Source organism: Danio rerio, chromosome 1, assembly GCF_052040795.2.
Source record: "Danio rerio strain M-AB ecotype USA chromosome 1, GRCz13ab, whole genome shotgun sequence".
Classification (NCBI taxonomy): Eukaryota; Metazoa; Chordata; class Actinopteri; order Cypriniformes; family Danionidae; genus Danio; species Danio rerio.
In genome coordinates, this window is record NC_141021.1 from 59727305 (window position 1) to 59871483 (window position 144179).

The 144179-nt window shown below is 37.7% G+C and overlaps 7 protein-coding genes and 2 long non-coding RNA genes across 20 annotated transcripts in view; 6 read left to right on the forward strand and 3 right to left on the reverse strand.

Moving 5' to 3' along the window:
• The window catches only part of LOC101882982 (B-cell receptor CD22-like), an 18175-nt gene extending 16002 nt beyond the window's left edge, over positions 1 to 2173 (forward strand). For 2 of the 4 annotated variants that reach the window (XR_015477105.1, XR_015477104.1), the window contains 4 exons: positions 333 to 398; positions 474 to 551; positions 669 to 1512; positions 1733 to 2173. Coding sequence is in view for 1 of the 4 variants with exons in the window: in XM_087237991.1 (XP_087094117.1) it covers positions 333 to 398; positions 474 to 551; positions 669 to 692 (168 nt within the window). In the remaining 3 variants the exon portion in view is untranslated. Of the gene's footprint in view, positions 1 to 332; positions 399 to 473; positions 552 to 668 lie in introns of all 4 variants that reach the window. The other 2 variants (XR_015477106.1, XM_087237991.1) reach the window with 2 other exon arrangements.
• Positions 2174 to 3919: 1746 nt separating this feature from the next.
• LOC108186582 (B-cell receptor CD22-like) lies at positions 3920 to 12158 on the forward strand. The gene is made up of 12 exons (XM_087238038.1): positions 3920 to 3985; positions 4226 to 4295; positions 4839 to 5186; positions 5285 to 5524; positions 7209 to 7460; positions 7556 to 7810; positions 9218 to 9457; positions 9532 to 9622; positions 9732 to 9777; positions 10328 to 10393; positions 10469 to 10546; positions 10664 to 12158. The coding sequence occupies exons 1-12, from the start codon at positions 3929 to 3931 to the stop codon at positions 10685 to 10687; spliced, it is 1767 nt and encodes a 588-aa protein (XP_087094164.1). The 5' UTR covers positions 3920 to 3928; the 3' UTR covers positions 10688 to 12158.
• A 3441-nt stretch (positions 12159 to 15599) lies between these two features.
• Positions 15600 to 29747, forward strand: LOC147847075 (B-cell receptor CD22-like). 2 transcript variants are annotated; one of them, XM_087237989.1, is made up of 11 exons: positions 15600 to 15905; positions 16010 to 16079; positions 16711 to 17064; positions 17163 to 17402; positions 19595 to 19846; positions 19944 to 20198; positions 20882 to 21121; positions 21196 to 21289; positions 25080 to 25125; positions 25341 to 25588; positions 28019 to 29747. In XM_087237989.1, the coding sequence occupies exons 1-11, from the start codon at positions 15711 to 15713 to the stop codon at positions 28071 to 28073; spliced, it is 2049 nt and encodes a 682-aa protein (XP_087094115.1). In that variant the 5' UTR covers positions 15600 to 15710; the 3' UTR covers positions 28074 to 29747. The 2 variants fall into 2 exon arrangements, with proteins under 2 accessions (XP_087094115.1, XP_087094116.1); XM_087237990.1 differs by having other exon boundaries at positions 15602 to 15905; positions 16014 to 16079.
• A 1803-nt stretch (positions 29748 to 31550) lies between these two features.
• LOC147847076 (B-cell receptor CD22-like) lies at positions 31551 to 57295 on the forward strand. Of its 2 annotated transcripts, XR_015477139.1 has the most exons (11): positions 31551 to 31607; positions 31848 to 31917; positions 53304 to 53657; positions 53756 to 53995; positions 55102 to 55344; positions 55456 to 55695; positions 55770 to 55854; positions 55952 to 56016; positions 56222 to 56278; positions 56354 to 56431; positions 56549 to 57295. XR_015477139.1 is itself a non-coding variant. In XM_087238115.1 (10 exons), exons 1-10 carry the CDS (start codon positions 31857 to 31859, stop codon positions 56570 to 56572), a joined length of 1470 nt encoding a protein of 489 aa, XP_087094241.1. In that variant the 5' UTR covers positions 31722 to 31856; the 3' UTR covers positions 56573 to 57287. The 2 variants fall into 2 exon arrangements, 1 of the variants encoding a protein (XP_087094241.1); XM_087238115.1 differs by lacking the exon at positions 31551 to 31607 and having other exon boundaries at positions 31722 to 31917; positions 55929 to 56016; positions 56549 to 57287.
• Positions 57296 to 62630: 5335 nt separating this feature from the next.
• LOC147847077 (cell adhesion molecule CEACAM5-like) lies at positions 62631 to 74142 on the forward strand. 2 transcript variants are annotated; one of them, XM_087237959.1, is made up of 13 exons: positions 62631 to 62690; positions 62931 to 63000; positions 63450 to 63794; positions 63893 to 64132; positions 66747 to 67004; positions 67084 to 67338; positions 69802 to 70053; positions 70147 to 70401; positions 71097 to 71336; positions 71411 to 71510; positions 72327 to 72372; positions 72600 to 72847; positions 73547 to 74142. In XM_087237959.1, the coding sequence occupies exons 2-13, from the start codon at positions 62940 to 62942 to the stop codon at positions 73599 to 73601; spliced, it is 2355 nt and encodes a 784-aa protein (XP_087094085.1). In that variant the 5' UTR covers positions 62631 to 62690; positions 62931 to 62939; the 3' UTR covers positions 73602 to 74142. The 2 variants fall into 2 exon arrangements, with proteins under 2 accessions (XP_087094085.1, XP_087094086.1); XM_087237960.1 differs by lacking the exons at positions 62631 to 62690; positions 69802 to 70053 and having other exon boundaries at positions 62809 to 63000.
• Positions 74143 to 74702: 560 nt separating this feature from the next.
• On the reverse strand, positions 74703 to 83215 carry LOC147847078 (uncharacterized). Its single transcript, XR_015477283.1, has 3 exons — positions 81693 to 83215; positions 80929 to 81003; positions 74703 to 75829 (listed from the first exon to the last, which is right to left on the reverse strand). It is a non-coding gene; the product is annotated as an uncharacterized LOC147847078 (long non-coding RNA).
• A 3828-nt stretch (positions 83216 to 87043) lies between these two features.
• Positions 87044 to 90282, reverse strand: LOC137495306 (uncharacterized). Its single transcript, XR_015477201.1, has 3 exons — positions 90158 to 90282; positions 89884 to 89942; positions 87044 to 87629 (listed from the first exon to the last, which is right to left on the reverse strand). It is a non-coding gene; the product is annotated as an uncharacterized LOC137495306 (long non-coding RNA).
• Positions 90283 to 114693: 24411 nt separating this feature from the next.
• On the reverse strand, positions 114694 to 118352 carry rasd2b (RASD family member 2b). The gene is made up of 2 exons (XM_087238185.1): positions 117712 to 118352; positions 114694 to 116898 (listed from the first exon to the last, which is right to left on the reverse strand). Exons 1-2 carry the CDS (start codon positions 118343 to 118345, stop codon positions 116369 to 116371), a joined length of 1164 nt encoding a protein of 387 aa, XP_087094311.1. The 5' UTR covers positions 118346 to 118352; the 3' UTR covers positions 114694 to 116368.
• A 1183-nt stretch (positions 118353 to 119535) lies between these two features.
• Positions 119536 to 144179, forward strand: part of mycbpap (mycbp associated protein) — a 34141-nt gene continuing 9497 nt past the window's right edge. For 3 of the 6 annotated variants that reach the window (XM_087237942.1, XM_087237943.1, XM_087237944.1), the window contains exons 1-12: positions 119536 to 119577; positions 119675 to 119743; positions 124338 to 124471; positions 126136 to 126301; positions 126480 to 126586; positions 126693 to 126864; positions 129018 to 129133; positions 130858 to 131008; positions 132831 to 132934; positions 142782 to 142888; positions 143314 to 143422; positions 143700 to 143862. In XM_087237942.1, the coding sequence (XP_087094068.1) occupies positions 119677 to 119743; positions 124338 to 124471; positions 126136 to 126301; positions 126480 to 126586; positions 126693 to 126864; positions 129018 to 129133; positions 130858 to 131008; positions 132831 to 132934; positions 142782 to 142888; positions 143314 to 143422; positions 143700 to 143862 (1396 nt within the window). In that variant the 5' untranslated portion in view covers positions 119536 to 119577; positions 119675 to 119676. Of the gene's footprint in view, positions 119578 to 119674; positions 119744 to 124337; positions 124472 to 126135; positions 126302 to 126479; positions 126587 to 126692; positions 126865 to 129017; positions 129134 to 130857; positions 131009 to 132830; positions 132935 to 140476; positions 140879 to 140995; positions 142889 to 143313; positions 143423 to 143699; positions 143863 to 144179 lie in introns of those variants that run through there. The other 3 variants (XM_087237945.1, XM_087237946.1, XM_087237947.1) reach the window with 3 other exon arrangements.

Sequence of the window (144179 nt, forward strand, 5' to 3'; positions counted from 1 at the left end):
TGCAATTGCCTCTCTGGTTCTACCGCTAACTGCTGTATTACAAAAAAAATACTAATGTTTTGCTTCTTACACTTTACATACCTGAAACTTGCCTACATCATTTAATCATTGTTGCTCTTATAGTTGTGTAAATTGCTTCCTTGTCCTTATTTGTAAGTTGCTTTGGATAAAAGCGTCTGCTAAATGACTAAATGTAAATGTAAATAGTTCACCTCATAGCAAGAATGTCCTGGCTGGGCCAGTTGGCGTTTCTTTGAACTCCTGCGCCTTGTGCTTTATACCACAAGTTTAGATCTTTAAAATAGAGCCACAATGTCCTTCTCTCTGTCCAGATCTCAGACACTTATGCAGGTCTGGATGTCCAGTGCGTGACCCCTGACCTGTACAACACACTCACAGTAAGTGAAGGTCAAAGTCAGGCAATGGTCACTGATGATCAGATGATTGATGATCTCTCGCTGTCTTTCACACAGAGCGTTCACCACAGACCTGCTGAAAACTCCTGCTCCACTCTTGATCCTCAGAGCTCTTCTGAACATCACAATCCACCAGTAAGAGACAATATCAGCCATAAACCCTCTCAGCAGCAGTTTGATTATTGGATGAGCCTCGTCAAAGAGTTTAATGTGGTTGAGCTTCAGTCTTTCTTCATCTTATTGTCTGTTCAGATCAACAGGAGGAGGCTGCAGTGAGAGGCGGAGCCAGAAATCACCAATCCTGAGCTGTACGGGCGGAGCCACGGGTGATTGACAGGGATCATTAGTGTTGTCAATGTTTAACAGTGGTGTTGAAACTGTCTAAAAAGCTTAAGATAGGGAGGGGAAAAGCAATGTTTACTTTGTTTTCCATTATATAAGGGGTTTTTATATCACAATGGATCATTTCACACTCAATAGCCCCTATCATACACTTGGCACAAGTGTAATTTGCTAGTGTCAGCTCGGCACAGGTAGCATTTTCACATTTGCACTGCGTTGTCTTTACAGCAAATGAATTTGTGTGCACTTGGCTGCGCTGGTCTAAAAAGGAGGTGTGTTGAGGCGCATTGTTGGCACGTTGTTATTTTGAGGCAACTGAAAGCTACTAACCAACTAAGAGCTCCTCTGAAGTCAAGGGCACAGGGTTTTTTTATTTAAAGATTGCGTTTCTTTTATGTGTCTATGCAGGTCCAAAATGAATGTACACACTGCTTATTACACACACAGGGATGTACAGCAGTACACAAATATCTTTAAGTAGGAAAAATTACAGATTTAAAATGTAAAAATAAATATTATTGTCTACATGAATATAAAAACTGCAAGTTCCTCCCATGCTTTCTTTGCTTCGGTGAATTCAATGAAGGTGAAGTTTTTCTGCTTATAAAGCCTTACATGTATATAGCAGATATTCCATGGCGAGACCACAACTCACTAAAGTGAATGAGAGATGAATCTCTGATTGGTGTAATGCACGTTACTCTCTAAACACACCCACAACTCATTAAGAGAATAAGGATGAACCATTAAAACAGCAGTTTGATTTAAGGCAAGTCAAGGCAAGGCAAGTTTATTTATATAGCACATTTCATACACAGTGGCAATTCAAAGTGCTTTACATAAACAGGAATAAAAAAGACAAGTTTAGGAACATTAAATGCAGACAATAAAAATGATTAAAACAGATAAAAACAAATTAAAATGAGTTAAAATAGGTTATAAAAGAATGAAAAAGAAAACGAAAAACATAATAGTGTGATCAGATTTAAGCAGTTTGAAGTTGATTCAGACACCTCATTGGTGCTTTTGCCCATCTGCTTTAGACTTTTGTCCTTAGATTGCTAATATGGAGCTTAATGTCTCATATGTGCAACACACCCTCACTCCACCAGCAGAGGTCTCCATCTCCTGCCACTTAAAGAAATGTGGTTTTCTGATGTACAGTGCTTACAGTTATGTGAATGTGTTCTGCTTCATTAATAACCAATACTGTGAGTAATATCAATATGGTGAGTCTGTCAGTTTTGTAAAGGGTGGTGGTGACTGAAACAATTATCATCATGATTTATGTTTCATCTTTTTTACTTTTTTATTTTTAAATGTGTGTAATTGTGTGTCTGTAATGTATTGTTACTAATGCTGTCAATGCTGTAAAGTCTTTTAGAGTGTCAATAAATCCACCTGAGTTTCAATAATATATGTTTTTCAGCCTCCTCTGTTATTTATGCACTGATTAAACTGTTACTGAGCTTCTGCACATGACAGAACATGATTAAAGTGGAACCTTCTATGTTAATCTGCATATTAGTAAAAACACTGATCAACCAATGATGTTGCTGCTGAACATGACACAAGAGACAAAAGCTCCTTACTTCTGACATTACACACGAGTCATTGCTCATTCTTTCAACTTTAATTAAATGAAATCTCATTATCTTCTAACAATAAATTTATTAGAGACACCTTAATGAACATCCTGCAGCCCTGAAGTGGGAGACCACATTGGAAAACTAGGTTACTATTAGTAGTGCTCTTAATTAGTGTTACAGCCAGAAAAATCATTAGGAAGTTTTTTTAAATGCTTTTTTATTATTGATATGTTGTTTATTTTACTAGTGATTGTTAAATAATATACAGTTTGCAAGTTTTGTGACATTTATATAGCATACACAAAGTGCATAGGTCCATTTTATATGTAAAACCTATGCTTATTACATGGAAGGATTCATTCTTTTGAAACCATATAGTGATGTGCCCTAAAGCCCCAGTATAGTGATGTGCCCTAAAGCCCCAGTATAGTGATGTGCCCTAATACCCTAGTATAGTGATGTGCCCTAATACCCTAGTATAGTGATGTGCCCTAAAGCCCCAGTATAGTGATGTGCCCTAAAGCCCTAGTATAGTGATGTGCCCTAAAGCCCCAGTATAGTGATGTGCCCTAAAGCCCTAGTATAGTGATGTGCCCTAAAGCCCCAGTATAGTGATGTGCCCTAAAGCCCCAGTATAGTGATGTGCCCTAATACCCTAGTATAGTGATGTGCCCTAAAGCCCCAGTATAGTGATGTGCCCTAAAGCCCCAGTATAGTGATGTGCCCTAAAGCCCTAGTATAGTGATGTGCCCTAATACCCTAGTATAGTGAAGTGCCCTAATACCCTAGTATAGTGATGTGCCCTAATACCCTAGTATAGTGAAGTGTCCTAATACCCTAGTATAGTGATGTGCCCTAATACCCTAGTATAGTGAAGTGCCCTAATACCCTAGTATAGTGAAGTGCCCTAATACCCTAGTATAGTGAAGTGCCCTAATACCCTAGTATAGTGAAGTGCCCTAATACCCTAGTATAGTGATGTGCCCTAATACCCTAGTATAGTGACGGTTGTCTGTTTTTTTTTTTTTTTTTTTTTTGGTTGAGATGTTAAACTCTGTGGTCATTAAACATGCAATGGCACTTCTGGTAAAGAACAGGGGTGTAACCCTGGTGTCCAGACCAAATTACCTCACTCATATGTGTGTGTGCAAAATCTACCAGCAGAGGGCTCTACAAGTGTTGCATGCAGAACTGTTGCAAACAATTTATTTGTAATGAATTTAAACAAACAAATTGAGTTTAATAATGTTCAACTTAGTTTGTTTGTTTAAATTCAACACAAATAAATAGTTTACAACCATTTAACGTAAAAAAAATGAGCAAATCCAAAGAATCATCTTTGAATATTTTTTTCAGTGTATCTCCTGCAACTAATACTGTATTAACATTGATGTTCATCAACTGAAAACCCACTTTTTGTCTGCAAAAACATCAATACGTGTAAGATGGAAGATGAAATCTTGCAGTCTTTAGATGGGAAGAAAACAACACATGCTATTTTTCTTTAGTCAGTGGTTGGGTTGTTTTTGTTTTGCTGAAGTAGGAACTCGGATAGTTCTGCAACTCACACACACACCAGTAATGCTAAAGTGCATCTGTTCACAGTCAGTTGCTGTTGATCCTCTGCTCTTCAACACGGTAAGACAAACACACTGGTATTTGACTGATGATTAGTGTAGATGAAGCTCATATAACACATGATTTGTGACATGAGAAATATCTTGTGTTGATCTCAGTCATCAGTTGATTTACACACACTGATGTTGTGCATTAATAATCTGCAGATGTGTAAAGATCTTCCTAACACTAAGAGCTGTTTAGGGTGATGTACATTTACTGTTGATGAGTGTAGAAGTGATGATTAATGCTGGATTCTAGATAGATTTGATGCTGATGTGGCTCAGAATGGCTCCTGCTCTTCATCTGATCTTTCTGCTCATCATTCACAGTGAGTCAATCTTACATTCACATCACTGCTTTATTTCTCTGCATTTACACACACACCACAATCAGACATTATTCAGCAGGTTTCTGTGCTCGGATGATCATCTGTCATGAAATCCTCCTGTTTTTACATTATTTCCACACCCTTGTTTTAAGATGTTGATGCACTAGTGCTGACACTATCTTCATGGTGACAACAGCCAATTGGACCACAACACAGAAAAAAATGGCTTTTGACAGTTAGTCAATGACAGTCTGTGAGACAACAACCGAGAGACAATCAGAGATTCATGCGAGAATCATTTCTGCTAAATCATCTTGGTCTGTCCTAGGCTTAAATGGTAGAAATGTCTTATTGTAAATATCTACATACAGTGAGGATAATTCAGCATCCTCCAGTGTTTGTCATTTATGATAAAAGCTGCAGTTTAATTGAATTTGTAGTTTACATGTTAGAACATTATAAATATTCCTAGTGTTCCTAGAGTCTTATAGTCCAGTGTAACTGATAAACTATATTTTAGTCATGGCTATCTCTGTGTTTCAGGGGTTTCTGCTGCTGATTGGGGTGTGAATTACAGTCCTTTACAAATCTGTGCACTACAGAACTCAACAATGACAATCAGCTGCACTTTTACATACCCGACTACTGTACATCAGATCATAAAAGTGTTCTGGACTAAAGACCCTACAGATTGGCAAAACCCTCCAGATCTGTCTGAGGACCCTGAATACAGTCAGAGGCTTCAGTATCTGGGAGATAAACAGCAGAACTGCACCATCAGACTGAGTCATGTGACAAAGAAAGATGAAGGCAACTATTATTTCAAATTCATTACTAATGTATCAGGAGGAATTTGGATTGGTATTCCTGGAGTGCGTCTCTCTGTCACAGGTGACTCTCCTGAGGTTTCTCTCTTCTTGTGGTCATTATGTAGAATAATAATCAGTGTATGAGAGCAGCACTAGATATAATGTGTGTGTTGTGTTCAGATCTTCAGCTGGAGTCTCCTGAGAGAGTGACAGAGGGAGATTCAGTCCGTCTGACATGTAACAGCAGCTGTAAACTGACTGACACACCAACATTCATCTGGTACAGAAACTCACACACATTGACTAATATTGGAGATGAACTCAACATCAGCTCAGTCAGTAGAACAGAAGCAGGACACTACAGCTGTGGTGTGCAGAGACAAACGTACATCTCTCCTGCTGTTTATCTCAATGTCACATGTAAGTTTCATCTTTTTTATTTAAACCTTTTATTATTCACCTTTTTAAAGCATTCAGACTTACAATAAATGCAAATGTAGCCAGTGCATGAATTAAATATCAGAATCATAAAATACTCACTTATGCAAAAGGGCCACACTATGATATGAAAGCTGTTGTGTGATTTTAGTCTTAAGAAATGCTTTAACTCTCTAAATTAAAAAAACAGGCAACACTTTAGTTTATTTACCAATTCCCAATATCTTATTACCTTCCTATTATTAAGATATTGGTTGTTTATTAGTACTTATATAGTAGGATCATATTGTACATCTCTACCAATACCTAAACCCAACTACTACCTTTCTAACTATTTAATAAGAAACTAATTAGAAATGTTGTGTATGTTAAATGTATGTTAAAATACCACAGTTAATGTTTTGTGTATAATGAGAATTGTACCTTAAAATAAAGTGAACCAAATTAAGTTGACAACTTGCTTATATTGCTTATATCTACAGTAGGTAAATATAGCGAAATACGTGGACAAAATTAGTGTAACGATTGTAGACATTATGGAGTCAGCCAAATATGAAAGCACATGATCAGGGGTTTCAGGTCAAAATGGAAAAAAAAACTCCCGAACTGACTTGATCATGTGTATTCACAGTAAATACAGCAGAAAAGTTGATGGTTTGAATGTGATGTCTGTGTACGCTGTGTTTACTTCCCCGTTTCCTCCTGTGTGTTTTGTCATTTGGTTCCTTTTGTTCTGTTTCCCGCATTAGTTCCTCTGTATTGTTCATCTGTCTTTGTCATTGATCAGTGTGTTTAAGTTCTGGTAGCTCAAACCTGCTCTGGATCAGCAGCTTATTTCACATGAACAGGATTAGATTGGGTCTTTTCAAGCAAAGTTAATGCTGAAAGTATGTTCCAAATGCTGATACTTTATTACAGAAGTAGTTATTTACACTTGGAAAAATAGTATATTAGTTTTCAATATATATATATATATATATATATATATATATATATATATATATATATATATATATATATATATATAATTGAAGTCAGAGTTATTAGCCCCCATGAGTTGTTAGCACCCGTCTTTATTTTTTCCCAACTTCTGTTTAACGAAGGGAAAACTTTGCTCAGCACAATTCTAAAAATAATAGTTTTAATAACTCATCTCTAATAACTGATTTATTTAAGCTCATGATGACAGTAAATAATATTTGACTAGATATATGAAATAAATTGTCATGTGGTGGTCTTCCTCAAGAGATTCAAAGAACTTTTTAGATACAAACACGCACTATTTTAACGTACCATCTTAGCTTCAGTACAATTTTAGTATGGTGATAATATTTATTATATGAATGAATATTTATTGATGAAAAGTTAATTTACATTTAGTCAGTTATTCCTTACGCCGCATAATTAACAAACTTAAACAAGCGACTACAGTAAAGAAAATCAGCTCTAACTGTAAAACTAAATAAATTGCTAAATGCTCTCGACACATGAAAATGTAAAGCCTGCAGCCCACAACAAAAAAGGAAAGTTATTGTGTCATACTAAATTACGAATTGTATGTACTTTTGCTCAAATGGATAATTGAATATTAACTGAATGCTGTCAGGTAATCTTATGAACACACCCTTTAGGTAATGTGCAACCTTTTTACATGTTTCTCCTGCAGATGCTCCAGATACTCCTGTGATCTCCAATAGATCTGCTGTAATAATGGAGGGAGATTCAGTGATCCTGAACTGCAGCAGCGACTCAAACCCTCCTGCAGAAATCAACTGGTATAAAGCAAATAAATCTCTGAGTTCTGGAAGAATCTTCAACATCTCCAAGATCAGCTCTGATGACAGTGGAGAATACAAGTGTAGAGCCAGAAATAACCATGGAGAGAAATACTCTGATCCTGTGACTTTAGATGTGCAGTGTGAGTTACCAAAACTATGACATTAAGCCATTAAAACATAATCTGTGATGTCAAAACTATTGTAACTGATAACAGTTTGTGTTTTTCTGTGTCAGACCCACCCAGGAACATCTCAGTGTTTATGAACAGATCTGCTGTAATAATGTCTGGAGATTCAGTGACTCTGAGCTGCAGCAGCGACTCAAACCCTCCTGCAGAAATCAGGTGGTATAAAGGAGAAACATCAGTAAGATCTGGAAGAATCTTCAACATCTCCAAGATCAGCTCTGATGACAGTGGAGAATACAAGTGTAGGGCCAGAAATGTACATGGAGAGAAATACTCTGATCCTGTGACTTTAGATGTCCAGTGTGAGTAAATAATGGTTCAGCAACCGATATATTAAGGGGGATTTTTTATGAAAAAGGTCATACAGTTGTTTGTCAAAAGTGTATAAATATAGCCAGCGTCTGAAATTAATAATAAATTATTTGTTCTAATCAGACTTGATAAAGTCAGTCTGCAGAAACACTTTGATTGACATTCAGTACGTGTCATCAGAGGGGGAAAGGCCCGCCTACTAGTGCCCGTCTCTCCCTCATTAGCATAAACAGCAGCCCTGAGTGAGAAGCAGCCGTCTGTCCATTAGCAATTAGAGTGTTTGAGCTGCTGAAGATAATGTCAGCATAGACTAAGAGGATTATAGATGTGGAGTTTTAGATGAAGCACAAATGAACAGCGACAGAGGCGACATAGACTGACAGAAGCTTTCTTAGTGATGGAAAGATCAAATCACTTTACAGACTTTGACCTTTGAGTAAAAAAAAAATGAATCTCTTTTCAAGTCACGTTGTTCAAATTGCCAAAACATGATTAAAATGTTATGAGTTGCTTTTAAACAAATCTACACCTAGCCCAAACATTAGGGACATCAGAGACTTATTTTACATCTTGTAACAAGAAAAAAAACAGGGCTTGGGGGGGGGATGGGTAACAGTTTCTCTTTAAATCCTCTAAAGCAGTGGTGCTCAAACTGTGGTACGTGTATTCAAAACTTATCAAAAATTATGTATATAATACGCCATATATGTCACATAGCCTATATTTCTGAGGTAATCTGCCACATTTTTTAAACTGTGCAGAGTTGTAGCTGCTTTACTGGGCCTACTACGCTACTGTATTTCAATACTGCTCATTTTGGTGGTACTTGGAGAGACATTTTTTTTTCTAAGGTGGCTCTTGATGAAAAAAGTTTGAGAACCACTGTGTAACGAGGAGTCTGACACAGAGTGATCCATTTGCAGTATATTTATTAAACACAAGTTTAATCACAATCACACAATACGCGCTGGCGTGCGAACTCACATTAAACGTAGTTATATAGGGTCTATGGGCTGGCTGTCAGGGAGTGTGATAGCAGGCATGGGTCAGAGGCAGGCGGTGTGGATCAGAGTCAAGGTACAATGCAAGGTTCGAGGCAGATGGCAGGCAGAGGCAAGGTCGAGCAACAGTCCAGGTAATACACGGGAGATCAAGAAAGGAGATAACGCTTAGTAATGTGCACAGGACTGAGCCGCTTATAAGTGTGTGCATGGATCATCAGTATGATGTGCTGCAGGTGTGTGTGGCAATCAGTGTATGAGCATGACGTAATGGTTAGAAGTCCGGCGATGGTGACCTCTGCTGGCCAGTGAGGGGAATGACTGGGACCGAGTCGGTGACGCACTGCACTAAAGTAAACTGTGATGCCATGTTTGTTGTCTGTGTTTCTGTTTTAGATCCTCCCAGGAGCGTCTCAGTGTCCGTCACTGATTCTGGTCAGCTTTTTTCTGATTCAGTGAGTCTGATGTGCATCAGTGACTCAAACCCTCCTGCTCTGAGCTTCAGCTGGTTTAAGGAGAATCAAAGCTCAGCTGTTGGATCTGGACAGAGTTTCAGTGCAGTACAGAGTGGACGCTTCTACTGTGAGGCTCACAATCCACATGGAGCTCAGAGATCAGACGCCGTCACTGTCACTGGTGAAGCTTTTATCATCACACTCCTGTAACTTCATCAGTCTGGAGAGTTAATCATGATCTGCTTCATCTTTCAGTTCATCAGCATGCTGTGAGAAACATCATCATCATCACAGCGACATCTGTAGGAGTATTAATCATCTTCATCATCGCCGTCATGTTTGCAATGTGAGCTCAATAAAAACTGCAGTGATCGTATAAAACTGAAGTAATATATTTTACTGTGCCAAATTTATCTGACATTTAAGTTAAATAATATTTATCTTTATTCTGACAGTCTTTTTAAAAGGAAGAGCAGAAGATCTGCAGGGAAAGAGTCTGCGGTGAGATGATCTTCATTATTTACTCACTATTTTGAGGCAAATTAAGTTGACCGCACTATTGACCCACTAAAAGCTGCTCTAAAGTCAATGGCTCAGTATTTTTGTTTATTTGTTTTTATTTAAAGAGCATGTAATGATATTTGCTTATAGACATGTGAACACATTACCCATTACACACACAGGGATGCACATCAGCACATGTATGATGGCAATTTTATGCCAAAGAGAACCGATCAAACCGTTGATGTTTATGCAGCGAGAGAACTGAACAGCAAGAGATTGTGAGCTTGATGTTTATGTGCACTGTCAACTAATACTTGAAGGGAATGTGAGATTGGAGATTCTGGTTCATCTATAACACACCCATAACTCATTAAGAGAATAAGGAAAATCATTAAAGACTATGTGCTGGGTGCACCGACCATTTTTGCCATCCTTAAAATACCAAAAGTAGATTCAGACTCACCCTATAGGAGCTCCTGCACCGTGTGCTTTAGATAACGAGTTTAGATAATTAAAACAGAGCCACAATGTCCTTCTGTCTGTCCAGATCTCAGACACATATGCAGGTCTGGATCTACAGTCCGCGACCTCTGACCTGTACAACACACTTGCTGTAAGTAAAACTCAAAGTCAGGCAATGGTCACTGATGATCAGATGATTGATGATCTCTCGCTGTCTTTCACACAGACCGTTCACCACAGACCTGCTGAAAACTCCTGCTCCACTCTTGATCCTCAGAGCTCTTCTGAACATCACAATCCACCAGTAAGAGACAATATCAGCCATAAACCCTCTCAGCAGCAGTTTGATTATTGGATGAGCCTCGTCAAAGAGTTTAATGTGGTTGAGCTTCAGTCTTTCTTCATCTTATTGTCTGTTCAGATCAACAGGAGGAGGCTGCAGTGAGAGGCGGAGCCAGAAAGAACCAATCCTGAGATGTGTGGGAGGAGCTATGGGTAACGGACAGGGAGCATTAGTGATGTCAACATGTAACAGTGGTGTTGAAACTGTCTACAAAGTGATTGGATTGGTTTTATGCAGAAATATTAAGATAGTGAAGGGGAAAAGCAATGTTTAGTAGTGTGATGGAATCTATCACAATTTATCATTTTACACTCAATAGGCCCTGTCATACACTTGGCAATTTGCTAGTGTCAGCTTGGCACAGGTATCATTTTCACGTTTTGCACCATGTTGTTTATGTAGCGAATACATTTGTGCTCACATGTGTGTGCTGGTCTGTGGAGGTGTGTTGAGGCTCAGTGTTGGCACATTGCTGTTTCTTAGACATCAACTGAAAGCTGCTCTAAAGTTAATTACTTAAAGAGCATGTTATTGTTATGCCCCTATGCATGTTGTAACAGTTAAATGTTACTATTATTATTGTCTGGTTTATTTATTTATCTTTCTGCATTGTGTATTGTTTGGCATGTCGACATGCAATACTGCTTCTGACCGCCGGGGGCGCTAGGTTAATTTGCACCTTATAAAGAGCCACTTGCCATAGAGTAAGATGGGGTGTTTGGTAGAGTGGACACCACATGGATCACTTTCACTACCGGCATTCACATTCAGTCCAATGTTTGAGAACTATTGAAGTTATCGCTCAATTAAAGGACTGTTTATATGTTGCTATCCTTGTGCATCTGTTGGCTTGCTGTTCTCACTGGGAGATGCTAAGATTAACTAACTTCTTGGGGAGCAACATATTCTCACTCAACAGAGGGCAACTTGACTGCTTTCCTACACACAACGACAGTCTCTTTTCTAAGATTACTGGACATCAGAGGGAATTATTGCATCACTGTCAAGTGCTCTTGATGATAAGTGGTCTCTGACTTTATTTCAGAAAAACTATTTAGTGTTTGACTTTAAAGGGGTGGTCCAGAATGTTATTTTTAAGGCTTGGTTGTGTTAATAAGATGCAAAGCAATGTGTGCTCATGTTTAACTTGAAGGAAATCGTGTTATTTTTTCATAAATCTCACTTTGATTATACACAGCTACTCAGCTAACATGAAAACGACTGTCATATTTCCTAGTTCCTCTAAAATGCCCACCCTCAAGTGACTCTGATTGGTCATCATCATAATATGCTGTGATACGCCGATCGGCTTCACGTCACGCCCTGACAAGCACGCGCGTTTTGTGTAAACAGTCAGTCAGTCAGTCAGTCAACACGTGTCTGTAACGAGTGAAAATGGGATGCGGCTCCTTTAACTGTTTCTGTGCCTTTTAGTGTGTTTATGCGTGTATACGATGAAGTATTTGTAACACGAGAAGCGCATGTGCGCGGGAGAGATTTTTATTGTTCTTTTTCTCTCATGCTCGGATTAAGTTATTTTCTGTGGTGACAGAATAAAGCACAAGATGTGAGATGAGACCTTTGTGAGCCTGGATTGATTTGTTTTTGATGTTACACTCCAGTTGGGAAATCATTGCTGTATTTTTTTTAAATCAATGCGTTACAGGACGTCTTTCATGCATATGCGGAATATGCCTGTGTAAGTAACATGAATCGTTCACATATCTTTTGCGACTTTATTGTCCGAGTTGTAAAACGCATAGCATAGCTGCCTATAGAGAGAAATTCTGCCGTCTCACACAGAGAGACGCAGGTGCTGGCCAAGAGTGCGTGTATGTGTATGTGTGTGTGTGCGTTTACAGCCGTTTGATAAATATGGATTTGTAACGTTAGCTAAGTCGTTAGCGGTTACCATAATTTCCCGTTGTTTACATCTTTGCTACAACACACCGTTAAAGTTAGACACTGTACATGTCATGATCAATTTTAACAAATAAAAACACTTACAGGTCATGACTCAGAGTTCACAGCGTCTCCTTGCTCCATCTTTGAGGAGATTTTAACTGAATCCAGCACTGAACTGGGAGAGATTCTGGAAGCTGTGTTTTGTCAAATCATGCTTGCTATGTATTTTATAGTTCTCTGGAACATAATTAATATTGAACTGTAAGCACTTCTGTGTTTGGGTCGTGTCATTTGGAAGCCCAACAACAGAAACAGAACAGCTCTGTGGAAACAGCAGGATGGCATTTCTCTCTCTGCAGTAACGTTACAGCGCCTCTGGCCACGGCCTTTACCTGCGCAGTGTGGGATGCGCAATAACGAACTTTTGTGATCTCACAGGGGGCGGAAGTATTTTTTGTAGTCCCCAAAATTCGTTAATTGTAGGCGTTGCTAAGCTAACTCTGTACAAATCAAGGTCTCCCTTTGCATTAAACTTTGAATATTTTACATTCAGAGATGCTGTTTATGTTCACACAGCTACATTACACATCAACTGAAGTTTAAAATATAATATCGTAGTGGACCACCCCTTTAAAATGTCTTGTTTATTTTTGTTGTGATTGTTGTTTTGCTTGTTTATTTGATGAGTAAACTATACACGTGGGTAAAATAAAACAGTTTACACTTGCTATAATTTGTTTCAAGAGAGTGTTTATTCAGTCAGCCAAATTTCTGTAGAACCGCCTCAGAGTAATACCAAATCAAGGAGAGGAGGTGTTGCAATGTATGCATATACACACTGATTATTACACATACAGGGACGTACAGCAGTACATAAATATCTTTAGAGGTCTCATGAAATTATAATAAAGTTGTTTAGATGTTAGTATCAGAGGTGTTAGTTTTAAGGAAATCTATAAGCTAGTGTTCTCCAAAACAATGACAAAACTCACATTTAGAAGATATAAAACTGATATAAACATGTAACGCTCGTAGTTTGTCACTTCCGCCTAAATGGATCAACAGTTTTAGCCTATTTACGTCATCTCACACTGTAGTGTCTCTTCACATCATAACCAATCAAATGCTTTGTCGTATCTGACATGCCCCGCCCTTTTCTAGATGCTTCTCATCTGCTTTTCACTTGATGCACTTGAGCTCAACCACTCTCACTGGCAGAGCGGTGATAAAACAAAACACTATTGGCTGATTTTTTTTAAGGGGAGGAGCTACACTATGTCCCACCCTCTGGTGATGTTTTGGTTGAGATTTTAGTCAAACATTGAATAAAACTGCACATTTCAAAGCACTTCAAGAGACCTTAAAATATAAAGTAAATTAAAGATTTTAAATGTAAAAAGAAATATTATTGTCTGCATGAATATAAAAACCCTGATCTGAGCTTTGGTGAATGTAGTTTTCAGTGAATAGTGAATGTGCCATGGCGAGCCCACACCTAAGTCTTAAAGCGAATGAGAGATGAGTCTCTGATTGAGTTATTACACCCTAAACACATCCATAACTGATTAAGAGAATAAGTAAGACCCTTTTAGATCATGTGCCGGTCTAAATCCTTAAATAGCAAAAGTTGATTCAGACACGTCCTTGATGCTTTTGCTCCATCTGCTTTAGACTTTTGTGCTTAGATTGCTAAAATAGAGTTCATTGTGTAAAACCCTCACTCCACCAGCAGAGGTCTCCATCTCCTGCTACTTAAAGAAATGTGGTTTTCTGATGTACGGTGCTTAAAGTTATATGAATGTGTTCTGCTTCATTTATAACCAATCATATTGTGAGTAATATCAATATTCTGATTAGTCAGTTTTGTTAAGAGTGGCAGTGACTGAAACGCTTCTCATCCTAATTGAATCTTTTTTCCCTTTTCATTTTTAATTGTGTGTAAATGTGCGTCTGTAATTTATTGTTACTAATGCTTTGTCAATGCTGTAAAGCGTTTTACAGTGCCAATAAATCCTCCCGAGTATTAATAATCCATTCTGCAAATTACAGAAAATTCATATTATGAATCTGCATATTAGTAAAAACACCAATCAACCAATGATGTTGCCGATGTACATGACACAAGAGGCAAAATCCCTTTACATTATATATTCATAACATCATTCCTGTTTCTATGAACTTTTATTAAATGAAATCTCATTATCCTCCTTACAATACATTTATTAGAGTAAGACTTAATGAACACCCTCCAAACACTGAAATGAACAAAATAAACTGAGATTGGAGACTAAAACCCCAGTATAGTGATGGGTCCTAATGCAGTATAGTGAAGGGAACACTATACTGTCACGGTTTGTTGACGGGACGGAGACAAAAAAAGGTGTTGGATCCAAGTGCATTTAATGAAGAAATCGTGCAGTAACAGAAAAACCAAGATATCCAAAACAAAATATCAACAAACAAACAAAACAAGAAACTATGGCAGAATAACTAGACCAAGGCTCAGGAACTAAAGCAAGATACAAAACACATCTCAGGAGCAACATACCAAACAAGACAAACGACGGGTGAAGGGTGTATAAATAGTCATATGTGAAATACAAATAAAATGACCACTAGGTGTCACCGTAGAGTGGTGTTTCGAAACGTTTCGAAGCTTCGACACATTAGCTTCGACAGTTTCAGTGTTTCACGAAGCCTCGCTTTGCCCACCACTAACTAGAACAAGGCTCAGGAACTACAGCAAGATACAAAACACATCTCAGGAGCAACATACCAAACTACGGGTGAAGGGTGTATAAATAGTCCATGAATCAATCAAGAAAAACGGAGACAGCTGTGATGCAATCAGTATAAGTGGGTTCCAGGTGTGTGCATGAGGTATGTATGAACTTGTAGTCTTTAGCAACTGTAGTTCGCTCTTAGAGTTCCCTCTGGTGGTTACAGACAGTCATGACACTATCCTGTCTTTGCACACGAGTGTTTTGCATTTGTTAAAATGAGGTCCTGACTCTATTTTTATTAAAATCCAATGACACTTCTGGTAAAGAGTAGGTGTAGCCCTGGTGTCCTGACCAAATTACCTCTCATATGTGTGTGAGCAAAATCTACCAGCAGAGGGCTCTATCTCCTGCCACTGATACTGTATAAACATTGATGTTCATCAACTGAAAATCAGCCTTTTTTGTCTGCAAAAACATCAATAATTGTATGAAAGAAGATGGAATCTTGCTGTCTTCAAACTAATGTAAAGGATAAAAAAGACATGCTGTTTTTCTTTAGTCAGTGGTTGACTTTTTGTTGTTTTGCTGAAGTAGGAACTCGGATAGTTCTGCAACTCACACACACAGCCAGTAAAGCTAAAGTGCATCTGTTCACACAGTCAGTTACTGTTGATCTGCTGCTCTTCAACACGGTAAGACACACACACTGGTATTTGACTGGTGTATATTGGCTGTTTAGGGTGATGTACATTTACTGTTGATGAGTGTAGAAGTGATGATTAATGCTGGATTCTAGATAGATTTGATGCTGATGTGGCTCAGAATGGCTCCTGCTCTTCATCTGATCTTTCTGCTCATCATTCACAGTGAGTCAATCTTACAATCACATCACTGCTTTATTCCTCTGCATTTACACACACCACACACTCAGACATTATTCAGCAGGTTTGTCTCAGTAGATTGGATAACAAAACACTAAAAGCTGCTTTTGACAGCAAGTTAATGATAGTCAGAGACAACACAGTTTTTATTTCTGCTAGTTCTTTGACGTCGAGTTGGTGTGTTCTGGGCTCAAATAGTGGAAATTCCCTAAAACTGGTGTTTCCTATTGTGAATTTGTTCATTCAATGAGGATAATTCAGCACCATCCAGTGTTTGTCATTTAAGATAAAAGCTTCAGATATAATTTATATTCTTCATCATATAATGTAGAAAATGCTTTGTATATTATTATTAATGTACTGCTCTTTTTATTTCCCCATTGTTTTCCATTGTTGTTTTTTTCTCGGCTGGTTTATTTTCTCTCTCTGCTTATTTCTGTCCTCCATCAAGACTGAAGTCATTCACACTGAGATCATTATTCATATTCACAACATCAGCTTAAAATATCATCTGTAATGAGTCCCTGTGTACAACTAACAGCACGTGTTCCTAGTGTCTTATAGTCCTGTTTACTGATAAAACTACATTTTCATCATGATTATTTCTGTGTTTCAGGAGTTTCTGCTGCTGATTGGGGTGTGAATTACAGTCCTAAACAATACTGTGCACTACAGAACTCAACAATGACAATCAGCTGCACTTTTATATACCCGACTCCTGGATTTCAGATCATGAAAGTGTTTTGGAACAAAGACCAAGAAAAATATGATGGAGAAAACTTTACAGATCTGTCTAATTACTCTGAATACAGTCAGAGGCTTCAGTATCTGGGAGATAAACAGCAGAACTGCACCGTCAGACTGAGTCATGTGACAGAGAAAGATGAACATGATTATTATTTCAGATTCACTACTAATGTAACTTTTGGAAAAGTTATTGGTATTCCAGGAGTGCGTCTCTCTGTCACAGGTGACTCTCCTTGTGTTTCTCTCTTCTTGTGGTCATTATGTAGAATAATAATCAGTGTATGAGAGCAGCACTAGATATAATGTGTGTGTTGTGTTCAGATCTTCAGCTGGAGTCTCCTGAGAGAGTGACAGAGGGAGATTCAGTCCGTCTGACATGTAGAAGCAGCTGTAATCTGACTGACACACCAACATTCATCTGGTACAGAAACTCACACACATTGACTAATATTGGAGATGAACTCAACATCAGGTCAGTCAGTAGAAGAGAAGCAGGACGCTACAGCTGTGGTGTGCAGGGACAAACGTACATCTCTCCTGCTGTTTATCTCAATATCACATGTAAGTTTTCATCTTTTTATTTCAACCTTTTAATTTTTCACCTTTTTAAAGCATTCAGACATGCAATACATGTAAATGTAGTCAATGCACAAATTAAATATTAATCAAAATCATAAAATACTTAATTATGCAATCGTGCCACACTATGATATGAAAGCTGTTGTGTGATTTTAGTCTTAAGCAATGCTTTTTAGTTTAGTTTAGTTTAGTTTAATGCTCTCTCTCTCTCTCTCTCTCTCTCTCTCTCTCTGTCTGTCTGAATTTAAAATACAGATAACACTTTATTTTATTTACCATTTCTCAGTATCTTATTACCTTCCTTTATTAGGATATTGGCTGTTTATTAGTACTTATGTAGAATGATCATATTGTACATCTCTAGCAATACCTAAACCCAACTACAACCTTTCTAACTATTATTAAGGAGCTAATTAGAAATGTTGTGTGTGTTAAATCTATATTCAAATATCTAAGTTAATGGTTTGTTAATAGTGAGAATTGTACCTTAAAATAAAGTGAACCAAATTAATTTGACAACTTGCTTCCACTGCTTATATCTACTGTAGGTAAATATATACATGGACAAAATTAGTGTAACATATGTGGACATAATGGAGTCAGCCAAATATGAAAGCACATGATCAGGGGTTTCAGGTCAAAATAGAAAAAGAAATCCCGAACACAGGTTTGACTTGATTGTGTGTGTTCACTGTAAAGACAGCAGAAAAGATGGTTTGAATGTGATTTCTGTGTACGCCGTGTTTACTTCACCGTATCCTCCAATTTTTTTTTTCATTTAGTTCCTTTTTTTCTGTTTCCCGCATTAGTTCCTCATTATTGTGTTCATCTGTCTTTGTCATTGATCTGTGTGTGTTTAAGTTCTGGTAGCTCAAACCTGAACAGGATTAGATTGGGTCTATTCAAATAAAGGTAATACTGATATGTACCAAATGCTGATATTTGATTACAGTAGTAGTTGTTTACAAAATAGTAAAATAGTTTACTATATATAGATATACAGTTAAAGTCTGAATTATTAACCCCCCTGAATTATTAACACCCCTGTTAATTTTTTCCCCGATTTCTGTTTAACAGAGAGCAGATTGTTTTAACGCATTTCTAATCATAATAGTTTAATAACTCATCTCTAATAACTGATTTATTTTATCTTTGCCATGATGACAGTAAATAATATTAGACTAGATATTCTTCAAGACTCTTCTATACAGCTTAAAGTGACATTTAAAGGCTTAACTAGGGTAATTAGGGTAACTAGGCAGGTTAGGGTAATTAGGCAAGTTATTGTACAACAATGGTTTGTTCTGTAGACTCTAGAGAAAAACAATATCTTAAAGGGGCTAATAATATTGACCCTAAAATGTTGTTTAAAAATTAAAAACAGCTTTTATTCTAGCTGAAATAAAACAAAGACTTTTCCCAGAAGAAAAAAAACATTATCAGACACACTGTGAAAATAACCTTGCTCTGTAAAACGTCATTTGGGAAATGTTAAAAAAAAAAAAAAAAAATCAAAGGGATCTAATAATTCTGACTAAATATATATATATATATATATACATATATATATATATATATATATATATATATATATATATATATATATATTTATATATATATATATATATATATATATATATATATATATATATATATATATGATTTATATATATATATATAAATCTAAGCTCCAAACTAAATTGTCATGTGGTAGTCTTCCTCAAGAGATTCAAAGAACTTTTTAGATACAAACCCGCACTATTTTAACGTACCATTTTAGCTTCAGTGCAATTTTAGCATGGTGATAAACATGGCAAACGGTTTTTGTTGTTTTATTTTTAAAGACTTGTAATTTATGAGAGTCATGCACATGTTTGGGCAGCTGATATGCCTTAATTGAAACACTGCATAATTAAAAAAACCTAAACAAGCGACTATAGTAAAAAAAATCCACTCTAACTGTAAAACTATATAAATTGCTAAATACTCTCGACACATGAACGTGTAAAGCCTGCAGCCCACAACAAGTATGGAAAGTTATTGTGTCATACTAAACTACAAATTGTATGTATTTTTGCTCACATGGATAATTGAATATTAACTGGATGATGTCAGGTAATCTTATTAACACCCCTTTAAGCAATGTGCTACCTTTTTACATGTTTCTCCTGCAGATGCTCCAGATACTCCTGTGATCTCCAATAGATCTGCTGTAATAATGGAGGGAGATTCAGTGATCCTGAACTGCAGCAGCAACGCAAACCCTCCTGCAGAAATCAACTGGTATAAAGGAAAAACATCTCTGAATTCTGGAAGAATCTTCAACATCTCCAAGATCAGCTCTGATGACAGTGGAGAATACAAGTGTAGAGCCAGAAATGAGCATGGAGTGAAATACTCTGATCCTGTGACTTTAAATGTTCAGTGTGAGTTAGCAAAACTACCTGACATTAAACCACTAAAATATAATCTGTGATGTCAAAACTATTTTGACTGATAACAGTTTGTGTTTTTCTGTGTCAGACCCACCCAGGAACATCTCAGTGTCTATGAACAGATCTGCTGTGATTATGTCTGGAGATTCAGTGACTCTGAGCTGCAGCAGTGACTCAAACCCTCCTGCAGAAATCAACTGGTATAAAGGGAAAATGGTTGTTCGATCTGGAAGAATCTTCAACGTCTCCAAGATCAGCTCTGATGACAGTGGAGAATACAAGTGTAGATACAAGAATCTACATGGAGAGAAATACTCTGATCCTGTGACTTTAGATGTTCAGTGTGAGTAAATAATGGTTCAGCAACTGATATATTAAGGGGGACCTTTTTTGAAAAAGGTCAGACAGTTGTTTGTCAAAAGTGTAAAAATATAGCCAGCGTCTAAAATTACTAATGAATTATTTGTGTTTGTCATAATCAGACTTGATAAAGTCAGTCTGCAGAAACACTTTGATTGACATTCTCCCTTTGTACGTGTCATCAGAGGGGGAAAGCCCCGCCCACTAGTGCCCATCTCTCCCTCATTAGCATAAACAGCAGCCCTGAGTGAGAAGCAGCCGTCTGTCCTTTAGCCATTAGAGTGTTTGAGCTGCTGAAGATAATGTCAGCATAGACTAAGAGGATTATAGATTTAGAGTTTTAGATGAAGCACAGATGGTCAATGACAGGAGCGACATAGACTGACAGAAGCTTTCTTAGTGATGGGAAGATCAAATCATTTTACTCGGACCTTTAAGTCTCCTCCAGCAAGATGAAGGAACCTCTTCTTCAAGTCACGTCATTCACTTTGCCAAAATATCAATAAAATATTACGAGTTGCTTTCAAACACATCTACAACTAAACTTTAGGGACATCAGAAACGTATTTCACATCTTGTAAAAAGGGTCCTATTTAAATCCTCTTAAGTAAACTGTGATGCCATATTTGTTGTACGCATTCATGATATCAGTGTTTTCTGTTTCAGATCCTCCCAGGAACGTCTCAGTGTCCGTCTCTGATTCTGGTCAGCTTTGGTCTGATTCAGTGAGTCTGATGTGCATCAGTGACTCAAACCCTCCTGCTCTGAACTTCAGCTGGTTTAAGGAGAATCAAAGCTCAGCTGTTGGATCTGGACAGAGTTTCAGTGCAGTACAGAGTGGACGCTTCTACTGTGAGGCTCACAATCCACATGGAGCTCAGAGATCAGACGCCGTCACTGTCACTGGTGAAGCTTTTATCATCACACTCCTGTAACTTCATCAGTCTGGAGAGTTAATCATGATCTGCTTCATCTTTCAGTTCATGAACATGCTGAGAGAAACATCATCATCACAGCGACATCCTTTGGAGTATTATTCATCTTCATCATCATTGCCGTCATCCTGTTTGTAATGTGAGTTCAGTTTAAGAAATTCTATTTTATTTCTTAAAATAAAAACGAATATCTGATATAGTCAAATTTGCTTATTCATGCAACCTAGGCTCATTGGAGATATGTGCCCAGGGCTACATCTTTGGGAACTGTGAAATACATGCCCAGGGTTACATCTGCTTAAGGTTTTTGATGTCACAAATGCACTAGTGGGTGCAGTGTACATTTTTGACAATCTCAAACATGTTCCTGGGCTATGCTTCGCATAAAACATTTCCTTCTAGGAATGTAAACCCCGGTGTCCCGTCCAAATTCCCTCCATCGGCCTTTACCCATCATGGCCTCCAATCATCACCATCCACTGAATTGGCTCTATCACTGTCTCTCCACTCCACCAATAGCTGGTGTGTGGAGCGCACTGGCGCCGTTGTCCTGTGGCTGCTGTCGCATCATGCAAGTGGATGCTGCACACTGGTGGTGGTGTGGAGAGATCCCCCTCATGATTGTGAAGCGCTTTGGGTTTATGGCCATGCACAATAAATGTGTATATGTGTGTATAAATGTGTATATAAATACACATTTCATTGCATTCTCATAAATCAGAGGTCGATGTGTTTATTCTTCTCACTCTTATCTATGGTAGAGATTTAGGTCAGCTAGTCCTGCTTGTCTTGCATCTTCATTTCTATGGACACTTTTTACAAGACTGACACGTTTAAAGCCTGGTTTATATGAGCTAGTTCGCTTAAGTGTGTGCGATGAATGTGACGCCATATCGGTGTTTGCAGAGGTTCACTTTGGGTGTGCATGAAATGACTTCGACTGGTGGGGCGCACAAAATTCTTGAGCAAACATTTCGCAAAGTTGAATAATGAATCATTTTGAGGAGATTTTGTCTGAAACAGGCACGACTGTACACACATCTTCATGGTCCGTCCATGTGATCATAGTGATAACCAGATGACCAATAATTTTTAGCTAGAAATTGCAACAGCAGTGGGAAAAGAGGAAAGTTTTTTTTTTTTTTTTTTTTTTTTTGTAAAAGTTTGGAAAAACCTGAGGGATAAGTTTGTTAAAGCCAAAATATATTATTTAATAATGGAAATGTTTTTAATGTGGATATTCACTTCTAATTTAAAATAATTCAATAGTTACAAAACTGTATATAAGAAACAAATTATTTATTTGATAAATAAAAAATAAAAATAACATACTAATGCACTGTTTTTCTGGACTTGGTCATCATGGTTTATTCTTTCAATAAAAATATACATCTATATATATATATATATATATTTGTAGAGCAACTTATGTTCTGTTGTTATTAATATTTTAATAAACTTTAATAAGAGATATGAATAAAAGCAGGTGATGCATCAAAGTTTGATTTAAAACATTTTTATTGGTCATAAAAATCTTTATAAGGGCGACGCAGTAGCTAGTGATGTCGCCTCACAGCAAGAAGGTCACTGGTTCCAGCCCTGACTGGCTCAGTTGGCGTTTCTGTGTGGAGTTTGCATGTTCTCCCTGTGTTTGCGTGGGTTTCCTCCGGGTGCTCCGGTTTCCCCCACAGTCCAAACACATGCGGTACAGGTGAATTGGCTAGTCTAAATTGCACGTAGTGTATGAGTGTGTATGGATGTTTCCCAGAGATGGGTTGCAGATGGAAGGGCATCCGCTGCGTAAATACATTGTCCGCCAAGTTGGCGGTTCATTCCGCTGTGGCGACCCTGGATTAAATAAAGGGACTAAGCCGAATGCCAATGAATGAATGAAAATTTTTATAATCATAAAAATTCATAAAAATAATTAGTTTAAAAATCTTGTATGATATCAATGATATGATGTAGTTCTGGAAATTTCATAAAAACCTAATACGTTTCGTGTGGTGCGCGTGCAGTCAGCTGAGCTGCCAAAAGTAGAAATTAGGGTTAACGGCATAACATCATAATCTTAATTCCTTGAAAGTTGTAACATTTGTTTAAAAAAAATCGTGCAAACATTGATATACATTTATGTATGTGTTATATCACCTTTGCATCGAATTACAAAAAGTCTAATTAGTGCGTGTGCGAGGTGTTTGGTATGCAGCATCTATGGGGCTGAGAGTGAATTTGATGTTATTCTCTCCTTCTGGCTGCCGTTATCATTCGCACACTATTGTTTTCCTTCTTCTGAAAGTCTTGATGACACCATAGTGGACTTTTTCTGTTATTATTTCAGCAAATAGGATTGTAAAAGAATTATTTGTTGTTACCCATCACTGCGCTCTAAGTGTACCTAAGTGTCTAAATGTAAAGGGTCTATAGCGCTTCATACTGCTTAACATAGATGACATTCTAGTAAATTGAAACCGCTTCAGTAGAGTTTGACATTTAAATTCAGTTCAGTGTAATAATGTAAATGTCACTGCTGAAATGTCACTATACCGACAGTGGCGAGGAACAATCTTCACCATACTGTATATCAGCTTCCCTAAACCCAATGCATAGTTTATTGAAAAGCAAACAAAAACATCCGTAAAATAGCAAATTTCCATATTTTGTGCTCTTTTTTTTACTATTCTTAATTTATGCTTTTAAATTGCATTGTGGAACCCTCCTCCAACAACTTTTAGTGTTGAAAAGTTTAAAAAAGTGACTTTTATTGACATTTTTAATAGTTCATTGTGAAATATTGTCAGGTTGGTGGTGTTAACCTTTCCTGCTCTGTCCCTTTGTTGTGTTGGAGATAGCAGGGGAGATTCACTTATTACTCCAGGGCTGATGAATAATAGTTTTGGGGTGAACTCCCTTCTCTTTTCATTGCAGTCGGTGAATGAACGAGGACACATGTAACTATTAATTTATTAATATCCAATTATTTATTAATATCCGTGTGGTACAACTAAATCAGTCACTAAAGAGGGAACATCAGTGAAAAACTGTCTCACTGCAAAACCGCTCCTCTCTCTGTCTCTCTCCCCCTCCGCTTCTCACACACACACACACACACAAACTACAGCCCCGCCCCTTAAAGGTCTCGCACATTTTACAACAGTGGCTTAGTGGTGAGCAAGAAGGTTGTTGAGTCCCGGTGTCCAGACATTTTAATCACGCCATCAGATTATGCTGCCAACACTGTATTAGAATGGTGAGGTTGGGGTTAGGGATTATATATTAGGATTAGTTTCATAGCTTCATATCACACTACTCCACATTGAAACTTACACTGGTAGTAAAATCTGATGGGTGGCATATAGTGCATTTTGAATGGAAGGTACTGTACAGTAGGTTTCCCCAACACTCCAAAAACATGCGCTCAATGGCAATTGATTAACTAATTTGGCTGTAGTGTATGAGTGTGTGTGTGTGTGTGTGTGTGTGTGTGTGTGTGTGTGTGTGTGTGTGTATGTGTGATTGACAGTGTGTATGGGTGTTTCCCAGTACTTGGTTGCAGCTGGAAAGCTTCCACTGTGTAAAACATATGCTGAATAAGTTAGCAGTTCATAAATAAGATAAATAAGAGACTAAGCTGAAGAAAAATGAATGAATTCATTAATTTTATCGGGTTTGTAAATAACAATACAGAAGCCCGGTAATTAACTGCTAGTTCTTTTTTCTGTTATTTTACACACTTAATTGTCTATATATTATTTATTATACAATATATTTCTTCAAACCCCTGAAACTTTAGTAAGTTTAGTAACTGTAGAGTTGAATTTTCAACATAACAAGTCAACAGAGCAGAGATCAAAGTCTTGTCATTCATCAGGATTTTCATTTTTGTATTATTGTGATTCATTTGCTTTTAATGTGTGTCATTATAACAGAAAGAATCGAAGGAGTGTGAAATCTGAAGGTCTCACAGTGACGCAGGTAAATCAAACAACCTTAAAATCAGTCAAACTTGTTTTTCTTTGCATGATTAAAATCTCTGATATATTTAATATTTCATAACTCAACTTTATAAATCATTAGTATTATACATCCCATCATTCTGCTTATAATTCAGTGTGAATAATAAAATATTTCTGAAATGTTGATCAGACTGTTTCAGATGCTAATGAATGCTTTATTGTCTTGTGTTTCAGAATGATCTGTATTCTGATGTGCCACAGAAAGATCAAGCTCACGACAATCCAGTTTGTGACCCTGGACCAGTCGATGAAGCTCCGTATGAAACTGTGAATCCCAGAATAAGTGCTGAATGCAGAGATGCTGAGGAGATCCAGTACGCCACTGTCCAATATCACAAAAACACACCGAAGAAGAAAGAGGAAGAGGAGGAGCAGCGTCAGTGTGACAACACACCAGTTCAGCAGCCTGATCAAGACCACAGGTGAGGAGAAACTGCTGGACCACCAACAACTGCACTAAACACACACTGCACATAACCACTGCACTAAACACACACTGCACATAACCACTGCACTAAACACACACTGCACATAACCACTGCACTGAACACACACTGCACATAACCACTGCACTGAACACACACTGAACATAACCACTGCACTGAACACACACTGAACATAACCACTGCACTAAACACATGCTGTTATACTTGCGACATAATTCTGCATGCAAAATATCTTGTTTTGAGCATGCAAAATGACTTGTTGCTCACACATTAACTATTCTGCATGCAAAATGTCGTGTTTTGAACAGAGAAAATGACTTTGACAAAATGACTAACTCAGTTTTGAGGTTTTTGTAGGGCCGTTTGTGCAATATCTGTAATGCAAGAAATGTTGGTTGTCAAGCTTGCTTGCTCAACATAAAACCAGTGTTACAATATAGCAGGAAACCTTAGCCAAAACCGAAAACCGAAAAAGAGGTAAACATGCAAGGCTGAAAACCAAAATAAACTATGTAAATTATTAGTACAATGACATTTATGGCTATGATTCAATTCAATTCAGCTTTATTTGTATAGCGCTTTTACAATGTGGATTGTGTCAAAGCAGCTTCACATAAATGGTCATAGTAACTTTATCTAACTATGACTGTGTACTAACCTTACTAAAATAAAATCATAGCAATTTCATACATTAATATTAAAGTTTTAAAGAATAAATCAATTACAATTAATGAAATTATTTATTTAGCACATTGCAACAATGGGTTATCACTTCTGGGAATGTGGACTTACTACAGTAAAAAGTAGAAATTTCATTTTATCCAATAAATGCATCAATGATGTCCACTGATTTTATACAGTCACTATAAACTATTAGATATAAATGATTAAACAAATCGACAAAATCACAAAACCAGATTTAAAACAATTTACTATCAGTTTTTTAAGATGCACACGAGTTTGATCATGAATAAATATCATTAAAACTGTATTGTATGAATATTATTATAACTATAAAGGCGATCAAAAACAAAATGACGTCACAGGCGATTGTCTCCTCGTAGAGCATCAGAAGCAAACAGTTCATCATTCATATAATTAGCAAAAATAATGAGTTGTAGGTTAGGGAAACAGCAGTGAGGAAGTTGCCGCGGGGCTTGGTGCAGATGAAAAGTCAAAATAAAAAGTGCATTTACAGTCATCTCTTGCTATAGCACGGTTCACTTCTCGCAGCCTCGATGTTTCCTGGATTTTTCACTGTGTAATTTGCCAGGCTTTTTTTCTAGTCTTTGTGTTCTGGAGCCTAATTAGTGCATTGTGTTCTGCGTGCTAATTGGTTTTAGAACACTGTCAATCAATCTCCTCTGTCTCTCCTGTACAGAACAGAATGCGTTCAGCAAATTGATAAATCTTTGATCGCTAGCAGTGTGACTCTGAAGTGCTGGACTGTATGTTTACAAGTGTTCTCCACCATCGAAGGCACCTGCGGTAGAACTCAAAAAGGCAGATGCTAACTATCTCACAAAAAGTTAAACTTCTGGACATGCTAAAGGAACGTGGTTGCAGGGTGCCATTATGAAATAAATAAGGATCAAATGGTTTTGTACTTTGGTTTTATTCTATAAAACTGGACTTATTTTTCTATGAAGGGTTGAATTTTGAGTGTTTAAACAAGAGAGAAAGGTGTAAAAATGTTAATGTCTGTCTGAGAAAAGTGTATAAAGTGTGTAGCGAGGGGGTTTACAGCTTCAAAACATCTATAATAACTGTAAACAATTAAGTGGACTAGTTCTGGGATTTCTGTTTTTAGAACGTAACCCCCACGGATAAATGGACAGACAGACAGACATACAGACAGACAGACAGACAGACATACAGACAGACAGACAGACAGACAGACAGACAGACAGACAGACAGACAGACATACAGACAGACAGACAGACAGACAGACAGACAGACAGACAGACAGACAGACAGACAGACAGACAGACAGACAGACAGACAGACAGACAGACAGACAGACAGACAGACAGACAGACAGACAGACAGACAGACAGACAGACAGACAGACAGACAGACAGACAGACAGACAGACAGATAGATAGATAGATAGATAGATAGATAGATAGATAGATAGATCTGTGGATTGATCTGTGCAACAGCAGTCAGTGAGGTACGTGCTGCATCAGAATAGATGGAATAGACATTTTCAGCCAAAACATTTTGGTGTCCGAATATGCGGTGCATCCTTACAACTGACTGTATTTAAACTTTAATAATTGAGTACTTTGCATACTTTGCAACTGTTATTGCCTTATAAACACCCCCTAACATCACCACTATCAGCTAATCCAGCACTGATTATATAATCTCTAACACTGTTGTGTTGTTTCTGTTTATTTTAGGCAAGAGAATGTGGAAACTGTGGAGGAGTCTGTGATTTACAGTACGCTCAAATGAGTAAAAGACTGTCCATGGGAGATTATTGAATAATAGTTGTGTTTCAGCCACACATTCAGGCTTTTGATAGATTTCACTGTGTTCCAGATCAGTTTAATGGTGCTTTTTGAATTTGTGGTATTGTTATGCTTGTTTGAGTGTAATATGTTAAATGTCGTCTGTCGTTTGTTTGCTTTTCAGTGCTTTTGAGATGTAGCTTAAAAATCAAAGCAAATTTAAGTATGAGAGAGAAATAAAATCACATTGATTAACCTATGCTTTAATTAGCTTACGCTAATTAATCTTTATGCAGCTAAAAAGTCGTTTATTATTTATGATGTAAAACTAGGGGCTTTTTTTGTATTTGTGAGTCTTCATAAATTCCTCTTTATATTTTAACTACTTAAGGGTTCAAATATTTACCACCATGCAGATTTAAAGGCTTTATTTGCTGTTTTTTGCTGACCTCTAGCGGTTGATGAAGGAATTGCTCTTCATAATCAATTTTGTTTCTGATCATACAGTAAGCGAAAAGAAAAAAAAGACGTTTCTTCTGTCTCAAATTAAAATGTATTTCAGTTTGTGTGCCGTCTAAAACACATTCAAATGTAGATATTTTTGTATCCTTTTTTTGTTTTTATTATATTTTTTGCTGTTGTTTGCATGTTCTGTTAAATTCTGCAAAAAAATTACTTTAAATATTAATATTAAAAAATACCTATTTTTTTATCCCAGAGTCGTCAGTAAATGCCTCGTTTTTTTAGTGAATCACATGACATAAACAAAGCCGTCCAGCAGGAGGCGCCAAACAGACTGTGAAAAACAGCAATTAGCCTTAATGTTGACAAATTAGCAATAGTTAACAATAAAACTTTACATTGCTTGCTATACACAAATAGACTAAAGAATTAGACTTGTTTATGCTGTCATAAACTTTATTTTTTCATAAGCACTGCATTTTAAATAAACAAAAACTGATAAAGACTAAAATGTTGGGTTACACTTTTTTAAGGTGACATAGATACTGTGTATCTGTTAATTTAACTACTGAGTCATATTAATTAAATTCATGTACTTGCTATATGATTGGGGTTACAATGTAGGTTAGGTTTAGAGCAGTGTTTCTCAACCACGTTCCTGGAGGAGCACCAGCTGTGCACATTTTCCTGGTCTCCTTAACCAAACACACCTGATTTATATTATCCAACACAATCTCACAGCAATTCGTAACTTTTTGATTTAGTGGCTAATTCGTATGAATCTGTACCGTCATCACAAAATGACGGTTGGGTTTAGGGGTGGGGTTGGGTGCAAATCGTACATTTTAGCCAATAAACTTACAAAACGTAAAATACTAACGTTTCCTCGAGAGATCAGGCTGGATCATCAGCTCATTAGCAGAGGCTGAAAGACCTGTAATGGGTGTGACAGACAAAAGAGTCATCCAAAACATGCAATGCTGGTGGTCCATGGTGGAGAAACTTACTGCTGTAGACTTACATGTTAATATGCATAATTGATTTTAATTACTATAGTAAGTGCATGGGACATGTGTAATCAAGAATTAAATCCAGATTCAGACATTCATTTTCAGATCTACGCAATCTATAACATTTGTAGGGTTGTGTATGTAATTAAAAGGTTATGCTGCAATTAAAATAATTTTTAATAAATCTATATATTTTTTTGAATGGTCATAATTGATTTTAATGTTCAAATATCAATATTAACAAACCAATAACTATCAGCTTCAAACTAAATAGACATAATTTGCTGATTTTAAAGAGTTAGTAAATAGTAGTTACACATTGTATTGGAATGTAGAATAAGATCATGCAGAAAATGTATTTTATAAGTATTAATAAACAGTTAATATTACAGTAATACACATGCTATTTAAAAAAGAGGACTGATCAAATCAAATCAAATCAGGCCTTTATTTGTCACTTACACTTTCGTATAGTGAAATTGAATTCTTTTCGTTGAGAAGATGGTGCCAATCGCATTCAGAGACAGCTGATCAAATCCATTATTCCTTATTCGTTTGGATAGCAGGACACACGGAGCCTCAGAGATAGAATAAGACGAAGACAAGAGGAGCTAGCAAGGAGAGATATGGGACAGAGAGGGAAAAAGAGCGACTGCCTTCGTCGAGAGCCAGAGAAGAACATCCTTTAAGTGTTACCCACTCTAGGGACATACATCGCTACAGTGCACGCATTGAACAGCACAAATTATGTTCTGTGCTTTTATAAACATGAATAAAGTACATAATAGTATAAGATAAACACATAATAATACAAATAACAGTCCTGTCACATACTGCAAAACTCAATTTACATGATATTACTGCAGTCGGGCGTTGAGGAGATATGAATGTAGAGAAATGTAGAGATGTGTGTGACGTAATTTAACTGTTTTACCTGGTTATTGTTTTTCTTAATCATGGAGGTCAAAATCTAAATATTGATTTACTGAAATTTACTCAATTCACTGCACTATTAGTATTACGTGAACTCGTAGTGAACTTGACTTTGACTTAGGTTACTAAGGGTTGATGGAGCATTATTAAATTTTGAAGTTGTTTAATTATTAATTATAATAAACATAATTATTATTATTATGTTTAAACATTAACATCTCCTTATTATTGGTAGGTACATTTCAGTAATTGGTACATATTTGTGGGTACACGTCCCCTCCATCCATACCAATTCTACTCCCTTGCCACCAAGTAATATACATCAGCTTAAACCAATGTTGTGAAAACATTTATGTCATTAAATCCTAAATTAAACCAGTAAACTGATCCAGATATAGATTTGTCTGATCTTCTTTCTCATAATCACATGCATTAGTGTGTCTACATTATCTTCTCCAGCTCAGTCAGTCAGTTCAGGAGATTTCAGGAGCATTTCTTCCTCATTTTCAGCTCTTGCGGGTTCAGAACTGCAAGAATGGCTTGTGTTAACCCCCGTCAGTGTTTCTGCTGAGCACTCCACATATCTCACAGCTCCTATTTCTGCAGCTTTAGCTTTGCCTTGATGGAAGGTGACGGGGGGGGGGGGGGGGGGTTGTTACTTCTCTTTTAGCTTTTCAATAATCTCAGCATCATCTCTCAGCTCAAGTTGAGTCCTGACTAGTATTATCGAAGTGTTTGGGCAATGATGTCTGACCTCTGGAAGCCACACAAAACACTCAATCACGCCGCTTCATTCACACGAATCGTACCACAGGATGTGCATATAAGTCTTTGCATTAACTTAACATGTAAATCACTCACGCTTGATGTCTGATGTGAACACAGCATAAGAGGCAAAGCACACAAAAAAACAATCCACATCGATAATGGTAAGATCCGGTGACTGGATCTACCTGTCTTTGGATTAATGTAAAGAAAAAAGCACCCTGGTTGTGTTGTTGTTGTTTTGCTGAAGTAGGAACACAGATAGTTCTGCAACTCCGTAATTACACACACACTCAAACACCAGTAAAGCTGGATCATCTGTTCCCACGCTCAGTCCATGAGCTGTTGATCGGCTGCTCTTCAACACGGTAAGACAAACACACTGGTATTTGACTGATGATTAGTGTAGATGAAGCTCATATAACACATGATTTGTGACATGAGAAATATCTTGTGTTGATCTCAGTCATCAGTTGATTTACACACACTGATGTTGTGCATTAATAATCTGCAGATGTGTAAAGATCTTCCTAACACTAAGAGCTGTTTAGGGTGATGTACATTTACTGTTGATGAGTGTAGAAGTGATGATTAATGCTGGATTCTAGATAGATTTGATGCTGATGTGGCTCAGAATGGCTCCTGCTCTTCATCTGATCTTTCTGCTCATCATTCACAGTGAGTCAATCTTACATTCACATCACTGCTTTATTTCTCTGCATTTACACACACCACAATCAGACATTATTCAGCAGGTTTCTGATCATCTTCTGCCAGATCTGCTTACTCAGAAGAATGTCTTAGAGTCATGAAACCCTCCGTTTTTAACGTTCTTTCACATCATTATTGTAAGTTGTGTGCTGGCGTGATCTTCATTGTGAGAACAGACAATTACATTAGACCAAATTACAATACAAAAAGCATTTGACGGCTAGACAATGACAATCTGCTCAACATGTCCACTAGTTCTTTGACATTAGCTCAGTTGTTCTGTTTTCAGCTTAAATGTAGGAAATTCATTAAAACAGGTGTTTCACAAGCCTGCTTTATACTTCTGCATCGAGTGATGGGCGCGACCCACAGCACCTGCCTTGCACGTTGCCATGTGTAGGGGTAATTTACAGTTCTAACCCAACGAACGAGCAGTCTGTCAGATGAAGAAGAGCCGGAGTCAGAGATTCAAATAAATAAATGAAGTTTACTGAAGATAGTTTGCAGTTTCATCCGCAGAAGCCAGCTTCAACACTCGCAATAAGTTCCCAGGCCGCTCTGCTTACAATCACCAATCAATAACAATTATACTCTCACATAACGTCATTAACTGTGTCATACATATAAGTGATCTAACCTGATTGGTTAAAACACAGACTAGGAAAATTTCCACAAGGTTGCGAGCGTACAATTCTGAACAATATCTTAAGCATAAACATCAGACATCCACTAGACTGTTTAGAGCTGACTCCAGACCTGTGAAATGGATCCACAATCAAATAGAACACACACACTTAGGGCTCTATTTTGTCGATCAAGGCGCAAAGCACAGGGCACAAAAGCATTAAGGGCGTGTTTGAATCCACTTTTGCTATTTTAAGGGCGGAAAAATCTGCTTTCTAACAGGGTTGAGCTTATTCTCTTAATGAGTTATAGGTGTGTTTTGAGAATAAACCAATCAGAGTCTCATCTCCCATTCCCTTTAAGAGTCAGTTGTGTCGCGCCATAGCGCATTTGCTATTTACATGACGAATTTGTTAGAGGAGAAAATTGAGTGCTTCACTAGTGAGATAACGGTTAAACAGAGCATCTACAGGCAAGAATGAGAGATGAGCCTCCTTATTCTTTACTTTTACTTTCACTCTTGTTGATAGGGAAACGTTTATTAAGGTAAGCTTAGTTTTATATTCACACATTCATTCAGTGACAACATGTGACACTCTCCCTATATTGTTTACCACGACACTTTGAATATTCGGTCTGAAATAACCTGCAAGTGTGACTTGAAAACAACATTTACTATGTTTATTTGACTGTGAACATGTTGTATATTGATAGTCATTGGCTGCTGCTAATATGATTTCGCTATTTAATTCAATTCAATTCAATTCAGCTTTATTTGTATAGCACTTTTACAATGTAGATTGTGTCAAAGCAGCTTCACATAAATGGTCATAGAAACTGGAACAGTGTGGTTCAGTAACTGGAACAGTGTGGTTCAGGTTTTAGTGTTTAAGTTCAGTTCAGTTTAGCTCAGTTCAGTGTGATTTAATCATTACTGAGAGTTCAAACACTGAAGAGCAAATTCATCGATGCGTAGCTCTACCAATCCTGAACCATGCGAGCCAGTGGCGACAGCGGAGAGGGAAAAAAAACTTCACCTGATGGGAGTGAAGAAAAAAAACCTTGAGGGAACCAGACTCAGTTGGGCACAACCATTTTAATTTCTCCGCTGGCCAAAAGTCTTGTGCAGAGCTTCATTCGCCGTGGTTTAGGCTGAAAGATGGCCTCAATGAAGACTTGTCTGTCCCTGGAGCGTCGCTGGAATCAGACTCATGTTCTCCACTCCCCACGACCATCAGCGCAGCAGCAGCTCAGGATATGGCCTGGTCCCGGATATGTAATCCTTGGGATCATCACGTCGCTGGTCTTGGATCCAATCAGTGACTCCGCATAATCTGAGGACCTCGGGATGAGTATCCCCAGGTGAAAAGAGTTTTAGAGTTTTTAGAGTTTTAGAGGTATTTAGAGTTTGCAAATAATATTTTTATGAAATTATATTAATAAGGAGAAAGTCTGAATGTGCGAATATAAAACCAACTTTACCTTTATGTGTAGGTTCACATACCCTGCCGTACAGGTGCAGTTCACTGTCAGAATGCAGTCGTTTTGCTTGTTGGTGATTAATCACCCAGGGCTTGTATAACGTTAGCTCCATCTTGTTTCCTTGTCTTTGGCTAGGCGGAATATCGGTGTTTAGCTTTTGAATCTGGTCATCATGGAGCAATATTTATTGCACATGACCTCAAAGAACAACATTGTTGGCATCCAAAGACTTGTAGACCTTTAACTTCTCTCTTGTAAAATCACTCGGAGCTTCATTAAGATTGTATATTTGGGGCTGGATGCTTGGTCATTTCGTGTTATCCAATATTCATTGGGAGGTTGCTATCGCAAATGGAGCTGTCAGGTGAACGCCGCTCACTTTAACGTTAATTTTGCCGAATCACTGTGCTGGTCACTGGGCGACGAGCTGTTATTATATGCTGTAAGCATTATGTAAATAATATATATAATTTGTAAGTAAGTTATTTCTAAGACAACAACAAACTCTGCACCGCATCTGATGACATTCCCTCGCTGTAAATGCTAGGGCTCCCGGTTGCTTTCTGCCACCTCCCTGCGCGCGCATCCTGAATGTTTACAAACATGATAATTGGTCTCTATACTTAGAGCTGCGTTCATGTTTAACCGTCATGCTTTAAAAAAAAACACTAAATTTGGCGATCTATAATCAATAATCATAACTCCTGTACAGCAGTCAAACAACATTCTGACACTCAATGACACTCGAATCCCCTGTCAATGATGTCTAGTGACTGTCAATGAGCTTTTTCACAGTGTCTGCTATAATGTTAGTGCTGTTTTTAGTGTGTTTACACAGATGAATTTGGCCAAGGTGTAAATGCACCCCTAGTAGCAAAGAATTCTGGCCCAGATTTGGCATTAAGCTGGGACAGCAGGCATTCATCTGGCACTGGTATACAGCATGTGGGCCAACCATGGCCTGGGTTTGGCAGAGGTGGCACCGTCTATAATGCGGCACACAAGATTTGGGCCAGATGTAAAACGTAGTATTTGGCCCAGATTTTAAAAATTGATTGTGGGCCACGTGAGTTTGGCCAGTCTTGACCCACATTTAAAATACATAAAAATAATTTTTGATTAAATAAATCAATTCTACCAATCAGGTCACTGAGAAAAAACAAGGCCCATAGTGTGCCTAAAGCGCAACGCTTCATAGGTTTATTAATTTCATTGCAATCGTGACACACCAACCTTACTGGCCCAGTTCAGGCCCAGTTATGAGTTATTAACTTGGCTGAGACTTGGCCCAGATATGGTCTGTGTTTGGCCCTTGTCTGGAAGCCAGATTTGGTCCAGTCATGTACCATAATTCACTGCAGCATGTGGGCCAAGCAAAACCTGATTGTGTGGGCCAGAGCTGGGCCAGAGAAATTTTGCTATATGGGACAGTACAGTATTACGATCTTATTGTCACATTAAATCATTGTGATGACATGATATCATTGCCTTCAGGGATTTCCTGGAGATAAATACCTAAAAATAGCACTGGAATAACTACAGCAGTCGCCATCGTCTGATCTCATATGAAGCAGGAGATCGCGATTACATGTGATGACCTGTGCAGGTGTTATAGTGCCAATTATTAGGGTTTAATTTTGAAGCCCTTCCACTTCACACTCGGTTTTAAGGGCCAAGGGGAAGGGGAAGGGGTACAAAAATAGAATTGGGATTGGGCCTAAATTGTCCCACACCCCCATTCCATTCTACAATTACTAGCCATTTGCTGAAGATGTGATCCTCTTAAATAGTGTAAAGACAACAAAACTGTCAACTTATAATCTTTATAATAGTTTAGCCATTTTTGGGAAATGAGCATTAACTTACAATTTAAAGTGGAAGTTGGGTCAAGCCGGAATAATTTCTCAAAACATTCAATGAGGAACCTGTCAGTGTTTTTAATTTATGTTTAAAGCTGCAATTGACTTGAACATGTAGTGTAAATGTTAGTTATTATTTATGTACTTGTTACCGGCTCCAGACCTAGGGGAATCTGGACCGGCACAAGCCAAATCACGCACAAAACTGTGAATGATAAGGAGACAGACACGTTATAGCATTGCTCGAGTGCAGTTTAATATATCAAAGATAATTACTTCTTTTAAAGCTAACACATTGTACACAGTGTTCCAGAATAAAACCAAACGTATATCAATAATATAAAATTCAAATGTGTCATGGATATTAATACATCATATTACTCAATGCAATATCAATACACAATATCAATACACACTCAATGCAATGTAACTAGATTTTCTCTGTGAACAAAAGGCATTAATACATTGAACAAAAATACTTTATACACTTGAATACACTCCTCAGAATACAGTCTTGGTCTTACTTTGAGATACTCAAGTAATATTACAAGAATTATTAAAATAATACATTTCTTACTCTATCCATAACTACTGGTATAAATGCAAAAATGATGCTAATCATTATAATTAATTCAATGTAACATTTTCCTTCACAACATTTCCAATTTACATTACATCAGCATTTATATTAACACTTGTTAATATATTTATGAGAAATACCGACAATTTAGGATTAAATAAATGTCACTTTTACTCATGTAATAACCCTAAGTTATTGAGAAAGCCAATTATGATGTTATAAAACCAAAAATCCAGCATTAAAACATTAAACTTGTACTATCACTTATTACTATTGTGTTACTATACACTACTATACAGCGTTATGCTTTCACAAACATTTTAGAAGAGAATCAATATAAAAATATGCCCCATATTAACCTAATCTGGCTGACATTCATAACAAATGTAACAATTACAACAATTACTTAACATTAAAGTGCTTAGAAAAGGATCTAATGCATATTTCTGAATGCATACATCACTACATGCTCCGTTCACATCATTTGAGTTAACCATTAACTCATCATTAGCTTCGGCTGCTTTTGCTAACCACGAGTGGCTATAATGTTTACGATCTAATTAAACCAAAAACGAATCAATGCATAGAACTAACACCTTCTAACATAGTTTCTTAACATTTCTTAAGAGTAAAGATGATAAATATTTCACACAAACCACTTTAAATGAGTGTTTATCCATACCTGTGAATGATAAGGAGACAGACACGTTATAGCATTGCTCGAGTGCAGTTTAATATGACCTCGAGCTGCCGGTCTCCTAGGTAACCCACTAACGCGCCACACTGCCCTCTACAGGTGTGGTGGTGAACTACATGAATCATTTCATTTACTCATAAGAACTAGGACAGGAATAAAACAAAAAAATTGAGGTAAAGGGTGAGAGGGGGGGTTAACTTTTTCTTTTAATCACATTATATAAAATAATATCCCTCTATCCGTCACACTCTCCCCGGCTTTAATGGGATGTCTCCTGGCATCCAAAACCACATTAACTATAATATTGTCAAGTAAATTAAATGAGAATCAGTCTGTAGTCTGAACTGTTTATCAAGTCAGTAAACACTCTTAACTCGTGTCAATCTGCATAAAGTCATAATCAGCATATAAAGTCAGTCTACAATGTCAATATCTGACTTAGTCTCATCCACAGGAATCTTTCAATAAACCCATGCCACTGGGTGGGGGTAATAGCTCACTTCAGGCGATACTGGTAGGATAGGCATTGGGTAAAAGCCGCAGCACATAGCATTTGCTCCTAATCTCCAAGGCTGGTAAGAAGGTGCTCCTGGCTGGTCATACATCAAGAGATTTCGGGGCTTGACTTGCCGTGTGGATCTCCTTAATTGTTGTTCCATTTCCCTCACTGGTGCTAGAACAGTTGTGGGATCTGTTGCCAGTGGGTCAAAGATTCCATCCTCCACCACATTATCACTATGCACCTCTTGACTCTCCACCAATGGTGGTGGTGTAGCATTGGTAGGTGTGGGTCTTATCTCTGATGTTATGAGTGAATCCCTCTGATCAATTTGTGTGGCATCGTTACACTCTGAAGTTTGACTTAATGGCTGATATTCGGGAGCTATTGCCCTTAATCCACAATGATGTTTTGGGTCTGGTAGATGGTGTCTGACAGTTTTTCTTTCGTACACAGGCAAGGGTCTAAGGTGGTAGGAATGGTTTTCCTCATCATCGGAAATACTGATATCTGATTCAGCTGTTTCTCTACGTCGAAGGTGACATTTTTGTCTGGGTGGCTTCTTCCCAACACCCTTATCTTCTTCCTCAGAACTGACGAGTAAGTCACTAACTGGGAGAAGCAGGTTGCGGTGCAACACTCGAAAAGTTCTGTCACCTGTTTCAGCCTGAATCCGATACACAGGACTATCCTTTATCCTCTCGATGACTCTGTGGACCTTTTGTTCCCAGTACTGCCTGAGTTTGCCAGGACCCCCTCTCTCAGACAGGTTCCTGACCAACACACGATCTCCAGGTTGTAGTACAGCTCCTCGGACATGTTGATCATAATACCTTTTCCCTTTTTCAGAAGATCTCTTACTGTTCTCTGCGGCTATTCGATATGCTTCCTGCATTCGTAAAGCCCAGGTCTGTGCATACTGTTGCTTTGTCCGCACATGCTGGTCTGAGTTAAGGTTGAAGATTAGATCAATGGGCAATCGAGGATGTCTCCCAAAGAGGAGGAAAAATGGCGAGTACCCTGTTGCCTCGTGTCTTGTGCAGTTGTAGGCATGCACAAGATTCGGAAGATGGTCTTTCCACTCTGCCTTTTTCTCCTCTTGAAGCGTTCTTAACATCTGGAGCAGTGTCCTGTTCAGGCGTTCAGCAGGGTTCCCCTGTGGGTGGTAGGGAGTGGTACGGGAGTGAGAGATGCCTGCCAATTGCTGTAATCTTTGGAACAAGGTATTCTCAAACTCCCGACCCTGATCATGATGGAGTTTTTCTGGATATCCAAATCGAGGAATGAAATCAGAGAAAATCCGTTCAGCGGCTGTCTTCCCAGACTTATTTCGAGTGGGGTAAGCTTGTGCGAACCGAGTAAAGTGGTCTACGAGCACAAGTATGTACTCATAGCCACCCTTACTAGGCTCGAGGTGTAAGTAATCGACAGAGAGCAACTCAAAAGGTGCGGTAGTGACAATGGAACCCATTGGTGCTTTTTCAGGGACCGTAGGTCGTTTTTGCTTAATGCAAGGACACTGGCGTATAACATAGTCCTCAATTTCCCGCTGCATATAAGGCCAATAAAATCTTTGTCTGGCGAGATGAATAACTTTATCAGCACCAACATGTCCCATGTCATCATGTAGATGTTTCAGCACCATCGATGTAAGTGATGTTGGAAGGACCAGTTGTTGATTGGGCCCGGACTCTCTGTACAAGATCCCCTCTCTCAGCTTTAGTCGGTTCCATTCCCTTATTAGCCGCTGTGCTCCAACAGACACCAAACTTTGACCCTTGTCCTTGGGAGTCCATCCATTTTTTTTCAATTTTACAACTTCACAAATGGTGTCATCCCTATTCTGAGCATCTCTGATATCCTCAGGGGTAAATACAGGTATACATGCAGCAGAGAGATCCTCCTCTACCCGTATCTGAAGAGCCACAGCCTGTGGTACCTGCTCTTCCCTCTCAGCCTTATTTCCCTGCCAGATGGTAGATATCACCTCAGGCTGTACTATTTCAGTGTACTCTCTCAGGTGGTCGGTGAGTCTTACTGGAAATCGGGACAGAGTGTCTGCATCAATGTTAGTCTTGCCTGGCCTGTATTTAATGGTGAAATGGAAATCTGCTAATTCACCAACCCAGCGATGTCCTACAGCACTAAGCTTGGCGGTGGAAAGGACATAAGTCAGGGGGTTATTATCTGTATATACAGTGAAAGTGGGGGCGTAGTACAGATAATCCCGAAACTTATCACATACGGCCCACTTCAAGGCAAGGAACTCCAGCTTACTAGAATGGAGGTGGTAATTCTTTTCAGCAGGCGTGAGTGTCCTTGATCCGTATGCGATAACACGTAGTTTACCACTCTGTTCCTGGTATAACACAGCCCCCAACCCTTCATTTGATGCATCTGTGTGTAGAACAAAGGGTAAGTCAAAGTTGGGGTAGGCCAAGATGAGAGGACTAACCAACATGTCTACCAGGCGAGACACCACAGCACTATGCTCAGAGGACCAACAGATAGGTGTCTTAGACGGTAAGTGGTCACCACCCTTTCCCCTTTTGGTAGATTTTACAAGACCAGGACGTTGGCGAGACCCTTCAGGGTGTTCTTGGAGCTTAAACAAAGGCCGTGCTATACGGGAGAAATCTTGGATAAAGGAGCGATAATAACCCAAGAACCCTAGCAAAGCTCGAACCTCACCGACTGTTTTTGGCTTCTTCTCCTTTAGTTTTAACACTGCCTCCAGATCCTTAGGATCCACCTGAACACCTTCACTAGTCACCAACCTTCCCAAATACCGCACTTGACGTTTGAAAAGTTCGCATTTAGTCGGCCTCAGTTTCACACCACACTCCTGAAGACGACACAGCACTTTTCTCAGGTCCTCAACATGGTCTTGGAAGGTTTTGGAGAAACAGAGCACGTCATCCAGATAAGGGAAACAACATTCATCCCTGAGATTAACTAGTACGCCTTCCATGCAGCGCTGGAATGCTGCAGGTGCATTGGTAAGGCCAAAGGGGAGACGTACCCATTCATAGAACCCCCAAGGTGTGCTAAAAGCGGTCATGTGACGGCAACTTTCCTCAACAAAACCTTGATGGTATGCACTACCTTGGTCTAGTATCGAGAACCAGGAGTTGCCTCCTAAATTATCCAACAGGTCTTGAATGCGTGGCAGTGGGTGACGGTCAGGAATAGTTTTATTGTTCAGTCCCCGGAAATCAACACAGAGACGTAAACTCTGGTCCTTTTTTCTTACGCACACGACTGGAGATGAGTAAGCTGATGTTGACTTTCGAATCCAGCCACGGTTAAGTAAATTCTGTACATAATCTTTGACTTCACGATATAAGGGTTTTGGTATGGCATTATATGACTTTTGTATTGGAGTGTCATCCCTAAGATTGATTCTCAGTTGCAACTCTGGGATGCACCCAATATCTGCCTCATCTTTGGCAAAGGCCATAGACTCTTCATATAACATTTGCCTGACAACTCTTTGCTCCTCCTCTGCTAGGTGGGATACATCAACTGGAGGGTGCCATTTGTCTCTGACCTTTGATACTGCCTCTCTATCAAGCTCTTTGTTGTGATAGCTCTGAGAGTTAGTGCATAACTGGGCTCCACAAGTCTGAATGGACTCAATATTCTTGTGCTTGGAGTTCAGTACAGGCTTCAAATCAGCAATCTCTTCAAGCGTACCCAGGACTGTTCTTTGAGTCAGGTAAATAGTGTGTTGGGTTGAGTTCTGAATGGGGATTTTAACACATTTTGATGACCCCAAGGGAACGTCTACCAGTGATGGAAACAGATCTAAACCCACCGGGCAAGTACTCTCAGTAAGAGGTTGAAACAGCATGGTACAGTTTCCGGGTGCCCCCTTAACTCGACACCGAACTTCATAGATTTTGCCAGCAGGGATGGTTACACCTTTTTTACTGCTGCGTACAACACAAGGAGTTGGTTCAACAGAAGTTGGTATCTGAAGGAGAGAGACTAGTGTTCCGATGGAGCTCTTTGGTATACTTAAAGAATCTGTCAGGATAGCGGTCACATCCACAGTGTTGCCATGCTCTTTAATAATTTCAGCGATTACGTTGCTACCTAACAAGGGACAGTGGCAGTTCTGACTGATTAAAAGGGGTACACTTATTGTTATAGACCCATGGTGTCTGCTTGAAATCTGTAGGTCAACTTCTGCCCATCCCTCAAGGGGTATTTCAGTGCCATTAGCTGCTGAAATTTCAAGTGACTGACTGTTAAGAAGTGAATGAAGTGGCTGGATTTTGACATGGGGTGATGCTTTATCTACCCAAGTTTTGCTAACCATTGTCACCTGTGCTCCAGAATCTAATAACATTTCTATTGGCACACCATTGATATTACAGGAAACAGTGCAACGATTTCCAATGAGCTGGGCCACCCGTTTCTTTGGGTCTGAATGGCAAGGTGTGGCTGACATGGTAGCTGTGTCTGTGGGCTTAGAACTGTTCACGGTCGCTGGCTGCCCTTCTCCAGCGACCTCTTCCCGTTTACCGACATCCGTCTCTGCAAACATCCAATTGCTCTGTGCCCTGCCTGACCACACACAAAGCAATGGGGACAGTTAATTATCTCTTTCATTATGCATTCAGGCCATCTACCCTTTTTCTCACTTGTTTGGGATGGCGGGTGCTTAACAGGTGTACTAGAACTTCCAGTCGGTGGACGGTCAACAGGCTGATTCACCAGTTTCATATGTTGAGTCAGTGAGGACACTTGAGCCGTCAGCTCTCTGATGGCTTCACGGTTAGCCTGCAACTCAGCATCAATTTGGTTTTGTTTTGTCACGTCAGTCGGTACAGTTATGTCAGAATGAGCTACACTCACAGTCACTGACCTAGACTTGGCCACAGCACCAAGGCGCTTTAACCTAGCTTCTTCCTCCATGGTTGACTTAGTCAGCTGTTCCAACAGTGAGTCATCACTAACTTGTGTGTCAGCAAGGAAAGGTTTAATGTCCTGCCTAACATAACTGTTCTTGTCATTTAAACCTTGATACAAGGAGTGCAGAAAAGTACCTTGAACCAGTCGCTTATCATAGTTAAACTCTACACCAGGCTGCTGTGACTCAAACAGAACTCGTTGTTTTAGCCCTATAAGTCTATAAAGAAACTGGTGTGGACTCTCTTTGTCATGTTGTTTAGCATTACTGAGCTCATGAAAGAGCTCGGTTACACCTTTATCTCTCACATGTGCACGGAGAAGTCTCTTTAACCCATTTACTGTTAAACCGTCATGATTAGTGAGCATTTCTCTGAAGGTACCAGATTTAGTTATCTTAAGCACTGCTCTAATAATTTCAACCTCACTAAACCCCTCTTGTAGAGCAGTGTCAATCTGCTTACAGAGACCACTAAAAGAAATGTCAGACCCAGTATCAGATATTTGACCCCCATGAAATTTGCATTCCCGACGAGGTAGCAAAGCTGTGACATCCGACAGTCTCACAACCTGATCAGTGACAGATGAAGATAGACTTGCTCTACCCTGTTGGGTGTCACGGATACCAGTGTCACCTAAGTGACCTGGTGTGTAAATAGTTCTGTCTATAGGTGATGTCAGGGCAGGCGAATCATGACTGAGGGACGGTGGTGCATGAAAGTCTGTATGTGATGGTTGTGCATGTTTGTGTTTGTCCATTGCATATGTGTGTATGTCCTCTGCTGAAGCAGAAACTTGTCTGTGTGTATGGGTAAGTGCATTGTCTATGGGAACGGCAGTAACATTGGCCTCACCAGATCCAGAATCGATTGATGTCAGTTCCTGCAACAGTTCCTGAAGTGAGAGAAGTTGAGCCATACCTTCATCTTCCATTGTTTTCAACCTTTCACTTCTGGTGTAGTCGATGATGAAATCATAAAGCTCAGGTTCACTGAGGCCTTCTGTACTCTCACTGCCATCTTCAATAGCCCTGGCAACCAACTGCAGTTGACTGGTACTCAGAACAGGAAGCTTTTTGTGAATCTGGAAAATCAACATCCGTCGTGGGGTTACGGTAGCCATCGCGATTTTTCACCAGTGACGCTCACACTCTGGATGACGCTGGGCACAGCAGCCTTCCTTAAAGCTCGATCGCCAACCTCTACCCGTAGCGTGACAGCTCTCCCCACTCGACGATGCAGAATCCCGGACGAGCCCCCAATTGTTACCGGCTCCAGACCTAGGGGAATCTGGACCGGCACAAGCCAAATCACGCACAAAACTGTGAATGATAAGGAGACAGACACGTTATAGCATTGCTCGAGTGCAGTTTAATATATCAAAGATAATTACTTCTTTTAAAGCTAACACATTGTACACAGTGTTCCAGAATAAAACCAAACGTATATCAATAATATAAAATTCAAATGTGTCATGGATATTAATACATCATATTACTCAATGCAATATCAATACACAATATCAATACACACTCAATGCAATGTAACTAGATTTTCTCTGTGAACAAAAGGCATTAATACATTGAACAAAAATACTTTATACACTTGAATACACTCCTCAGAATACAGTCTTGGTCTTACTTTGAGATACTCAAGTAATATTACAAGAATTATTAAAATAATACATTTCTTACTCTATCCATAACTACTGGTATAAATGCAAAAATGATGCTAATCATTATAATTAATTCAATGTAACATTTTCCTTCACAACATTTCCAATTTACATTACATCAGCATTTATATTAACACTTGTTAATATATTTATGAGAAATACCGACAATTTAGGATTAAATAAATGTCACTTTTACTCATGTAATAACCCTAAGTTATTGAGAAAGCCAATTATGATGTTATAAAACCAAAAATCCAGCATTAAAACATTAAACTTGTACTATCACTTATTACTATTGTGTTACTATACACTACTATACAGCGTTATGCTTTCACAAACATTTTAGAAGAGAATCAATATAAAAATATGCCCCATATTAACCTAATCTGGCTGACATTCATAACAAATGTAACAATTACAACAATTACTTAACATTAAAGTGCTTAGAAAAGGATCTAATGCATATTTCTGAATGCATACATCACTACATGCTCCGTTCACATCATTTGAGTTAACCATTAACTCATCATTAGCTTCGGCTGCTTTTGCTAACCACGAGTGGCTATAATGTTTACGATCTAATTAAACCAAAAACGAATCAATGCATAGAACTAACACCTTCTAACATAGTTTCTTAACATTTCTTAAGAGTAAAGATGATAAATATTTCACACAAACCACTTTAAATGAGTGTTTATCCATACCTGTGAATGATAAGGAGACAGACACGTTATAGCATTGCTCGAGTGCAGTTTAATATGACCTCGAGCTGCCGGTCTCCTAGGTAACCCACTAACGCGCCACACTGCCCTCTACAGGTGTGGTGGTGAACTACATGAATCATTTCATTTACTCATAAGAACTAGGACAGGAATAAAACAAAAAAATTGAGGTAAAGGGTGAGAGGGGGGGTTAACTTTTTCTTTTAATCACATTATATAAAATAATATCCCTCTATCCGTCACACTCTCCCCGGCTTTAATGGGATGTCTCCTGGCATCCAAAACCACATTAACTATAATATTGTCAAGTAAATTAAATGAGAATCAGTCTGTAGTCTGAACTGTTTATCAAGTCAGTAAACACTCTTAACTCGTGTCAATCTGCATAAAGTCATAATCAGCATATAAAGTCAGTCTACAATGTCAATATCTGACTTAGTCTCATCCACAGGAATCTTTCAATAAACCCATGCCACTGGGTGGGGGTAATAGCTCACTTCAGGCGATACTGGTAGGATAGGCATTGGGTAAAAGCCGCAGCACATAGCATTTGCTCCTAATCTCCAAGGCTGGTAAGAAGGTGCTCCTGGCTGGTCATACATCAAGAGATTTCGGGGCTTGACTTGCCGTGTGGATCTCCTTAATTGTTGTTCCATTTCCCTCACTGGTGCTAGAACAGTTGTGGGATCTGTTGCCAGTGGGTCAAAGATTCCATCCTCCACCACATTATCACTATGCACCTCTTGACTCTCCACCAATGGTGGTGGTGTAGCATTGGTAGGTGTGGGTCTTATCTCTGATGTTATGAGTGAATCCCTCTGATCAATTTGTGTGGCATCGTTACACTCTGAAGTTTGACTTAATGGCTGATATTCGGGAGCTATTGCCCTTAATCCACAATGATGTTTTGGGTCTGGTAGATGGTGTCTGACAGTTTTTCTTTCGTACACAGGCAAGGGTCTAAGGTGGTAGGAATGGTTTTCCTCATCATCGGAAATACTGATATCTGATTCAGCTGTTTCTCTACGTCGAAGGTGACATTTTTGTCTGGGTGGCTTCTTCCCAACACCCTTATCTTCTTCCTCAGAACTGACGAGTAAGTCACTAACTGGGAGAAGCAGGTTGCGGTGCAACACTCGAAAAGTTCTGTCACCTGTTTCAGCCTGAATCCGATACACAGGACTATCCTTTATCCTCTCGATGACTCTGTGGACCTTTTGTTCCCAGTACTGCCTGAGTTTGCCAGGACCCCCTCTCTCAGACAGGTTCCTGACCAACACACGATCTCCAGGTTGTAGTACAGCTCCTCGGACATGTTGATCATAATACCTTTTCCCTTTTTCAGAAGATCTCTTACTGTTCTCTGCGGCTATTCGATATGCTTCCTGCATTCGTAAAGCCCAGGTCTGTGCATACTGTTGCTTTGTCCGCACATGCTGGTCTGAGTTAAGGTTGAAGATTAGATCAATGGGCAATCGAGGATGTCTCCCAAAGAGGAGGAAAAATGGCGAGTACCCTGTTGCCTCGTGTCTTGTGCAGTTGTAGGCATGCACAAGATTCGGAAGATGGTCTTTCCACTCTGCCTTTTTCTCCTCTTGAAGCGTTCTTAACATCTGGAGCAGTGTCCTGTTCAGGCGTTCAGCAGGGTTCCCCTGTGGGTGGTAGGGAGTGGTACGGGAGTGAGAGATGCCTGCCAATTGCTGTAATCTTTGGAACAAGGTATTCTCAAACTCCCGACCCTGATCATGATGGAGTTTTTCTGGATATCCAAATCGAGGAATGAAATCAGAGAAAATCCGTTCAGCGGCTGTCTTCCCAGACTTATTTCGAGTGGGGTAAGCTTGTGCGAACCGAGTAAAGTGGTCTACGAGCACAAGTATGTACTCATAGCCACCCTTACTAGGCTCGAGGTGTAAGTAATCGACAGAGAGCAACTCAAAAGGTGCGGTAGTGACAATGGAACCCATTGGTGCTTTTTCAGGGACCGTAGGTCGTTTTTGCTTAATGCAAGGACACTGGCGTATAACATAGTCCTCAATTTCCCGCTGCATATAAGGCCAATAAAATCTTTGTCTGGCGAGATGAATAACTTTATCAGCACCAACATGTCCCATGTCATCATGTAGATGTTTCAGCACCATCGATGTAAGTGATGTTGGAAGGACCAGTTGTTGATTGGGCCCGGACTCTCTGTACAAGATCCCCTCTCTCAGCTTTAGTCGGTTCCATTCCCTTATTAGCCGCTGTGCTCCAACAGACACCAAACTTTGACCCTTGTCCTTGGGAGTCCATCCATTTTTTTTCAATTTTACAACTTCACAAATGGTGTCATCCCTATTCTGAGCATCTCTGATATCCTCAGGGGTAAATACAGGTATACATGCAGCAGAGAGATCCTCCTCTACCCGTATCTGAAGAGCCACAGCCTGTGGTACCTGCTCTTCCCTCTCAGCCTTATTTCCCTGCCAGATGGTAGATATCACCTCAGGCTGTACTATTTCAGTGTACTCTCTCAGGTGGTCGGTGAGTCTTACTGGAAATCGGGACAGAGTGTCTGCATCAATGTTAGTCTTGCCTGGCCTGTATTTAATGGTGAAATGGAAATCTGCTAATTCACCAACCCAGCGATGTCCTACAGCACTAAGCTTGGCGGTGGAAAGGACATAAGTCAGGGGGTTATTATCTGTATATACAGTGAAAGTGGGGGCGTAGTACAGATAATCCCGAAACTTATCACATACGGCCCACTTCAAGGCAAGGAACTCCAGCTTACTAGAATGGAGGTGGTAATTCTTTTCAGCAGGCGTGAGTGTCCTTGATCCGTATGCGATAACACGTAGTTTACCACTCTGTTCCTGGTATAACACAGCCCCCAACCCTTCATTTGATGCATCTGTGTGTAGAACAAAGGGTAAGTCAAAGTTGGGGTAGGCCAAGATGAGAGGACTAACCAACATGTCTACCAGGCGAGACACCACAGCACTATGCTCAGAGGACCAACAGATAGGTGTCTTAGACGGTAAGTGGTCACCACCCTTTCCCCTTTTGGTAGATTTTACAAGACCAGGACGTTGGCGAGACCCTTCAGGGTGTTCTTGGAGCTTAAACAAAGGCCGTGCTATACGGGAGAAATCTTGGATAAAGGAGCGATAATAACCCAAGAACCCTAGCAAAGCTCGAACCTCACCGACTGTTTTTGGCTTCTTCTCCTTTAGTTTTAACACTGCCTCCAGATCCTTAGGATCCACCTGAACACCTTCACTAGTCACCAACCTTCCCAAATACCGCACTTGACGTTTGAAAAGTTCGCATTTAGTCGGCCTCAGTTTCACACCACACTCCTGAAGACGACACAGCACTTTTCTCAGGTCCTCAACATGGTCTTGGAAGGTTTTGGAGAAACAGAGCACGTCATCCAGATAAGGGAAACAACATTCATCCCTGAGATTAACTAGTACGCCTTCCATGCAGCGCTGGAATGCTGCAGGTGCATTGGTAAGGCCAAAGGGGAGACGTACCCATTCATAGAACCCCCAAGGTGTGCTAAAAGCGGTCATGTGACGGCAACTTTCCTCAACAAAACCTTGATGGTATGCACTACCTTGGTCTAGTATCGAGAACCAGGAGTTGCCTCCTAAATTATCCAACAGGTCTTGAATGCGTGGCAGTGGGTGACGGTCAGGAATAGTTTTATTGTTCAGTCCCCGGAAATCAACACAGAGACGTAAACTCTGGTCCTTTTTTCTTACGCACACGACTGGAGATGAGTAAGCTGATGTTGACTTTCGAATCCAGCCACGGTTAAGTAAATTCTGTACATAATCTTTGACTTCACGATATAAGGGTTTTGGTATGGCATTATATGACTTTTGTATTGGAGTGTCATCCCTAAGATTGATTCTCAGTTGCAACTCTGGGATGCACCCAATATCTGCCTCATCTTTGGCAAAGGCCATAGACTCTTCATATAACATTTGCCTGACAACTCTTTGCTCCTCCTCTGCTAGGTGGGATACATCAACTGGAGGGTGCCATTTGTCTCTGACCTTTGATACTGCCTCTCTATCAAGCTCTTTGTTGTGATAGCTCTGAGAGTTAGTGCATAACTGGGCTCCACAAGTCTGAATGGACTCAATATTCTTGTGCTTGGAGTTCAGTACAGGCTTCAAATCAGCAATCTCTTCAAGCGTACCCAGGACTGTTCTTTGAGTCAGGTAAATAGTGTGTTGGGTTGAGTTCTGAATGGGGATTTTAACACATTTTGATGACCCCAAGGGAACGTCTACCAGTGATGGAAACAGATCTAAACCCACCGGGCAAGTACTCTCAGTAAGAGGTTGAAACAGCATGGTACAGTTTCCGGGTGCCCCCTTAACTCGACACCGAACTTCATAGATTTTGCCAGCAGGGATGGTTACACCTTTTTTACTGCTGCGTACAACACAAGGAGTTGGTTCAACAGAAGTTGGTATCTGAAGGAGAGAGACTAGTGTTCCGATGGAGCTCTTTGGTATACTTAAAGAATCTGTCAGGATAGCGGTCACATCCACAGTGTTGCCATGCTCTTTAATAATTTCAGCGATTACGTTGCTACCTAACAAGGGACAGTGGCAGTTCTGACTGATTAAAAGGGGTACACTTATTGTTATAGACCCATGGTGTCTGCTTGAAATCTGTAGGTCAACTTCTGCCCATCCCTCAAGGGGTATTTCAGTGCCATTAGCTGCTGAAATTTCAAGTGACTGACTGTTAAGAAGTGAATGAAGTGGCTGGATTTTGACATGGGGTGATGCTTTATCTACCCAAGTTTTGCTAACCATTGTCACCTGTGCTCCAGAATCTAATAACATTTCTATTGGCACACCATTGATATTACAGGAAACAGTGCAACGATTTCCAATGAGCTGGGCCACCCGTTTCTTTGGGTCTGAATGGCAAGGTGTGGCTGACATGGTAGCTGTGTCTGTGGGCTTAGAACTGTTCACGGTCGCTGGCTGCCCTTCTCCAGCGACCTCTTCCCGTTTACCGACATCCGTCTCTGCAAACATCCAATTGCTCTGTGCCCTGCCTGACCACACACAAAGCAATGGGGACAGTTAATTATCTCTTTCATTATGCATTCAGGCCATCTACCCTTTTTCTCACTTGTTTGGGATGGCGGGTGCTTAACAGGTGTACTAGAACTTCCAGTCGGTGGACGGTCAACAGGCTGATTCACCAGTTTCATATGTTGAGTCAGTGAGGACACTTGAGCCGTCAGCTCTCTGATGGCTTCACGGTTAGCCTGCAACTCAGCATCAATTTGGTTTTGTTTTGTCACGTCAGTCGGTACAGTTATGTCAGAATGAGCTACACTCACAGTCACTGACCTAGACTTGGCCACAGCACCAAGGCGCTTTAACCTAGCTTCTTCCTCCATGGTTGACTTAGTCAGCTGTTCCAACAGTGAGTCATCACTAACTTGTGTGTCAGCAAGGAAAGGTTTAATGTCCTGCCTAACATAACTGTTCTTGTCATTTAAACCTTGATACAAGGAGTGCAGAAAAGTACCTTGAACCAGTCGCTTATCATAGTTAAACTCTACACCAGGCTGCTGTGACTCAAACAGAACTCGTTGTTTTAGCCCTATAAGTCTATAAAGAAACTGGTGTGGACTCTCTTTGTCATGTTGTTTAGCATTACTGAGCTCATGAAAGAGCTCGGTTACACCTTTATCTCTCACATGTGCACGGAGAAGTCTCTTTAACCCATTTACTGTTAAACCGTCATGATTAGTGAGCATTTCTCTGAAGGTACCAGATTTAGTTATCTTAAGCACTGCTCTAATAATTTCAACCTCACTAAACCCCTCTTGTAGAGCAGTGTCAATCTGCTTACAGAGACCACTAAAAGAAATGTCAGACCCAGTATCAGATATTTGACCCCCATGAAATTTGCATTCCCGACGAGGTAGCAAAGCTGTGACATCCGACAGTCTCACAACCTGATCAGTGACAGATGAAGATAGACTTGCTCTACCCTGTTGGGTGTCACGGATACCAGTGTCACCTAAGTGACCTGGTGTGTAAATAGTTCTGTCTATAGGTGATGTCAGGGCAGGCGAATCATGACTGAGGGACGGTGGTGCATGAAAGTCTGTATGTGATGGTTGTGCATGTTTGTGTTTGTCCATTGCATATGTGTGTATGTCCTCTGCTGAAGCAGAAACTTGTCTGTGTGTATGGGTAAGTGCATTGTCTATGGGAACGGCAGTAACATTGGCCTCACCAGATCCAGAATCGATTGATGTCAGTTCCTGCAACAGTTCCTGAAGTGAGAGAAGTTGAGCCATACCTTCATCTTCCATTGTTTTCAACCTTTCACTTCTGGTGTAGTCGATGATGAAATCATAAAGCTCAGGTTCACTGAGGCCTTCTGTACTCTCACTGCCATCTTCAATAGCCCTGGCAACCAACTGCAGTTGACTGGTACTCAGAACAGGAAGCTTTTTGTGAATCTGGAAAATCAACATCCGTCGTGGGGTTACGGTAGCCATCGCGATTTTTCACCAGTGACGCTCACACTCTGGATGACGCTGGGCACAGCAGCCTTCCTTAAAGCTCGATCGCCAACCTCTACCCGTAGCGTGACAGCTCTCCCCACTCGACGATGCAGAATCCCGGACGAGCCCCCAATTGTTACCGGCTCCAGACCTAGGGGAATCTGGACCGGCACAAGCCAAATCACGCACAAAACTGTGAATGATAAGGAGACAGACACGTTATAGCATTGCTCGAGTGCAGTTTAATATATCAAAGATAATTACTTCTTTTAAAGCTAACACATTGTACACAGTGTTCCAGAATAAAACCAAACGTATATCAATAATATAAAATTCAAATGTGTCATGGATATTAATACATCATATTACTCAATGCAATATCAATACACAATATCAATACACACTCAATGCAATGTAACTAGATTTTCTCTGTGAACAAAAGGCATTAATACATTGAACAAAAATACTTTATACACTTGAATACACTCCTCAGAATACAGTCTTGGTCTTACTTTGAGATACTCAAGTAATATTACAAGAATTATTAAAATAATACATTTCTTACTCTATCCATAACTACTGGTATAAATGCAAAAATGATGCTAATCATTATAATTAATTCAATGTAACATTTTCCTTCACAACATTTCCAATTTACATTACATCAGCATTTATATTAACACTTGTTAATATATTTATGAGAAATACCGACAATTTAGGATTAAATAAATGTCACTTTTACTCATGTAATAACCCTAAGTTATTGAGAAAGCCAATTATGATGTTATAAAACCAAAAATCCAGCATTAAAACATTAAACTTGTACTATCACTTATTACTATTGTGTTACTATACACTACTATACAGCGTTATGCTTTCACAAACATTTTAGAAGAGAATCAATATAAAAATATGCCCCATATTAACCTAATCTGGCTGACATTCATAACAAATGTAACAATTACAACAATTACTTAACATTAAAGTGCTTAGAAAAGGATCTAATGCATATTTCTGAATGCATACATCACTACATGCTCCGTTCACATCATTTGAGTTAACCATTAACTCATCATTAGCTTCGGCTGCTTTTGCTAACCACGAGTGGCTATAATGTTTACGATCTAATTAAACCAAAAACGAATCAATGCATAGAACTAACACCTTCTAACATAGTTTCTTAACATTTCTTAAGAGTAAAGATGATAAATATTTCACACAAACCACTTTAAATGAGTGTTTATCCATACCTGTGAATGATAAGGAGACAGACACGTTATAGCATTGCTCGAGTGCAGTTTAATATGACCTCGAGCTGCCGGTCTCCTAGGTAACCCACTAACGCGCCACACTGCCCTCTACAGGTGTGGTGGTGAACTACATGAATCATTTCATTTACTCATAAGAACTAGGACAGGAATAAAACAAAAAAATTGAGGTAAAGGGTGAGAGGGGGGGTTAACTTTTTCTTTTAATCACATTATATAAAATAATATCCCTCTATCCGTCACATACTGCCCTTTTTATTTCCCTCCAGTTATTTTCCATTATTGATTTTTTTTTTAGATTGACTATTTTCTCTGCTCTGTCAGACTGAAGTCATTCACACTGAGATCATCATTAATATTCACAAGAGCTTGAAATATCATCTGTAATGAGTTACTGTTTACAACTAGTAAACCAGCATGTGTTCCTAGTGTCTTATAGTCCTGTTTACTGATAAACTACATTTTCATCATGATTATTTCTGTGTTTCAGGGGTTTCTGCTGCTGAATGGGGTGTGAATTACAGTCCTTCACATCTATGTGCACTGCAAGACTCAACAGTGACAATCGGTTGTATTTATAAGTATCCATCTACCAAATATCAGATCATGAAAGTGTTCTGGAACATAGACCAGGTAAAACATGATGATAGAGAGTTTGCAGATCTGTTTAATAACTCTGAATACAGTCAGAGGCTTCAGTATCTGGGAGACAAACAGCAGAACTGCACCGTCAGACTGAGTCATGTGACAAAGAAAGATGAACACCAGTATTATTTCAGATTCACTACTAATGGAACTGGAGGAAGGTGGATTGGTATTCCAGGAGTGCGTCTCTCTGTCACAGGTGACTCTCCTGAGGTTTCTCTCTTCTTGTGGTCATTATGTAGAATAATAATCAGTGTATGAGAGCAGCACTAGATATAATGTGTGTGTTGTGTTCAGATCTTCAGCTGGTGTCTCCTGAGAGAGTGACAGAGGGAGATTCAGTCCGTCTGACATGTAACAGCAGCTGTAAACTGACTGACACACCAACATTCATCTGGTACAGAAACTCACACACATTGACTAATATTGGAGATGAACTCAACATCAGGTCAGTCAGTAGAACAGAAGCAGGACACTACAGCTGTGGTGTGCAGGGACAAACCTACATCTCTCCTGCTGTTTATCTCAATGTCACATGTAAGTTTTTATTTGTTATTTTTGTATTTTAACCTTTTAGTATTCACACTTTTAACTTACTTTTTTCAGACTTGCAATACATATAGTCAATCCATAAAGTTAAAATACACACTTCTGCAATACTGTCACCATATGGTATGAACATGTTGCTGCTTATATTGTTCATACAGATAACAAATAAATGTAACACTGACAAACTCAATTTAACATGAGGACATTATGCAGCCAAATATGAAAGCCCATGATCAGGGGATTCAGGTCAGACCAAACACACTTGACTTGATCATGTGTATTCACTGTAGAGACAGCAGAAAAGCTGATGGTTTGAATGTGATGTCTGTGTCCTCCTCTGTGCTTGTATTCAGATGTATCTTGTCATTTGGTCCATTTTTTTATTTATTTTGTTTGGTTTCCCCTCTTAGTTTCTTTTTTTAATGCTCATCTGTCTTTTGTCAAGTTTGTGTCTCATGATTTCGGGTAGGGAAAGGAGCAATGACTCAAATGCAGTAACTGAAATGAGTTCATTAATAAAAAAAATAAAACAAAAACCACCCCGACTGGACAGGAAGAGGACATGACCCTCAGGTAGAATGACGACAAACTGGCACAGGACAACAGTCAGCTGACAGTCACGCACCCCTACATGACTGTTTTGATGATTGCATAGGAGGGGCGACGGCACCTGTAATGAAAAGGAAAGGGAATCCTGCCATTTTTATATTTATTTCAAAGTGTTTTCATGCCTAAACAAAGCACCAAATAGACCAAATAGTTGTGTATACGGAGGCTCGGCTCTTTAATGTTTATTTGGCACCCTTCAGAGAAAAACTGAAAATACGGGAAAATACCTTTACGGGATGATAGTGGGATAGAACTGTAAAATACAGGAGAATCCTGGGAAAAACGGGAGGATTGATAGGTATGGTCTAAAGACAAAGACAAAGACAGGATATGTGAATGCTCAACCCGAATAAACTCGAGCAGAGTTTACTTTATTATTGAAAATGAAAAAAAAAACAAAAACGCAAAAGACATTAAAAAAAAAAAACAATGGGCAGCTCTTTACACTGATCTTCAGTTCTAGTTATTACATGTTTCTCCTGCAGATGCTCCAGATACTCCTGTGATCTCCATCAGTGGATCTGCTGTAATAATGTCTGGAGATTCAGTGACTCTGAGCTGCAGCAGCGACTCAAACCCTCCCGCAGAAATCAACTGGTTTAAAGGAAATAAAGCTCTGGATTCTGGAAGAATCTTCAACATCTCTGATGACAGTGGAGAATACAAGTGCAGAGTCAGAAATGACCATGGAGTGAAATACTCTGTTGCTGTGATTTTAAATGTGCAGTGTGAGTTTATGATGGTTCAGCAACTGATACATTAAACCCACAAAATGTAATCTGTGACACCATATCACAAGTGTTGTGATTGTTAATGATATCAGCGTGTTCCCGTTTCAGATCCTCCCAGGAATGTCTCAGTGTCTATCGTTGTTTCTGGTCAGCTTTGGTCTGATTCAGTGGGTCTGATGTGCATCAGTGACTCAAACCCTCCTGCTCTGAGCTTCAGCTGGTTTGAGGAGAATCAAAGCTCAGCTGTTGGATCTGGACAGAGTTTCAGTGCAGTACAGAGTGGACGCTTCTACTGTGAGGCTCACAATCCACATGGAGCTCAGAGATCAGACGCCGTCACTGTCACTGGTGAAGCTTTTATCATCACACTCCTGTAACTTCATCAGTCTGGAGAGTTAATCATGATCTGCTTCATCTTTCAGTTCAGCAACATGCTGAGAGAAACATCATCATCACAGCGACATCTGGAGGATTATTCATCATCGTCGTCATCATCATGTTTGCAATGTGAGCTCAATAAAGCCTTCAGTGATCGTATAAAACTGCTTAATTGCTTAATTAATCTAACATTGAAGTAAAAGATGTTTCATCTTTCTTCTGACAGAGTTTCTAAAAGGAAGAGCAGAAGCATTGAAATCTGATCTGCAGAAGATCTGCAATGAGTCTGCGGTGAGATGATCTTCTATGTGCTGTGATTTCCTGCATGTTTCCTACAGCAGACATGTAGATCATGCGCCGAGTGCGGCAGTCGTTTTTCCCATCCTTAAAATAGCTAAAGTGGATTCAAATTCATCCCATAAGAGCTCCTGTGCCTTGAACTTGTACCAGGAATTTAGAACATTAAAATAGAGAAATTTTTCTTTTCTCTGTCCAGACATATGCAGGTCTGGATCTCCAGTCCGCGACCTCTGACCTGTACAACACACTCACAGTAAGTGAAAGTCAAAGTCAGGCAATGGTCACTGATGATCAGATGATTGATGATCTCTCGCTGTCTTTCACACAGACCGTTCACCACAGACCTGCTGAAAACTCCTGCTCCACTCTTGATCCTCAGAGCTCTTCTGAACATCACAATCCACCAGTAAGAGACAATATCAGCCATAAACCCTCTCAGCAGCAGTTTGATTATTGGATGAGCCTCTTCAAAGAGTTTAATGTGGTTGAGCTTCAGTCTTTCTTCATCTTATTGTCTGTTCAGATCAACAGGAGGAGGCTGCAGTGAGACGCGGAGCCAGAAACAACCAATCCTGAGAAGTGTGGGAGGAGCCACAGATGATTGACAGGGTTTATTAGTGATGATTTAATTACTAAAGTGCCATGGCGCGACCACTACTTACTCTTAAAGGGAATGAGAGATGAGTCTCTGATTGGTTTAATGCATGTTACTCCCTAAACACATCCATAACTAATTAAGAGAATAAGAACGACCCATTTGGACCATGTGCCGGTCTAAATCCTAAAAATTTAAATCCTTAAAAAGTTGATTCAGACACTTCTTCAGTGCTTTGTTCCATCTGCTTTAGACTTTTGAGTTTAGATTGCTAAAATGGAGCCCAATGTGTAAAACCCTCACTTCACCAGCAGAGGCCTCCATTTTCTAAATGTTTTATTTTTCATAAAAAAACTCTCCACTGATTTATGGTTTTCTGATGTACTGTGCTTAAAGTTATTTGAATGTGTTCTGCTTTATTTATAATGGATCATACTGTGAGCAATATTAATAATCTGAGTAGTCTGGTTTGTAAAGAGTGAAATGTTTCTCATTGTGATTTGTGTTTAATCTTTTTTACCTTTTATTTTTAGTCGTGTGTAAATGTGTATGTCTGTAATGACTAATGCTTTGCCAATGCAGTAAAGACTTTTCAAAGCCAGCTGAGTATCAATAATACATGTCTGTCAGCCTCTTCTGTCATTTATACACTTATTAAAGAGAAGACAAAATGACAAAAATGATTGTAGTGCAACTTTTTGATATCTCATTATCCTCCTAACTAGCAGAGCACACTGTAATGGACATTTTGAAAGGCAGTATCCACAAAATACAGATTTACATGGACTACAAATTACCATGTATTTTGCACCTTTTTTAAAAGAGCAGACTTGGTGCAGATGCAATCTGAGCTGCATTAAATGCTTTCTCAAGAGTTCACACTTAGCTGATGATTGATTATAAAGCTTGTTTGGCATGTTGTCCTGGGAGAGAGCCCTGAGCTCATAAGATCCTTGAGCCTGGGGCTTCCTCCCATTTGCAAAGCAAGAGGGGAGTTTGAGCTCAGGTAGATCTGGAGAACTCCCCTACTGTAGTAGCTAATAAACATATAGGCTGCGTCCGAAACCGCCTACTACTCAGTAGGTACTGCATTTGAATTTAAACGTACTACTCGGCCGTTAGAAAAGTGCGTTCTATACAGTATGAATGTGAAAAGTATGAATGGAATTCGGACGTACTACATCCGCCATTTTGTCATAGTCGCGTGACCTACCTGCGTCAGTTGCGTCGCCTCACTTCCATTCATGAATTTGCTTTCTGAGCATCAAGGGATAGCGCAGCATGCATGGGATGCGCACTCGGGAATCTCGCCAGAAGTAGTAAGTCATCCGGGTACTTCTCGCATACTGATTTTCGAATTCTATGAATTCGGACATACTACTCGGCTCGCATACTGCATACATTTTGGCGTACTATATAGTATGGAAGTATGCGGTTTCGGACGCAGCCATAGTGATTGCTCTTAAGAGAGAACTACTTACTAGGAGCATGTCTATAATGCTGATTTGGATTAGTCAATTAACTTAAGTTGCATGTTTTTGGACGGTGGGAGGAAACTCGTGAACCCGGGTGAACAACACATGTGAGCACTGGGAGAATGTGTAAACTCCACACAGAAATGTCGACTGGCCTGGTAAGGACTGGAACCAGTGACATTTTTGCTGTGAGGCAACAGTGCTAACCACTGGGTCACCGTGCCACCCATCTAGGAAAGGAGGAGGAGTAGGGGTGGAAGGGGGGATTCTTCAAAACGAAGATGGCTGTGATATAGAACTGAGGGTGTTTATAGTGGCTTAGGAATCGTCTGATGGGTGAATCATGAATTGAATAATGGGGGACCGGCTGCAAGCAATCACAACGTGATCCTCTGCAAATTAGCTTATAAATAAACTTTATTTAATGCCCACACCTAACCCCACCGCTAACCCAGCCCCTCACAGTGGCGTCACTATTGAGTGCATTGTGTCTGGGATATCTCTGAGATATGCAGTCTCAGCTTGAATCATCATGGCTGCATCCAGATATTATTGGCTTACCTTTTTATGTTTTGTACAAAAATTTATATATATATATATATATATATATATATATATATATATATATATATATATATATATATACACTGTTAGACCTTACCGGGGTTTTTTACAGTAGAATACTGGCAACACTGTTGCCAGCTACTCACTGTAAAAGTTTGGTTACAGTAAGTAACTGGCAACAGTGTTGCCAGTTAATTACTGTAACTGAACCATTACAGTAAGTGGCTGGCAACAGCGTTGCCAGTATTCTACTGTAACTAAACCATTACAGTGAGTGGCTGGCAACAGTGTTGCCAGTTATTTACTGTAACTGAACCGATACAGTGAGTAGCTGGCAACAGTGTTGCCAGTTAATTACTGTAATAGAGCAGCAGTGGTAACTAACTGGAAACTGTGCACAGTTAATTACTGTACTGTAGTGTTACAAATCACAGCACTATACTGCATACACATTAATAGTATGTCATATATAGTTATTGTAGTGTTACTAAAATGAATCAGTATTCTTAGCTGTTATTTAAAAATAGAAGGCATAACATTTTTTCAGACAAATTTATTTTATTGTTTTGGCACCAAACAAATAAATAACAGAAAATGTTTAACAAAATTAAGAAATCAGCAGATATAAATATTGTCTTGCATATTACAGGTCTGTACAGTAAGACTGCGGTCACACTAATGTTTGAGCATGCAAAATTCTGTCATACTGCACTGCGAAAATAAACAAAGCGAGTAGTGGAATTAAACAAAATAATTAGAGATTGAAAAAGCAAGCCAGAGAGGTCATGTTTTGATCTTTGATTGGTCTCAAGCAATCACATGATGTGATTTCGCATTCAGCTTTCTCCAAGCTTGAACTTTCCAATGCTGCAAATTATGAAATTTGTCGCATGAGCAATCATTCCAGGTCTGCAGTACTCACATGTGTATGAATGGAAGTCTATAGGGAGAAAAGTGCAGTGTGACTGGGACTTTAAGCTGTAACTCTAATTAAACACACCTGATCAAACTAATTAAGGCTTGTTAGAATTCTACAGGTAATGTTGAAGTAGGGTGAGTACTAAACTCTGTTCTGCAGATTTCAGTTGCTACCCATATCAAACACACCTGCCTGTAATTATCACGTGGTGTTCAGGTCCTAATTAATTGGTTCAGGTGTGTTTTATATGGATAGCAACTGAAATCTGCAGGAAGGTAGATCTCCAGGAACAGGATTGAGAACCCCTGGTATTAGCAATACTTTTAAAGCAACCGCCAACATTTATCACAATCACATATCCAATAAACACACACACACAAAGTGCTGCAGTGAAACGTGTTACTTTCTCCTCAATGCTGACCATGCAAAAAAAAAAAAAAAAAAAAAAAACTGAACAGCAAAAAACACAAAATAATTATTTTAAATTTTGAAGTTTTAAATAATTAAAAACTGTGTCAACTCTCAATAAAAAGTTTAAAATAATTGTAGAAAACAAAAATAAAGTTGGCAACACTGAAAAACCAAAGGATAAAATCTTTTACTATTATAATTATCTCATGACAACAAACTTTTCTATTGCTTCTAATATAAATTCATAGATGGAAACACAGCTCTGAAAAATACTTAGCAACAAACTCACAACCTGGGACCGGACAGTGGAGCTTTTGTGTGTGGATGGCTATGTGTATCATGTTTTTGTGATTCCCTGTGATGATGTGCACATGTTACCTTACAGAGATGATGGAATTTAATTTTGGCTTAGTTGCCAGAAAGATACAAACAACTGTTAGCATCTGTACATTATGGCAGTATGCAATATCCAATAAATACATATACTGTACTTAAACAAAAGTAATGTAAGAAGTTATATGAGGAGAGGCTAACTAGCTAACAATATAGCTTTCAAGTACACAGTTCAAGATAACAACAGTATAACTTAAAACACAGCCTTATTTTAGAAACCCTCAAAAACATTTGAACACATTTTACTTACTCATTGTAGATTCTTATTTAAAGCCTAAAACATATCAGACTCTACATCTCAATTGATGGACATAGCAGAGAGCACAATCAGCAGTAAACAAATCAAACACCTGGCTCCCTTAAAGGGCCGGCATTTTCTGAAAACTTTCTAACACTTTTGTGTTTAGAATTAGACGGACAGCCTGTGGGAGTGTGTGGTGATGCCTAAATCATTGTTTTTTTACAGTTATTTACTACACAATCTACAGAGTAACAGTGCAGTTATACTAATTAAACACACCTGATCAAACTAAATCTAAAGGTAGTGTGCTGAAGCAGAGCTGGAACTAAATTCTGCTGGGCTGCGGCCCTTCAGGAGTTTGACATCCCTGGTACATAGCATATTTTCAAAGAAACTGCCTACATTTATCACAATCATGCACATATCATTGAATAAAAACAATAAAAATATAAAAACTTCATCCAAAGCAAATAAATAAATAAATAAAATAACCTGATTAATACATTTATTTAGGAAAGCCTTTATACTATATTGTTAATGCCACTTTTACCTACTTTATTTGAAGTTTTCCAGACAAATTAATTGAGTCTCTGCAAAAATGTATGTACGTGCTGTTTAAGATATTTTTTAAATAACACATTTTTACTAGTTATTTAGCAAAATACTAAAATTTAGCTTAAAGTGCAATTTAAAAGCTTAACTATAGGCTAAACTAGGCAAATTAGATTAATTATAGAAAAGTAAACAAAGTTATAAAAATGACTGTGATAATTTGGTTGCTCTGTGTGAATATTTTTGCCTTTAAATGCATCTCGTCGATATCTTTACTTTTTAATTACCTCTGTGACATTGACATTGGTTGACTCCTGATACTCAATGTTAAAAACATAAAAGGAACCAAAGAAAACACAAAGATGGCTGCAGAGAAATTTAGCTTATCATTAATGCATTGTCTCACTTTCTCCTCAATACTGACCATACACATACCAAAACTGAACAATATATATATATATATATATATATATATATATATATATATATATATATATATATATATAGCAACATAAAGCATCAGAGTACATGGGGTAATAATGGTTGAGCAGTAATTTACCATTTATTATCACAGTAACTATCTGTAATGGGTACATAAAGTAAATTACTGTAATTTATTCTTTGCACTACAAAATTTCATACAAATCCTGCTCCTTTTACAGTAAAATACTGTTTCCTTTTATTACAGCAAAACACTGGCTATTTTACAGTTATTTACTGCATAATCTACAGTAAGGGTTAACAGTGTATAGTGGTTTTAGCTTTATTTGCATTGTATTTGATTACACTTTACAATAAGGTTCATTAGTTAATTTTAATTAATGCATTTACTAACATGAACAAACAATGAACAAAACATCTACTACTGTACTTGTTCATGTTAGTTAATGTTAGTTAATGGAAATACAGTTGTTCATTGTTAGTTCATGTTAACTCATGGTGCATTAACTAATGTTAACAAGCATGGACTTTAATGTTAATAATACATTAGTAAATGTTCAATTATGATTAATAAATGCTGTACAAGTGTTGTTCATGATTATATCATGTTAGTAAATGCATTAACTAATGAACCTTATTGTAAAGTGTTACCTTGTATTTAATGTGTTTTCAATGCAAAAGCTTCTTTATTTAAAGACAAAAAAATAAATTTGATTAGTAATGCATGTTATGGATGTTTATTAAAAACAAGTTATGTACTATAAATTGTTCCTGACCTTTGACCTTAATAAAATTCAGATTTGGATCTTTAAATGTAGACATTGAGAACCCCTGGTATAAACGTTGATGTTCATCAACTGAAAGTTAACTTTTTTCTTCAAAAACATCAATAAGTGTAGGATGTAATTTCTGCAACATGTTCAATAATGTGAAAAACACATTTTTTTTAGTCAGTGGTTGTTGTTTTTTTGTTTTTCTAAAGTAGGAACTCTGATAGTTCTGCAACTCTGAGTTAACCACAGTCAGTAAAGCTAAAGATCATCAGTCGCTGTTGATCGGCTGCTCTTCAACACGGTAAGACAAACACACTGGTATTTGACTGATGATTAGTGTAGATGAAGCTCATATAACACATGATTTCTGACATGAGAAATATCTTGTGTTGATCTCAGTCATCAGTTGATTTACACACACTGATGTTGTGCATTAATAATCTGCAGATGTGTAAAGATCTTCCTAACACTAAGAGCTGTTTAGGGTGATGTACATTTACTGTTGATGAGTGTAGAAGTGATGATTAATGCTGGATTCTAGATAGATTTGATGCTGATGTGGCTCAGAATGGCTCCTGCTCTTCATCTGATCTTTCTGCTCATCATTCACAGTGAGTCAATCTTACATTCTTATTACAGTGAAACAAACTCAAATTATATTTCCATATGGTGGAAATTCCTCACTCTACATGTTTCTTATTGTGAATTTGTTCACTGAATGAGAAATATTCTGGACCCTCCAGTGTTTGGCATTTTTGTTAAAAGTTGTATTTTAACTGAGTGTGTAGTTTGTAACATGTCATGTTAGTTGATTATTGTTTGTGTTTTGCTCTTTTTATTTTCCATTATTGTTTTTTTTTCTCTGTTCTCTGTTTATTTCTGTCCTCCATCAAGACTGAAGTCATTCACACTGAGATCATTATTCATATTCACAACATCAGCTTAAAATATTATCTGTAATGAGTCCCTGTTTACCACTAACAGCATGTGTTCCTAGTGTCTTATAGTCAGTGTTATCTGATTAAACTACATTTTCATCATGACTGTTTTTGTGTTTCAGGGGTGTCTAGTGGTGATTGGTATGTGGATTACAGTCCTACACAATACTGTGCACTACAGAACTCAACAATGACAATCAGCTGCACTTTTATATACCCGACTAGATATAATATCACGAAAGTCTTCTGGAACAAAGACCAGATAAAACTTGATGGAGAGTTTGCAGATCTGTCTAATAACTCTGAATACAGTCAGAGGCTTCAGTATCTGGGAGATAAACAGCACAACTGCACCGTCAGACTGAGTCATGTGACAAAGAAAGATGAACACGAGTATTACTTCAGATTCATTACTTTACCTGATAATAAGTGGCTTGGTATTCCAGGAGTGCTTCTCTCTGTCACAGGTGACTCTCCTGAGGTTTCTCTCTTCTTGTGGTCATTATGTAGAATAATAATCAGTGTATGAGAGCAGCACTAGATATAATGTGTGTGTTGTGTTCAGATCTTCAGCTGGAGTCTCCTGCGAGTGTAAAAGAGAGAGATTTAGTCCGTCTGACATGTAAAAGCAGCTGTAAACTGACTGACACACCAACATTCATCTGGTACAGAAACTCACACACATTGACTAATATTGGAGATGAACTCAACATCAGGTCAGTCAACAGAACACACACAGGCAACTACAGCTGTGGTGTGCAGGGACAAACGTACATCTCTCCTGCTGTTTATCTTAATGTCAGATGTAAGTTTTCATCTTTTTATTTTAACCTTTTACTATTCACCTTTAGAAAACATTCAGACTTGCAAGATGTAAACATGTAAACATAGTCAATACATAAAAGTTAAAATACTCACTTTTGCAATACTGTCACCAAATGGTATGAAAGCTGTTGTGTGATTTTAGTCTTAAGAAGTACAACTATGCTATTATCGTCATATTATTAATATATTGGTTGTTTAATAGTACTTGTAATGCATGATCTTATTGTACATCCCTATACCTAAACTCAACTACTACCTTTCTAACTAACAATATGGAGCTAATAAGAAATGTTTTGAGTTAAAATATCTAAGTTAATGGTTTGCTAATAGTGAGAATTGTACCTTAAAATAAAGTGACCCAAATTAATTTGACAACTTTGGTGGTTATTTTATTTACATTTATGCAAACATAGATAAACATGTGGACAAAGGTAATTCAACAAATAAGGACATCATGCAGTGATGCAAATCACATGATCGGGGCTTTGCCAAATCCCAAACACAGATTAGACTTGATCAAGTGTGTTCACTGTAAAGACAGCAGAAAAGTTGATGGTTTGAATGTGATGTCTGTGTACACCACTGTATGTTTACTTCCCCATGTGCTCCTCTTCAGTGCTTGTTTTCAGGTGTGTTTTGGCATTTGGTTCCTTGTTCTATTTCCCGCCTTAGTTCCTCATTATCATGTTCACCTGTCTTTAGTCATTGATCTGTGTGTGTTTAAGTTCCTGTTTTCCTCTTGTTCCCTGTCTTGACATTAAAGTGCTGTTTACACCTAATCAATCTAATAAATAGTAAAATATACCATTGTTGTAAATTCCCATGTAACTTGTTTGAGGCGTGTATAAATCCGATCTCTCAGATCATTTCAGATTAAATTGGACGGGTCTAAAATAAATGCATCTGTTTGTTTTGTTTAATTTTCTTTGTTTTGTTTTAGTTTTGACTGTGAATTGATGAAATTAAATGGTTAAATTAATATCAGGTATCAGCATTAACAACACAGGCACATCAAACCTCTGTGAAAAGAAATAAATAATAATTTTTAAAAATCTTAAATTATATTAATCTACAAAGGCAATCTTAATCTCTGTCTGCAATGAAGTCTTACACATATCTATATGACAAAAATGGAGGTTTCGTTTAGCTTGAATAACATTATGCAATCTCTTTGTGCTCTTATAATGATTTTTTACAGCCTGTATATAAAACTATTTAAATGCCAAAATAAAAACACTTATACACTTCTGTAAATAAAAATATTAATTCAATAAAATGCTGTGTATGATGCTTTAGTCAACATAATGTTGTTAAATTTGCATATAGTGCTAGATTTATGGATTAGAATCAGATCCAATTATTTACACACATTTATGTGGTAAAGGGAAACATTTTCAGAAATCAGACAGCTATACAATCAGAAAAAAATGCAAGAAGTGACCAGGTGTAAACAGGCCCAAACTATCACCTCCGCCACCATGACACTCAAGTTTACATATCTTTTTTGCAATTAAAACCTAATCTAATCATAGGAAAGGTGTAAGACTGCTGCTGTTTTTTCTTTGTTTATGTAGAAAGGGTAATATATTAAAACACATTTGTCACCCTACAACCTGTGGAAGCATTTACAGCTACATTTTAAACCATGGTACTGTAGACATAAAGCACTCATAACACACTATATATCATTAGAAAGCCTAAAATTTCTTGTTTCTATATTTAGTGACTGGATATAGAACTAATATTTTATATAACTGTAATATATATATATATATATATATATATATATATATATATATATATATATATATATATATATATATATATATATATATGTATTTATTTATTTATAACTGAACAACATTTATTTATTAATCTGCGACAAGTTGTAAAGCGTTACTTTGCTACAGCAATCCACATGTAAACAAATTTCAGCAGTTTTTAGATGTGTTTTAGAGGCTTAATTTAAATCCGATGCTACCAAAAATCCCACACTAATCTAAATTTAGTGTCTATAAATATTGTGAAAATTATGAATAACTACAGTTTAAAATCTTAGAACAAAAGGGGCGCCCTTGTGTGGTCTCTAACAGAAATCTTGTGGTCATGTTTGGTACTGCAGCCAAACAAAACTCTACTGAAAGCTCATTTTTGGAGATAGCTTCAAATTTGGAATATAATTTGGTGATATTTAGCTTTGCATGTTGAATTTAGCATTTAAAGTAACATAACCGAGTGGTGTGGTTCAATACTCACTGCTGAGAGTCCAAACACTGAAGAGTAATCAATAGATGCGCAGCTCTACAGGTCCCGAACCATGCAAGCCAGTGTCGACAGAGGTTAAACATGCACAATGACAGTTCCTATGAACACCCCCTTCGAGTGATGAGCTACCAGTTATTTAAATTACTTTAAAGCTCCAAAACTAAATTGCTAATTATTTGCTTTTGTCCTCATTTACTTAAGGAAGACCATAGCATTACCTTATTATTAAAATCAATGGGCAGCTCTTTTATTAAGCTGTATAGAGTACACATTTTAAATTGATTCTCATATTTATTTATGAGTCTTGTCTTTACATGTTTCTCCTGCAGATGCTCCAGATACTCCTGTGATCTCCATCAACAGATCTGCTGTAATAAAGGAGGGAGATTCAGTTACTCTGAACTGCAGCAGCAACGCAAACCCTCCTGCTCTGAACTTCAGCTGGTTTAAAGGAGAAACATTTGTAGGATCTTCAAGAATCTTCAACATCTCCAAGATCAGCTCTGATGACAATAAAAAATACAAGTGTAAAGCTAAAAATGACCTTGGAGAGAAATACTCTGATCCTGTGACTTTAGATGTCCAGTGTGAGTTAGCAAAACTAATTATGACATTAAACCATTAAAACTATTGTAACTGATAACAGTTTGTGTTTTTCTGTGTCAGACCCACCCAGGAACATCTCAGTGTCTATGAACAGATCTGCTGTAATAATGTCTGGAGATTCAGTGACTCTGAGCTGCAGCAGTGACTCAAACCCTCCTGCAGAAATCAGCTGGTATAAAGGAGAAACATCTGTAGGATCTGGAAGAATCTTCAACATCTCCAAGATCAGCTCTGATGACAGTGGAGAATACAAGTGTAGAGCCAGAAATGACCATGGAGAGAAATACTCTGATCCTGTGACTTTAGATGTTCAGTGTGAGTAAATGATGTTTCAGCAACTGATACATTAAAGGGGACCTTTTATGAAAAATCATGTTTATTAGGGGTTTAAACACAGATGTCTGTTAGCGGTGTGTGAATATAACCTAAAGTAAAATAATAATAATTAATTGTATTTGTTATAATCAGACTTGATCAAAACAGTCTGCAGAAACACTTTAATTGACATTCTCCCTCTGTATGATGTCATCAGAGGGGGAAAGCCCCGCCTACTAGTGCCCATCTCTCCCTCATTAACATAAACAGCAGCCCTGAGTGAGAAGCAGCCGTCTGTCCATTAGCCATTAGAGTGTTTGAGCTGCTGAAGATAATGTAAGCATAGACTAAGAGCATTATAGATGTGGAGTTTTAGATGAAGCACAACTGAACAGCGAAAGGAGTCTGAGCTGGAAACACACAGTAAGTTCAGCTTTCCAGTCTTCAGGTTTATGATTTGTTCATTCATTATGTTCAGCATGTAGAGAGATAAATGACAACACAAGGACTCAGGAGATAAATAGATCAAATGTTTTTTCCTGTTCTGACTGCATATGATTAACTTCTGTCTTTCAATTGATGAACGATTGAGCCCCTCCCGATAGACGTCTCGAAATAGGCAGTAATCTTCTCTTCCACTTGCACAATGTATTCAAAGAACTCATCGCTCTCAAGTCAATTCAATCAGAATTAATGAATCACTCTAGAAATGTTTCTGAGCCACTTATTTTGATATTTTCAGCTTTTCACGAAGATGCACAGGCATTTGTAGCTCCTCCCTCTTTTGTAAACAGCACAATCTCATTTGCATTTAAAGCAACAGTCAACAAAACAACACAATAAGGATCAGAGCTTAAAAGGGTCAGTTGCAGAGAGTTAGAAAACATACACACTCCAGAGCAGGGGTCTCAAACTGCCCACTCTCATCCTCCCTCCGGCCCGCAACGAGATTCAGTACCCCCGAAAATAAGATATAGCTTAATATAAGATAAAAATAAGATAGATATCGAAATAAAAATAAGATGCATATATATAGCTTGTACTCTTCTGTAAATAATAATGTAAATTCTGCGGTGTACTAATAAAAAATATGAATAAAAAGTTTCAGATGCTTTACTTGACTTAACCTGGTAAATCTGCACATAGCGCTGGATTTAAAGAGCAGAACTATATCCATTTAACAGAGATTCATTTACGTGGTCAAGTAAATGGAAACGTTTTGACAAATCATACAGCTATCCGATTAGAAAATACACATATAAAGTGATCAGGCCCTGCCACTTTCCCTGCACTCTAACATTTAAGTTTACATCCTTTTTTGCAAATAAATCCTAATGTTTTCATGAAAAACTCATTGAAAAGGTCTTGGACTTCTGCTTTTTGGGGTTTTGTTACAAAGGAAGAGTCATTAAAACACATTTACTGTCACCTTACAACCTGTAGGAGCAATTATGGCTGCATTATTAATATTGTAATATTTTAGTAAACATGAAGCAATCATGACAAACTACAGGTATATATCATTTGAAAGCCTAATGCTTGTAGTTTCTATATTCAGTGACTGATTTTTAATGTTACTGAGCAACAGTTATTTATTGATTGCAACAATGATACTTGTCAGAGTTGTAAAGCATTACTTTGCTACAGCAATCTACATGTTAAATGTTTTGAGATGTTTTTTAGAAGGTAAATTCAAATCAAATGCTACCCACAATACCATTCTACTTTACACTGTTAAAAAATATTGTTTGCCTTAAATTTTAAAGCTGAATCAAATTAGCCCTATAAGTCCATTGAACTTATGCTATGTTAAACTGACTTAAAACAGCCTGCGTAACTTATAAAATTAAGTTAGAAAATGATTAACTTAGTTTATAAAGTTACAATGAACTAAAAACATGTGCTGTCATGACTAATTGATCATAATTTTTTACATTGTAGACTTGTGAAATATTCTTTAAACAAGGGGGGCGCTCTTGTGTGGTCACCAATGGAAATCCTGTGGTCATGTCTGGTACTGCAGCTGAACAAAAACTTACTGAAAACTGATTTTTGGTGATATCAGCTTCAAATTTGGAATTTAATTTGTTTATATATTTAGCTTTGCATATATTTTAGCATTTAAAATGACATAACTAAGCAAATGACTCTTAATGACAGTCTTAAACATGCATAAAATCTCCTTCATATTCATAAAGTGTGTTTTTTTATGATTATAAATGTTTCATGACCATTTACTTAAATTACTTTAAACCTCAAAAACAACAACAACTTAAAATAATTGCAAATGTTTATTATCTGCTATCATCTGCTTATTAGCATACCATTACCTTATTATTAAAAATTCTAAGAATATAAAAAAACAATACAAAAACAATGGGCAGCTCTTTTAGTATGATGTATACAGTACATACATAAACTGATGGTCATATTTATTTGTCTTTATCTATGTTTCTCCTGCAGATGCTCCAGATACTCCTGTGATCTCCAATAGGTCTGCTGTTATAATGGAGGGAGATTCAGTGACTCTGAACTGCAGCAGCAACTCAAACCCTCCTGCAAACTTCAGCTGGTTTAAAGGAAATAAATCTCTGAATTCTGGAAGAATCTTCAGCATCTCCAAGATCAGCTCTGATGACAGTGGAGAATACAAGTGTAGAGCCAGAAATGTACATGGAGAGAAATACTCTGATCCTGTGACTTTAGATGTTCAGTGTGAGTTAGAAAAACTATAACATTAAACCATTAAACCATAATCTGTGATGTCAAGACTATTGTAACTGTTAATGGTTTGTTTTTTTCTGTTAGACCCACCCAGGAACATCTCAGTGTCTATGAACAGATCTGCTGTAATAATGTCTGGAGATTCAGTGACTCTGAGCTGCAGCAGCGACTCAAACCCTCCTGCAGAAATCAACTGGTTTAAAGGAGAAACATCTGTAAGATCTGGAAGAATCTTCAACATCTCCAAGATCAGCTCTGATGACAGTGGAGAATACAAGTGCAGATACAAGAATATACATGGAGAGAAATACTCTGATCCTGTGACTTTAGATGTTCAGTGTGAGTAAATAATGGTTCAGCAACTGATATACTACAGGGGACCTTTTATGAAAAAGGTCAGACAGTTGTTTAAATATAGCCAGTGTAAATGTGTTAATATAGCCAGCGTCTAAAATTAGTAATGCATTATCTGAGTTTGTTCTAATCAGACTTGATAGTAACAGTCTGCAGAAACACTTTGATTGACATTCTCCCTTTGTACGTGTCATCAGAGGGGGGGAAGCCCCGCCCACTAGTGCCCATCTCTCCTTCATTAACATAAACAGCAGCCCTGAGTGAGAAGCAGCCGTCTGTCCATTAGCCATTAGAGTGTTTGAGCTGCTGAAGATAATGTCAGCATAGACTAAGAGGATTATAGATGTGGAGTTTAAGATGAAGCACAAATGAACAGCGATAGGAGCAACATAGACTGACAGAAGTTTTCTTAGTGATGGGAAGATCAGATGATTTTACTCGGAGCTTTAAGTCTCCTCCAGCAAGATGAATGAACCTCTTTTTTGAGTCACGTCATTCACTTTGCCAAAATATCAATAAAATATTACGAGTTGCTTTCAAACACATCTACAACTAAACTTTAGGGACATCAGACACTTATTTTACATCTTGTAAAAAGGGTAATTTTTAAATCTTCTTAAGTAAACTGTGATGCCATATTTGTTGTACGCATTCGTGATATCAGTGTTTTTCTGTTTCAGATCCTCCCAGGAACGTCTCAGTGTCCGTCACTGATTCTGGTCAGCTTTTTTCTGATTCAGTGAGTCTGATGTGCATCAGTGACTCAAACCCTCCTGCTCTGAGCTTCAGCTGGTTTAAGGAGAATCAAAGCTCAGCTGTTGGATCTGGACAGAGTTTCAGTGCAGTACAGAGTGGACGCTTCTACTGTGAGGCTCACAATCCACATGGAGCTCAGAGATCAGACGCCGTCACTGTCACTGGTGAAGCTTTTATCATCACACTCCTGTAACTTCATCAGTCTGGAGAGTTAATCATGATCTGCTTCATCTTTCAGTTCATGAACATGCTGAGAGAAACATCATCATCACAGCGACATCCGTAGGAGTATTAATCATCTTCATCATTATCATCGTCATCATCGTCCTGTTTATTATGTGAGTTCAATGAAACAAAATTATTTTTTTATTTTATTTTAACTCAATTAAAATATCTGCTATAGTCAAATATGCAAATTCATGCATCCCATGTGGAGATATGTGCCCAGGGCTACGTTTTTGGGAACTGCAAGATATCTACCCAGGGCTTTGTTTGCTTGCAGTTTTTGATTTCACAAATCCACTAGGGGGCGCTGTATACATTTTTGACAACCTCAAATACATTTCTGATCTATGTTTTCTTATAAAACATATTCGTTCTTGTAAATATGTGTACATTTCTGCAAACCTCAACATCCTTCTCAAATTCGTCTATAATCCACACACCCCCTTTCCTAAACCCAACCGATAGTGTTTTCAAAAGCAAATTAGAAGAGAAAATCATCACAAACTCATGCTTTAACCACAACAACACAATGTTTTTTTTTACTTGTTTTTTGGAAGTGTCAAACACTGGGATGAATCCCGGTCCACTCTACTACAACACTGCACAAGGTAAGCTACCAAGCACACTGACCATCCTGGAAAAGCTGTCCATATGGAGGTGATCAGTCAGCAGTAACACAAAAAGGGTTCAGAAGTTGTCTCCAATGACATATCGCCACATATTGATAGTGTTTTCACACTAAATGCAGGCCGTTGTACCCGCAGACACATATTTCATAGTTCGCAAAACTGTAGCCCTGGGCACATATTCCCAATGAGCCTGTGTTGAATTCATGTTTGATTATTTGTAACATTTTATTATATGCATATTATATTTTCATTTATTTATTAGAGTGATTAATACTCTGTTAATGTGTGTTATTATTACAGAAAGAAACAAAGGAGTGTTAAATCTGAAGGTCTCATAGTGACGCAGGTAAATCATACAGATACAACCTTAAAATCAGTTAAACTAATTTTTTCCTTTGTGTGATTAAAATTTATGATCTATTTTAGATTTTATGATGTGAAAATCCTCAGTATATTTACATGCCATCTCACATATTTCTGCTTCTAATTGCAGTGTGAATGAATAAAATATTTCTGAAATGTTGATCAGACTGTTTCAGATGCTAATGAATGCTTTATTGTCTTGTGTTTCAGAATGATCTGTATTCTGATGTGCCACAGAAAACTCAAGTTTACGACAATCCAGTTTGTGACCCTGGACCAGTCGATGAAGCTCCGTATGAAACTGTGAATCCCAGAATAAGTGCTGAATGCAGAGGTGCTGAGGAGATCCAGTACGCCACTGTCCAATATCACAAAAACACACCGAAGAAGAAAGAGGAAGAAGAGGAGCAGCGTCAGTGTGACAACACACCAGTTCAGCAGCCTGATCAAGACCACAGGTGAGGAGAAACTGCTGGACCACCAACAACTGCACTAAACACAAGCTGTAATATTTTCAACACTGTAATTCTGTGAACAAAAGATCCTGTTTTGAGCATGCAAAATAACTTCTTGCATGTGCATTAACAATTCTGCACACAAAAGATCATGTTTTGAGCATGCAAAATGACTTTGACCAAATGACAACCTTAGTTTGAAGGTTTGTGTAGTTCCTTTCATGCACATGCAACATCAGGCTCAACTCGCTTGCTCAATATTAAACCAGTGTTACAATACAGCAGCCATCTGATTGGCTGGATTTCTGTTATATAGTAAAACTAGTTATATGTCGAGCATAACATTTATTGCATTACAGACTGATGAAGAGGAATATAAGGCAAAGGGTAAAATGTATAATAATAATAATAATAATAATAAAAAACCACAGACTTGAACTTTAATAATTGACTACTGTGTATATTGCTAGTGTTTTCAGTCATTATTATTAGTGTTATTTTCTCTTAATTTTTAGCAGTTATTTAACTTTTTCCTTTTCATATTTTTTTACTTTTATTTATTCCTTGAAATGTAATTTTTATACGCAGAACTCTTAATGCAAAATTATAATGCCATATGAAAACACCCCTAACATCACAACCATCAGCTAAACCAGCACTGATTATATGATCTCTAACACTGGTGTGTTGTGTTTGTTTTAGGCAAGAAAATGTGGAAACTGTGGAGGAGTCTGTGATTTACAGTATGCTCAAATGAGTGTCCATGGGAAATTAATGAATAATAGTTGTGGTTTCAGATTAGTTTAATGATACTATGTGAATTTATGTTATTATTGAGCTTGTCTGAGTGTAATCTGTTAAATGTTGTCTACTGTTTCCAGTAATATCTGGATGCAGCCTTTATGATGCAAGCTGAGATGTCGGACACACTGCACTCAATGGAGCTAGTGATGTCACTGTTAGGGGCGGGGTTAGGTGAGTCCATTAAAAAGCAGGTTTGCTCCCGGAGCCTTCTCGTAGTTTAACATTACTTTCAGTCTAAGTTTGAGTAGCTTAGAAACCTAAACAACTCTGAGGATGATAGAGAAATATAACCACATTCCGATTATGCTCAACAATTAGCCTATGCTAACTTTATGCAGCTAAAGAATCATTTACTCTAGTAAAACTGTCAGCTTTTAACTGTTTTTAACACTTCTTATATTGGAAACTTGTTGTATCTGTGAGAGAATTTCCTCTTTATATGTTAACTAATTAAAAAATGGGTCAATAAATATGAACCACCATGCTGATTTAAAGGTTTTGTTTGCTGTTTCTTTTCTGACCTCTAGCGGTTGATAAGGGAATTACTGCTCATAATATTTTTTTTTCTGATAGCATGCATAGGTGTTAAACTGGATTTCTGGAGGGCCTCAGCTCTGCAGTTTTGCCCCAAACCTAATCAAACACAGTTGATCCAACTAATCAATGTGTACAAGACTAGTTAAATCAAGTGTGTTTAATTAGGGTTGGAGCAAAACTGTGCAGAGCTGCTGCCCTCCAGAAATCGAGCTTAATAGTATACAGTAAGGGAAAAGAAAGAAGGAAATATCATATTTCTTCTGTCTCAAATTCAATATGTACACAATATGTCTAGATTAGTAAAAAAAAAAAAGCACCTCGTGTTTTATCCAAGTGCAGTCGGCATACTGCCACTCCAGTCTTGTTAATTCTTGTTTAGAGTCCAGACACTAGTCATGTTATGTCTTGCATGTTTTGTTCAGTTGTCGCTCCATCTTTTCTTGACGTCAGTAAATTATCAACTGTAATTAAAAATAAAACTGTAGAACGAATAAAAGAAAATAAACGTTCACATTGCTGATACAGAAAGCATTTTATTTTTGTCATTTTTCAAGATATACATTACACATTCAGATCAAAAACAATGAAATGCTCACATGGCATCCATGCACAGCGTACATTTCAAAGCCACAGTTTTAATGAAGAAGCAATAGGTAAGCTAAATTATTTTTTTTTAAAGTGAGTTGCTACCAAGTAAATATACAGTAATGAAGTTAATAAATTATAATTAGTATAAATACTATAATGAGTGTCACGGTGGCACAGTGGGTGGCACGATTGCCTTGATAGCACAACCCCGGCTGGGTCAGTTGGTATTTCTGTGTGGAATATTGCATGTTCTGCGTGGGTTTCCTCCAGGAGCTCCGGTTTCCCCCACAGTCCAAACACATGCGCTACACTCTCAGAAATAAAGGTATGCAAGTTGTCACTGGGGTGGTACCTTTTCAAAACGTATACCTAAAAAGTCCATATTAATACTTGAAGGGTACAAATTAGTACCTAAAAAGTACAAAAGTCTTCCTCTTAAAATTTGTAGGTACTAATATTTACCTTTGAGGTATCAACATGGACCTTTTAAGTACAAATGTGTACCTTTTGATAAAGTATCACACCAGTGACAGCTCTCATACCTTTATTTCTCAGTGTATATGGCAATTGGTTAACTAAATTGGCCGTAGTGTATGAGTGTGTGCAAGACTGTGTATGGGTGTTTCCCAGTGTTGGGTTGCAGCAGGAAAGGCATCCACTGTGTAAAACATGTGCTGGATAAGTTGTTGTTTCAATCCGCTATGGCGACCCCTGACGAATAAAGGACTAAGCCGAAAAGAAAATGAACGAATGAATTCTATATTAGTTACAATATAATCAGATGTTGGTTCTTTTTGCGGTCATACAGGTTTTACTTGAAACGTCCTGTAATGCCTTGCATGAATTTTTGGGATGTCTTCGTTATGGACTTTTTGTTCCCGGGCAGAGCTTTGCTGAGTTTATCACCGGCGTTATTCATGCTGTCAGCAACATCAGCGATTTTATTCGCAGCTTCTTTCATGCCGCCCACAGCTTCATTCAGCCGATCGGGAACATCCTTTAGCTTTTTAAACAAATCCATTTCTTCTTTTTGCTCTTGTAGATATTGTGAGATTCCTGTGAGCAAATGAGAGAGAATTATAAATGTCACATATATCACATGTGAGGATTTAAAACTAGGTAAAGTTGATTTTATATTGGCACTTATATGTACGGTGGTTGTGCTGCAATTTAAGAAAACACATGCATTACAATAAACACCAGCACATTAGGAAAAGATCCTCATCGCTTTGACAGCACTCATGTTGCGAATCCTTACAGCGCAATGACATTAAGAAAATGTGCTGTAAATCCAGGGACCGGTTTTTCAAAAGTAATCCACTAGGATTTTGGATAAGGGATTGGATCAAATCTTGAAAATGGGTTTTTCAAAAGAAAAAACGGATTACCTAATCGGATTAGATCACGTAATCTAATCTTGGTTTTGATGCGGTCAAACCTTTAGTTTGGGTTTTTCAGATCTTTTTTGTAGGATTTAGATCACTTTGATCCAAAAAACCTGGATTAAACTGATCCCATCAGAAGGGTGGATTTAGCGTGGATTTCATGCCCAAAATGTAATGAAAACTTTAAAAATGTATGAAACAATACTATTTTTGGATCATGCAGTATCTTACGAGATATACTATTTATTCATAAGGTTTTAATTTTATTTGTTCATCCGTCAGGCTGTAGTGATTATTGGCTTTAACATATTTAGGCTTTCAGTATAGGCCTACAGCAAACAGCTGGCAAAATTGACCAGAAACAATACATTTTATTCAGTCACTAATTGATATATATATATATATATGTATCACAATGGAAAATATTTTTGTTTTTAGAATATTTATTAGTGATGCATGCAATGATTACAGAATAACCAAGAAAATGCAAAGAATGGCAATCACTGATTTTTAAAATCACCTTCAACAATTGCAAAAAGAGACTGAAAGGGCAGAAGCACAGCTTCATCTGGCCGAGGCCAGATTTGAGATTTGCTGCCTTCAACAGCAAACCAAGGCCAGATTTGAGATTCACCTCCTAAAGGCTTTGCTCAGACAAGCTGCTCTCTCCATATCAGATGAGGAAGTCTGAAATTATTGTGGAGTTTTTGACATTAACATTTTTTTTTATTTACATCTATATTTGTAGCTTATTATAAATACCTCAATGTACAGTGTTGTAGGTCTCAGATAAACGGACTGCTGGAAGAGGATGGGGTGGGGTTTTTATTGTTTTTTTTAAATGTGGGCTTTCATTTCTAATAAAAAATAAAGTTATATTTAACCCACACTGACTATTTTACTTGTTGCTGTTTACATAGGCCTATCTATCCATCTACATTGTGATTGATCAGTGGTAATCCAGATTTAGTGATCCTGAAAAGTTCCTATCCGGATCAGATTGATCCAATCCAATGTTGCTTTGAAAAACTGGATCAAAAAGTAAGCTGGATTACATGATCACGGATCGCAAAAACAGGATTACTAAATCCGGATCAATTTTATCCGGATTAAACCTTTTGAAAAACCGGGCCCAGGTGTTCAGAGCGTGGCTTCATAAAACACTGAAACAGCCAAAGCAAATGTGTCAAAGCTTTTGTCTCTAGTGACACCCAGTGGTCATTTTTATCTATTGTTATGAAATAGCTTCAGCAAAGAAACAGTTACGCACATTGAAGTATTAAACCCCACATTGAAGAGTTGAGGTTTCAAGTGATTTAGTCAAGCAGTGAGAGTTCCAGACTAGCATGCAGAGATAATGGGTTCAATCCAGGGGGATGCAGCTGTCATTTTTAAATGCTCTGTTCTTGTAACATGTTTTGTTTTAACATTGGTCTGATATCTGAATGCACACGTAAACAAATATGTCTTGTCTTGGTCATAAAAAGGAACATTATTAAAATACATCGTCATAATTTCAGAATATTTGTACAAGTCAGTATTTGAACTCGGGACATTTGCAGCACAGTTGCTCTATATGCACACGCACAATCTCCCAGGGGTCCGTTCTTCGTACCTCGCTTAAATGATCTAAGATGATTTGGCAGATCCTGGATCTTTTAATCTTGATAACTGATCTCTCGCTAATTTGGTTCTTCAAACAAGTTCGTGAATCAGATTAGAATGTCTGGATGAACTGATCTGAGATCGCTGTGTGTTGTGAAGGACAGATCTATGGATCCTCCAAATCATGATCAGCAATGCAGCGATTGGCTGACGGCACAGCAGCGTAATGACATCATCTGATTAATATTCAATTATCCATGTGAGCAAAATTACATCAAATTAGCAGTAAACGGCTTGTTAAATATGACACGCAATAACCTTCCACATGTGTTGTGAGCTGCAGGCTTTACTCTTTCATGTGTCAAGAGTATTCATCATGTATTTCAATGCAAATCAATGTATTTAGTTCCACATCTAGAAAAGATCTTCTTTATTATAGTAGCCGTTTTTTTAATCTGTGTAAAGAATAACTGGTTGTTTACAAAAGCATTTTGATGTTGGTAAAGGCGTCTGCAACTTTTGTGAAGCATCAAATCACTGGCATATTAACTATCAAGACATGTTTATGACTGCATAAATGTATTATTGCTTTAAAAAAAAGTCACATATTCTGCATTTCTATTATACACAATTTGTACTAAAGCGATCTAAAAAGTTCATATCAATAAGTTTTCTCTTTGCACCACCAGGTGGCAGTCTTTGTACTTTCATTTCAAGAGTGCAGATTGCATACGTTTTATTAATATATATTTATTTTATTAATAACTATACCTTTATATATGGTTTAAAAAACATTTACTCTTTTCCCAAGTGTATATAACTACTACTGTAAGAAAATATCAGAATTCAGAACATACTTTCCGTATTATGTTTGCTTGAACTGAGCCGATCTAATCCTGTTTATATGAATTGAACCTGCTCCCGATCAGGTTTAAGCTAACAGAACTGTTGCTATGACGACAACTCTCGAATCAGCTTTGAAGAACGAAACGATCCTGGATCGTGTCAAATCGTCAATATCCAAATCCAGCTAACTGAGTAATCCACGTACGAAGAACGGACCCCATATCTCGAAACTACTGAAATGATCGATGCTTTGAATTGCTTTAGTCACATGACCAAGGCTTTTCAAAACAGTTTAGTCATGTGACCTGTGTATTTCGGATCATGTTTACTGTGCCGTGACTATTGCTGAGTGAAGTTGTTGGTGATCTTTGAAAGGTGAGGTTTTTTTTGTGTGTGTGTGCTTATTTTAACATCCTGATTACACCAATTCCTTTATCTTTTGTATATTATTAGCCTTAGTAACCGTAACCTACATAGCCGGGTATGTCTTGTTATATTTGCATGCAGTGTGAGGACTTGCATTTTGTTTTTTAATGTGTTTACATGGTGAGGATTTGCAACAGGTTTGCTGTTAAACCAATGAGGATCTTTTCTTAGTTTGCTGGTGTTTTTGTGATTGCATGTGTGTTCTTCAACTGCAGCACATTTAAGCTCTCTTGGCCACTGTATATTTGTTTATTTTTGGACAAAGTGACAGCTTGTGACACAGTTAATTTTTTTTTTACCATGCTACTTTGACAATTTAGTCAAAAATTGCATGTAAATATGACTTTACAACAACCTCAGCACTATTTGATTGACAGTGATTGATGTACTTTGATATTCATTGGATGCTAATATGATTTCACTGTTTACAATTAGCACTTTTATGAAATTAGATAGTTAAAGAGAATGTCTAAATGTGCAAATATGAAATGAACTAAACTAAATACTATTGAATGCTTTATTTTTTTTTTCATCTTTTATCCAAAGTAATTAAGACAGTAAATAGGATAAGTAATTGTTCTACATGATGCATAATGTGCATTCAGCTGTTGGATATTGCAGAATAAATCCCAACATTTTTATCAGCAATTTTTGTATGAGACTTGAGTGCTTCATTCTGTGAAAATAACCTTCTATATGAACATTATCAGGATTATAACACAGCTGTTTGCCACAAACATTATCAGACACAAAACATTGATTTGAGCTGTAATAATTAAGAATTAAATAAATTACTAGCTTATTAATTAAAGGATCCGTAAATGATTTCGAAAGGCTAATCTACTTGTTGTTGTTGTTATTATAATTATTCAGTCACAAGATGGCGCAAAACAGCCAAAAACCACAAATAAGCCTATACCATATAAGAATAGACTTAAGGTCAAGATTAATAGTTTCACACTTACGAATCTGTCATATTGGTTTAAATGGTTGTGACTGGAGAATATTATTCCTTGGAATATTATTCCCGGTGACTGATCAATCAGAAACAAGTGTTTCTGAATTAAATATTCCAGAGATCCTTCAGAAAGAGTTTATGGTCTGGTATTTTTACATAATTACGTGATAAAAATATTAGGTCACTTTATTTTTTATGGTCCGTTTGTTGAATTTTTGCAACTAATTCTCTTTAGACTGTAAGTAGGAATCTGCAGACGTTTATTGCTATTTATGCGGAGAATCTTGGTAAAAATCTGCGGATTTATGCGGAATTATTTTGGGAGTATAATAACCAAAACCTTAAAATATGAAATAAAAAATAATATATTTTAAACTTTCATTTAATGTTTAAAATGCAAATCCAATTAGATCCACTTATTTGGTAAACAAAGCAAGTCTCTCATATAATATCTCTACTAAAAATATGACTTTACAAACTGTTTTGTACGTAAATCAGATGAACATTTTCGCATTAGTCAATAATATTGCTGTAATTAATTTAAGTTTAAATTTAATAAATTTAGTTTTAAGGATGAATTAATGAATTAATGATGGGCTAAAAATCTGTGGAAAATCTGCGGAATTCTGCACGCGCAGATTCCGTGTGGGCCTAATTATAATTGGACTTAGGTTGGGGTTAGTGTTAGTTGACATGTACTTGCAAAGTCTCTTATAGTCAGTTAAATGTCTGTTTAGCAGCAGTATCAGCAGATATTAAGCAGACACTAATACTCAAATGGACCATCAAAATAGAGTGTTACCAAAATATTACACAGATAACAAAGGTGTTTTATAATATGTAAAACAGAGAGCATAAAATAGTCAAACTGACAAATGTATGCATACAGGTATATTACTATGTACAATATTAAGATGTGTTATGTAAGATCTTACCTTCTCCAAGCACTCGTACAGGAGTCAGATGAGCTGCTCTGAATGAGACAGTAGATCTCAAATGAAACAGTAATTCTGTAACGTTTTGTGAAGAGTGTTGATTATATGTCTCATCTCTGAGTGAATTATTTCAAGAATTAATTTTGTTTTCTGCTTCCTAATATAGTTATTATATTAAGTTTTTATTCATTTTTATATTTTTGACTTCCATTTGCAGATATTGGCAAGTTTATCCAAAATAGGTGCCTGAGATTACTAATTTTCCTTTTATTTTCTTTCTTTTTGGGGGGAAAGACAAGAATGCACTGCACATTTCTCAGGTTTTTTTTTCTCAGCACTTGTTTCATATGGACATATACTTTAAATGAAGAGTTTCAAAAAAAAAAAAAAAAAAAATATATATATATATATATATATATATATATATATATATATATATATATATATATATATATATATATATATGTATATATATATATATATATATATATATATATATATATATATATATATTTAAACTCTTATTGTTTCTGCTCATGTCATGTCAGCTTATATTTTATACCTTATTGTCAATAGTTTATATATGACTTGCAATTTTAATGTCATAACTGAACTTATAAAAGAAAATTTTATTTAATATTTAATTAAGTAATTGTAAGTTCTGTTATTTTAACAAGTTCAAAGACATTGCAGTAATTTATTAATCATATATTTTCTACAGTTAAGTCAACTATTGAGTGTTTATGAGTGTGTGAGATTCTCACCTGGTGAAGCTGCTGTTGCTGTTTGTCTGAAGAGATGCAGGAAGTAAGTAGATGAAGAAAAAACCCTCTGATCATCTCAAGAGTGCTTATATATGGCATTGAGGATCTGATATCAACATCTCAGACTGATTACATCTCACAGTTTCTTCAACAAACTGTAAACAAATCTGACACTTTTGGAAAAAAGATACACTTTAGAAGAAAAACACATTTTGGGGGGGAAAGATGCACTGTTTCTAATTCTGACTCCAACTGTATATACAATAGATTAGTGATCGTATAAGGGAACAAAATATACACAGTTTTGCCAATATTCTGTTAATTGTTTTTAATGATACACAGTTTGTGCAATGTAATGTAAAAAAAAACATTTTGGAAAAAATATACACTGTTAATGTAGATGTGTTGTTTTTTTTTAGAAGACAAAAAGTGAGAGAAGCACAACACTTGACTGCAGTTTTTGTGAGTCTTTATGTTCTTGTGTATGTTCAGCTGAAATCTCAGTGATCTTTGTTGTCATCTTTAAGTGAAATAAAGTCAAAATAAGTTTGTTCCAGAGAAACATACACATCTGTAATCAGACGCTCTGCTTTCCACAGAACTTCAGGCTGGCTGCTGCCAGGGATTATATACTCTATGTGACTTTAGGTCAGCTTTAAGGAGGCTTCAAAGATTTAAGTTACTTCAAAGAAGTCATTAAATACTGGTTAATAATCAAGAAATCATTAAAGTTGTATTTAAATTAACTCTCTAACCACAATGTCTTAAAGATAACTACTCAATAAATATAGTTACTCAATAAGGAACTTAATAAAGGTGAATCAGTATTAGTTATATATTATAATATTCGTGGCTCAGTGGTTAGCACCCAAGAAGGTTGCTGGTTTGAGTCCCGGCTGGGTCAGTTGGCGCTTCTGTGTGGAGTTTGCATGGTCTCTCTGCATTCACGTGGGTTTCCTCTGGTTGCTCCAGATTCTCCCACAGTCGGTACAAGTGAGTAAGCTAAATTGTCCGTAGTTTATGAGTATGAATTAGTGTGTATGGGTGTTTCCCAGAGATAGGTTGCAGCTGGAAGGGCATCCGCTGCATAAAACAAATGCTGGATAAGTTGGCGGTTCATTCCGCTGTGGCGACCCAAGATTAATAAAGGGACTAAAGCCTGGTTTATACTTCTGCGTCAAGTGACCGGCGTAGCCCACGGCGCATGCAACGCGTGTAGCTGTGCATTTATACTTCTGCGCGCTGTCTCTGTTGGTCTGCATTAACACTTCCTAAACGCTAGTTGGCAGTGAGGTGTAAATGTTCCTCTGTGTCGAGTTTCTTCGCTGCGGTTTTGCTTTTCCTGAACACTTCCTGGATGTACAAGTGGCTCAAACTCGCTCATTTTGAGGCAGGAACCGGCGGACGTGCAACAACTTTAACTATGAGGTAAACACAAAACAAAACTTTCCATCCGGAGCTTCTTCACGGTACTCCACACTTGTAAACAATCGCTCGCGCGGCATCGCGCGGCTCTCGGTCCCGCCCAGACTCTTCAGCGCTACCAAGCCGACCAATCACAGAGCTTATGCTACGCGTTGTTGCGACGTGTAATTACATTTTTTGAGAGGTGCACGTCAGTGACGCCGACGGCCACGGCGAAGGGCTATGCGTCAGTGCCGTAGCATACGCCGGCGTTTGACACAGAAGTATAAATCAGTCAACAAGAAAATGAATGAATGAGTGAAACACATTCTGAACTAATTTATACAGAAATGTTGAATTGTGTTGTTTTTCAGTATTCATGGCCGGTGTTTTAAAAGAATTGTACATTCACATATATATTATGTTTGTCTTCGTATTCTAGAGTAATCTGTTCAGTTTCATTGGAAAATCTTTATCAGTAGTCTGGGGATGACAGAGATGTAGAATAAGATGTGACTCAAGCTGAACTCTCAACCCAGAAAACATCAAAATACATCTGTGTATGAGCACTTTTCTGTATTTTGTAATGCATGTTATTATTTTATCTCATTTATTTCTGCTTTTTTATTGCATTATGGCATCTTGACCTTTCTTCAACAACTTTTAACTTTAAAAAGTTGTAAAAAGTGACTTTTATGATCATATATAATAGTGTGCAGTCAGTGCTGTATTGTCTGGGTTGGTGTCGGATATTTCACCACAGAAACATGCACATTTTCTGTTATTTTACACACTCATTTCTCTAGATATTATACATTATATTATTTCAAACGACTAGAATGTCACTTTGTTAAACTGTAGAGTTGAATTTTCAACATCAAAAGTGGACAGAGAACATCCCATAATGCAATTCACCACCTCAAATAAACACAAAACACAGTACAATAACAGAAATCTGTAGAAAAATATAATTTAGAAGGGGCTCTGTGGTTAGCACTGTGGCCTCACAGCAAGACGGTTGCTGGTTCGAGTCCCGGTTGGGTCAGTTGGCATTTCTGTGTGGAGTTTGCATGTTCTCCTCGTGTTGGCGTGGGTTTCCTCTTGGCGCTCCGGTTACCCCCACAGTCCAAACACATGTTCTAGAGGGGAACTGATTAACTAAATTGGCCGTAGTGAATGAGTGTGTGTGTGTGAATGAGTTTGTATGGGTGTTTCCCAGTACAGGGTTGCATGCGCTGTGGAAAACATATGCCTGAAGAGTTGGCGGGTAATTCCGCTGTGGCAACCACTGATAAATCAGAAACCAAGCCAAAAGAAAATGAATGAATAAATAAATGAATGAATGAATGGATGAATGAATAAATGAATGAATGGATGAATGGATGAATGAATGAATGGATAAATGGATGAATGAATAAATGAATGAATGGATGAAAGAATGAATGAATGAATGGGTGAGCGAATGAATGAATGAATGAATGAATGAATGAATGGATGAGAGAATGAATGAATGAATGAATGAATGAATGAATGAATGAATGGATGGATGAATGAATGAATGAATGGATGAATGACTGAATGAATGAATGGATGAAAGAATGGATGAATGGATGAAAGAATGAATGAATAAATGAATGAATGAGTGAATGAATGGATGAAAGAATGAATGAATGAATGAATGAAAGAATGAATGAATAAATGAATGAATGAATGAAAGAATGAATGAATGAATGAATGAATGAAAGAATGAATGAATGAATGAATGAGTGAATGAATGGATGAAAGAATGAATGAATGAATGAATGAATGAAAGAATGAATGAATAAATGAATGAATGAATGAAAGAATGAATGAATGAATGAATGAATGAAAGAATGAATGAATGAGTGAATGAATGGATGAAAGAATGAATGAATGAATGAATGAATGAATGAATGAAAGAATGAATGAATAAATGAATGAATGAATGAATGAATGAATAAAAGAATGAATGAATGAATGAATGAATGAATGAATGAATGAATGAATGAATGAATGAATGAATGAAAAATGTCTTTGAAAGTATGAAAGTGTGATGGAACATTTATAAATCTGTGCTCATCAGATAATGACAGATATCTGAAAGCATCTCTGATCTGTCCGGCTGTGAGATATAAACAGTTTCTGAAGAAAGCAGTTTAAAATTCCTTTAAAGTGGACCCAATATGCCCCTTTTTACAAGATGTAAATGCTGTCTCTGTTTGTGTGTGTGTGAAGTTTCAGTTCAAAATACCACAAAAATAATGTTTGCTAACTCTCCGAAACTGACCCTTTTAGGCTTCGATCCTACCTTCTCTGTTGTGGTGACTGTCACTTAAAATGCAAATTAGATTGTGCTTTATTCAAAAGAGGGCAGAGCTACAAATGCCTGTGTGTCAGCATAGTGGCAGATTTAGAAACAAGTCTAATGTCATATTCTAATGAGGGAGAGGGGGTCACTAATGTACAAAGGGAGAATGTCAATCAAAGTGTTCCTGCAGACTGTTTTGATCAAGTCTGATTTTAAAAAACAGAGCTAATACATGTTTATCATTAGAAGCTGGATGTATTTACAGACTGCTGCCAAACAACTGTGTTTAAACCCATTATAAAAGTGATTTTCACATAATAGGTGCCCCTTTAATATGAATTCACTTGATATATTTCTGTCACCGGTTCGGTCATATCCCCTCACCAATCAGCAGAGGCCCTCATCTCCTGAATATTAGTCACCTGTCTAACTCTGATTACACTGCACCTGATGCCTATTGACACAGTGCTTAAATACCAGCTCAGTGCAAGAACTCAGGGCGAAGTCTTGTTTTGCTACCAAACATATCTGAGCGTTCCTACTATTTCTGACTGCCTTTCTGTTGCCGATTGCCTCCCTGCCCGAATTCTGGTTGTTTGCTGCCTGCCCCGACCAAAGCCTGAGTTATCCTTCCTGACCGTTTGCTGCCTGCCCTGACCAAAGCCTGCTCTACCGTTTCTGAATTCTTGCTGCTAGTCTCTGGATTTCCTGTTCGCTGTGTTTCTATTACTGTGTTTTCAATAAAAGCTCACATCCCTCTGAGTCATCATTACAATTTCTCAATACTAAACACCACAAACAGAAAAAACAGATACATACAGCGTATCAAAAATAAGAGCAGATAAGAGTTTATAAGAGAAAATAAGAGTTTATTTATAAAAGTCCTAGTTGTGAAGTCATCAGTGTATTTACAGTTATTGTGAAGGCGGTCATGATTCACTGTTAAAACATACTGTTCAGGTCATTCTCAGATATTGAAATCTGATGTATGGCAATAGATGATGACATAAAAGTTCACAAGTTTGGATTATATTGTCATATACAGTGTACATATATTTCAAACGTCGCAAAACAGCCGATCATATTTATTTTCTCAGCCATTATGCATGTCTAAAATATATTAAACATGATTTCAGATGTATGCTAATACTGCAAATGCACACAGATTTCCAGTGTTGAGAAATATATATATATATATATATATATATATATATATATATATATATATATATATATATATATATATATATATATATACAGTTGAAGTCAGAATTATTAGCCCCCCTGAATTATTTGCCCCTGTTTATTTTTTTCCCCAATTTCTGTTTATGTTTTTCTTTCTAAACATAATAGTTTCTAATCATAATAGTTTTAATAACTCATCTCTAATAACTGATTTATTTTATCTTTGTCATGATGACAGTAAATAATATTAGACTAGATATTCCTTAAGACACTTCTATACAGCTTAAAATTACATTTAAAGGCTTAACTAGGTTAATTAGGTTAACTAGGCAGGTTAGGGTAATTAGGCAAGTTATTGTATAATGATGGTTTGTTCAGTAGACTATCTAGAAAAAAATATAGCTTAAGAGGGCTAATAATATTGTCCCTAAAATGGTGTTTAAAAAATGTAAAACTGCTTTTATTCTAGCCGAAATAAAACAAATAGGACTCTCTCCAGAAGAAAAAATATTATCAGACATACTGTGAACATTTCCTAAATCTGTTAAACATCATTTGAAAAATATTTTAAAAAGAAGAAAAAAAATCGAAGGGGGCTAATAATTCTGACTTCAACTGTACAATATGTGTATGTATGTATATATATTTCTCAGTGGGAAAGTCTGAAGGCTTATTTAAAGAAGGCTTTAAACTTCAGAGCTTCTCAGTCATCTATAACTTTCCTAACACCATCTACGACGCCCTTCACAACTTTCCCCGGCGCCCGGACAATCTCTTTGGTTCCCCCCATCACCGCGCCCGCCAACGGTGACGTCAGCAGACCGAATGCTGCGTTTATTCCTTCACCGGTTGAACTGGCGCTGTCCATGTTGTCTTTGGCTTCTTTGAAGCTCTCGACGGCTCCTGTCACAATTCCCACCGGAACCTCCACGACTGCTCTGACCACACCCACCGTTCCCTCGGCAAGGCCCGACGCCACTGCGCCCACTGCTTTGAAGAAATCCATCGCTATTCGGTTACTAGAGGGGAAAACATATACATACATGTAAATAATCTGTTTAAGCGATTTAAGCAGACACATTTATATAGCTGTTTTCTTTTGTTGATAAATTTATTTTGTAATTTTGTACACTTGCTGGGGGATATACACTCACCGGCCACTTTATTAGGTACACCTGTCCAATGGCTCGTTAACGCAAATTCCTAATCAGCCAATAACATGGCAGCAACTCAATGCTCATCTAGGCATGTAGACATGATCAAGAGGATCTGCTGCAGTTCAAAGCGAGCGTCAGAATGGGGAAGAAAGTGGATTTAAGTGACTTTGAATGTGGCATGGTTGTTGATGCCAGACGGGCTGCTCTGAGTATTTCAGAAACTGCTGATCTACTGGGATATTCATGCACAACCATCTCTATGGTTTAGTGAATGGTCTGACAAAGAGGAAATATCCAGTGAGCGGCAGTTCTGTGGGTGCAAATGCCTTGTTCATGCCAGAGGTCAGAGGAGAATGGCCAGACTGGTTCCAGCTGATAGAAAGGCAACAGTAACTCAAATAAGCACTCGTTACAACCGAGGTCTGCAGAAGAGCATCTCTGAACACACAACACGTCCAACCTTGAGGCGGATGGGCTACAGCAGCAGAAGAGCACACCGGGTGCCGCTCCTGTCAGCTAAGAACAGGAAACTGAGGCTACAATTCACACAGACTCACCAAAACTGGACAATAGAAGATTGGAGAAACGTTGCCTGCTCTGATGAGTCTCCATTTCTGCTGACACATTCGGATGGTCGGGTCAGAATTTGGCATCAACAACATGAAAGCATGGATCATCCTGCATTGTATCAGCGATTCAGGCTGGTGGTGGTGGTGTAATGGTGTGGGGGAGATTTTCTTGCCACACTTTGGGTCTATTAGTACCAATTGTGCATCAACAACCGACAAATCTGCAGCAACTGCATAATACTATCATGTCAGTATGGAGCAAAATCTCTGAGGAATATATTTAGTTCCTTGTTAAATCCTTGTTAAAGGTTTGAGGCAGTTCTGATGGCAAAAGAGGGTCCAACCCGGTATTAGTAAGGTGTACCTAATAAAGTGTCCGGTGAGTGTCTATCAATATAAATGATGATAATAATAATAATAATATTTAAAATGTTCTTTTAATATAATCTAAAAAAGGAAATACTAACTAAAATGACAAGACTAAATCTATAATAATACACAACATTAAAATTAATAATGTGGACAACAAATGGAAATGTCATTCTTGATACTGAAGAAGCCTAACACTTATTTCAGATAATCAAAATTAGTCAAATTTCTGTAGCTTAATTAATATTGTGGTATATTATTATATATTATTTCAAACTTTCCACTTTGCTTTGTTGCCTGTTCTTAAATGGAAGATAAATGATTAAAATGATAAATGATAACAGATTATATATTTTCAATATTATAATAAAAAACACCCAAAAAATGGGTTGTATATTAACCCAATGTTAAGTCAAATAGATTATATAAAATATGGGCAAACACAATATTTTACTTTGAATTTAAATTACATTTTTAATTCAGCTGTTGATTTGTCTATATTTGACCCACCCAGAATTGGGTTAATACAACCAAGCATTATTTAGAGCAGTGTTTCTCAACTGGTGGGTCGCAACCCAAAAGTGGGTCGCGGGAACATTTTCAGTGGGTCGCAGAGTGTGTGGTCAAAAAAACAACAAATGTTTAATTTTTAACTTATTTTGCTTACACAAGACTTTTATTTTGAAATGCGCGAGCGACAACTGTACTGTTTAACATGTGAAATTTCATTTAATTATAGCAACAAATATGTCTAAGCGCAGTGTCATATGTAGCGGTTTGGGTTTTAGAAAAGCGCATTATAAATAAAATTTATTATTATTATAATTATTATTATTATTATTATTATTAGTGATGTGCTCTCACAAGAGCACTTTTAGAAACCAAATATTTGTCGTTTTAACTTTGTAATATTTCTTTAATTTGAGACATTTTGTTAAATGACAATAATAAAATATTGTTTATTTGCAAGTCTTGGTGATTTTCTCATGATTTATCTGTCACTACTTGTGTATGTTAATAAATAAATACAAATTAATTATAATTCCTAAAATTATATTATAGTCCTAAAAATTTGGATCGCGGGTTGATGACCATGTAAAAATGTGGGTCCCATGGACAAATCAGTTGAGAACCCCTGATTCAGAGTATAATAAGGTATCCATTAATTGTTTTCTTACCGTCACCAGAGAAACTCTCAGGAGCAGAAAGAGTCTTAAAGTTTAATACTTGAGTTCACCTGTAAATACAGATCAAGTTAAGAAGTTATAATCATTCTAAACATGCCAAACACACACACACACGAATGTGTCAAAGTCAACTAAAATGTAATCATCATTTAAAGAGGCTTACTTATTAATACAGCTACATCTAAGAAGTTAATATTCATCATAAATGTGATACATCTATACACACACTTAGAATCCACTGAAATGTAATCAGACTGTCACTGACCTGAGCTCGTGGATTGTGGAGTTTGAAAGATAAGGTTGTGCAGTGGCTTTCAGCTTGGGGTGTTTATATATTGATGGGAGGGATGGGAGTTTTGTGGTGGGCTTGTTTTGCAGGAGGCTGTGAACTACTAAACTAGTCTGAAACCGAAACACTCGCTGGTAACGTTTCACACCAGCTCTGAACTCTCAGGTGACAGTTACAGCAGATGAACCAGTGAAGCATGAACATCAGAAAAATGATCTGAATCTGTTTTTATTTATTAATTTGTTGGTCATTTAATTACTATTATTATGGTAGTGCTTTTAATGCTGCATTTGTTAGGTAATGCGTGTTAGTTGACATGAATTACAGCGAACAAGACATTACTTAATCTTTGATCATTTAAATTTACTTAATTTAGTTTCTTGTAATCTTAGAAAAAACTTGATTAGCTGGTTCAGGTGTGTTTAATTGAAGTTGGAACTAAAATATGTTGGACACCGGCCCTCTAAGACCAAGTTTGGACACCCCTGACCTACAATAGTGCATTTGTTCATAGTTTAAATTGTCTTTATTTATTTATTATTTATTTATTTATTTTTTATTTTCATTAATTAATTAATTTACTTTTGTTTTATATATTTATTTATTTATTTATTTTTATTTTTTATTTTTATTAATTAATTTTTTTATTTATTTTATTTTATTTTATTTTTTTTATTTATTTATTTATTTATTTATTTAGAGAACACTGCTACTTTAGTTTATCCATTAAGATTTTTAAATCGTCTTTTTTCCCTCTGTGAATAACATGTTTATCTTGAAACACTTTGGGTTTGACTTTCTTTCACTTTCTGTTTAAAGCGCTGCACTTTCACCCAGCTACTGCAGATATGAAGATGCTGTAAAATGTAATGACTGACATTTTAGCCCACATAATTGTTGATTAGATAAGTTGTTGGCTGTTGATTTATTTCATTTTGTTACATTTTTATTTTTGCTTGTTCTGTAGGTCGTTCACAGCTACTAAGTCCACTGTTAAGATGTTGTACGTTGAAAGTTTATTTGTCAGGTTTTTGTCCTCAAGTGTCTTCTGTGTGTAGCACTAGTGTCTTCCACATCTCCTCCAAACCCTTCTCGTGTGTTCTGATGTGATTTCTGACTGTTGTAGCTGTGAAATAACTCATTCAGTGGAGTGATATGGAGCTGTAATGTGCCCAAAACCTGCCGGATCTACTTTAGCTGAGCATTTATCTGAAAGTAAACACATTAGACTGCTCATCGGCCAGTTAGAATTAGGCATTCAACAGACACAGAGTGCAAACTGAATATTGCATCATCTGTTGAACACAAAAGCATGCATTTTCCTTTATACATATTAAAAATATATATTCTTTTACAGCTCAACTTAAAAATGGTCTGACAAATGTTCTTAAATTTAAACTTTATGACAGTCCTACATCCTCAAAGCCAAAATAATCTTGTTTTAATACTTGAGTTCACCTGTAAATACAGATAAATGTACATCCTCAAATCAGAAAGTCCTGGCTGCAAAGGAAGAGTGCTTGACTGGCCTACCTGTAGTCCCGACCTGTCTCCAATAGAGAATGTGTGGTGCATTTTGAAGCTATAATGTAGTCATCTATTAAGAGCCTTTTAAGTTTAATAAGCAAAATAATCTTATAGTTGTAGTTTATTTAAAATCTTGAATAATGTTTAAATATAATCAACATTAGGTTCCTTAACGCAGCTTGTATTTTGCAAATTTCAAAAACTACATTATGGTCAACTCTATAATGATGCAGCCTTTAAAAATATAAAGTGCATCGTGCTCTTTTGGGAATAAACAAATGCTCTGAGATGACATTGTTCCCCTTTGAAACTGATTTCCAAATCCTTGAGTTTTGCTCAAGCTGTCGATTGTTTCATTTCCTCTTGACTTTTATATAAGACTCTCTCATTTCCCATGTTTGTTTCTGCTCCTCTCAGTGAAACCCAACCCAGGCTCATTCTGAAAACATGCCCCTATATACATTTCTGGAGAGCACCAAATATGTCCCATGAGCTACGTTTTTTTGGAGTTTTTGTTTTTGTGAATTCACCAGAGGCCGCTTTGTGCATTTTTTAAAATCTCAACTTTCTCTCGCAGATGCCATTCACGCCTGCTGTTCTGTCGACTGACTGACTGATTGACTGACTGACCGACCGATTCCCCCACCACCTATCTGCCCTAAATCCAACAAATAGTGTTATCAAAAGCACAGATTGACCCACCCACAGCCTTTCCTAAACCCAACCGATAGTGTTTTCAAAAGCACAGATTGACCCGCCCACCCCCTTCCCTAAATTTAAACGATAGTGTTTTTAAAAGCACAGATTGACCCGCCCACTCTCTTCCCTAAACGCAACCCACAGTGTTTTTAAAAGCACAAATTGACCCGCCCACTCCCTTCCCTAAACGCAACCCACAGTGTTTTTAAAAGCACAAATTGACCCGCCCACTGCCTTCCCTAAACGCAACCCACAGTGTTTTTAAAAGCACAGACTGACCCGCCCACTGCCTTCCCTAAACGCAACCCACAGTGTTTTTAAAAGCACAGACTGACCCGCCCACTGCCTTCCCTAAACGCAACCCACAGTGTTTTTAAAAGCACAGATTGACCTGCCCACTGCCTTCCCTAAACGCCACCCACAGTGTTTTTAAAAGCACAGATTGACCCGCCCACTCCCTTCCCTAAACGCAACCCACAGTGTTTTTAAAAGCACAGATTGACCCGCCCACTCCCTTCCCTAAACGCAACCCACAGTGATTTTAAAAGCACAGATTGACCCGCCCACTCCCTTCCCTAAACGCAACCCACAGTGTTTTTAAAAGCACAGATTGACCCGCCCACTCCCTTCCCTAAACGCAACCCACAGTGTTTTTAAAAGCACAGACTGACCCGCCCACTCCCTTCCCTAAACGCAACCCACAGTGTTTTTAAAAGCACAGATTGACCCGCCCACTCCCTTCCCTAAACGCAACCCACAGTGTTTTTAAAAGCACAGATTGACCCGCCCACTGCCTTCCCTAAACACAACCCACAGTGTTTTTAAAAGCACAGATTGACCCGCCCACTCTCTTCCCTAAACGCAACCCACAGTGTTTTTAAAAGCACAAATTGACCCGCCCACTGCCTTCCCTAAACGCAACCCACAGTGTTTTTAAAAGCACAAATTGACCCGCCCACTGCCTTCCCTAAACGCCACCCACAGTGTTTTTAAAAGCACAGACTGACCCGCCCACTGCCTTCCCTAAACGCAACCCACAGTGTTTTTAAAAGCACAAATTGACCCGCCCACTGCCTTCCCTAAACGCAACCCACAGTGTTTTTAAAAGCACAGACTGACCCGCCCACTGCCTTCCCTAAACGCAACCCACAGTGTTTTTAAAAGCACAGATTGACCCGCCCACTGCCTTCCCTAAACGCCACCCACAGTGTTTTTAAAAGCACAGATTGACCCGCCCACTCCCTTCCCTAAACGCAACCCACAGTGTTTTTAAAAGCACAGATTGACCCGCCCACTCCCTTCCCTAAACGCAACCCACAGTGATTTTAAAAGCACAGATTGACCCGCCCACTCCCTTCCCTAAACGCCACCCACAGTGTTTTTAAAAGCACAGATTGACCCGCCCACTCCCTTCCCTAAACGCAACCCACAGTGATTTTAAAAGCACAGATTGACCCGCCCACTCCCTTCCCTAAACGCAACCCACAGTGTTTTTAAAAGCACAGATTGACCCGCCCACTCCCTTCCCTAAACGCAACCCACAGTGTTTTTAAAAGCACAGACTGACCCGCCCACTCCCTTCCCTAAACGCAACCCACAGTGTTTTTAAAAGCACAGATTGACCCGCCCACTCCCTTCCCTAAACGCAACCCACAGTGTTTTTAAAAGCACAGATTGACCCGCCCACTGCCTTCCCTAAACACAACCCACAGTGTTTTTAAAAGCACAGATTGACCCGCCCACTCCCTTCCCTAAACACAACCCACAGTGTTTTTAAAAGCACAGATTGACCCGCCTACTGCCTTCCCTAAACGCAACCCACAGTGTTTTTAAAAGCACAGATTGACCCGCCCACTCCCTTCCCTAAACACAACCCACAGTGTTTTTAAAAGCACAGATTGACCCGCCCACTCCCTTCTCTAAACCCAACCCACAGTGATTTTAAAAGCACAGATTGACCCGCCCACCCCCTTCCCTAAACGCAACCCACAGTGATTTTAAAAGCACAGATTGACCCGCCCCCTGCCTTCCCTAAACACAACCCACAGTGTTTTTAAAAGCACAGATTGACCCGCCCACTTCCTTCCCTAAACACAACCCACAGTGTTTTTAAAAGCACAGATTGACCCGCCCACTTCCTTCCCTAAACGCAACCCACAGTGTTTTTAAAAGCACAGATTGACCCGCCCACTCCCTTCCCTAAACACAACCCACAGTGTTTTTAAAAGCACAGATTGACCCGCCTACTGCCTTCCCTAAACGTAACCCACAGTGTTTTTAAAAGCACAGATTGACCCGCCCACTCCCTTCCCTAAACACAACCCACAGTGTTTTTAAAAGCACAGATTGACCCGCCTACTGCCTTCCCTAAACGCAACCCACAGTGTTTTTAAAAGCACAGATTGACCCGCCTACTGCCTTCCCTAAACGCAACCCACAGTGTTTTTAAAAGCACAGATTGACCCGCCCACTCCCTTCCCTAAACACAACCCACAGTGTTTTTAAAAGCACAGATTGACCCGCCCACTCCCTTCCCTAAACGCAACCCACAGTGTTTTTAAAAGCACAGATTGACCCGCCCACTCCCTTCCCTAAACACAAACCACAGTGTTTTTAAAAGCACAGATTGACCCGCCTACTGCCTTCCCTAAACGCAACCCACAGTGTTTTTAAAAGCACAGATTGACCCGCCCACTCCCTTCCCTAAACACAACCCACAGTGTTTTTAAAAGCACAGATTGACCCGCCCACTCCCTTCCCTAAACACAACCCACAGTGTTTTTAAAAGCACAGATTGACCCGCCCACTCCCTTCCCTAAACACAACCCACAGTGTTTTTAAAAGCACAGATTGACCCGCCCACTCCCTTCCCTAAACACAACCCACAGTGTTTTTAAAAGCACAGATTGACCCGCCCACTCCCTTCTCTAAACCCAACCCACAGTGATTTTAAAAGCACAGATTGACCCGCCCACCCCCTTCCCTAAACGCAACCCACAGTGATTTTAAAAGCACAGATTGACCCGCCCCCTGCCTTCCCTAAACACAACCCACAGTGTTTTTAAAAGCACAGATTGACCCGCCCACTTCCTTCCCTAAACACAACCCACAGTGTTTTTAAAAGCACAGATTGACCCGCCCACTTCCTTCCCTAAACGCCACCCACAGTGTTTTTAAAAGCACAGATTGACCCGCCTACTGCCTTCCCTAAACGTAACCCACAGTGTTTTTAAAAGCACAGATTGACCCGCCCACTCCCTTCCCTAAACACAACCCACAGTGTTTTTAAAAGCACAGATTGACCCGCCCACTCCCTTCCCTAAACGCCACCCACAGTGTTTTTAAAAGCACAGATTGACCCGCCTACTGCCTTCCCTAAACGTAACCCACAGTGTTTTTAAAAGCACAGATTGACCCGCCCACTCCCTTCCCTAAACACAACCCACAGTGTTTTTAAAAGCACAGATTGACCCGCCTACTGCCTTCCCTAAACGCAACCCACAGTGTTTTTAAAAGCACAGATTGACCCGCCTACTGCCTTCCCTAAACGCAACCCACAGTGTTTTTAAAAGCACAGATTGACCCGCCCACTCCCTTCCCTAAACACAACCCACAGTGTTTTTAAAAGCACAGATTGACCCGCCTACTGCCTTCCCTAAACGCAACCCACAGTGTTTTTAAAAGCACAGATTGACCCGCCCACTCCCTTCCCTAAACGCAACCCACAGTGTTTTTAAAAGCACAGATTGACTTGCCCACTGCCTTCCTTAAACCTAATATTTTAAGCCTTTATATTTATATCCTATATATATATATATATATATATATATATATATATATATATATATATATATATATATATATATATATATACATATATATATATATATATATATATATATATATATATATATATATATATATATATATATATATATATATATTCTTATTATATCCAAAATATATCCTTAATATTAAAATTTTTTAATGTGTAAAGATATTTGCGTATTGCTCTACATCTTGTGTGTATTAAGCAGTGTGTAAGTGAGGCGCAACTCTGCGCTGGACTTTAGGCTGAGTTAGTTTTGGTCTATTGAAAAATCTATTATAGTTTCTCAAAATAGTAACGCGCCAGCGGTCCGCCTCAGAACGCCTTCCTTTTAGACCAGAACGCCTATGGGCGCACATATGAGCGCAAATGCATTTGCTATTTAAACAGTGTAGCGCAACGCCTCAAAACGACTCTTGCGCCGGGTGTATGATAGAGCCCACTGTCCCATGATCAGTCACCTCTCGCGAGTCTGAAAAAGTTCCTCCAAGACATCCCACTATTTTGACACCAAATTATAATATTGACATACTATGCAACAAAGAAATGCTGAACAAGAACTTTTCACCCAACAGTTGTTTCATCACACTTAAATATAGTAAAAGTGTCTCTTATAATTTAATTAAAGCAAACCCACTGACATTGTGTAGCCTACAGGACTAATTAGCAAACTGCATTAAAAGTGGGGTATGCGTTATTTAAAAAACATAGCCTAGCGGTTAGTTTTGTCTATATATTACACAATTAAAGATGAAATAACCCAGCATTGTGTGTGTGTGTGTGTGTACTGTGAAAGAGCCTTGTTGTTTGTCTGCAAGTGGATGAGGCATTCTTTAGTGAAAAGTGAAAGTATCCTACAGTGCTCTGTCTGAAATAGCCCTCATTTACAAGAAGAGTTTATAAATAAAAGAGGTTGTGTCTCGCCCTTGTTATTTCCTTGCTGCTGAATATCCGTTTGCTGTAGTCATACTGAAACTAAAACTAAGATCACAGTTTTAACTGCACTGCTGTTTAATGTTTTATCCCAGTGTTTCTTTCCAATATAGCATGAGTTGAAATACAAATCCCTGTGCAAAAATCCAATGTTCATTTTTTTATTTAGTACCTACTCATGAAGTGAACATGCACTGAAAGAATTTATTGTCACTATATTTCTATTTTATTACTTCATGAACAGTGACTTGAGAAACTCAAAATGTATTTTATGAGGGAACATAAAGATACAAAACTTATTTGATAAGATTAAAAGATTAAACAAATATTTCGTAAATACATTTAGCAAAATAAAATTTCATACAAAACACAAGCTCCACAAATATTATTATTATTATTATTATTATTTAATACACAACATATTGAACATTCATTCATTCATCTATTTATTTTATTTTCAGCTTAGTCACTTTATTAATCCGGGGTCGCCACAGTGGAATGAACCGCCAACTTATCCAGCGTATGTTTTACGCAGCAGATGCCCTTCCAGCCGCAACCCATCACTGGTAAACATCCATACACACTCATTCACACTCAAACACTACAGCCAATTTAGCTTATCCAATTGCCCTATAGCACAAGAGTTTGGACTGTGGGGGAAACCAGAGCACCCGGAGGAAACCCACGCCAACACATTTTTTTATTTTATCAAGCTGAACAAATGCATTATGAATATACAGCATATATAAAATTATAGTTAACATATTTGAACAAACCTGTACACATACTCTAATGGTTAAGAGCAAATTGAATGTATGTAGACATCCATTTTGCAATCTTTTGAAATATATGTTTATGATATTTTTATGTAAACATGAACTTTTATGTTATAATGTATATGCAATTTGCATATAATACCAAAAATCTGATTTCTATTTGTAAGTGGTTTACAGAGTCAGTTCTCAGGTCAAAATTTGATGCTTTGATGACTTTGAAATTTAATTTTAGAGTGACTTGCTGCCATCTGGTGGTGTGATGGATTTCTAAAACTTGTTTTTCTTCCTCTTTTCTTTCTTTCTTTTCTTTCTTTCTTTCTTTCTTTAATTCTTTCTTTTTTATCTTTCTTTCATTAATTCTTTCTTCATTTAACAGTCTGGTTTAGTTTTCCCTTTTTATAATCTCTCTTTCTGAACTGATTCTGTTTTTGGAGCAGTGCTGCTCTTTGAACCAGTAAATATGTTGTATTGTAATGCTGCCTAGTGTGTTCTTGTCTGTCTTTGCTGTTTTTAAGATATAACTGGGCCAATACATTTTCGTAGTGGATTTTGGAAGTGAGATGAAAATGTGTGCTGAAAATTGGTAACTAGAACTGAGTGACAGATTCTTACCCAGGCTGCAATGAAAAAAGTACTATAGTAATTTATAGTAAAATCTACCGTTTGTTTTACCCATAATGTAGTCAATTAGTCTGTTGTCATAAATCTACAGTTGCTATGGTAGCACAACAGCTACAGTTATTAATCTGCTGTGATCATTCTATAGTTGCTATGGTAACACAACAGCTAAGTAATTAATCTGCTGTGGTGATTCTATAGTTGCCATGGTAACACAACAACTACAGCAATTAATCTGTTGAGGTGATTCTACAGTTGCTATGGTAACACAACAACTACAGCAATTAATCTGCTGTGATGATTCTACAGTTGTTATGGTAACACAACAGCTACAGTAGTTAATCTTCTGTGATTATTCTACAGTTGCTATGGTAACACAACAACTACAGTAGTTAATCTGCTGTGATGATTCTACAGTTGCTATGGTAACACAACAACTACAGCAATTAATCTGCTGTGATGATTCTACAGTTGCTATGGTAACACAACAGCTACAGTAGTTAATCTGCTGTGATGATTCTACAGTTGCTATGGTAACACAACAACTACAGCAATTAATCTGCTGTGATGATTCTACAGTTGCTATGGTAACACAACAGCTACAGTAGTTAATCTGCTGTTATGATTCTACAGTTGCTATGGTAACACAACAACTACAGCAACTAATCTGTTGTGGTGATTCTACAGTTGCTATGGTAACACAACAGCTACAGTAGTTAATCTGCTATGATGGGTCTACAGTTGCTATGGTAACACATCTACAGCAATTAATCTGCTCTGATGGTTCTACAGTTGCTATGGTAACACAACAACTACAGTAATTAATCTGCTGTGATGATTCTACAGTTGCTATGGTAACACACCAACTACAGTAATTAATCTGTTGTGGTGATTCTACAGTTGCTATGGTAACACACCAACTACAGTAATTAATCTGCTGTGGATATTCTACAGTTGCTATGGTAACACAACAACTACAGTAATTAATCTGCTGTGGATATTCTACAGTTGCTATGGTAACACACCAACTACAGTAATTAATCTGTTGTGGTGATTCTACAGTTGCTATGGTAACACAACAGCTACAGTAGTTAATCTGCTGTGATGATTCTACAGTTGCTATGGTAACACAACTACAGCAATTAATCTGCTGTGATGATTCTACAGTTGCTATGGTAACACACCAACTACAGTAATTAATCTGTTGTGGTGATTCTACAGTTGCTATGGTAACACACCAACTACAGTAATTAATCTGCTGTGGATATTCTACAGTTGCTATGGTAACACAACAACTACAGTAATTAATCTGCTGTGGATATTCTACAGTTGCTATGGTAACACACCAACTACAGTAATTAATCTGTTGTGGTGATTCTACAGTTGCTATGGTAACACACCAACTACAGTAATTAATCTGCTGTGGATATTCTACAGTTGCTATGGTAACAAATGCTACAGTAATATAAACAATTGATTTAATACTGTAGTTTTTCACAACTATAGAGTATATTATACTACAATAGACCACAGTATACTGTAGTAAAAGCTAAAGTATACTACAGTGTTCATTACAGTTGATTAGTTCACTTGAGTTAACACTACATTATGCTGGAGCCTTCATTAACAAAGAGTTTTAAATACTTTAATGCATACAATATAATACATTTTAATATAGTATAGTTCAAAACACCTTACTAGGATAAATTACTATAGTATGTTCAGGTAGGCAATACCGCCACCCAATGGTAGAAGAAAGGTAATGTGTGGAAAGTGGCCTAATTTAAACCAGGTCACAAAAATCATCCATTTTTACAGTATTAAATATTAATCTCCAAAAATGCAAACATGATTGACCACAAAGTGACTTTTCAGCATGCATGCATGGGTTTAAAAAGACTGCAACTTTACCTAGTTTTACTTGATGAAGCATCAGCCTTGACTGATGAATGCTTCATGTGTTGTTGAATTCCAGTGAGAGGGTTTGAGATCAGCCAGGATGTGAGTTCATGTCTGTTTTGTATTTCTTGTGATCTACAGCTGAATGAATCTCATTGAAATCTATTGAATGCTTTGGTTTTGAAGGCTGCAGATCTTCCACGAGACTCTGAAACGCGTGTCCTCGCTGAGAGATCTGCCACAATAGTGTTTTCATCAGATGATTATTCTATAATGCCACACGGTATAATCATACAGAGGGCTGGTCTGGGGTCAGCCTTTATTTCAGGGTTTTTTCACACAAATAAACTCATTTGCAGAGCGATGTTTTAAATCTGAGGTGTTTTTTGGAGGAGGTTTCCCATTAGCATGATGATAGGGATAATATCACGCGTGACTGAGTGTCAGTCATGTCATTTAACACACACCCAAACCCTCATGTGAAGGACCACTGCGTCAATAATGCTGAAAATAATAATGATGAATGAAGCTTATTATCTCTGTCATTACACAAACAGTGTCCAAAAGTACCGACCTTTTATATACAGATCTATTTATTATATCTAGTCCTCTATGTTAGATTGAAATGGCATGTATTATAGTTAACTTATTTGAACAAATGTCTTTATTTTTACTTCTAATGTTTGTATTTCTAATTCAGTTTTTTTCTGTTGAATACTAAAGAAGACACTTTGAAGAATGTTGAACACCTGTAACCATTGACTTCTATAGTAGGAAAAGCAAATCATTCTTCAAAAAATCTTGTTTTGTGTTCAACAGAAAACAGAAACTCAAGGAAAATTATATTCATTTTTGGGTGAACTATCCCTTTAATACATTTTAGAAACCAAACCCTTGATTTAAAAAGTGGTATATGTTTTAGCTTGACAAATCTGACCTAATTTTATGCACAATCTTTAGTAATAATAATATAAATTGTAATATTATGGCTTTTAAAATAACCACCGTTTATAATTATACCTATACAGTTGAAAGCAGAAGTTTGCATATACTCTAAAAAATAAGGAACATTACCATTTTTTAAATAAATGTCTGATGGTAAATCATACTAAATGTTTAATATTTTAGATCCGTTAGGATTACCTAAATGATTTAAACTTGCTAAATGCCAGAATAATGAGAGAATTTCTTTATTAATTTCTAGACGGTCAAAAGTTTACACACATTTCCTTGGTATTTTTTTTTTAGCTTTGTTTTTAAACTGTATAACTTTGGTCAAGTGTTTTGGGTCTCCTTCCACAAGCTTCTCACAATAGTTTGCAGGAATTTTGGCCCATTCCTCCTGACAGAATTGCTGTAACTGAGTCAGATTTGTTGGCTGTTTTGCTCACACAAGCTTTTTCAACTCTGCCTACAAATTTTTTTATAGGATTGAGTTCAGGGCTTTGTGATGGCCACTCCAAAACCTTCACTCTGTTGTCCTTAAAGCACATTTGAACTAATTTGGCAGTATGCTTAGGGTCATGGTCTGTTTGGAAGAGCCATTTGTGGCCAAGTTATAATTTCCTGGCTGATGTCTTGAGATGTTGCTTCAGTATTTCTCCATAATGTTCTGTCTTCATGATGCCATCTATGCTGTGAAGTGGACCAGTCCCTCCTGCAGCAAAACAGCCCCACAACATGATGCTGCCGCCCCCATACTGCACAGTTGGGATGGTGTTGCTAGGCTTGTGCACTTTCCTCTTTGTCCTCCAAATGTAACACTGGTCATTATGGCCAAACAGTTCAATCTTAGCTCCATCAGACCACAGGACATGTCTCCAAACATTAGTCTTTTCCCCAGTGTAATTTAGCTAATTGTAATCTGGCTTTGTTGTTGATTCTGGCTTGTTGATTTTCCCATGTTGTCACACAAGGAAGCAGTGTGTTTGAGCTTTTCCTTCAATACTATTCTACAGTTGTGCCTCACATTAAGTCAAATCTTGTCAATTAGCCAATCAGAAACTTCCAAAACCTCAACACCATCATCTGAGCTTTTCCAGAGGCAGAATAATCTTATTGTGTGTAAACTTGACTTTCAAGAAAATTTATAACAATTTCTCAAACAATCTCTCTCTCATTATTCTTTTATTAAGCAGAACAGAAACACAATTTGATCATCCTAACTTACCTAAAAAAGAAATTGTTTAGTTACATTAACATGACTCTTTTAAATGGTGATGTGGTTTTTTAATACAGTGTATGTAAACTTCTGGTTTCAACTGTTTATGGTCACACAATACAGTAACACACAGGAAGCAGACATAATGTTTATCATTTCAGTATTTACACTGTTTCAGTTTTATAGCGCACAGATTCATGAAGACTGCATGTCAAAGTACTTTTGTGAAACAAAATTCCCAACAAACAAATCTGCAGAACTCACAAACTGTTTTCTGACTTTCTTCTGTTGAACAAAAGAAGATATTTTGAAAAACGCTGAACACCTGTAGCCATTGACTTCCATAGTAGGAAAAACAAATGGAAGTCAATGGTTACCAGCTTCCAGCATTCTTCAAAATATCTTCATTTTTGAAAAACAGACATGTTTGAAACAAACGAGAGCAAATAATGACAGGATTTTAATTTCTGTAGGAACTATCCCTTCTAAAGTGACCGATTATACCACTTTTGACTAGATGTAAAATAAGTCTGATGTCTCTAGTGTGTGTGTGTGTGTGTGTGTGTGTGTGTGTGTGTGTGTGTGTGTGTGTGTGTGTGTGTGTGTGTGTGTGTGTGTGTGTGTGTTTCAGCTCAAAATAGCACACAGATGTTTTCTAAGTCTCTGAAACTGACCCTTTCAGGCTTTGGTCTTAATTGTGGTGTTTTCTGGTGCTTTTAATGCAAATGAGATAGACCTTTTTTTTTTTAGAAGTGGGCGGAGCTACAAACACCTGTGTGTCAGCATAGTGGCAGATTCAAAACTCTAATGCAGGGGTCACCAACATGGTTCCCGTGGGCACCAGGTAACCCGCCAGGTTCACATGAGTTGCCCGCGTGCCTTTTCTAAAAATAGCTCACCATAGCACCACATTTGAGAAAGCTGCATCTAATATTTTACAGGTATTCTTTTTAAATCACACTTGCATTGGTGTAAATTTGAAAATTACTTTAAGTTATATATTAAAAAAAAACTTTTTCAGACAAATGAAGTGTTGCATGTTGTTATTTATCTAACTTGTTAAATCATTGTTGACAACTACTGTGAGAAATCATTAACATGATCAATGTCTTCACATAGATGAATATTATTAATAATAACATATCATTAAAAGTAAATTAAGAAAAATGTGTTATTTAATAACTGGTAGCCCTTCACACTAATTTGTACCCAAGAAGTAGCTCTCAGTATTTAAAAGGTTGGTGACCCCTGCTCTAATGGCTAATGGACAGACGGCTGCTTCTCACTCAGGGCTGCTGTTTATGCTAATGAGGGAGAAATAGGCACTAGTGGGCGGGGCTTTCCCCCTCTGATGACACAAACAAATGGAGAATGTCAATCTAAGTGTTTCTGCAGACTGATTTAATCAAGTCTGATTATAAACAATACAATTAATTCATGTTTTCCATTAGAGGCTGGAGATATTCACACACTGCTGACACACAGCTGTGTTTAAACCCTTTACAGAAGTGATTTCTGCATAATAGGTGCCCTTTGACTAATGGATATTTCTTACAGTGCATGCATAATAAATAATGTCTGGTTTCGTGAGAAGCGTCCTACACAACAATCACAGCAGTGTTCTGGCCTCTTTCTTCCTCTCTGACGTCTTCTGTGCGCCGTCAACACTTCTTTTCTCTTCTCCTCCATCAGTGTGTGATTAGATCTCTGTGCTGTTTCCTCGCGTGACAGTCCTGCTGTAAATCCCACATCTTCTCCTAAAGCACCTGCCTGTTTCTTATCATCATCATCATCATCACACACACACACGCACACCGCTCTGATCTGCAGAAGCACTCAGAAACGTCATCATGATTACTGATCTTTTACGCAGCATCTGTATACGTCAACAAACATGTTTTTAAGAACTATATGCACTTTGAATTACTATAAATAATATCTGTTAATGAACAGTTTCTTTAATTTGAGAATCAAATGTCTGCTCTGTCCACTTTTGATGCTGAAAATTCAACTCTACAGTTTAACAAAGTGACTTTTACTGTCATTTTATTAGTTTGAGATAATATAAAAAATAATATATAAAGAAATAAGTCTGTAAAATGGGCCACATGGTGGCTCAGTGGTTAGCACTGTGGCCTCACAGCAAGAAGGTTACTGGTTTGAGTCCCGGTTGGACCAGATGTCCTTTCGGTGTTGAGTCTGCATGTTCTCCCCGTGTTGCCATGGGTTTCCTCCGGGTGCTCCAGTTTCCCCCACAGTCCAAAGACATGTGCTATTGGGGAATTGATAAAACTAAATTGGCTGTAGTGTATGAGTGTGTGTGTGTGAGAATAAGTGCATATGGGTGTTTCCCAGTAATGGGTTGCAGCTGGAAGGGCCTCCGCTGTGTAAATTATTTGCTGGAATAGTTGTCGGTTCATTCCGCTGTGGTGACCCCTGATGAATTATGGGAACTCAACCCCCGGTAAGATCACACGAATTTGTCAAGATTTCAGCATGATTTCCTTGACGTAGGGTGTCGTGGGGATACTTAAACGATAAATGGGCATTGTGACACAAGATTCAGTCATTTCTTCTTGTGTAATGTGGTTCACGACAACTGATACCATGTCTGCGACTCCTCACGACACCATCGCAGAAAGTATAGCATGTTTCATTTACTTCTTGTTCTTCACAACAAGTTCTGTTACTTGAGTGACAGTGAGCAATCCGCTTGTTAAGTGTGACGTTACATCAGGCCCGGATTGGCTAATCGGGAGGACCGGGAGAATTCCCGGTGGGCCGGTCCGTTTTTTGGCCACGAGGGCCGGTGTCCCTAGCTTCAGAATCTGTTGCTCTCAGCAGTCACACTTTTTAAATTAATTTATTTATTTGACCAGTCTTCTTGTTCATTATTTTACCGTGGCTCTGCTCTGTTTATATATAAGTAGCCTGCAAATTACTGATTTTTAACTACAACTGTTGTGGTCCTGTGGTTAGCACGTTAGATTATGATGCTGCCGATCGGGGTTTGATTCTCGTCTGAGTATGTTTTTTTTTTTTTTCTTCTCATTTTTATTGTTAAGACATATAATACTGTTAGAGTTGTTGAACAGTTGAAGTTCTAAATCAGCTGTTTTCTTAAAAAAGACGTGATATTGTAATTAGAAACTGAAATGGAAATGTCCTTATTTTAATATAGTCAGTCGTGAACTGAGGTGGGCCGTTTTGAGGCTTGAAATTCCAGGGCTGAAAAGCAGTCCCACTCCGGCCCTGCGTTACATGAAGCGACTTCAGGGTCCAATCGCTCTATCAAACTGAATAGAGACTCATTAAATGGTAACGTTTGAAAAGCGATGCAATACTTTTGAAAATCACGATACATATAGAGGTTATCCATGCCTAATATCCGATGGCCAGAAAGTGATCAATATTTTATAAGTTGTTAAAATATTGGTGTCTGTGATGCAGCCCAAGTCCAAAGACCAGGTCCAAAGTGTTGTGTACACTATGATTTTATATAAAAGTCACTTAATGTGTGACAGGCAGGGCCAGACGGAATCTGCAGACGTTTTTTGCTGTTTCTGCGGAGAATTTTGGTAAAAATCTGAGGATTTCTGCGGAATTATTTTGGGAGTATCCAGCGGAGTATCATAACTAAAACCTTAATATATGAAATAAAAAGTAATAAATTACTGAATAAAAACTGAATAAATTCAGATTTACACATTTACTCAAGTAAATAAACAGAATTAATAATGGACTAAAAATCTGCAGAAATCTGTGGAGTTCTGCGGAAAATGGGCGGAATTCTGCGTGCGCAGATTCCGTGTGGGCCTAGTGATAGGACTAAAAAGTGGCCAAACTAATATTTTCTCAATTTAATGAATAGCGGCTTGGACCGGGAAATAATATTCCATACGTCACCGATACTTCACGACTTGACAGTAAAGTCTAGATGGGATATGCGGCCGGCTGGAAGTGCGATATGCACATTTAATATAGCAGCATCTTTTTAAGACACTGTAAAACAAAGGAATAATATTTTTACAGTACTGTGATTGTTGGGTTTAGGGTTAGGGTAGGTGTTAAAAAATAAAATTTATTAGGTAATTTAATAGATAACATAAATAATAATCTGTACAATTTCTGTTTTTACATTACTGTGACGGTTGGGTTTAGGGTTGGGGTGGGGTAGACGTTAATAAAATACAATTAATGAGAAACTTAATGAATAATATAAATAAATCTGGTTTACTTCTGACCGCATCCATATCTGATCTAGCAACAAGCTGACTTAACAAGCGGATGTGGTGAAGTAAAAAAAAAAATCGTTGATCCATTTTTAGGCGGAAGTGACATAGCTACTGCAAGCTTTACAAGTATATCAGGTTTATACCTTCTAAACACGGATGTTGTCACTGTTTTGTAGCACTCTGTATCTTACAGATATCCTTAAAACCAACACGCCGATTCTTGATTTTTAACTTTACGGAACCGTTTTAAACAGGAGAAGAAGAATATAAACACTCGAGTTTGGCGCGTGAAGGACGCCGCTGTTGGGCGCGCGCGTGTTCCTCGTGCATTCTGTTGAGTTCTGTTGCCAAGTCAACAGCGTCGCCACAGAAACACACGGTAACCGGAGCCGCTGCTGTCCGTCCTCAACATCGGTGATAAACACGGACTCGATAAAAACAAGATCAACACTCAACATCCACAGACATTCAGAAGCTTTCAGAGCACAGACAGTACTCAGGTTTGATTTATAATGTAGAGGAGATCACTCATCGTACACAGAGGTCTGCAGTCCGTTCAGTTATACGGAGAGCTCCGTTCAGTTATACACGGAGTTAACGTTAATGTAAACATTAAACATTTTAGAGAAAAAGATGAGGATTATTTTACAAAACATTCATTAGAAACATAGTAAAACTACGTCAACGTTTTTGTATGCAGTTGCTTATGACAAAAAAGGATTTAAATGAGAATTATAGTATATTAAAGTGGAGTTTGAGGAGCTAAACAAATATGTATCGAAATAATGAAGAGACCTGTGGATTTAGTTTTTACTTGTATTTGTCAGTTCTTTTTGGTACAAATTATCAAAAGAGTGTTGTTAAAATGAATTATTAAACTTTTTTTTAACAATGTTCTAACTTCAATATTCAGTATTTGCCTCTATGACTATGTTTCATAGGAAATTTCAGAGAATATGTGCCAATCATTTGCAATGTAAATCAATATATTCACATTAATGTTAATTGCAAATAATACAACAGAATAAAATAAATGCTATTGTAGTATGCCATTTCAAACATATTCATTTAATAACTAATCAGATTATGATAAATGTTCACACTTTTGGCAGTGAAGAATCGATGATCTTTCTAATATATTGTGCAAAGACTTCAGCATTCAACAGTTAGACATTAATAAACAGGAATAAACAATTAAAAACTTATTTTTTACTGTTCATTTCAAGCACCCCTTAATGAAACAATGATTAAAAGCTGTACAGTGATAAGCGGAGCAAACCATTACAAACAAAAAAAAAGGGGGGGGGGGTTAATAAATGTACACATAAACTAAACATAGAAGAGCTGAAATGTTTTCTCTTTTACAAAACATTTTAGTCAATTTTTAAGGGTTTGTATGCAGTTGCCTATGACAAAATCTTTGAGATTTTAGTATTATAGTCTATTAAACGAGTAGATTAAATATAACACGTGTCAAAAACGGTGAAGAGACCTGTGGATTTATTATTTTTACTTATATGTGTGTTTTTTTTTTTGTTTTTTTTTGTATAAACTGTCAAAAAGTGTGTTATTCAAATTAATTTTTTCAGCCTGATCTCACGAGGAAACGTTCTGTCAGTTTAGTGGCTAATTCAAATTCGTACAAGTTCAGTCGTATGAAAATGTACGATTTTGAAAAGGAGCCGTGGCACCCAGCCCCACCCTTAACCCCAACCGTCATTGGGTGATGAGTAAATCGTACTAAATTGTACGAATTAGATCGTACGAATTTATATGAATTAGCCACTAAATCAAAAACTTACGATTTTCCGTGAGATTGCGTTTAACTTCAATAATCAATATTTGGTGTTATGACAATGTTTCATAGGAAATTTTGAAGAAAATGTGCCAATCATTTAAAATGTAATTCAATATATTCACATTAAACAACATATGGCATAAATATATTATATTGTATTATGCCATTTCAAACAATTTGATAACTATTCAGATTATGATAACTCTTCACACATTTGGCAGTGAAAAATCGATAATCTTTATAATATATTTGGCAAAGACCTTAATATTCAATAGTTTTCTGGACATTAATAAACAAATAAACAATCAAAAACTGTTTTTACTGTTTATTTAAAGCTCCCCTTAATGATAACTTAAAACAGTCCAATGATAGGTGGAGCAAACCATCACAAACAAACATAGGGGGATTAATAAATGTATACAGTATACACTGAACATAGAAATCTGTATGTTTTTTTTTTTCTTTTACAAAACGATCTTAGAAACTTAGTCAATTTTAAAGTTTTGTTGCCAATTTCATAAGTTTAATCATTATTTTGTCTCGTTACATGTTTGCTAGCATTGTGGGTCACAGAAATTCAGATTTTTTTCCAATTCATCAAAATAAATGTAAATGTTTCCATGCAAACGGTAGGAAAGTTTTTCCATAAGCTGCCTCTCGAACTTATATTAATATTTGAACAAATTAATACCAATGTTTTGGATTCAATATTCAATATTTGGCTCTTTATGACAACATTTTATAGGAAATTTGAAAGAGATGTTACCAGACAATGTTGTCTGAGGCTCACAGTATGGCCGTGATCTCTTATTAATTGACTATGCCTAGATTTAAGCAGATTTTCTTTATAAGGCACCTTTAAAGATCATTAAAGCCCTCTTTTCAGCTCAAACACACTCTGTTGAGTCAGCAATGACCTTCACACACACACACACAGAGTAACAGCACATGCATGTAGGTGTAATGCAGGGTGATGGAGGCAGAATGCACTGCAGAAAATCCTGTTCTTACTTAGTGTTTTCATCTTGTTTCTACTCCAAATAGCTCAAAATGATTAAATTAAGAAGCATTTTTTAGATAATCAAAAGATAATGTCTTGTTTTAAGAAATAATATGTCAAAATTTAGCGAGTTTTTTCCTTAAAACAAGCAAAATAATCTGCCAATGGATTAAGCAGAATATTCATGTTATTAATTTTGGCATAAGATTATTTCACTTACCCCATTGGCAAATTATTTAGCTTGTTTTAAGGGAAAACTCACTTAATTTTGGCATAATATTTCTAAAAACAAGGGCTTCTTAATTTAAAAGTTTTTAGACATTTGAACTAGAAACAACCCATTTTAGCAGTGTGCAACATGTGTGCTGTGTTTGATTGCTGCTTGCTGTGCTTGAGCTTTTGTCAGGTCGACATGATTTCTGTAGCTTCACACTGAGTGTTTTAGCAGGCAGCTGTAATTGTTGAGCATCTGTGTGATCAGATGTGCTGTAAATGTGTTCACTCGTTGTGCAGCTCAATCTTCAGCAAATGCTTTCAGCAGGACATAAACACGGCCTTGAGGAGCTCACTGAGATACAGACACAGCACATACTGTCAGGATAAAACCCTCACTGTGTTTCTGTGTGTGCTGTGTGCAACTAAAGGATGCTTTACATGCATACATGGTTATTCTGTGTCTTTAATGATAATATTTATTTTATATATTTGTGTATTTGAGGCAATTAAGTATTTTCAAGATTGATTATAATTAATATGAATAATAATGATAAATGATGTTATTTAAAGTTATTTATTTTATTAAATAAATGTTTTCACATCATGATTTCCAATACACTAAGTTTATATTTGTTACGGTTATTTTCATTATTATTATTAATACAAAATAATATCTTAATTCTTTTGTTTGTTTTTGACATCATATTTTACAGTACACTATAACTGTTTATTTGTTCAAGTTAAGTATTTTCATTATTATAAAATAAGAATAATTTACTATTAATAATAATAATGCCTGAAATAAATATGTTTTTGGTTTCAACATAATATTTTCTCAAATATTACAATTGTTTATTTGATGCAGTTAAGTCTTTTAAGATAAATAATAATAATAATAATAATAATGATAATGATGATAATAATGTCTGAATTAAATGTTTTTTGTTTTGCCATAATAATTTTCAGTATTCAATAATTGTTTATTAATGCAGTCAAGTATTTTTAAGATTAATAATAATTGTTAATAATATAATAATAATAATTATTAATATTATGGGTTTTTAATTATTGTTATTAAAATAAAATAAAAACTTCATTGTCATTTTTTAATGTACTGTGATTAATATAGTAATATATAAGATTTTATAATATAAATTAATATGTCTTTGCAGGTTAATAGTAATATTAATGACTGAAATATTTTTTAACATAGTATTTTCCAGTAAACTATATTTGTTTATTTGCTTCAATTAAGTATTTGGATTATTATTATTATTTATAATAATAATAATAATTATTATTATTATTATTATTATTATTATTATTATTGTCTGAAATAAATGTTTTGTTTGATTTTGACATAATATTTTCCAGTATAATTGTTTAATTATTTGCAACAATATTTTTAAGATTAATAATAATTAATATTATTAATATTATTATTTTTATTTTTATGACTACTAATATTCTTATTATTAATTGTTTATAATCTTGAAAATACTTATTATTATCAATATTATTATGATTATTTTGACTACTACTATTATTACTATAATTAATAATTTTAAAAAATACTTATTTTTATTATCATTATTATTTTTACTATTATTATTATTATTATTATTGTTGTTGTTGTCATTAAATATTTATAATCTTGAAAATACTTAATATTATAATTATTACTATTATTATTACCACTAATATTTTGATAATTAATTATTAATTATCCTGAAAATACTTTATTATTATTATTATTATTATTATTATTATTATTATTATTATTATTATGTCTCAAAATAATTTCTTCATCATATTTCCTAATACATTAATATGCTGAACGTTGGTTGTAATATGCACAAAATGTATCAGTTGGCTTAAAACATTTCATTTTCATTTAATTTTAAAATTCTCCATTTTTGACCAAACCTGGGGTTACAACAACCCAGCAATTATTTGAGTGTGAAACTGATTAAATACACCCAGTATACAATTTAAAGTGTACAGATATGCAAATAATATTACTATCATTGATTTTCAAATATATTTAGTTAGATGTAGTTATCCGACGCTTTGGCTGTTTGTTTGTTTTTTTAAGAAACATGTATAAATATACATTAAAGCTCTAAGTAGATTTATAAATTCTAAAATATATATGTAAATATCTCTCATTCACCCAAAGTGCATTTTATGATTGGATATTTCTAATATATTTGGCTAAATTTTGTCGTTTATTTTAGTAAATAAACATTTCAAAATCCTAATCTGCATTTTTTACAACATGTTTACAGTAATCTCTGAAAGCTACACTTTTAGTTCAGAGCAACTTCTTTAATTGCACACAATTAAGCATAAGCTGTGTAAAAAGTACATTTATGACTAAATTTTGTAATATATTTTGCTGTTAAATAAATGTTTTAACAATCTTAATTTTACAACATTCATTTAATCTTAATTTTTTTTCAATAATGTTGTATATTTATGTCCAAAATATATATTTAAACATGGTAAATTACACTTTCCCCCCTAAAACCCTAATTCTTTGTACTGTACACTGCAAATTTAGGGAAAATATTAGATCATGGTGACATGAAATGTGCACAAATAGTGCAATATTAAAGCATAGAATCATTTCAAACAGTCCCAAAACACCTCAAACTGTGAAAGCGTCAGTGCGGATCGTTCTCTCAGTGGGTCAGTGTTTCATCTCAGCACTTTTATGCATCATTTCTGCATTTGTGTTGTGATAAATACTGTGTCCTCAGATCTGAATAGGTGTAATCATGAATCTACACTCTGGAGGACGAATAACAGCCTCTCGGTTCAGCCACATAAATGTCAGGCAGCGCAAAACAAATATCACACACATTAACCCTGCACAGACTGACCAAAACACACACTCACACACAGCTTCAGCGATGGATGGATGGATGGATGGATGGATGGATGGATGGATACAGATAGACAGACAGACAGACATGGACAGATGGATGGGTTAATAGAGGGAGAGTGAAAAAGAGAAATGGACAGACAGATAGATGAACGAACAGTTGGATGGATAGATAAAAAAATTGAGAGATTGATAGAGATAGACCAGTAGATAGTTAGAGACAGATGGATGGATGGAGAGTGAGAGAGAGAGAGAGAGAAAGAGAGAGAGAGAGAGAGAGAGAAATGGATGGATAGAGAAACTGGTGGATGGATGGATAGATAGAGAAAGAAACAGATGAATGGATGGATGGATGGATGGATGGAAGGATATATAAAGAAACAGATGGATAGATAGCAAGAAAAACAGACTGATGGATGGATAGGTGTATTGATAGAGAGAGAGAAAGAAACAGATGGATGGATGGATGGATGGATGGATAGATGGATGTATGGATGGAGAAAGAAACAGATGAATAGATGGATGAATGGATGGATGGATAGAGAAAGAAATGGATGGATGGAGGGAGGGATGGATGGATGGATGGATAGAGAAAGAAACAGATGACTGAATGGATGGATGGATAGATAAAGATGGATGGATGGATGGCGAGAGAAACAGACTGATGGATAGATAGAGAAACAGACAGATGGATGGATGGATGGATGGATGGATGGATGGATGGATGGATGGATGGATGGTTGAATGGATTAATAGGAAAAGAGAAAGACACAGATGGACTGACGGAAAGATGGATGGATGGATAGAGAAAAAACAGATGGACAGGCAGATAGATGGATAGAAAGATGGATGTACAGATGGGATGGATGGATGGATGGATAGAAAGAGGAAAAGAATGGATGGATGGATGGATGGATGGATGGATGGATGGATGGATGGATGGATGGTTGAATGGATTAATAGGAAAAGAGAAAGACACAGATGGACTGACGGAAAGATGGATGGATGGATAGAGAAAAAACAGATGGACAGGCAGATAGATGGATAGAAAGATGGATGTACAGATGGGATGGATGGATGGATAGAAAGAGGAAAAGAATGGATGGATGGATGGATGGATGGATGGATGAATAGAAAGAGAAACAGATGGATGATGGATGGATAGAGAGAGAAACAGATGGATGGATGGACAGATAGAAACAGAAACAGATGGATACACGGGTGGATAGAGAGAGAAATGGATGGATGGATGGATAAATACAGAAATAGAGAAGGATGAATGGATGGGTGAATGGATGGATAGAGAGAAACAGATATGGATGGATGGATGGATGGATGGATGGATGGATAGAGAAAGAAACAGATGAATGGATGGATAGAGAGAGAAACAGTTATGGATGGATGATCGATGGATGGAGAAACAGATGGATGAATGGACAGATAGCAACGGAAACAGATGGATAAATAGATGGGTGGATAGATGGATGGATGGATGGATGGATAGAAAGAAACAGATGGGTGGATAGCGAGAGAAACACTGATGGATGGATAGAGAGAGAAACGGATGGACGGACTGACATGGACGGACGGACACATGGACGGACGGACGGACGGACGGACGGACGGACAGACAGACAGACAGACAGACAGACAGATAGATAGATAGATAGATAGATAGACACACAGTCAGACAGGTTGTTTATTAAATGTGTGTGTGCAGTCGTTGATTTCCTGCTCTTTCACTCAGCACATCCTGTACACTGCAATGTCTCTCTCTCTCTAAAGGCTCTTATGCAATCAGAGTCAAGGCTTTCTCATTTCATCTGAACGCCCACACACACACACACACACTCATTTATTCATTTACACTCGGTGAATCGTGACACACTTCTGTCAGCGCAGCTTCCCCAAATCACTGCACTCATGACGAGGTGTTCATATCAAAATCCTTTATTTCAAATGTCACATATTACACAACATCATGCACCCAGTGAGCGTCTCAGTCAGTCATGCTCAGAGGATATTCAGCAGAGAGTCCACACAACACGGCCATGAGTGATGCAGCGGCCTGAGTCAGCTCAGATGGTCAAACCCTGAACATAATCACAGTATATCGTGTTCATTCAAGTCATTCAACATGGCGGAGGTCTTCATAATCAGACAACATTAAGATCGGCTGAATTCTCTCTCAGAACACAGTAAATACATTCATTTAAAGGTTGAACATACAGTACTGCGGTAAACATTTGGATGGCTTTGCAGCATCAGCACTCTAAATAAAATGCTGGGTTGTCTTAACTTAATGTTGGGTCAAATATAAACAAACCCAAAGTTTTTTGGTATTAAACTGAGGTTATATTTTTCAACCCAACTGTTGGGTTTGTCCATATTTGACCCAGCATTGTTTTGGAGTTAGCAAAGGCAGCATTACGCATTTGTAAGGCCAGGATTAAAATCTTTAATTCTAAATATACTCTAAAAATGCTTGGGTTGTTTTACCCGAACGTTTGGTCACATGTGGACAAATCCAATCATTGGGTGTAGAAGTGCCATTTAAAAATACTCATTTAAATTTTAACTGAGGCGGCACGGTGGTGCGGTGCTGTCGCCTCATAGCAAGAAGGTCGCTGGTTCGAGCCTCAGTTGGGTTAGTTGACATTTCTGTGTGGAGTTTGCATGTTCTCCCTGCGTTCCCGTGGGTTTTCTCCGGGTTCTCCGGTTTCCCCCACAAATCCAAACACGTGGTATATCAGCCTGATCTCACGAGAAAACGTAAGTATTTTACGTTGTGTCAGTTTAGTAGCTAATTCGTACAAATTTGTACGAGTTTAGTCGTACGAAATTGTACGATTTTAAAAAGGAGGCGTGGCACTTAACCCCACCCCTAAACCCAACCGTCATTGGGGGATGAGCAAATCGTACTAAATTGTACGAATTAGATCATACGAATTAGTCACTAAATGAAAAAGTTACGAATCGCCGTGAGATTGTGTTGAATAGGTGAGTTGGGTAAGCTAAATTGTCAGTATGAATGTGAATGAGTGTGTATGGGTGTTTCCCAGTGATGGGTTGCAGCTGGAAATGCATTTGCTGCGTAAAACATATGCTGGATAAGTTGGTAGTTCATTCCGCTGTGGCGACCCCAGATTTATAAAGGGACTAAGCTGAAAAGAAAGTGAGTGACTAAATAAATTGAACCCAACTTTTGGTTGTCCATATTTGACCCAGAATTCGTAGAGTGATCAAAGGCAACATCATGCATTTAAGGCCAGGGCGGAAATTGAAAATTCTACTCTATAATATAACATTTACTCTAAAAAAAGGTGGGGGTAACCCCAACCCCGACCCAACATTTGGCCTTGTATGGACAAACTCAACCACTGTTAAAGAAGTGTAAATTAATATAATAGAAGTACAAAACAATTTTGAATTTGTCCATATTTAACCCAAGTCTTCTTTTTTTTTAGCATTTTAAGGTGTTATATCTGCATTTTCAATATATAAAAACTCTGATCCATGCTCAAATGATGAATAAAGTTGGTTTTTGTTGCTTTCTGGCAAACATAAATATCTGTATTTTGTTTTCAGTTTCTTTGAGTCTGTAAAGTTTCACTGGATCTGGCATTTGTCCAGCGCTTTGCTCTGTTTTCTGTTGCCTTTGGGTCCGAGAACCAACCGCAGGTCTGTGCCGAAGCTCGGCCGTCGCGCCAGCGGATACAGCGCCCCGCATGGAGCTTCACACGCCGGCGCCTTGCTTCCTTTCTCGGCCTGCCGCGCTGCCCGGAGCGCCTGGTAAGAGCGGATGGACACTTTCCGGTGCTGTGAGGGCCCGGTCTCCAGCGGGAGCCCACCGCGCTGCGCCAGCGCCTCGAACACCTGCTCCAGATTGACGCTGTCCTTCGCGGAGGTCTCGAACAGCGCGCAGGAGCTGCCCAGCGCGCTCAGCACCTCAGGCCGCGACACCGCGCGCTGCTCCACCGGCAAGTCTACTTTATTAGCGCACACCACCGTGGGCACGCAGAGCGGCTGCTTTGAGCGACGCAGAGCCGCTTTGGCAGCCACAATCTCGGCGTGCAGAGCGCGAACCTCCTCAAACGAGCTGCGGTCATCCAGACTGAAGACGAGCAGGAATATATCACCTGAAACACGGAGGAGAGATGGTCAGAACATGCCTTTTTAGTGCATTTTGGAAATACAAAGAAGCGTTTAAAGTATATAAAAACTTTAGTAGTTTGACACAGCTTTGAAGTAAATTATTGTAAACAGTGTACGTGTTCTTTTGGTCTAAGGGGTACACTGAAAAGAAATGCTAAGTTATACCAACGTTGGGTCAGTGGAAAATCCAACTTTGGGTTAGGACGACCATTTTTAGAGAGAATTTTAGAGTATTTTAATTATTTTTAAATGTTTTTATTGAAAAGCATCGTCATTCCATCACTTTAAAATGGGTTTTAACCCATAAGGGTCAAATATGGACAAGCCCAACGTTTTTTCTTGTGGGTTTTTTCAATTGAGGGTATTTTTTATTTACATTTAAATAACACTTTTAGTTCGTATTTTTGATCCAACATTGAGTTAAAACAACCCAACATTTGTTGATTGATCATATGATTATTGCCTGTGGTTTTAATGATGTTTCATTTTACGCCAGTGCGTCCAATCACCAAAATGCTGGGTAATTTTAACCCAACATTGGGTAAATTATGCTCCAAAATACGAACTCAAAAGTGTAATTTAAATGCAAATGACAAATACCCTCAACATTCGGGTTGTCAATATTTTGACCCAACATTATTTAAACAACGCAGCATTTATAAAGTGTTTTAAAAACCAAAATAATTTCATAGGCACTCTATCAGTATGATTGAACTTAATACAGTCATACAAAAAGCCAAGGTGTCATCAAGGACTCCAAAACAACCGCAATGTAGCGTTATTAAACTTTTACGCACCAGTGAGAATGGAGAGTCTCCTCTTGGCGGGGAAGCTCCTCTCCCCGGACGCGTCCAGTATGTCTATCTGGTATGTTTCTCCTCGTATTTGGTAGAGTTTTCTGTGGAAATCTTCGCATGTGGGCTCGTATTGCTCCTCAAAGCCATCTCGCAGGAACCGGCGCAGGATGGAGGTCTTCCCAACGCGCGGCGCGCCGAGCACCACTATGCGCCTGCAGTTCTGCGGTTTGGTGGCGTGCGACTCGTGCGCGATGGGCTGTAGACGCGCGTGGCCGTGCAAAACCAGTGCAGCCAGTTGATCCAAAGGAGACTTTTTATCAATAGGTGGATGCGCTTTTCCCTGACTGGACGCGCGCACCACCCTCGCCTTCTTCTCCTGCTGTTTTAGCTGCGTCGTGGCCAGCTTCAGGATGCCCATTCCTGCTTTGGAGAGCGCGCTGACTTTAAACCCGCTCGCGCCGAGTCTTTGCGTCGCGTTTTTGTACGCGAGCAGGACGCTTGGTGTGCTGGTGCCGCCGGGCAGAGCGCGCGTCTGGTGCTGCATGACTTGGTCCATCACTGGACACATTGAAGACAGACAGATCTGTTTTATGTTCATTGGATACATCCACCTACTTCTGTGCGCTCTGGACATGGACTTCAGTGAGCTCCCGCGAGCTCCTGCTTTTATATGCGCGTCCACGTCATCGGTTTGATTGACAGCTACGCGTGTACCCGCAAGGAACAAAACGTTTCCCGGAGCAGTGCACGGTGATATAGGGCAGTTCTTATAATGAGCACGGCAATGTTTTAAAGGTTTAATTAGGCCATTAATAAATTAACATGGATAAAGAGGAAGAGGCAAATATAATATACGCGAGTATTTTATAAAAAAAAAAAAAAATATATATATATATATATATATATATATATATATATATATATATATATATATATATATATATTTATTTATTTATTTTATATATATATATATATATATATATATATATATATATATATATATATATATATATATATAAAAGTATTTTTAAATTTTTAATAGTATTTTTATGTAAAGTTATCTTATTAATATCTGCAATATATTTTGAAAATGCATAATAATAATAATATTAGTTTTATTTATAATGCGCTTTTCTAAAACCCAAAGTGCTACAACAACCGAGAACTCAAACATGCAATAAAATACAAGTAAAAAAATGTATATGTTGGCACATTAGAATAATCAGGAATCTAAAAATATAGTAAAAAGATGAGCTGAATATCAGGATTTTTAAGGACACATTTTATGTGTTCAGGTTTTAATAAGTCATTAGTTATTTAAGCCTAAGTAGCCTGTAATATCATATAGGTAGATAATATACTATTAAATATATTAATATTGTTTAATATTTATTTTAAAGGTACAATGTTTAATAATAATTAATAAAACACTTAATATTGTCTTAAGTTTTCTTGTCATGACCTAAATGGCTTCCAGTTAAACATCACTTTCAGCTTTTGAATATGACGTTTTAAACTATAGGATAGCTAACAAAGTAAAAGAAATAAAAAATATATATTAACAAATCCATTATAAAACGTGTGTAATGCGTTTTGGTGTATTTGATTTGAAAATATATTAAGCTAGTAACCCATAAATGTACACAAAATTAGGCAAACGCTGCTTTTTCTATGCTGTTTTACGGATCTTATTTCCTCTGCTGTGGCTATAGGAATTCTACATCAGGGAAATGCCATAAAACAGGACTTTTAAACTTACCTCAGTGTCTTGTTTTCGCGGTACCTGGACACTGCGCGCGCAGCCGTTTCCAAGACGACGCGACTGAAGCGAGCGACAGCTGTAAACAGAGGAGCAGCAGGTTTTCAGTGAGTGAACTTTCTTTTATGATTTACAATTCACAGTCGTTTCAAAAGAGAATTAAACTCATTTTTTATTAAACTTCTCGCCTTATTTTGTGTGTAGATATGTCGACTGTCGGAAAATCAACCAGCAAAGTTTCTAAAAGAGAAACGAAGCCTCAAAGTCCCTCAGGTAAGCCTGTTAACAGATGTCTACACTGCACAATAACGATTTACTTACTTAAATATTTGTCTTGTTTATAGTCCAAATATCTCAACATGTATAGTCCAACAAGCATTTTCTAGACAAGCAAAACATACGGTCTTGTTTTAAGAAAGATGAGTCAAAATGAAGTGAGTTTTTCCTTAAAACAAGCAAAATAATCAGGGTAACGCTGACAAAATCATCTTGTTTTTCGTTTTGACATAACATTATTTGCTGATTTTAAGGAGAAACTCGCTTAATTTTGATATATTACTTTTAAAAACAAGACAGTTATTTTTGCTTGTCTATAAAATGCTTTGTCATTTATGCATTTTTAGATATTTGAACTAGAATTAAGACAAAAAAAATTGAGTAAGACAAGCATTTTGTTTGCGGTGTATATATGATCTTTCTAACATATATACTGCTTTACTTGCTTTTTGTCTCGTTTCTAATCCTTATATCTCAGAATTCCTAATTCAAGCATTTTCTAGACAAGAAAAACATTTTTTTTTTATCACGAAATAATGAGTCAGAACTAAGTGAGTTTTTTCTTAAAACAAAGCTAAATAATCTGACAACGGGCAAACGTAAGCCAAATACTTTTGTTTTTCGTTTTTTGACAGATTATTTTGCGTGATCAAGGAAACCACTTAGTTTTGGTATATTATTTCTGAAAACAAGACTATATTTTTTGCTTGTCTAAAAAATGCATCTTGATTTAAGACTTTTTAGATATTCAGACTAGAAACAAGATACAAATCCAAGTAAGAAAATAATAATTAATTCTGCTAAATCATAGACCCAAATGATTACTTATGATCTTAAGTTATTTCAATGTTGACAAACCATCCCTCAGATCAGAAAGGCATAAAGCTTTTTGTCGATCTCATTTGTTTTTGATAATTTATTGTAGGGATTTTCACACATTTCTATTCCAGGACCCCCACACACACACAAGTTTAATCAAGCACAAAATGCATTATAACTCACACACATCCTGTGCAGTTCATTTTTATTATTGTAGTCATGTGAATGGACTAATTACAATACAAAAAAGCCTTAGTCAAATCACCAGACTAATGGATATAATAGTCATGCAGGACCCCAAAATAGCATGATGATGACACAGCAGAGCTGCTGTATGTGTTATATTTATAATATTAAAAGTTTAGTCTCGCAGTGTTTTCTCTGACAGTGTCTTGAGTCAAGTGTTGCAGGAGCATGAGTGTGGATCCAGATGTAGATCTATCTTTATCAGCAACAGCAGCACCCTCTGTAAACATGTTGAATTTATATGTACAGATGGCTCTGGAACAGCCTCATCTGTTCATCTGATTTGTAGATGATCGTGCAGAATAACCACTGCTCTAGCATAGTCAAAAAGTAGCTTTATCAGTGGTCAGCACTGTCACCTCACAGCAAGAAGGTCGCTGGTTCGAGTCCCGGCTGGGTCAGTTGGTGTTTCTGTGTGGAGTTTGCATGTTCTCCCCTTGTTGGCGTGGGTTTCCTCCAGGTGCTCTGGTTTCCCCCACAGTCCAAACACATGCGCTATAAGGGAATTGATGAACTACATTGACCGAAGTGTATGTGTGCAAATGAGTGTGTATGGGTGTTTCCCAGTACTATAGGCTGCGGCTGGAAGGGCATCCGCTGTGTAAAACATATGTTGGACAAGTTGCCGGTTCATTCCGCTGTGGTGACCCCTGATTAATAATGGGACTAAGACGAATGAAAATGAATGAATTACATTTCTGAAAAAACTCAAGAGTTGTGTGTGTGTGTGTGTGTGTGTGTGTGTGTGTTTATGTGAGTTTGTTTATGTGAGTGTTTGTATGTGAGTGTGTGTTTGTGTGTGTCTGTGTTTTTATGTGAGCTTTTGTGTTTTTATCTGTGTGTGTGTGTGTGTGTGTGTGTGTGTGTGTTTATGTGAGTTTGTTTATGTGAGTGTTTGTATGTGAGTGTGTGTTTGTGTGTGTCTGTGTTTTTATGTGAGCTTTTGTGTTTTTATCTGTGTGTGTGTGTGTGTGTGTGTGTGTGTGTGTGTGTGTGTTTATGTGAGTTTGTTTATGTGAGTATTTGTATGTGAGTGTGTGTTTGTGTGTGTCTGTGTTTTTATGTGAGCTTTTGTGTTTTTATCTGTGTGTGTGTGTGTGTGTGTGTGTGTGTGTGTGTGTGTGTGTGTGTGTGTGTGTGCATCTGTATGTGTTTATGTGTGTGTAAGTATTTGAATGAGTGTGTGTTTATGTGTGTGTGTGTGTGAGTGTAAGTGTGAATCTAACACAATATGAGTGTTTCTCCGGTCAGCTTCACTTTCTCAGCTCCACAAACGGCCCATGGTGCTCTCCTGTGCACAGTGTGTGTGTGTGTGTGCACAGTGTGTGTGTGTGTGTGTGTGTGTGTGTGTGTGTGTGTGTGTGTGTGTGAATCTGAGATCAGTGTCAGAAACACAGGATGTTCTGACTCAGGAGCAGAGGACGCTGGAAAACCTGTTTCTATGGGAGAGAAGTTATTGTGTGTTTTTACCTTGTTAACAGCAGCGTTTCTCCACAGCTCTGAGGATGCACAGCCTTATATAACTGTGTGTTTGTGCGTGAGTGTGTGTGTGTGTGCGTGTTTGCGCGTGCACGTGTGTGTGTGTGATAGAGTACATTGGGTCAGCTGGAGTCAGTGTGCAGCTTTATAGTGAATCATTAGTATTCTGCATGATCTGTGTGGGCTGTCCTCCTCTCTTTATTATACACACATCTGTTATTGGCTTGGATATTTATTTTAATAATATTTTATTATTTTTTTATTGTATTTTTAGGAGTATAAATAAGTATAATTTTTTTGCCTTCTATTTGTTTCATATATAGTCCATATTATATTATATTATATTATATTATATTATATTATATTATATTATATTATATTATATTATATTATATTATATTATATGTTATTTTGTCATTTTAAATTTTTTTTAATTGAGTCTATTTTAAATTATTTTTTAAATGTAGTCTTTTAGTTGATACAATTTTTAAAATGTAGTTTATTTTTAATTTAATTTAATGAATTTTCTCATGTAATCTAACTTTTTATTTTATTTTTTAAACGTAGTCTATTTGTAATTTATTTAAATTTAGCTTTTAAATGTATTCTATTTTTAATTTTATTTAATTTTATTTTTAAATGTAATCTATTTTTAATTTAACTTAATAATTGTTATGTAGTCTATTTTTAACTATTTTATTTTAATTATATTTTTTAATGTTTATTTTTAACTATTTTATTTTAATTAATTTTTTAATGTAGTTTATTTTTAGCTATTTTATTTTAATATTTTTTTAATGTAGACTATTTTTAACTATTTTATTTTAATTACATTTTTTAATGTTGTCTGTTTTTAACTATTTTATTTTAATAAATTTTTTTGAATGTAGCCTATTTTTAACTATTTTATTTTAATTTAATTTTTATATTTCTATTTTTTAGCTATTTTATTTTTATAATTTTTTAATGTAGTCTTTTTAAACTATTTTATTCTAATTAATTTTTTTTAATGTAGTCTATTTTTTACTATTTTATTTTTAATTTAATAAAATTTTTAAATAGTAGTTTATTATTTATTTGGTTTCATAACTGTTGTCCATTTTTTAAATGTAGCCAATTTTACGCCTGTTTTCCTATCTGAATGTATTTTCCCAGCTTGTTTTCCCGGCACTACAGTAATGTACAGTAGCACTGCTGTCTGTTTCCACTCGCCCTGCAGCTGTTTTTCCAGAGCTCTTATTTGATGATAGTTCAGATATCATTCATTCTCCATCATCATCACTGCACGTCACACTCTTTGTCTCCTCATTTACTGACCTTTAAAGCTCTGCTTGTGTTTCCTGCTCTTTTGTGGACCGATGTTTTGCTTTCTCTGGATAATAACACGCATTGTGCAGAGAAATGACATATTGTTGTAATAGTCATTAAGCTTACTGGGAATCTTTACAATGAGGAAAGTCAATTGTTTTACAGATATTTCCCAAGGGTTGCTTAATGGAGAGATGATTTTTCTAAACATTTAATAACTCATTTCTAATAACTGATTTCTTTTATCTTTGCCATGATAACTGTACATGACTAGATATTTAGCAAGAAAGGGCGACACGGTGTCTCAGTGCTTAGCACTGTCGCCTCACAGTACTGTAGGTTGCTGGTTCTCCCAGTGTTGGCGTGGCCTGTTTCCTACAGGTACTCCGGTTTCCCCCACAGTCCAAACACATGAGCTATAGGGGAATTGATGAACTAAATTAGCTGTAGTGAATGTGTGTATGGGTGTTTCCCAGAACTGGGTTGCAGCTGGAGTGGCATTCGCTGTATAAAACATGACAGAATATTTGGTGGTTCGTTCCGCTGTGGTGACCCCTGATATATAAGGGGCTAAGCTGAAGGAAATTGAATGAATGAAGAATGAATTAACCACGGTGGCTTGAGTACAGGTAGTATGTGTTGTATATGTATATTGTATGTATTGAGCTGTGTGTGTGTGTGTGTGTGTGTGTGTGTATGTGCGATGAGTGTCTTCATCCTCCCGTTCTCTGTGTGTCAGAAAAGAAGCAGTTTTCACCCTCATCACCTTCCTCATTATCTTCATCATCATGTGTGGGTGAAGAAGATCACAGTTCTGCTCTGAACACACACGATATCCAGAGTCTGGCCATCACTGCACAACACCTGCAGAAGGTGAGGATATAATATAATATAATATAATATAATATAATATAATATAATATAATATAATATAATATAATATAATATAGCATCATGGTGGCTCAGTGGTTAGCACTGTTGTCTCACAGCAAGAAGGTCGCTGGTTCGAGCCTCGGCTGGGTCAGTTTTTGTTTTTGTGTGGGAGTTTGCATGTTCTCCCCGTGTTGGCGTGGGTTTCCTCCGGGTGGTCCGGTTTCCCCAACAGTCCAAACACATGCACCATAGGTGAATTAAATAACTTAATTGGCCGTAGTGTGTTTGTGTGTGAATGAGAGTTTATGGGTGTTTCCCAGTGTTGGGTTGCAGCTGGAAAAACACATGCTGGATAAGTTGGTGGTTCATTCTACTGTGGCAACCCCTGATTAATAAAGGGACTAAGCCGAAAAGAAAATTAATGAATAATATAATGCAATATAATATAATATAATATAATATAATATAATGTAATGTAATGTAATGTAATGTAATATGATATAATATAATAATGAATTCAAATATCATAAATATATAATTGAATATAGGTATTACAGTAAACTATTTGCTGTATACCCTGTTTTTTCATCTTATATATATCAAAACACTTATTGTTTTATATTGTTACTTTTCATATAATTGAATAGAATATTTGTTGTTATTTTATATTAAATTTCTTCATTTACAAACTTATTTGCAATATCTACAAACAGATGCATTATAATTGTATACTGTTAAAATATAATTTGCTTATATATTGTTCTGTTAATTTCATATGCTTTTATGTTTTTTTTCTTTGTTTTTCTAAATGTGTTATATACGATAATTCTATAATTTAATAGTATAATTGTTATATTGTGCTAATGTGAATTCATTTTTATGTTGCATTTAATATAATATAATATAATAATTGTTATATTTTGTAAAAAAATTCAATGAGCAGTTATAAAAATTATAACATTTTATATATATTTTTGGTTACATTTTTTAATTTGTCATTTTTTAAATACAATATTTCTGTAATAAATTAAATTTTATATTTTCATGTAAATTTATACACTATTTTTGTATTTTTTAAATGACACTTTTGAATTTGCAATATATTTTTATATGTAATAATAGTCATATTTTTATTGCTAGGTTGTTTTTAGATTTTGTACATACATTTTTTTAGTTATTTTTTATACAATATTTCAATATAATATAATATATTAAATACTTCACTATACTATACTATAATAATAATGTATTGCACTGCACACATGTTAAATTGTATAACCTGCTTTTCATAATATATGAGCAAATTAATTTCTTAAACATTATCAATTTTGTCTAATATCTGATCATTCATTTATTCGTTCATTCACTTTTCAGCTTAGTCCCTTTATTAAATCTGGTATAGCCACCGTGGAATGAACCACCCACTTATCCTGCATATGTTGCAGAACATGAAAACTCCACACAGAAATGCCAACTGACCCAGCCGAGGCTCGAACCAGTGATTTTTCTTGCTGTGAGGCGATCATGCTACCCACTGTGCCACCGTGACACCCTAATATAATATAATATAATTTAATATAATTTAATATAATTTAATATAATATAATATAATGTAATATAGTATAATATAATATAATATAATGTCTTGTTGTGTTTCTGTGTAGCTGCGAGTTCCTAAACCACCTCCAGATTCCCAAAAGCCCAGAGCCATGACACGTGTGCTCGTCCGTAAGACACGCCCACCTGATGATGTCAGCAGAAATGTCAGGGTCACAGTAGCAAGGCCCCTCCCACATGACATTGCTCCGCCACAGACTCTTGAATATACAGGTAGTGGGCGTGGCCTCGGGTCAGGAACTACGATCAAACTCAGCCCATGTAAATTTGATGCAATTCTGAACACATTTAGTCATTTCTCTACTGTGTGTGTGTGTGTGTGTGTGTGTGTGTGTGTGTGTGTGTGTGTGTGTGTGTGTGTGTGTGTGTGTGTGTGTGTGTGTATATGAAGGTCCCGGCGGGCCGCGGTTTGACGCACAGGGTATGTTGCTACCACACAGCATTCTGGGAAACCTGGAGGATTTCAGGTCAGAGATGCAGCTGCGGGGAGAGATGGAGGTGAGACTCAGCGACATTTAAACTCAGTGATATTAACAAGACATCTGTTCAGCACACATATGAGTGTGATGGATATGCTATATTAATTAGTGTTTCTGATCTTCAGCTAGTGCAGCGCATTCCTGATTGCGAGAAACAGCCTCCTCTAGTGGCGGACACTCATAATGACAGTCATCAACCTGAAGCTCATTATTATTCAGGAAGGGGGCAGAGCCACGCCCTCCAGCACTGGTTCCGTCACATGACTGACAGGCGCCGACAGCAGGACTTCATTGCACGTCAGTAAAACTCTTATATTTCCCAGGACTTTAGTAGAAAAGTGAAGTCATTCATTCATTTTCTTTTCGGCTTAGTCCCTTTATTAATCATGGGTCGCCACAGTGGAATGAACCGCCAACTATTCCAGCACATGTTTTATGCAGCGGATGCCCTTCCAGCCGCAACAAAATTGATTTATTCATGAAAGATACTGATACCTTATAGTGTTTAATTTAAGCGTTTAGTAAATTTAATTATATTACATCAAAACTGAATCCTGCTTTCGGTCAGAATTCATCAGGTTCATGCTTAATGCTTTATTGTAATGAGCAAAATGGGAAAAACAAAAAGCATCTACACGTACAGTAGTTTTGTGTTCATTGCAGATTTTGTTGGTTTATCTGAAATTATATTAAAATTAAATATTAATATATATTATGCTTTTAAATATTTCTGCACACTACATTCTAAAGATTTTGTTTGATAACATTTTCACTGTTTATTTTTATTATATAATCAATGATTCGGTTGTCTTGACAATATCACATTAGTCAGACCCCCTAGTATTTAAAATGACTTTTAAAATTTAGTGATGGTAAATCCCAGAAATTTGCAGGAAATTTTGTTATAAAAAAAAAAAGTATATATATATATATATATATATATATATATATATATATATATATATATATATATATATATATATATATATATATATAAAATATATTTATATCTTGTTTACAATATTAGGTAACCTACTATTAGGTGTGCAATCTGACACAATGACAATGACACAAATCATACAAATAAAGCTTCTTTATTTTGGTCTCTCGTCCAGATAAGATCTAGAACAGATCTAAAACGATGGGGATTGAGCCAAAGAAAGATTGTATAACTCTTACTTTTATGCACAAACTTACTTTTTCTCTCCTTCTTAGATTTCACACCCCGGTGCATCTTACATGTACATCACAAACATGTTAGGGCTTCCCCTACCGTAATACACCTAAAACACGGATTGCCGTAAAACTCGTTGCAGGGAAACGTTTTCTCTCATTAACTGTTGAGAAAGAATTAAACTAAATCATTTGGATTCTAGTGCATGGTGCTCACAACGCACTTCAAACCACCTGACCTCCTTGTTGCCGCTTGGTTGGCCGTAACAGCTGTCGGTGACTGAGGATTTTTGTCTGTTTGTTCTTTATCGTCCACCACATCACTTCTTTTTTCACCTTTATTATTAATATCACAACTATTTGGCCGTTTAAAGACACTTCTCACACTCAGCTGCTGTGAGATTTTTGCAACTGTATGCAGCGGTGACAAAGAGAAGACAAAACAAGGGCAATCGCCATCAGCTTGACAGGACTGGGAATTACAGTTAGCTACAAATTACAATAGATCACCCTCAGCATAATCCGTCAAAAAAATGACGGATTACATTCAGATTTTTCTGTCACTGCTGAAAAAAATCTGTCAATGAGGGAAAATATTCGGTTAATGCGACCTCTGATATACAGTATATATATATATATATCTTAATACTACAAATATTTTTACAAATATAATAGGAAAAGGCTTTTTTCAAGACTTCATTTTATTTATTTCATTGTTTCACATTCTCACAGAATTTCCTATCATATTTGTCTTCATATATTTATATATTTCTTTGAGTTTGACTGGAATAAAAATCAAGAAAGAAAGAGTAATGGTAATAAATTACATCTAAAATGATGTCTGTGTTTACTAACTGTGTAAAAATATTGCACATATATAAATACAATATTGTATTTAGGATGTGATTAATCTATTGACAGCTCTATTATAAACGTGTTGAACAATCTATTTGAAAAGGAATTCAATTTTCGCATTTAGTGTTCATCCCTAATGTATAAACTGCTGCATTCAGAGTCAGATGTTCATCCTAACATCAGAATAAAGCTGTAGGGTCTTCATTCGGGCTCCATATATGGAGAATCTGTGCTAAAATGAGTCAGTAAAGGCTTCAGCCCACTCCAGACTGCATTAAAGGCCATTTCCTATAGCCAGCCTTTATCTGTGTGTGTGTTTGGCCTATTATCATTACATAAAACACACCTCTTCAGACTGTGTGTTTTGTAACTGGATGATGTGCTGTATTAGGTGTGTGTGTGTGTTTGTGTGTGTGTTTCAGGGTTCCTGCAGAAGCCGGCGGGCTCTTTATTAATGAACCGCTCCAGCAGATTCAGAAGTGTTCAGGAGCAGAGGACTCTGATTGATCGAGGACTGGCTGCTGTTTACACTGAGCATGTCAGTCCAGCAGTCACTGCACACTGTGTCTGAATCTCAGAAATATGTGTTGAAGATCCTGTGAAGGGCTTTGAAATGTGCAGTATTGTTCGATGTATAACATAATTTCTACTGAAACATGAAGACAGGGCGAGACATATAGTAGCCCCTCCTCCTTTATGAAAACCATCCAATAGGGTGTTGATTTTATCACAGCTATGCCAGTGAGAGTGATTTAGCTCAGGTGCATCAAATGAAAACAGAGATACTAGAGAGCACTTAATGATTGATCAGATTTTAATTTTATAGAAAAGCAGCATATTCACATAAAATATTTAGAAAAGTTTGATAATTCTAGACACTATATTATTTGTTATCAGCAAAAAATAAACTCAGCAAAATCTTGAGTTAAGTAACCCGCCCGTAAGCCCTGCTAACCCAACCCTAAACGACTGATAACCCTGGCTTAATGGACTGATAGCCCTGCCCTAAAGCCGTTATAACTCTGCCCTAAATGACCGATAGCCCCGCCCTAAAGCACTGATAACCCTGCCCTAAACAACTGATAGCCCCACCCTAAAGCATTGATAACCCTGCCCTAAATGACTGATGACCCTGCCCTAAACATCTGATAACACTGCCCTAATGGACTGATAGCCCCGCCCTAAAAGACTGATAGCCCAACCATAATGAACTGATAGCCCCGCCTTACAGCCATTATAACCCCAACCTAAAGCACTGATAGCCCCGCCCTAAAGCCCTGATAGCCTTACTCTAAAGCACTAAAAAAGCCCTACTCTAAAGCACTGATAGCCCCGCTCTAAACAACTGCTAGCCCCACCCTAATGTACTGATAGCACTGCCCTAAAGCCCTGATAACCCCAGCCTAAATTACTGATAGCCCTGCCCTAAAGGACTGATAGCCCTGCCTTAAAGCATTTATAACCCCATCCTAAATTCCTGATAGCCCCACCCTAAAGCAATGATAGCACCGCCCAAAAGCCCTGATAACCCCATCCTAAATTACTGATAGGCCCATACTAAAGCATTGATAGCACTGCCCTAAAGGCCTGATAACCCCATCCTAAATTACTGATAGCCCTGCCCTAATGGACTGATACCACTGCCCTAAATCCCCTATAACCCCACCCTAAATTACTGATAGCCCCACCCTAAAGCAATGACAGCACTGCCCTAAAGCCCTGATAACCCCACCCTAAATTACTGATAGCCCCACCCTAAAGCAATGACAGCACTGCCCTAAAGCCCTAATAACCCCATCCTAAATTACTTATAGCCCTGCCCTAAAGGACTGATAGCCCCGCCCATTGGACTGATAGCCCTGCCCTAAAGCCTTTATAACCCCGCCTTAAATGACTGATAGCCCCACCCTAAAGCATTGAAAGCACCGCCCAAAAGCCCTGATAACTCCATACTATATTACTGATAGGCCCATACTAAAGCACTGATAGCCCTGCACTAAAGGACTAATAGCCCCACCCTAAGGTACTGATAGCCCCACCCTAAAGCCATTCCATGTGACGAGAAGTGAAGACAAGTCGTTTCAAAAAGAGGGAGGGAACGTTACATAATTTATGACAAGCAATACTAGATGCATATTCAAATAAGAAGAGAACATGTTGATTTCATTCTGACTTTAACACCTCTTTAAGCATATAAAGCTGAACGCAGGATTTCTCTTCTTCACACACTGCTGAGTGCTGTTTGCTGGTGTGTGTGTGTAGGGTCGGCGTGTGGGCAGTGAGTTCTGGAGCATCCCGCAGCATTATGGAGACGAGATGAGTGGAATAACAGCCACACTCACACAGACTGAGAGAGGAAACCCTGCTGAACTCACACGCATCGCTCAGCCAATCAGCACACGCCTGGAGACAGGTAAACTGCATACTGCATACTGCACACTACACTCTGCACACTACACCCTGCATGCCACACTCTACTATATACTACATGCTGCATACTACACTCTGCACAGTACACCCTGCATACTACACTTTACAATAACTGCACACTACACACTGCATTCTACGCTACACAGTACACATGGCATACTACATGCTACACACTACACTGCATTCAACACCCTACACAATACATACTGAATACTACACACTGCCTACTACACAATACACAAGGCTAAACAATACACACTACATTCTACACAATGCGTACTACACTACAGTCTACACATAGCATACTACACACTACACGTTACACAATATTCACTACATTCCATATTAGATACTATAAACAACAATATACATACTACAAATAAGACATTATATACCACACACTGCATACTACACACTGCACACAGCAAATTACACACTCCATACTACACTCTACATAATGCAAACTACAATTCACTGCATACTACACTACACAGGTCACATGACATACTACCCTCTAAACAATACACTCTACACACTGCACTGTTTTCTAGCCTCTACACAATACATACTGCATACTAGGTTCTACATTCTACACACAACATTCCACACACTACATGCTACACACTACATTCTACACTCTACACAATACACACGCCATACTATACACTGCATACTACACACTGCATTGTTTTCTACACTCTACACAATACATACTGCATCCTATGCACTACATTCTACACACAACATTCTACACAATGCATGCTACACATTATATTCTGCACTCCACACAATACACACTCCATACCATACACTGCATACTACGCTGTACACACCACAGTGTATTCTACACTCTACACAATACATACTGCATACTATGCTCTGCATTCTACACACTACATGCTACACACTACATTCTACACTCCACACAATACACCCTCCATACCATACACTGCATACTTGGCTGTTCACACTACACTGTATTCTACACTCTACACAATACATACTGCATACCATACACTGCATACTACATTCTACACCCTGCATACTACACAATACACAAAACAACATTCACTACATTCTACATTATATACTATAAACTATGATGTATATACTGCATAATACACTTTATATACCACACACTGCATACCACACAGTACACACAGCAAAATAGTCTACACACTGCATACTACACACTGCATACTATATATTATAATGTTATGTTTGTTCATTTAAATATCAGTTTCTGCACTGAATTGCTTCTGTTCTCACTCTATAAGCCATGAAAGCTTGATATGTCGAATCCGATGTCAACTAAAGTCACATACGTAAACTATCAAAAGTTTTCCTGACTTTCATTTGACGTTGCATATAACATTTAGTATGCTTAAACGGCAAAGTCCACATGTGACAGAACCACATGCTTCATTTCTCAAGATCTTATGATTGCATAACTGTAACTACAGATTGCAAATGACCAGTTTCTCACAGACGAGTTTGTTCGGTGCATTTTGTAAACATTATAATGACGCAGCTTATAATCCATCCCACATGTTCAGTCTCCATAGCAACCGTGTTCATCATGACAACCAAAGATGGAGGATGCTCTTGCTTTATATTAGACTCAATCAGAAGATCATTCGTCGTGATTCAGTCAAAGCGAAGGGAATCATCTGTCTGCTATCCTTCTTCCTTTAACACAATCACCGCTCGTCTTACTTAAATATCATACATAGAGCACAGGTGTCATTTGTGTAATGTGTTTGTTGTGATTATAGCTGATGGTGTGTGTGTGTGTGTGCCTGCAGGTGATGTTCAAGGTGATGCAGTGAACAGTGTTTGGCAGCAGAGTTTGTATCTGCAGCAGCGGCGGAGAGAACTCAAGGACATGCTGAGAGACTTCAGTCCACCTGTAAGACACACACACATACACATACACACATGCACACATATACAAGCACACAAACATGTAAACACACACACATAAACAAGCCCATGTATAAGCACACTCTCAAACAAGCATAAGCACACAAACAAACAGACAAACACACACACACAAACACCCATGCATAAGCTTAAGCACATGCACACTTATGCGAGCACACAAACATGCAAACACACACACACACACACACAAGTGCAGATGCAGGCTCACACACAAATGCAAGCATACAGAAACATACATACACAAACACACACACACACACACACACACTCAAACATGCATAAACACGCACAAGCACATGTACAAACACACAGACAAACATGCAAACACACACACAAGCGCACATGCAGGCTCAAACACAAACACACACACATGCACAAACATGCATACACACAAGCACATGCACACATGTACAAACATGCAAACACACACACAAACAAACACACACATACATACACAAACATGCATACACACAAGCACATGTACAAACACACAAACACACACACACACACACACACACTCTCAAACATGCATAAACACGCACAAACACACAGACAAACTTGCAAACACACACACAAGCGCACATGCAGGCTCAAACACACACACATGCATAAACATGCATACACACAAGCACATGCACACATGTACAAACATGCAAACACACACACAAACAAACACACACATACATACACAAACATGTATACACACAAGCACATGTACAAACACACACACACATTTAAACACGAATAAGCACACGCACACATATACAAGCACACAAACATACACACAAGCATGCAAACACACACACACAAGCGCACATGCAGGCTCATACACACACATGCACAAACATGCATACACACAAGCACATGTACAAACACACACTCAAACATGCAAACACACACACACAAGCGCACATGCAGGCTCACACACACATACACAAACATGTATGCACATGCACACATGTACCAGCACACACACACACACACACACACACAAAAATGTAAACACACAAATGCACACACATATACAAACACACAAACACAAACATGTATGCACATGCACACATGTACAAGCAAACACACACACAAGCGCATATGCAGGCTCATACACACACATGCACAAACATGCATACACAAAACCACATGTACAAACAAACACTCAAACATGCAAACACACACACAAGCGCACATGCAGACTCACACACAAACACACACACATACACAAACATGTATGCACATGCACACATGTACCAGCACACACACACAAAAATGTAAACACACAAATGCACACACATATATAAACACACACACACACACACACACACACAAACATGTATGCACATGTACAGGCAAACACACACACAAAAATGTAAACACACAAATGCACACACATATACAGACACACACATACACAAACATGTATGCACATGCGCACATGTACAAGCACACAAACAAACACACGCACAAATGCAAACACATACACAACATGCATACACACAAGCACGTACAAACACACACACACAAACATCCATACACACATGCACAAGTGCAGATGCAGGCTCACACACAAACATGTATGCACAAATGCATATGTACAAACACATACCAAACCGGCATACACACACCCACATGTACATGTACAAATACGCACACACACCAAACATGCATACACACAAGCACATGTACAAATACACACACACATACACACAAGCACATGCACACAAGCACTCCCAGCACTTGAAGTTAAAGTTGTTTTAAAGTCTCATCCTCCAGACGCTGACCTGCGTCTTGTGTCTTTAATCACAATAGAACTCTTAAAGTTTGGTGCATGTAGGTGTTTCTCTAGGTTTATAAAGATGAAATGCATTCCTGTAGATCAGACTGCAGAGGAAAACACTCCTAATGCCAAGAGAACTCATGAAAATCTAACCTTGAACACTTTGTGGTATAAAAGCATCTGCCAAATGCATGAATGTGAAACAGAATGAATAAAAATCTATTCAGGATGTTAAAACAGTCATGTCAGGGCCTCGGTTTGGTTCCTTTCTTCACTTATATTCAGAAATGCGGCATTCAATCAATCAAACAGTGACACTAAAGGACAAAACGTGCTAGAAAGTGTTAGATTTCTGTTTCTATAATGAAAGTTTTCTTTCAAATTTCTTCCTTTTCGTCAAACAATTCTGATGTTTCCAACAAAAAATATCTATTATCATTGATCATCATATCTGTTAATTATACTGACTTCTGAAGAATCACATGAGACTGAAAACTAGAGTAATGATGATGAAAATATCATGTCATTTTCATCCGCTTATATGGGGCCGGGTCACGGGGGCAGTAGTCTTAGGAGAGAACCCCAGACTTCCCTCTCCCCAGACACTTCCTTCATCTCCTCCTGGGGGATCCCCAGGCGTTCCCAGACCAGCTGGTAGACATAAGACCTTTTATGTGTGAGCAGGTCCTTTTTGAAAATACCGGTAAATTCGTTCTGGCTATTTTCCGGAAAGAGAAGTTGTAACATTACCGGTAATTTGCCGGAATGCTGCGCTGTGTGAATGCAGAAGTAAGATTTCCGTAATAAGCGCGTGCACGTCTAGAACGTGCTGACATGAGACGTCTGCTTTAGCCAATCACAACAGTCAGACGCATTTACGCCCGCGTGGTTTGTGAGAATAAAAGCCTTTGAATATTTTTCCAGACACATTTAGCTGCTAGAAGTTAGTCAGATCACGTTTATATGTTCTTCTTAATGCCAACTGTGCAAATAATCATCGATGAGATGCTTATGATAAGCCGTTGTTTGTTTACCTTCAAGCTTTGCGTGTGCCTGTGAAACAGCCTGTGAGCGCCTGCACACGCACATATTATGAACATCTCGACATGCGAAAGTGATCCTGCGAAAGTTGTTCACAATATTGATCATCCACAGAGTTTGTAATTTAGTCAAATGTTTACAAATACAAGCGCAGCCGTTTAAAGCTCATTTGTGGTGAATGATGTCAGAATTTACCGGTATTTTGGAATGGATGTGTGAATGCTCTTTTCCGGAAAATTTCCGTAACGTCCTCGCCTGTGTGAACAGCGCTTTTTTGAATATACCGGTAAAGTCGTTCCGGAAATTTTCCAGATATTTACCGGTATCACTGTGTGAAAGGGGCTATAGTCCCTCCAGCGTGTCCTGAGTCTTCCCCGAGGCCTCCCCCCACAGTGGGACATGCCTGGAACACCTCCCCAGGCAGGCGTTCTGGAGGCATCTGAAACAGATGACAGAGCCACCTCAGCTGACTTCTCTCAATGTGGAGGAGCAGCAGCTCTACTCTGAGCTCCACCCAGAACTTCAGAACTGTCAGAACTTCTCACCCCCTTTCTATAAGGGTGCACCCCGCCACCCTGTGAAGGAAACTTATTTCGGCTGCTTGTATTCAAGATCTTGTCCTTTTGGTCATGACTGTAGATGTGAGTAGGAAAGTAGATTAACCGATAAATCGAGAGCTTTGCCTTTCGGTTCAGCTCCTTCTTTACCACAACGGACTGGTACATTGACCGCATTACTGCTGCCGCTGCACCAATCCGCCTGTCAATCTCACGCTCCATCCTTCCCTCACTCTTGAACAAAACCCTGAGATACTTGAACTACTCCACCTGGGGTAAGGACTTTCCTCCAACCTGGAGATGGCAAACACCTTTTTCCAGTGGAGCACCATGGCCTCCAATTGAGGAGCTGGTGATGAAAATAGAGAGCAATAAATCCTGCTGGAAGTAGCCATCAGAAGATGGAGACACTGTGCTCATAAAGGGATGGACATGGTCAGCAACAATACTCGGGTAGGCTGTGACGTTGACACCATGCTCAATTGGTACTAATGGACCCAAAGAAAATCTCCCCCACACCATTACACCACCACCACCAGCCTGAACCGCTGATACAATGCAGGATGATCCATGCCTTCATGTTGTTGAGGCCAAATTGTGAGCCGACTATCCGAATGTGTCAGCAGAAATGGAGACTCATCAGAGCAGGCAACGTTTCTCCAATCTTCTATTGTCCAGTTTTGGTGAGTCTGTGTGAATTGTAGCCTCAGTTTCCTGTTCTTAGCTGACAGGAGCGGCACCCGGTGTGCTCTTCTGCTGCTGTAGCCCATCCGCCTCAAGTTTGGACGTGTTGTGTGTTCAGAGATGCTCTTCTGCAGAGCTCGGTTGTAACGAGTGCTTATTTGAGTTACTGTTGCCTTTCTATCATCTAGAACCAGTCTGGCCATTCTCCTCTGACCATCAACAAGGCGTTTGCTTCCACAGAACTGCCGCTCACTGGATATTTCCTCTTTATCAGACCATTCTCTGTAAACCCTAGTGATGGTTGTGCATGAAAATCCCAGTAGATCAGCAGTTTCTGAAATACTCAGAGCAGCTCGTCTGGCACTAACAAGCTTGCCACATTCAAAGTCACTTTCTTGCCCATTCTGATGCTCGCTTTGAACTGATCCTCTTAATCATGTCTACATGCCTAAATGCATTAGAAATTTCCGTTAACAAGCAGTTGGACAGGTGTACCTAATAAAATGGCCAGTGAGTGTATTTTTGCACTATAATTTTATATTAAGTAAGCCTTAACGAGCTCTTTTAAAAGCATTTTAAATTCCTACTTTTGATTGTATGTTTAATTACGAACTGTAATCTTGAGTTATTAAAAAATTATCACCACTTATAGTGTGCTTTATCTTCTAATAAATCATTATTAGTTGCGTATTAATAACATATTATATTGCTTTAACCACATCAGCCTTAACAAGCAAGAAAGTTTTTAAAATCCCACTTTTAAAGCACAATCTAATAACAAACATCCGCAATGAGCTAATGATGAGCTGAAGTGTGAATGTCGTCTGCACACGGGCTAAATCCGTCACAGATCATTGTGTAGAAGTGGACATCACATGCGCTTTAAACCCTTCGTTGCACAAACCGAGAGCTGGCAAAACTCAAATGCGAGCGACAGACTGAAGGGCGATCATTAGCGCTCTCAAGCTATTCTTACAGTGCATTTACAGCACGTGCCGGAGATAACAGCCCGACACACAAGCAGAGAGACTGAAAATCTGCTCATCACGTGCAGCAGATTGGCATAAATGCAGCCCGAGGGTCTCCTGGAGGTGTTAATGTCCTGTTTTCCGCTCATTTCGAGACCCCTTAATCTGTCCTGCGGGTCGTAATGCGGGTCTCTAGACGTTGATAGTGTGTGATTGTGTTTATTATTCAGCAGCACACATGTTCCCATCAGCCCCGCAGAGACCAAGCCTGCATCTCCTGCTCTGATTACCAGCATTATCAGCTTCTTCAGCTCCTTATTAAAGAGAGAACGAGAGCAATGAGGCTGTTCATCATGCCATGGTAGTCCCTGAAGGCTTGGCTGTTATCGTTTGGAGGGAACAGGGACAGAACATGTTCATCGGTTTATTTAATGTACAATTATTAAACAATGAGGGTCTGCGGTGAGAGTGCTGCATGTAAATGATGGTGGAGATTCGGAAATGTGGGGACGGTTGTGTAAGACTGCTCCTAAACTGATTATCAAGCAGTTTATTTCATTAAGACTGGCTGACTCTTTAAAGTCAGTGTGTTAAAGGTTACATTGGGCTCGTTTTAATGAGGCAAGGAAGATTTCACCACGATTTTCCAGAGTTGGCCAAACTAGTTTTAGCAAAGGAGTGATTGGTGAGTGATCAGTTAAGAAATTTGGGTTTGCACATGTGAGGAGTGTGTGTGTGTGTGTGATCTGCTGATTAAGTGTTGCATTTTGATTGGCTGTGTTTGGAAAACGAAAGCAAGTAATGTTTTAAAGAGGGTGGCATGGTGGCTTACTCTCACCTTAGCAAGAAGGTCACTGGTTCGAGTCCCAGCTGGGTAGTTGTCGTTTCTGTGTGGAGTTTGCATGCTCCCCCTGTTTTGGCGTGGGTTTCCCCAACAGTCCATGCGTTATAGGGGGATTGATAACTAAATTGGCCTTAGTGTATGAGTGTGTGTGTGAATGTGAGAGTGTATGAGTGTTTTCCAGTACTGGGTTGCAGCTGGAATGACATCCCCTGCGAAAAACTTTGGAACTGTTGGCGGTTCATTCCACTGTGGTGACAACTGAAATAGAGACTGAGGGTGTTTTCACACTTGCCTTATTTAGTTGGGTTGAATCGCACTAGAGTTGATTTTCCCTCTTGGTGCGGTTCTTTTGGGCAGGTGTGAATGCAGCAATTGTACTCGAGTGCGCACCAAAAGTGGACCTGCTTGAAGAGGTGGTCTCAGTAGGGTTTCAAACAAACCCTGAAGCGGTTCATTCTAAACTAAAATGAAAAAAAAGTAGTGATTATGAATTTAAACATGAATTTAAAAGATAGACTTGTGCTCAGCATATGTAAGTACACCCCTTACAAATCCATCTTTTAAATTCTTATTATATTAATGCATATACATTAGATTAGTCAGTACTGAAGCCAGATCTGGAGCTTATCCAACAAAATAACTTACGGTAACGGTCCAAAAACTAGTACACCCAAATGTATATGTCGTAGAAAAATATTAAATACAAATTTTAAAAAAGAGAAAAAATCAAAAGAAGCGGAAATGGAAAAATTGAATATTTTTTTACAATTTTGTTATTAATTCTAATTAATTTCTTATACTTGTTTGTTTTATTCTTGTTTATTTAAAGCACTTTGAGTTGCCATTGTGTATGAAACATGCCGTATAATTAAACTTGCCTTGCCTATATATATATATATATATATATATATATATATATATATATATATATATATAGAGAGAGAGAGAGAGAGAGAGAGAGAGAGAGAGAGAGAGAGAGATACATACATTTATTGTCATTAATTTTCTTTTTCGTCTTAGTCCCTTTACCAATCAGTGGTCGCCACAGCGGAATGAACCACCAATTTTTCCAGCATATGCTTTATGCAGCGCATTCCCTGCCAGCTGCAACCCAGTACTGGAAAACACCTTTACACACTCATTCGCGCGCACACACATACCGTACAGACAATTTAGTTAATCAATTCTCCTACAGCGCATGTGTTTGGACTGTGGGGAAATCGGAGCACCTGGTGGAAACCCACACGCCACCCTTTAGTTAGTTAGTGAGTCAAAATTATTAGACCTGTGAATTTTTTTGTATAATATTTTAAGAACTATTTCCCACTATTTTTGGTTGTCTTTGACAAGATGATGTTTCAAAATAATTGTCTAATATTGCAAGCTACTAGTGTTCAGCTTAAAGTATAATTTAAATGTTATTTAACTAGGTTATTATGTTAATTGGGTAAATTAAGTCAATTAGTTCTTAATTAATTAGGCATATATATAAATTTTAATATTTATTTTTTATATATTTTTATTTATTTATTTATTGAATTATTTATTTTTGATTTATTTTAAGTAAATTCTTTTAATTTTATTATTAAAAATTACACTTTCTGATTCTTTGAGCTGGTTAGTTGATTCTGTACCAAACTGTGTACGTGTATGTGTGTGTGTTTATGTTTGTGTGTGTGTGTGTGTGTTCTCTCTGTTTGTTCTCTTTGGACTCACTGTACTTTTCCATCTTCTCTGAATCAGTCGTAGCTCATCTGCAGATCGGCTGTCTCAAATGAAGCCTCTCAGACAGTCACAAACACACTGGCGTTCAGCAGGAGAGTTTCCCATCTTCTCGCTCCACTCAGCTCTGCTTTTTCAGACATCTCCAGAATAGTTTGCTTAAGATGTTTCTTAAACTAAAACAGAGTGAATGAATCACTGGCTGCCGCAGTACAAGAGTTCACATCGAGACCTCTGAGTTCTTATAATGAATCTTTTTCAGGAAATGTATGAAAGAGCAGAGGTGTTTTTCCCTGAAGAAACATCTCAGCCGGAGTCTGTGAGTGCCCCTATTATGCTCGCTCAAATATTATCCATCATGCACTGTGTGTTATTTAGCTGTTTGTGAATGTGAATGGTCAGAGTGCAGATAGATGCAGTTTTCGTCTCCCAACAGAAAGATGAGATTGTGAATTGCTTGTTCTGAGTCATCCGTGATTCCAGCTTCACCTCCTGAACAAACCTACGCAGGTCTCGCAAACACGTTTTGAATAATTTAAACCTGTGGATTCACAATCACTTCACGCCATTGTTGATGCTTGTGTGTGTGTGTGTGTGTGTGTGTGTTTAGAAGTACTGGTAATGGAGTTTAGTTTCCAACACACACTTTAAACAGTAAGAAAAAATCAATCTGAGGCTTCTGACCAATCAGAGTAGAGTAGAGCCATGCAATCAATCAGAGGAGAATAGAGCCATCTGACCAATAACAGCTGAGTAGAGTCATCAGAGTAGAGCCATTGGACCAATCAGAGCAGAGTAGAGTCATCATAGTAGAGCCACTGGACCAATCAGAGCAGAGTAGAGCCATTAGAGTAGAGCCATTGGACCAATTAGAGCAGAGTAGAGGCATCAGAGTAGAGCCATTGGACCAATCAAAGCAAAGTAGAGTTATCAGAGTAGAGCCATCTGACCAATCAGAGCTGAGGAGAGTTATCAGAGTAGAGCCATCTGACCAATCAGAGCTGAGGAGAGTTATCAGAGTAGAGCCATCTGACCAATCAGAGCTGAGGAGAGTTATCAGAGTAGAGCCATCTGACCAATCAGAGCTAAGGAGAGTTATCAGAGTAAAGCCATCTGACCAATCAGAGCTGAGGAGAGTTATCAGAGTAAAGCCATCTGACCAATCAGAGCTGAGGATAGTTATCAGAGTAGAGCCATCTGACCAATTAGAGCTGAGTAGATCCATCAGAGTAGAGCCATTGGACCAATCATGGCAGAGTCATCAGAGTAGAGCCATTGGACCAATCAGGGCAGAAAAGAGTAATCAGAGTAGAGCCATTGGACCAATCAGGGCAGAGTAGAGTCATCAGAGTAGAGCCATTGGACCAATCATGGTAGAGTCATCAGAGTAGAGCCATTGGACCAATCAGGGCAGAGTAGAGTCGTCAGAATAGAGCCATTGGACCAATCAGGGCAGAGTAGAGTCATCAGAGTACAGCAATTGGACAAATCAAAGCAAAGTAGAGCCATCTGACCGATCAGAGCTGAGTAGATCCATCCCAGTAGAGCCACTGGACCAATCAGGGCAGAGTAGAGTCATCATAGTAGAGCCATCTGACCAATCTGAGCAGAATTTAACCATTTGACCAATCAGAGATGAGTAGAGTCATCAAAGTAAAACCATTTCACCAATCAGAGCAGAATTAAGCCATCTGACCAATCAGAGATGAGGACAGTCATCAGAGTAGAGCCATTAGACCAATCAGAGCTGAGTAGATCCATCAGAGTAGAGCCATTGGACCAATCAGGGCAGAGTAGAGCCATCTGACCCATCAGAGCTGAGGAGAGTCATCAAAGTAGAGCCATTGGACCAATCAGAGCAGAGTAAAGTTGTCAGAGTAGAGCCATCAGAGCAGAGCCATCAGAGTAGAGTGATTGGACCAATCAGCGCTGAGTAAAGCCATCAGAGTAGAGCGATCAGACCAATTAGAGCAGAGTAGAGCTTAAAGAATAGAGCCATCTGACCCATCAGAGCGGAGGAGAGTCATCACAATAGAACCATTGGACCAATCAGAGCTGAGTAGAGTCGTCAAAGTAGACTTATTGGACCAATACACTACTATACATCACATTACACTACACTACACTACACTACACTATATTACACTACACTACACTACACTAAACATGTAGTCTTGGAGAAGCAGATGCCTGATAGAGCTCGTGTGTGGTTTGTTTGTCAGGATGTTGATGGTCTGGAGGTGCTGGGCTGTGGTCTGCCTGTTCCACCATCACCTCTGCTGGACGAGAGACAGGAAAAAGAAGAAGAAGAAGAGCAGAAGGAAAACCAGTACGCCTCCATAATAGTGTTGTCATGATGCTGGAACGTCTAACTTTGATGCAATACAATGCAAATTAAAAATGCTAAAGTTCAATACCGAAACACATCCACATTCGGCATTCGATCTGATATTCGATTTTCAATACAGCGAGATTAAAATATTCAAATGTGCTGAGACTAATACTGGGTTCACAGAAAATGTACACACCATATCTATGCATTTTTGCAGTGTATAATGTGCAAGCAAAACATATGAGCTTGAGGGTAAAAACATCCCATGAGGAACTCAGGGCTAGTGATGCTGTGATATAAAAGTGGGACGGTATCGTCTTAGATGCTCCAGTATCGAAATGTATTGAAGTATCAACAGTTTTGAGGACGCCTCTCCAAATATCACACAAGTCTGAATGTTGATGGTTTGCTCTCTCCCACAGAGACCCTCTGGCTCAGTTTGATGACATCATCATGGACGTGGAACTGCGACCCGCTCTGAGTGTGTGTGGAGAAGCGCTGTGTTGGACCGGCAGCTCGTCCTCCCACCAGGTAGAAGAGCTGAAGGTGGACGAGTGAGGCTTATATGTGTGTGTGAGGCTTATATCAGCACATGACTCACTCATACCGTATATACAAGTGTGTGTTACGGTCATGTGGGATTGAGAGGGGATGTGTTTAAAAGTGAAGCAACTCTGTGGGATTTTCAGCTCTTTATGTTTCCTACACATCTTTTACATTTACGTCTGATGGTCACACGGAGAACACAAATTGTGTGTGTGTGTGTGTGTGTGTGTGTGTGTGTGTGTGTGTGTGTGTGTGTGTTCAGGGTCAAGAGGGCGTCTCAGTCAGACTGATGTTTGAAACAGTCACAGGTCAGAGTGTGAACGCCGATCTGGAGCTGAAAAATGAAGGAAGCACCGTCATTTACTACAGCTGGGAGAAACTGACACCAACACACACACAACACTTCTACTTCAACAACACTACAGGTACACAAACACACATACACTTCTATTTCAATAACACTACAGGTACACACACACACATACACTTCTATTTCAATAACACTACAGGTACACACACACACATACACTTCTATTTCAATAACACAACAGGTACACACACACACACATACACTTCTATTTCAATAACACTGGTGGTACACACACACACAAACACACACACAATGGAATGTCATGTTTTATAGGGTTCTCCCATAGATGCAATGATATGACACACACACATTCACAAACGCACACACACATCAACAAACGTGTAAAAACAAACAAACACACACACACATACA

Bases quoted from the DNA above. Each gene is read 5' to 3' on its own strand.
- LOC108186582 (XM_087238038.1), top strand. From the start codon at position 3,929: ATGCTAAAGTGCATCTGTTCACAGTCAGTTGCTGTTGATCCTCTGCTC. The intron at 3,986-4,225 runs GTAAGACAAACA...GCTGGATTCTAG, and splicing joins ATCCTCTGCTCTTCAACACG to ATAGATTTGATGCTGATGTG. The intron at 9,623-9,731 runs GTGAGCTCAATA...TTATTCTGACAG, and splicing joins ATCGCCGTCATGTTTGCAAT to TCTTTTTAAAAGGAAGAGCA.
- LOC147847075 (XM_087237989.1), top strand. From the start codon at position 15,711: ATGGAATCTTGCTGTCTTCAAACTAATGTAAAGGATAAAAAAGACATG. The intron at 17,065-17,162 runs GTGACTCTCCTT...TGTTGTGTTCAG, and splicing joins AGTGCGTCTCTCTGTCACAG to ATCTTCAGCTGGAGTCTCCT. The intron at 25,589-28,018 runs GTGAGGAGAAAC...TGTTTATTTTAG, and splicing joins CAGCCTGATCAAGACCACAG to GCAAGAGAATGTGGAAACTG.
- LOC147847076 (XM_087238115.1), top strand. From the start codon at position 31,857: ATGCTGATGTGGCTCAGAATGGCTCCTGCTCTTCATCTGATCTTTCTG. The intron at 55,345-55,455 runs GTGAGTTTATGA...TTCCCGTTTCAG, and splicing joins TGTGATTTTAAATGTGCAGT to ATCCTCCCAGGAATGTCTCA. The intron at 56,432-56,548 runs GTAAGAGACAAT...TTGTCTGTTCAG, and splicing joins CTGAACATCACAATCCACCA to ATCAACAGGAGGAGGCTGCA.
- LOC147847077 (XM_087237959.1), top strand. From the start codon at position 62,940: ATGCTGATGTGGCTCAGAATGGCTCCTGCTCTTCATCTGATCTTTCTG. The intron at 67,339-69,801 runs GTGAGTAAATGA...TTTCTCCTGCAG, and splicing joins TGTGACTTTAGATGTTCAGT to ATGCTCCAGATACTCCTGTG. The intron at 71,337-71,410 runs GTGAAGCTTTTA...TTCATCTTTCAG, and splicing joins AGACGCCGTCACTGTCACTG to TTCATGAACATGCTGAGAGA.
- rasd2b (XM_087238185.1), bottom strand. From the start codon at position 118,345: ATGTCCAGAGCGCACAGAAGTAGGTGGATGTATCCAATGAACATAAAA. The intron at 116,899-117,711 runs GTGCGTAAAAGT...TCCGTGTTTCAG, and splicing joins GAGACTCTCCATTCTCACTG to GTGATATATTCCTGCTCGTC.